General features: G+C 40.4%; 7 protein-coding genes across 12 annotated transcripts in view; 6 read left to right on the plus strand and 1 right to left on the minus strand.

Moving 5' to 3' along the window:
* jak3 (Janus kinase 3 (a protein tyrosine kinase, leukocyte)) overlaps positions 1 to 7,716 on the minus strand; it is a 10,237-nt gene extending 2,521 nt beyond the window's left edge. The window contains exons 1-19 of one of the 4 annotated variants that reach the window (XM_063891368.1): positions 7,612 to 7,716; positions 6,368 to 6,574; positions 6,072 to 6,189; positions 5,735 to 5,852; positions 5,356 to 5,501; positions 4,909 to 5,212; positions 4,631 to 4,753; positions 4,387 to 4,544; positions 4,200 to 4,311; positions 3,836 to 4,016; positions 3,146 to 3,270; positions 2,784 to 2,915; positions 2,608 to 2,695; positions 1,872 to 1,996; positions 1,620 to 1,758; positions 1,214 to 1,365; positions 830 to 980; positions 458 to 585; positions 1 to 52 (exon numbers count right to left, since the gene is read on the minus strand). The exon at positions 1 to 52 is cut by the window's left edge and continues 138 nt beyond it. In XM_063891368.1, coding sequence (XP_063747438.1) covers positions 1 to 52; positions 458 to 585; positions 830 to 980; positions 1,214 to 1,365; positions 1,620 to 1,758; positions 1,872 to 1,996; positions 2,608 to 2,695; positions 2,784 to 2,915; positions 3,146 to 3,270; positions 3,836 to 4,016; positions 4,200 to 4,311; positions 4,387 to 4,544; positions 4,631 to 4,753; positions 4,909 to 5,212; positions 5,356 to 5,501; positions 5,735 to 5,852; positions 6,072 to 6,189; positions 6,368 to 6,566 — 2,551 coding nt within the window. In that variant the 5' untranslated portion in view covers positions 6,567 to 6,574; positions 7,612 to 7,716. Of the gene's footprint in view, positions 53 to 457; positions 586 to 829; positions 981 to 1,213; positions 1,366 to 1,619; positions 1,759 to 1,871; positions 1,997 to 2,607; positions 2,696 to 2,783; positions 2,916 to 3,145; positions 3,271 to 3,835; positions 4,017 to 4,199; positions 4,312 to 4,386; positions 4,545 to 4,630; positions 4,754 to 4,908; positions 5,213 to 5,355; positions 5,502 to 5,734; positions 5,853 to 6,071; positions 6,190 to 6,367; positions 7,580 to 7,611 lie in introns of those variants that run through there. The other 3 variants (XM_063891366.1, XM_063891365.1, XM_063891367.1) reach the window with 3 other exon arrangements.
* Positions 7,717 to 11,262: 3,546 nt separating this feature from the next.
* Positions 11,263 to 21,367, plus strand: slc5a5 (solute carrier family 5 member 5). Its single transcript, XM_063891677.1, has 17 exons — positions 11,263 to 11,385; positions 11,834 to 12,241; positions 12,673 to 12,738; positions 12,835 to 12,886; positions 13,603 to 13,670; positions 14,407 to 14,561; positions 14,756 to 14,896; positions 16,128 to 16,257; positions 16,572 to 16,660; positions 16,839 to 16,951; positions 17,090 to 17,160; positions 17,373 to 17,459; positions 18,276 to 18,475; positions 18,663 to 18,760; positions 19,276 to 19,358; positions 19,559 to 19,639; positions 19,917 to 21,367. Exons 2-17 carry the CDS (start codon positions 11,894 to 11,896, stop codon positions 19,971 to 19,973), a joined length of 1,839 nt encoding a protein of 612 aa, XP_063747747.1. The 5' UTR covers positions 11,263 to 11,385; positions 11,834 to 11,893; the 3' UTR covers positions 19,974 to 21,367.
* Positions 21,368 to 23,825: 2,458 nt separating this feature from the next.
* On the plus strand, positions 23,826 to 30,693 carry cluap1 (clusterin associated protein 1). 3 transcript variants are annotated; one of them, XM_063891203.1, is made up of 15 exons: positions 23,826 to 23,935; positions 24,431 to 24,499; positions 24,589 to 24,700; positions 25,077 to 25,161; positions 25,266 to 25,445; positions 25,872 to 25,967; positions 26,290 to 26,373; positions 26,483 to 26,616; positions 26,807 to 26,948; positions 27,258 to 27,330; positions 27,427 to 27,537; positions 27,723 to 27,772; positions 28,161 to 28,238; positions 28,607 to 29,635; positions 30,515 to 30,693. In XM_063891203.1, the coding sequence occupies exons 2-13, from the start codon at positions 24,478 to 24,480 to the stop codon at positions 28,176 to 28,178; spliced, it is 1,107 nt and encodes a 368-aa protein (XP_063747273.1). In that variant the 5' UTR covers positions 23,826 to 23,935; positions 24,431 to 24,477; the 3' UTR covers positions 28,179 to 28,238; positions 28,607 to 29,635; positions 30,515 to 30,693. The 3 variants fall into 3 exon arrangements, with proteins under 3 accessions (XP_063747273.1, XP_063747274.1, XP_063747272.1); XM_063891202.1 differs by lacking the exon at positions 28,161 to 28,238 and having other exon boundaries at positions 23,836 to 23,935; XM_063891204.1 differs by lacking the exons at positions 27,723 to 27,772; positions 28,161 to 28,238; positions 30,515 to 30,693 and having other exon boundaries at positions 28,607 to 28,744.
* Positions 30,534 to 32,823, plus strand: ccdc124 (coiled-coil domain containing 124). The gene is made up of 4 exons (XM_063891632.1): positions 30,534 to 30,692; positions 31,383 to 31,575; positions 31,723 to 31,828; positions 32,619 to 32,823. Exons 1-4 carry the CDS (start codon positions 30,534 to 30,536, stop codon positions 32,821 to 32,823), a joined length of 663 nt encoding a protein of 220 aa, XP_063747702.1.
* Positions 32,824 to 35,693: 2,870 nt separating this feature from the next.
* On the plus strand, positions 35,694 to 42,875 carry kcnn1b (potassium intermediate/small conductance calcium-activated channel, subfamily N, member 1b). Its single transcript, XM_063891199.1, has 10 exons — positions 35,694 to 35,874; positions 36,791 to 37,883; positions 38,206 to 38,612; positions 39,031 to 39,126; positions 39,367 to 39,785; positions 40,222 to 40,363; positions 40,666 to 40,776; positions 40,953 to 41,080; positions 41,199 to 41,268; positions 41,628 to 42,875. The coding sequence occupies exons 2-10, from the start codon at positions 36,806 to 36,808 to the stop codon at positions 41,913 to 41,915; spliced, it is 2,739 nt and encodes a 912-aa protein (XP_063747269.1). The 5' UTR covers positions 35,694 to 35,874; positions 36,791 to 36,805; the 3' UTR covers positions 41,916 to 42,875.
* A 979-nt stretch (positions 42,876 to 43,854) lies between these two features.
* uhrf1 (ubiquitin-like with PHD and ring finger domains 1) lies at positions 43,855 to 54,283 on the plus strand. Its single transcript, XM_063891995.1, has 17 exons — positions 43,855 to 43,990; positions 45,770 to 45,932; positions 46,109 to 46,375; positions 47,991 to 48,145; positions 48,579 to 48,794; positions 49,107 to 49,222; positions 49,310 to 49,496; positions 49,800 to 49,923; positions 50,251 to 50,358; positions 50,449 to 50,553; positions 50,651 to 50,757; positions 50,861 to 51,023; positions 51,277 to 51,414; positions 51,669 to 51,780; positions 52,027 to 52,175; positions 52,421 to 52,519; positions 52,806 to 54,283. Exons 2-17 carry the CDS (start codon positions 45,780 to 45,782, stop codon positions 52,950 to 52,952), a joined length of 2,346 nt encoding a protein of 781 aa, XP_063748065.1. The 5' UTR covers positions 43,855 to 43,990; positions 45,770 to 45,779; the 3' UTR covers positions 52,953 to 54,283.
* Positions 54,284 to 55,448: 1,165 nt separating this feature from the next.
* On the plus strand, positions 55,449 to 113,814 carry kdm4b (lysine (K)-specific demethylase 4B). The gene is made up of 22 exons (XM_063891952.1): positions 55,449 to 55,569; positions 62,037 to 62,470; positions 63,014 to 63,189; positions 65,038 to 65,152; positions 65,559 to 65,752; positions 76,573 to 76,622; positions 81,541 to 81,644; positions 83,593 to 83,730; positions 90,866 to 91,062; positions 93,944 to 94,191; positions 94,744 to 94,943; positions 95,311 to 95,431; positions 96,382 to 96,542; positions 97,090 to 97,285; positions 102,472 to 102,548; positions 102,858 to 102,913; positions 103,273 to 103,381; positions 107,130 to 107,318; positions 108,510 to 108,686; positions 109,171 to 109,290; positions 110,772 to 110,864; positions 111,268 to 113,814. Exons 2-22 carry the CDS (start codon positions 62,063 to 62,065, stop codon positions 111,700 to 111,702), a joined length of 3,564 nt encoding a protein of 1,187 aa, XP_063748022.1. The 5' UTR covers positions 55,449 to 55,569; positions 62,037 to 62,062; the 3' UTR covers positions 111,703 to 113,814.
* Positions 113,815 to 122,865: the final 9,051 nt, after the last annotated feature.

The raw sequence follows: 122,865 nt of genomic DNA on the forward strand, positions 1-122,865 counted from the left end.
TGTTATCCCCCAGCAGGTCATAACGGCAAAGTTCAACACTGCCAAAGTTTCCCTGAAAAAAGTTTTCACTTACTCAGTTGTCGGTCACACCCAAAAACTTTACCTCACCACCATGACCTCACAACAGCCTGTTTACATCTGTTAGTCCATCAAACACAATGTCTTTTGCACCTCTAAGGAAGTGCGAATAAAATGTCAAGAGTTAATTAAAAATATATACAAGGCTGTATACTTTAAGCTCAACATCCTTTGAACACAGACAACACCAGCACAGTATCTTGACAAGACTCAATAGATCTTCTCAAAACATTGCATAAAAAAACTCTAAACAATTCATTTAGCTATGCTTTTATTCAAAGTGACCAACCATATTAACACAAAAGATCACGATCATTGAAGTGCACCGATTGGCATACGTTCTAAATATTTTAATCCTATTGTTGCACTGCAGACTTACTTTCCCCAGAGGGGAGATGTAGCGTAGGTGTCTCTCCTCAAACAGTGTCTGTTCGCCTTGATCAGGGCTGAGGGCTCTCCAGACAGGGCTCTGTGCGACAGGCTCAGTGGCGTGCAGTATTACATAATCTGCCATGAAACACAAAACATAAGTACTGTCTTTTGGTTTCCTGATGTAATCAAATCACCTGATTCCAACAAATTTTGAAAAAGATATTCAAGATTACAATTAATATGTACAAAAGATTTGGTAACAGGGTCTGATTACAGATATATTTTGTTATTGAACTGAAATAGACTAAACCCTTTGACAAGATATGTGGTTTATACTGGTTGTATTCATTATGAGCAGAGTAGTGATACACATGGTTACCTGAAGTGATCAGACTGTTGAGTTGACGGATGATACTGCGACAGGAGGGTCTGAACGCTGCCTGGTAGTCCATACACTGACTGACCAGATCGGCCAGCTCTGTCCACTGGGAGGGAGGCAGCTGCTGGAAGCTCTCGTAAAACTGGCGCTTCTGCAGAAAACATCAGTAACTCACATGATTTACTGTACTATCCCAAAAGGCTAGATGATAAAATGCATGGTTGCATTTAAGATCTTATCCACAGGTTTGGTCACCTGCAAATGTTCTTTTTCTGAACGGGCCCTTTAAGTCACTTGAACTCACAAGCAGCTTTAGCAAAGTAATACAACAACCTGTTACTGCTGCCATTCAGTTTATACAAGGAAACATTAAAAAATAAGTACCTTATCCAGGTCGCAGCCTTGCAGTGGTGTGTTCCCATTGTTGAAGATTTCCCATACAGTGGCACCAAAGCTCCACTTATCACATTCCAGAGTCAGGTTGTCTGGGGCCTCTAGCACTTCAGGGGCCACCCAAGGGATCCTGTCTAGGATCACTACAAAAACATGCAAACACACAAATAAATAATGCACATGGACTAGGCATCAACCTTTAAATGTGTTAAACATAATTTGGATGACACAAAGGTCATTTTGTTTTTGTAATAATACCTTGAAATGAAAGTATGTGTGTTTATACAGCAAACAGTTAGCAAGTTCATTGATTACAAGTCCATTCACTTTTATATGTTACTAAATGGTTCTTTAAGTACAGTATCACTCAGGTGTCTCTCCTTTCCTGAAGATTTACCATTCTTCCCCAACATGGCCACACTGATGCCTGGGTCACTCAGCTTCACGAATGGAGAGCTGCCCTGTGATAGGTCACCTTCCCTGGCCAGCAGCAGATTTTTTCCACAGATATTTCCATGAACAATGTTCTTTTCTTCCTGCAAGGCAGTTAATGTTGACTAATTATAGTGAGCTGCATCGTTCCACTTCCAGTTTAATTTTCCAATCCTGGGTCTTATAGTAATGCTCTACATTAAGATGTTTTTCTTACCAGAAAGTTGAGGGCTGATGCGAGCTGCTTGGCTACGTCAAGTTTCCAGCTCACTGACACAGATCCCTTTCTCTTCAAGTAAAGGTCCAGGGCCCCGTACTTGACAAACTCCTGCACCATGATGTCTGTAAGGCACAGGGAGGTTTGTTTCTACAGCTGTACTTCAAACCAGACACAGGGTCAGAAATGCTCACCCACAGACAACAGACTCAGTCGGGGTCACATGAGGATCTGATGTGAAGACATTTTTGTGAGTGTGTGTCGTCATAGTAAAAGTTTGCATCTGGAGAAACCTACTTTAAACCTTCCACAGAAGAGGTTTTGGGTACTAAGGCAGCTTTTTATATTTCTCTTTGACTGTTTGTCTGTTCATAGATTGTGTCACCAACATAGAGATTCAACCGTGCAAGATACAATCTCTTAACTTTACAGATATGGAATTGAGATCAAAATGAAGGCTGAATTATGCTGATGCATATCAAGGGACCTGTACATTACTCAACGGTAACACATATAGAAAACATAATGCACATTAGTTTCATGAATCTGACAGGAAAACAATTATCAAACTGTAGCAATAAAACAACAGTCTGGATAAACTTGCAATGTGGTTACCAGCTGCAACAGCGTTGCTAGTATTCTTTCGGCTTGTGAGCCTCTGAGTGTCATCGAGCTCCTGGAGACTTGGCATCACAGCTGTGATCAAATTGCAAATCTGTCGCAAGTTTAGACTTACTTTTGACTCCTTGAACACTAACACCATATACCAGGAGGAGATGTTTGTGTGAAATCTGGCTCATCAAGCTGGCAGCTTCAAAGAATGACTGAGAGAAGGAAAACAAATCATCTGTTCTTTATCTATGAATAATTAATTTAAAACATTTCGTGTTTTTTAATCTGAATGAAACCCACCTCCCAGCAATTTTTATGAACAACTTCGAGCTCTTTCAGGAAAACATCTGTCACGTGTTTCTCTCCATCACGAATGTCTGTTTTATAGCCTTTGAATATTCGCGTGAAGGAACCCTGTCCAAGGCATTCAGCCTGACAGAAAAAAACAGAACCTTCATTAAAGTTTCCTCCATCATAATTAACACAAAGAATATTTCTTATAAACAGTAATGGTATTTGAATCATAGTAGTTTTAAAGATGGAAGGATATTTTGAGCAACAATGGTCATATTAGAAGAAGAGAAGAAACTAGTCTTGATATTCATATTCGTGGGACTTTTAGAAACGGCATCTTTAAGTTGGAGTCCTATCTACACACTCACCCATTTAAGGTCTTCACATTTGATCATGTGGAACTGGATATGACTGAATTTGTTTCTTTCAGATGTTGGAGACCCTTGAGCTTCTATGGAGCTGCTGTTGCGTATGATTATCAGATTTGTAAGTTCTGTAAAAAGAGCAAAAAACATGTTCATGGTAAAGTTTATTGAGGTTACAGACATAAAAAAACATATCTCATTTCAGCAAAAAGACAATGAGTAGTTAAGTTGATACATGACTATTACATGTGGGATAATGAGTTATTTTGAATACTTTGAATACTAATTGCCAATTGCAATAGTATGCTGGCGTCTTTCAAAATAACACAGCTAGCATATGCTCGATGACCAGGAAAAGATATCAACATGCACAAAAATAGAAATGGTAATAGAAATAACTCATCTGGGATACTAGTGGAGATGTAAACATACTTCAAGTTCAGTAATATGGGTAGATTTGGATTTAGTTTTCACTTGGACCTGGTACATAAGACGCTGTCCTCCTCCTCACAGTTGTGTTCCACTGATTGCTGACCGTAAATTCCGAAAATTACAAATAATGTACTCTGTATTGTAGTATTTGGTCATAGATCAGAATTATAAAAACTGTATTAAACAAAGGATAATAACTTTTAACCAAGCTACATATTGAGTATTTGTCTTGTTATATACTATCCATTAATTGGAAAACACCTTTGGGTCGGGGTGGACAACAGCGGCCCAACTTGACAGGTACTTCAGCCAGAAGCAGCTTGTTGTGTTGGTAATAGCTGGTGAGCTCCCTCAAGCTGGAAAATTGTTTCTCGACACCAGGAAGAGTGTAGTGCTCCTCCTTAATAATGAGGCAGTCTTTATAGTCAAGTCCGAGTGGAGTCTGTAGAAATGTGAAAAGTACACCCAGTTTTATCAACACTAAAGAGGTTATAATGAAATATATGTGTAGATTCCTAGCTAAAGTAATGATGTGCAAAAGCAAAATGTTGTGAGGGCAAAATCACATGAATATTACTTTTGCACACATGTTAGGACCGAACTTGCTTAAGTTCAAAATCTTTACCTGAACACAGACGGTAAGGAAGAAGTTGTCATAGTCTTTTGGACTCTGCCGTAGAAGGAATGCACTTCCTTTAAACCCTGACTTTTTCAACTTGTTGACTGCAAACTCAGATCTGATAAAACAAGATATGAAGTAAATCTGTTTGTGTGAAAGATGGCTTTGGATTTATTATTACAAAATGGCTCACGTGATGGGGCCGTGACAATGGTTCTTGATCCCTTGCAGAATACTTGGAGGAGCAATGTCTTGACAGAAGTAGTGACTGGAGTCTGTGGTCAGTCTGAAGTAGCCATCAACAAGAGACACAAATGAAAGGGCTTCCTTGAGACTCTGGAAGTTGGCTTCCTATTGTGCAAATGGAGAATCAATAGACTTCATTTTTTGCCGACAAACGGAACATAATGATTGGGGGTGTAAAATACGTCCCTTACCAAGCATCTGTCATCTTTACGAGTTATTGTCACCATCCTGCTGTCTTGGGGAACCTGCTCATGGCAAACCCTCTTTATACTGATGTCTAGGATATCTTTGAAATCACAGAATGTTTGCCACTCCTAAGAACAAGAAATTATTAAGAGCAGAGCATAAGGAAGTAACACCAAGCAGATTCATGTTGAAACTTGGAAGCACACACGTCATCTTCTGAGAGGAATAAAAGAATAACCAACATGCCCCATTAAACCCTAACTTAAGTCCAACGTTTTCTTACCAGGACACCCTCAGTATGACGACTCCTACTGGTTTCAATCCCAGTTTCCCCAGTGACACGCACAAGACAGAAAGCTGACGTCGAATGCGAGGGAGAAGAATTCACTTGGAAGGTTTCTCTTCCCAGAGAGGGCTCGATGCCAGCCAGTTCGATCAGGTACTTGAGCTTCAAGCTGCTCTCATCTATGGAGGAGTTACCAAGCTTCTTCAGGAAACGCTTGAGGGTGTTTCGGATGCGAAAGCGATCAAGTCGGTTTCGTCGCTGGATGTCATGTCGATGTAACTTAGGAAGGCAGGATTTGTAGCTGAGAGAGGAAGACAGTAAAACTTGAAATGGTTATGAACTTAAACAAATATACAACACTTCATTATCAATCTTTATTTCTGAAAGAGAAAAATGTGATCACAGTTGTAACTGATGAGGCTGGGTTTATCCTAATCTAAGTACCTGACAGTTTTGCAGAGCTCTCTGACACTCTGATGCCGCTCTTTAGCCATTCTCCACAAGTCCAGCACCGCCAGACCGAGGCATTCCTCCTGGGCACTCAGAGGTGGGCACACTCCAGCCTCACTAGCAATAAAGTCACTTCGCAACTATATCCCAAAAGAAATGGTCAGCACAAGTTCCATCACATATCCATAGCATGCAACTGGCATTTAACTGTTTCAAACTAAATGTTCGGTGATAAAGATTTAGCATAGCCTACAACCTCATTGATGAATCTAAATGTAATGAAAAGTTACTTAATTCTATAATAATTCTAAAATAAAATATACCATGAAAGGACTTATCTCAGTACCATGTTTAGAAATGTTGTATTTTTTACCTGAGTAAAGAGATAGTCAATGACACTGTAGTCAACCACTAAAGTGATTCTGTCTCTGGTCAGACTGTAGCGGTACGATGTTCTTGGTCCTTGTCCGAACCAGTTTTCAAAGAAAAACCTGCACCCCAGAAATAAAACCATAATTCCACATAGCATAACATTATGACGAGTTCCTAAAATGTGCATATACATACACTTTTTGATGTACTGTGTACAAGTTTAACAACAGAGTTCTTCATTAATGGTCTTTCAAAAAAATCTAAATACCATCCCATAAATGATCTAAACATTTAAAGATAAATGACTAAGTGTATGATTTCAGTTATTTGTCACCTACCTGACTCTAAAGTGGACTTGTAGGTTTTCTTCTGTGTTAAACATGTGTGATGGAGGATACCAAAATGAGAGATCAGAGGATGCCAAAGCGAAAAGACTTTGGTGAACTGGTAAGATTCCTGGAGAGAGGGATCACATTTAACATGAATTCACCAAGATTAAATGTTTTGCACACTTGACACATTAACAAGAGAAAAGTTATATATTTTAACATTGAATATCAAGGTTTAATGTACCCACACTTTGGTATTAACCACAAGAAGCCCTAAGTCATGGTCATCCAGTGAAATCTCTTACCACATTGTTTGCCTGCTTGGATGCAAAGATTTTCAGCAGAGATTTGTCCGGATGAAATATGTAATGTTGTTGCATTCTTTGTGGCTGGGAAGAAGTAGAGGTGTACTTGTAAACTGGGACTAGTGCTAGAACTAGACCTCTGACTGCCTCCCCGGTCTCTGATCACCAGAGGGGCCGACTCCTCCTCGCTGAGATCCATTGGTAATTCTGAGGAACACATCTAGATTACAGACTAAATAGGGTGAGATAATTTCAGCAATTTCATTTGCAAAAAATGTTTTTGGCTTATCTGACTATACTGTATATATATACTATACATTTAGACTTTTCAGGGAGTTTATTTATTGTGAAGTTGTCTTTAAAAATATTGATAGTTTATTAAGATAACCTCATTTTTTCCTAGGACTTTGTTGAAGTTGCATCCTCTTTGCTCACATGAAGTAGCAATGCTATTAAACAGGAAATAATTATGTAATAAGCATGCTGCATGAGGTTAGCAGCTCTATTTGCACCACTATAGCTACTTCATTTTTCACATTTTCTTCAAAATAAATATAGTAAAAAAGATATACTCTCTAAGATACAAAAAAGGGTCTTTGAGTGAGTCATAAATTAGTAAAACAATGTCATTAAATTCAATTGAAATATTTTAACATTAAAATGTTCACAATTCTACGCTGTGGTTATCTGTACAAGCAAGCATCGTAAGCTTAATTACACAGCTAAGGCTCAAACTCAGAATGTTACTGTTATTGGATGTTTAATGTGTATGAATGTCAAGTTGTTGAAATAAAGATTTGGATATCTTTGTATACTAAAGATTGTGTGTATTCACATTTCTCGACAATTCTACCATGAATCAAAAGAAATGTTTTGAATAAGTCAAATGTAGATTTTTTTGGGGATTCCCCATTGTATCAGACAGAACAGCAAACCATGTTTGCTGAATGAAGAGCACAGTATGTAAAATTAATGAGGAAATTAATCATTCATAATCAGGTTGCACCTTCCGATATTTGATTCAAATATATCATGCTTACTTTGATAACACCGAAGATCTGTTTACTTGGCAAATGATCATTAACATAAACACGTATAAGTTACAGCTACAGGCTTTAACAACGCAGCACATTCTCAACATCGTAATGTGGTTATTGTCGTTAAAAAGCTGACACTTCTTTACACATAGCTTCAACTTAAAGATTTAAGAGCAACAATTATGTCACGGTATTTGTTATTTTTACCTTTTACTTTTCGTCCTCTTTTCGATCATTTGTTTCTGTAAACCAGGTCTATCTTCTTTGACTTTTCGTTTCAGTCGTATGTGCGTGTGTTCACAGGAAGTTCAGGGTTTCCTGATTTAGACGAGCATATGCGGCACTATCAACAGTATCTGGTCATATTTGCAGAACTTGTTAACTTTTCTTTAGAAAAGGCACTGTATTAGAAAATAAAAGGGAATAATGACTTGATGGTATAATACAACTATAATACCCAGTATTATACAGTATAATAATATATTGTTATGTTAGGGTTTGAACATAGTCAGACAAGTGTTTCCATCAGAATATGTGTGTGACTTAATGTGGAGGAGAGTAGTGGGCTGGGCTCTGCTGCTAAAGCTGGTCACAGGTCTGTATACAGGTCCCTGTCTCTCTTTGTATGTGTGTGTCGAGGTTAAAAAAACAAGGCCTCAGACGAAGAGCTTCAAGTTCAAACTAAAAGCCACCTTTAGTAGGTTCAAGTAAACTATTCATGTCATTCTCTGAAGTTAATGAGGTACAAAGTTAAAATAGGGAAGTGGAGAAAAATAAAAACTCCCCTCTCAGTGTTATAAAACTAAGAAGGTCAAGTCAGTCAATGTAGTGCTGGGAACATGACCATGCACACATGTGTTGAAGCGTTAACAAGAGCATTAATATATGCGGAAAAGAGTTACAACAAAGAATCGGTAAGGTGGTTTATCGTCCTTCACATAGGTCAAGGAAAGACGAACAAGAAGGCTTTGGCTATAAAAATACTAAATCAATGTTTGTTTTGCAGTACAATCCCGAGGTCTACTCGGACTTTGTTTTCTGTCTTTGACGAGATAAAGATATTTCGCATTGAGCTCTGTCTGCCTCCAGGGACTTCTTCTGAACCTGTTAGAGTTTTTGTTGCAAAATAAGTTAAACATTAAAAGTTTTTTGAAGGAGGTCTGGACTCTTCAACTGCCGGGGCGGCACAGGTCTCCTCCAGCAAACTGAAACAGTCATAAATACAATGCAACTAAAATACCAAATGTATACTACCTGGGGGTTGAACCAATTAAATACTGGACATTTGTTTTCCTCTATCATGTCAAAAATATCTAAAATGCCCACAAGACTATATTGTTCATTTATTCAGCATATATATGTCAGAATCGTATTTGTAATTTTCCATTACATTTGCAAAGGCATTACATCCTACGTTCCCAGGGAATAAACTTATAATGTTTGAGGTTTATTTCATTTTCGACCCAATGACCTTTCCTGTTACTTCAACCTACCAACTATAGAGAGAATATGGGAAAGTAAAATAAACAGCATGCCTTTCATCCATTCTATGCTTAGCTTGTAGGAGGGAGTCAGCATTGCAACATCAATCCAATGTTATTAGAATAGTAGAATAGAATCGGAGGATGAAACCCTCTTTATTGTCACATACATGCACTCAGCAGAGCACACACAGTGAAAATGGTCCTCTGCATTTAACCCATCCTAGTACTAGGAGCAGTGGGCAGCTATTGTGCAGCGCCCTGGTGGTTGTTGTTGATCTGTCACCATTTATGTTATGCAACAGTCCAGTCAAAGGCTACTTTCATAGAGGAAGACTTCTATAAAACGTAATTCTGAAGAAAGCAAAGGCAGGGCGAAATTGACATATGAGAGTACAGGAAGAGAACAAGCAGAAAGCTGTGGTTTCCCTCTCCAGTCTGTGAGGCTTTCAGCAGTTTCCTGTTGTAGATTTTACAAAACTATTTGAGCTTAACTGCACACATCTGAAAATGTATCTAGTTTTTTCCTTATTTGCTCCAGAAAGATTCTAAATGTTCATTTGACACTTACATTTTATCCCAAATGTATTTTATTTTTACCTTTTATGTTTTTATGGTGTTTCTCTATATTTTCCATATTCACATTAACTAGTTTATATGACCCACAGCCTTCCTTTCCTTATCATACATCACACCCAACATCTATAAACCTTTCAAAGTTCTCCTGTAGGGTTAGCCACCTTTCTCCAATGAAGTCGTTCACCGCCACTAAAGTAAAAAAAAACGAAAAAGTTAAACAGGATGATCCAAGGTGCCTCTACTGTGATGTGCTGCAGCGCCTCTTTTCAGCCAAGTCTGCTCTGATTGGTTAAAAGGTCAGCTCTGTTGTGACTGGTCAACCGCTTGATGTCCCGCCCCTTAGCCTCACGTACAATGTGTTGGAGCGTTAGCCAATGGAAGTATTATGTCAGGGGGGAATGTGAGGGAGAGAAACTACCCCTGGAGTGAACTTAGGGATTTTAGCCTTTGCAGACCATTTACATTCACAAAAACCCATATAACACACTGAAGGAAAGTGAAAACCCAAAAAAGCATTATAGGGCTCCTTTAACTATTCATTGATTATAAAAAAAACCGTAATATTTGGAGTCGCTGAACATGGTATACTGTGGCAGAAATCTTTATATTAGACGTTTAGGAAACATTGGTGTGCACAATAGAAATGGGAGCAATAATGATGGCTTAATAATAATAAACTGTATTCATACTCGTATTCATTACAAACTGTAAAGTCCACAAATGTAAAATGTGTGATACTGGGCGATATAAAGAAACTGTGATTGATTGATTGATTGATTGATTGATTGATTGAACAAACAACATTGCCATCACTAAAGCAAGAGTCTGTTGCACTTTAAATTCAAGATTTAACATAATATTGTAGTTTTCATGCTCATGCATCCTGAATGCTTTTCTGAATTTTCTAGATCTCAGTGCTTTACTACTGTACAATAAACAGAACAACAGCATTGCAGCATGTTTAACATCATTGGCTGTGGCAGTCTACTTTATTCTCCATGACCCTGCTCAATCTGATAAAATTAAGGAGCCATCTTCTGTAGTGCTCCTAGACTTTGTAACACAATGACAATACCCAACCTTCGCCGTTTTATAATGGGTTATTCGATTGACCATTTCTTTGATCGGGGGAAGGAATTTACTGCTCACTGCATAGAAGTACTTTACATAGCCCCCTATAAAATGGCAAATTGTCTTTTTACACTTTACAGTTAGCTGGCTGCTCAGGGGACTGTCATAGGAGAGGTATATGTTCCTATTAAAAAATCAATAATGTATAATAAAGTAAGAAGTATAGTTATAAGTAAATGATAACATGTTAGTTTAGTTTGTTGGTTAAAAACACATTTAAAAAATGAAAAAACAGAATACAGAAATGAAACAACATTAAAGAAATAGGGCCAGAAAGGCAAAGGGAAAATAATGCACAAATAGTATAAATAAATAGATTTAGTAATTAATAAAGCAAATTATAATGAATAAATGCAAAAATAACTAAACAGTTTAAAGCAAAAAATATATATTTTTCTAACATTTATTCAAATAATCAATACCTGCATATATTTTTCATAATCATTTTGGTATGGTATGATTAATCAACAACAGCAGAGTACTATGATAGTAATGTATTTACCAGACTCGATTACATTTCACTGCAATCCGACAGAATAAGAAAGAAATATATATCCCCCACTCTATTGATCTAATTCCCGATATTTCATAACCACACAAAGTTAAACGTGTTATCATTAACATACATGCAAGCAGACACTCAAGCGTGCACAGTCAGGGGGGGGGCCAATTACACGTGAACTTTTGTGAGTGTGCACGACAGAAGGTGCTTAGTCTGCAGGCGAAGCAGCAGCTGAGGAGTGAGTAAGACTGTCCACAGATTCCAGAAGGACTGAAAGCAGCACTGGTGGTGAGTCTTCAAATGTTAAATAAACTTCATTATTTTCCTAAAAGCTATCTTGTAAAGCAGGCAGTCTAACTTTGCCACTAAATACGCTCCTACTTATTCCTGCAAATCTTAAGACTGTAAGAATCTGATATTGATTATTACTTTCTGAAACGTTTCAGTATTTTAGCTGAACTACGTATAGTTATTGTTTCACTCGAGACTTGTTTCACTCTGTGTTTTGAGTCAGGTGAAATGCTTTAATGTAAGCATGTGCATTGTGACATATTTTTCTTAAATTTAAAATGTATTTTAACATTATAATCATGCTAGTAATCCTCGCATAGAAACATTGTCAGTAATTTGACAATGTAAGGCAGTACAGTTTATGATATAAACACATTGTTATGAATGTTGAATGTAAATATCTCCTGCTGCTCACAGTTAAATTGTCTCAAATTCACTCTGACAGATCAACCAAACATCTGGATCCACCACTTATACTGTAGGCAGAGGGAATCAAAATAAAATCATGGAAGAGCAGTCTGCAGGCTTCGTCCTGGCTGACTACGCAGTCTTCGCTGCCATGTTGTCAATCTCTATGGGCATCGGACTCTTTCAGGCCCTGAAGAAGAGGACAGGGGAAGCCACTGCTGATGACTTCTTCACGGGGGGTCGGAGCATGCCGGCAGTGCCTGTTGGTCTGTCGCTCTGTGCCAGTTTTATGTCAGCAGTCCAGGTTCTGGGTGTTCCCGCAGAGGCTTCTCGCTATGGGTTTAAATTCCTCTACATGTGCCTCGGACAGAGCATCAACTCTTTGCTCACAGCTTACCTCTTCTTGCCAGTTTTCTTTCAACTGGGCATCACCAGCACCAATCAGGTTCCAGTTATTACCCCATTACCATGAATTGCACAGGAACAACATGTAGACTGGTTCAAAACAGTTCATGTGACCCGTTTGCAAAGATTTAAATATGTTATCCTGTTTTAGTTAAGAAATATTATATTTATTTTTGGTGTTAGTATTTTTAAGGTTTTTGGAGCAAACAATATAAAAAGCAAGCAAACCCTAAAGGGAATTATTTTTGAGAAAAAGGTTCTATGTTAGTGTTTGAAAATGATGAGCTCAAAAAGAGTAGAGTACTAGTAAGAAGTAACAAACCACAATGAAGAAAGAGGGTTAGAATATCTCTGTGACAATGTTGAAATGCACCTGCGGGTCTGATGTGTGGATGAATATAACAGGTGAGGATGGATGAGGGAAGATACTCTGTTGTTTTGTAACTCCATCTGTCTGTCTGTCTGTCAAAGTATCTTAAAATGAGATTTGGTCGAGGGATGCAGCTGTTAGGGAGTGTCCAGTTTCTGGTGGCGACGGTAAGAAAGACATCACTGTGTTTTCTGAATTTTTAACCAAGCAACCTGTAAAACTGTCACAGTGTTTGCTTATGCCATTATGTCTCCTTTTCCCAGCTGCTTTACACTGGGATTGTCATTTATGCTCCTGCTTTGATCCTCAACCAAGGTAGGAGAGATCACCTGATGCCCCTTTCTGCATGCATTAATGGGATTTTTTAATTCATTTGGTTTTATGGTTATAACTCCCACATTGCTATGACTTTTGATCCACCACTCACAGAAAATAAAACATTTTTATAATTTCACAACATTGCACACATTATACAAATACAAATGTATTTCTAGTTGGATAATTCTTTGTCTCATGCATTTTAAAAATTAAATTACACAAAAAACGTACCCCATGACATTTAAACCTGTGGTAAAATAAACCACTACATCAGCTAATACGTTTTGATCAACGGTTATAATAATAAGTAAATGTTATATAAATTGTACTGAAATGGGCCCTTCGGCATAATTTACTTTTTACTTTTTAAGTATATCTTGATGCCAATATAAATAATCGTGATAATTATGTGTCGATAACTAGTTTGCTCAGAGTAAAGGCTGTGTGTCCCAGTATAATTGCTAATCAAACAACCACACCACATTTTTTTTGGAATATTCATCCAAATGTTGATCATTTTGGATAATAGAAGTTTAAAACATTTTTTAAAAGAACTTTCAAAATCACACATTTTGAAATATTTGATTAAAAACATTCCTTTATCAGAGAGTTGTTCCAACGCTGTTAGTGATAGTTTTCTATAGGTAAAAAAAAACTGGTCAATTGAATGGATATTCCACATTAACACTCTGTTTTTGTTTTGTTAATTTTAGCTACTGGACTCAATCTGTGGGTGTCTCTGTTTTCTACTGGGATCATTTGCACTCTGTACACAACAATGGTAAAACAAATATCAGTTTTCCATCCGATCAAATGTGCATAACACTAAGAGGAGTTTGTTTTGGCAGGACTGGCCATACTAAGAGTTTTCTCTTGTAGGCATCAACACATGTAGGCATGATTAACTCTTCCCTCCTCTCTTTAGTTTCAGGAATTACCGTTGCTCAATGTGAATATGGCACTAAAAATAAATGCATTTTTACTTCATTTGTAAATCCATTCAGAGGAAAAACACCTGGAGACTGTGTATAACTCATTTGACTTCACTCTAAAGACAATGCGAATGAGTTTGTTTATATAACAGTAGGGACATTTTTGTCATCAGAAAAGAGTGGTAAGGATGTATGCAGACCTACGCTTTCAGTAAGGACTTAAATGTGAATTTAAAAATGCCATTTGGATTTTAGTGTTTGGAGTTAAATCCTTTTTGTCAATTTAGTCAATGAATGTTGGCAGTATGGTCAAGGTTTCTGTGTCTTCACACTAATGATGCAGTTAAACGGAAAAAAAGTGATGTTTTACTTGCTCAACTCAGGACTATCTTTCCTTTCCTGTAGCTTTGGGATTTGTTTTCTAGAGTTAGTTGTGAGCAAGACATCAATTTGTTGATTCCCAAGAGCTTGGTGAATGAACACTGTCTGAAATTCCAAAGCTAAAGGGAATAATACCTCTTAATCTTAATTTGTTTTTGTAAAAGGTTTTGTGTCCTGTCCGTCTTCTCCCTCTGTCTGTAACAGGGGGGCATGAAAGCTGTGATCTGGACCGATGTGTTCCAGATTATTGTCATGTTGGCCGGCTTTGTGGCCATTTTCATCCATGGCACAGTTATGGTTGGTGGTCCTTCAGTGGTGCTGGAGATCGCTAAAAATGGATCTCGTATAAATTTTGACGAGTAAACACATTTCTATTTCTTTTTCCGTCTATTTTATAACAAATATCTGGCACAAATAATATAGTTACACCATAGAACCATAGGACCAAAGTCCCTTTAAATGATGATGCATCAATTTAAGATTTTTTCAGGCTGAAAGAAAAAAAAAGTTTGACCAACCGAAGTTTGACAAAAGCAATCTCATGTTCTACCAGCTTCAGTTTGGACCCGCGGCAGCGCTATTCCTTTTGGAGCCTGACTGTTGGAGGTGCAATGGTTTGGCTGTCCATGTATGGGGTAAACCAAGCTCAAGTCCAGCGCTACATCTCCTGCAGATCAGAAAGAGATGCCCAGTGGTGAGTAAGGACCTGTCTATCATTCAGATAACGATCTACTGTATTGTTCATGAATAGAATTTAGGTTGAGTTTAGGGGTAAAGAAAAACAACAATGTAGAATCTGTAAAGTCAACATAAAACATTCGGGCCAGCCTCAGTTTTACTTATGTTTCATGTTCTGTATAACAATAGCAAAGCTTAACTTAAAGTGCCTGCTTTATCAGCATGTTATCAATGTTCAAAAATTACTTATCATTGGTGACTAATGATTACATAGATCAAAGCCCTCCCCGAGGATAGGGTGTTCCTGTTCCCAGTTTCCTGTTAGGAATTAAGGATGAGGATAAGGACGTTAGGAATAACTGGTAATCTATGTTAGATGTTTCATTATGGTATGTGCCCTCAGGTAAAGGGCAATTACCTTTTAAGTTGAATGTCATGCTACCCTTTGCAAGATTAAGCTGCTTCAGGATTCAATTGAAGTCACAATTCTGACATACTCATAACACAGCTAAAAGTGATCATGGGACGATGTGTAAACTCTTCTGGCAGGTAGTATTGAGCTTAACACCAGACCAGAGGCGGCCTGGCCATGGAGAGCATCGTAATTTAGTTTTTATTTGTCTGTATTATTGCTGTAATTTTTTTTGTATGTGTAGGAGCCAATTAACACTTTTGGTATACAGGTAGGAACCAATGTTTGTGGATAGAGGTTCTGCCGGAAGGCCAAACTATTTTTGACCACACAAGGAGAACACACAGAGAACACATGGTGAACACACACACCCACGGGATTACAAACAATTGCTAAAGGTGTTGTGTGAACCATAATATTATGTATGGTGAATGAGAAAATATAGCAAGTTAAATGGAACCAGTAAAAGGAAATAAATGGATTGTATTTAACTGGAAGCTTTGAATCTGACTTTTATTCACCTGGCAAACTTTGTATGCGTCAATTACGCCAATATAGCGGATCCTCAGAGATTTAAAGCGTTGGCTTAGCCTCTACAGTATGTGCAGCCCTTACTCTGCCTGAATTTTTTCTCAGTTAACCACCGCACCAGATAGTAAATGATACACACACGACACACAACTACATTGACGGAAACAGTAACCAATGTGTTTTCTTGCTCTATCATCAAGCATTTCATATCTTTAGTTTAAAGTATGTTTTCTGAATTTTTTATGATGAAATTCCACCTTTCATTAAACTGGGTCACGATAATGAAATGTGCTTTTGATTGCAGGGCTCTGTTTGTGAACCAAGTGGGTCTCTGCCTCATTGTGAGCAGCGCAGCAACCTGCGGCATTGTCATGTTTGCCTATTACATTAACTGTGATCCACTGAAATCCGGGAGGATCTCTGACCCTGATCTGGTACTCAAGACACTCATATTGATCCCTGACCAAAGCATGATGCTGTGTAGTATATAAATAATACCGGCTTTTCAAAGTTGCTCAAAGAAAATCTGTTTTCTTAGGCTGTTCACCACACTGGTGCTATGAAAGGTGTATTTTATAGACTTGCTAACAGGAAATACAAATGATCTTTGTTAATGCCTCAAGACAGTCTGACATTATTTAATTTACAATATGAATTTGATAATATCCCAAAATAACTGGAAATAATGTATCTTTCCAAGACAGATATTTATTTTTTCCTGTTTCTCTCTATCTCTCATCTGAAAAAGTACATGCCATACTTCGTGCTGGACATATTCAAAAATCACCCTGGGTTTCCAGGTCTTTTCCTTGCCTGTGCATACAGTGGGACTCTGAGGTATTCAATCTTTCTCTAAACTAAATATGATAGGTTGCACTACAACCCAGTGGTTTGAAGTAAATAAGTGCATTTACTCAGAAAGGCTACTCCACTTTAACTATAATTAGTTGTTAAACAAATACTTAGTATGTTGATGCTGATGTGGGATAACTATTGACCCCATCCCTTTTTACAGCACTGCTTCCACAAGTATCAATGCAATGGCTGCAGTAACAATGGAGGATCTGCTGCGACCTCATCTGGTCCATATGACCCAGAAGAAATTGATACTCATTTCCAGAGGACTGTGTAAGTCGATACTCACCAAAAAACATTCCCTCATTGACTTACCTCTTATTATTACCTTATTTCATCACAATTCATATTATACATTTATCATGTATTATATAATACCACTTTTGGTTGTTGTATTATCTTTTCTCATAGCTTTTCTCTATGGAGTTGGTTGTATCACGGTAGCTGCTCTCTCCTCCCTGCTGGACTTGGGAGTTCTTCAGGTGCACTACCTAAATATTACTTTATCCCATGATGTTAACCTATATTTGACTATAATAGGAACTGAACAATGGTTTTAATTCTTTAAAATATTTAGAATCACACTGTAAAACCATCAATTCTACAGTGTGTGCGATTTACTTTGTGTTCTGTAATAAAGTGTAGTTAGTGTGTTGCTTTTCCAGAACTTTTTTTTTTTGTCTTTTCTATGCAGGGGTCATTCACGGTAATGGGTGTGGTCAGCGGTCCATTACTGGGTGTATTCATTTTGGGAATGTTTTTCCCAGCAACAAACAGGCAGGTAAGTTGCTTGATGTTTACAGAAGTGTGCACAGTAGTTTTTCTGAGTCTCTTATTATTTTTTTATTTTTTTTATTTGCAAATGAAAATATCAGAAGTATGTGGTTAAAGCCCTTGGCTATAGAATAAGCTTCAGAACGGCTGTCCTGAAAGGTGTGTGAAGTTTGGTTACCTTTTTCTCAGACACACAGACTTTTGTGCATGATATAACACAACATTTAAAGATGATTGTTTCTGTCAGAGCTACAGCTTTAAATCAACCTTAACAAGATGCCGCCTCTCTAATTCCGCTCTGCCAAGTCCACTTGCTTATAATAGTGATGTAGCGACATTATAACTACCAATATCAACCTTGTTGCACCTGATAGAGCCACAGTGTGATTCCTTTAAAAAATAAATAATGCAACACTGGCCAGAGGGAAGCGTATTCATTATTTAAAAAGCGAAGCAGTTACCTTAACTACTACACTTTATATATACTGGACTACTTCTGTTTTATTAAAAACACTTTTCTGCCATGTGGACATAGAAAGGCTGAGAGTGCCTCTGTCTATCGAGGCAAGCTTTTCATGTTAATCAGATATCCCTTGTGAAATCGAAAGTTGTGCATCACCTTTAGCTGCTGTAAAACGGCAACTACTAAAAGCTTGTCTTATCTCATGCTTTACACTGTAAGGGTTACTAAGTTGAGCGATTTAACGTTCGGTGTGTATTTTAACGTTTTTTTTACCGAAGTGATGTGATATTAGAATTATAATACACTTTTTTAATAGAAGTATACCCCTTCTTTTGTTAAATGTCTTGCTTGGTCTTTCAGGGGGCATTCTCAGGAATCTTTGTTGGATACTGTGTCTCTCTGTGGCTGGCTGTTGGCTCAACTCTCTACCCACCCAGTAAGGACATCATGGGGGTCCTGCCCAGCTACACGGGCAAGTGCGAACTCAACCTCACCCTGAACAGCAGCACTCACCAGGACCAACATTCCATCTCCACCCCACTTCACCCCGATAACCCAGGGTCAGTGAGTCCAACAAGGCCTGCTCCAAATTAATAAAAAATATATATAAATGATATGAATAAATACATTCCTTCATGAATGTAATATTTGATTGGGTGTTATGTAGTTTAGCGCAGTAAATAAAAAGCCCGGTCATAGTATTAGATGCATGTAAAATATTTTGTACTGTATTATTTTTTTAACTAGGGGCCTGCTAAACTTCTACTCAATGTCCTACCTCTACTTCGGTGCCATGGCGACGAGTTCTGTCATCCTAGCTGGGCTGATAGTGAGCTATGCGACAGGTAGGAAGATATAAAGACTTCTGACACAAGACGACACATGATCCAGAATGACTGTTTTAATAAACTGCACATGTATCAGATTTACCTTCCCATACCCAATGCCACCCAAGACAAGTTGCTGCAAGCTCAATTTTTTTGGCATACAGTATCAGAGCAAGATAAAATTAAACTTGGTTGTTGTTTGTGGTGTATAATTGGACTACATAATAATTTTAACTTTATGGTTGTTACATATTTAAAAATGATTGTTTAAGCATCACCATCTTAATATTTAGCATGCATTTCCAAATATGTTTTGTTGCCATTCTGTCTGCTTTATGTAAGATCTCCTGTTATATCTGCATCTTTTTTGTGTGGTATTTCTATCACCTGCTTCAGCCTATTTGTCTATTTCCTTAAATGTTCCTTAGCTTTAAAGCAACTGTACATATTTTAGCTTGTAAAGCAATTTGTGATAAGTTTGATAAATAAAACTATTGTGAATATTATTACATTGTTGTTTTTTATACACACAGGACCAACAAAGAGGAATAATATTAAAGAAGGTTTGTTATGGTGGGATCTGAAAAAAAAGGAAGTAGATGTCCCAGAGCGCAGAGTAAGTACCAAATCATATGCTTATCACTTTGGTTCCCTTTGTTTTATTCTTGTAGATGCACCTTTATAATGTAAAGATATAAGAATAAAGAAGATTTTCTTTATGATATATGATTTTTTTTATTTGTTGAAAGGTAACAAACACGGCTATGACCTTTTGACTTATGACTGACACTAAATGTGGGCTGTGTTTGTTTTAAGCCTGGAACAATGTCCAGAATGTTTCCCTGTCTTCTGCACAATGGATGCTGGGATACGCCTCAGTTGAATCTGAATAACAAGGTAAAGTGATGAATTCATAAATTATTACTTATAAATAAAAAAGTATGCAGTTGCAAACATCCTTTCCTTATGTTAAGTGTGTGTGTGTGTGTGTGTGTGTGTGTGTGTGTGTGTGTGTGTGTGTGTGTGTGTGTGTGTGTGTGTGTGTGTGTGTGTGTGTGTGTGTGTGTGTGTGTGTGTGTGTGTGTGTGTGTTTGTGTGTCAGAGTAAATTCTTGTCCATCTTTTTCTTTTCTTTCTTGTTGTATTGAAATCCAGAATATTGGTCTTTCTTGCAGAGGGAAACACCACAGCTTGTGCCTCTGAAGGAAATGCACGAAGATAAAGTGTATTAAAGAGAAGAACAAACAGATGTTGGGAATAATGATTCACTTCATAGAGTTTAGTTGTTGGACAAGTTAACACTGTTTTATCCAAAAAGCTAATGACAGTTTTTGGTATAATAGTAATTGTCCTACATTTGATTTAACTCTAAACTCTTCAGACTTCCTTTATCAACCCAACATTTGGAGTTCTTTCATTAAAAATTCTATTATGAAAAAGATGTTCCCTAAAATGGGATTGAATAACAAAATCCTTTATTATTGAGCCAAGAAAGGTAAAGGCTTTCATTAAAGCACTTCACCCCAGGGGTTATTGGAATTCCTAAAATGTTGAAAGGTTTTTTATCAAGACTTTCATTCTGGCATTTTCCATATCTTTAGCAAAGCACACCTGCACATCAAGGAGTGCTAATGTGTCAGGTGGCCAGGGGTAGACTGTGTATGTCCGCAATAAAATCATTTCAACTATTGTTTTAGGTTTAAGTAAATTGTTTTTCATTGTATTATGCATAATGCAAAGGTTTCCTATTCAATGGTGAGAAAAGGGACGTGTTTTATTTTTATATAAAGCTGTATGACTCTTGAACTTCTTGCACTGCTCTTCAATAAAATATGAAATGTCCGGCCTGTTATGGTTTTCAACTATAAAACTTTTTGTAAAGCTATATAAGAATTTTTAAAATAAGTCCATAATGCCGCCTACTTCATAGATCATTACTCGGTCCACTGACAACCAGCACCATTATTGTCTATGATATAAACCGATTCACTTTGTACAGCGCTGTTGCATGTGGGCCATAGATTTATGTGAACAACCTTTACTACATCCTGGAGTTACATCAAAGACGTTTTACTATAGTAAAATATGTTTGTGACAGAACATTGTAGATAACAAAAAGGTTTCCTTCACCTCAACTCTATAGTAATAGTTTAAACCAGAGTGGCTTAATGAATCCCACAGTGATACAAGCATTTTTCACCTCAAAAGAGGGTTTTCTTTCCTCTTGATGCTGGAGTATCACTGTGCAGAATTTTCGCATCCATCTAATGAAAGTGTAAAGTACCTGCACTCATTTGAAATCGGATTTAACGGGGCAGGCATGTGAGCATGATTTGTGAAATTACAAATAGTTGGGTGCTAATCCTGGTCCAATGTGCAATTTATGCATGATTTAACAACTCAATTCTGGCAGTACACATTGAGAAAAGGGTTGCAGTGAAGTAGTAGACATCTTGCAGAAAATGTTCACGAATGAACAGAATATGCATACACAGATACCGAAATGTTTAAAGATGTAGAAGATATATATACAGTATATGACACAATGTCCTGCCTGTTTTCTTTTGCTGATGTCTCTGCCATCCAGTCTTTTAATCTCTTTCCTTCTTTTGCACAATTCGTCTTGTTCTGGTTTTGTATTTGTTACTGTAGAAAATAAAGCCACATTAATCCAAACGTGTATGCTTTCCACAAATATAAAAATGAATTTATAAAGTCTTCCATGGTGTTTTCTGATGGAGTAATTTAAACTAAAACTAGGAACCAACTCATAATTGTTGGGGTTGCTTGTGGTTTTAATTCAGTGTGAGGACCCAGCTTTGTGAATTTGTGTCACAGTGCAAATAGTTAGTTCACAAATCTCCTTAATCAGTGTAGGTTTTTATAGCAAGATTATGTTTTATCAAGTTAACTCTAAATACACTGCCTGGCCAAAAAAAAGGTCACACACTCTAATATTCGTTGAACCGCCTTTAGCTTTGATTATGGCACACAAAATTATGTCTCATGCTCCCTGAACCACTCTTTCACAATTTGAACCCGATGGATCCTGGCATTGTCATCTTGGAACATGCCCGTTTCATCAGGGAAGAAAAAATCCATTGATGGAATAACCTGGTCATTCAGTATATTCAGGTAGTCAGCTGACCTCATTCTTTGGGCACATAACGTTGCTGAACCAAGACCAGACCAACTGCAGCAACCCCAGATCATAGCACTGCCCCCACAGGCTTGTACAGTAGGCACTAGGCATGAGTGGTGCATCACTTCAGCCGCCTCTCTTCTTACTCTGATGCGCCCATCACTCTGGAACAGGGTAAATCTGGGCTCATCAGACCCCATGACCTTCTTCCATTGCTCCAGAGTCCAATCTTTATGCTCCCTAGCAAATTGAAGCCGTTTTTTTCCGATTAGCCACACTGACAAGTGGTTTTCTTATGGCTACACAGCTGTTTAGTCCCAATCCCTTGAGTTCCCTTCATTGTACTAATTATTTTTATTTTTTAAAATAGGTAGAGAGTAATGTAGCCTTATAACAGTGTATTTCCAAATGATATGGAATTATTTTAATTTTATTGATTTTCTTGTTTAAACTGTAATAAATATTTCTGGTGATGCAAAGATGGTGACGTTTTTAGATGGCAAGTGGAATAATTATTTATTAATATTTAGAAGCTATCGGTTTTAGATGATTTGACTTGACTTAACTTGTCTACACAGATACAATTAATTCAGTTCTCACTTATAGGCTTTTCAAATCAACACTTAAGAAAAGTAAATTATGCGATTATATCAAAACATGGTATTTAGTTGTAGGCTATAATTTGGTTATACTGACACCCACTGACGAGTGAATGTCACTTCAAAAATCAGAACACATGGTTGCAACACATCCATTATGGCTGCCAGACACATGTCGACAATAATTACAAAAGCACTTCATACAGCATGACGTTATTTTATTGCATTTTCTTCATCTTTCACCCATTTTCAATATACAAAAGTATGCATAACATTTCCAGACACTCCTTCTTTCACAATAAACTGATACGCCTAAATGAAAGTCTATCTTTTTGTTGTGGGATTGTGCTTCTGTGCACATTGGTCCTGAATCCCTCAAACACCTCCATGTTTCTCTGCTGTCGCTTCTTTTCTGCCCGGTTCTTCACCACTCATCTGCGGCCCTGTTCGAGTCCTCGTCCGCTACAGCACAGTCCAGACGCTGAACACCGGGAAGTGCCAGGTCCCTTTCGTTAAGCTTCTCCAGAAACGAGGAGAGCAACCTTTTGTTTAAATGGTCCGTCAGGGTCCTTTCTTCTTCCACCCGCTCCTTGTCGACATTTTCCCCCGACTCCGCTTCCTCCGCCTCCGTGTCGGCGCTGAGCTGCGGAGGGGCCGCCGGGTGGTTCAAGGACAAGCCGTCCGACTGCTCGTCCTCCCCGGACTGCTGCTCCGTCCAGCTCCCGGAGTCCGCCCCAGATTCAGTCTCCATCCGTGATATTAAAGTGGTTTGCAGGGCGGCATTCTCGAGCTCTTTAAGGCGTTTACTGTGGAGGCCGCAGGCAGCAGGAGGTACATTTCCAGTGTTGTTGTTGTGAGGAGGCTCACCAGTTTGCTCCATCATGCTCTGCGTCAGGAGTGCAGCCCATTGAAATGAAAGGCTTCTGTGGCGCAGACTAGGAAGTGTCGCCCCCTGGTGGCCACCCACGGTTATGCACACTGCAGCCCTTCAGCAGCCAGCTGAATAAAGTAGCAGAAAAGTATTTATTACTCAGCTAAATGTAGCGATACCACAATGTCAACCAAGAGCATTACATGTATAGGTCATGCATGCAAAATGTTATGGTTAGGCTAAGCAACGTTTTTTCTTATCAGGTTTATGTTGAGTTGTTATGTTTAGCTACTTTTGGAAGAGACTTTACAACTAACTTTACAACAACTCACCCACAAGAACAACACATCTTATGTATAAACCCAATGCAAAATGTATACACGTTTGGGAAAACAATGCAGTCAATTAAAGTCCGTTAAATCATCCACAAATAAACACATATAATCGTATGAATGGAACATTTCCTGAGGACCTATAATAGCTATTCTTTTTGTCCACGTTGAGCTTCCGTTGGTTGGTTTCCATAGAGACCTTTTATGGTGGAGGCGAACGAACTGCTAGCTCACATAGCTACAGCGACAGGTAACACACATTATTAGAGACCTTGAAACCCTTACGTTATATAAAGTTTGTTACCCTGTCAATCAGGCTGTTCAGAAAAAAATATATCCTGTTACAAGCTGAAGTGCTGCTAACCACCGTGGTGACACCGAGTGTTAGCTTCTTGCTAAGTAGCTAAGCCTAGCCACAATATTGCTAATAGAGGATATTTAGTGACAACTCTGCTAGAGCAGTTAAACTGAGGATGCATACACACAGTTTCTTCGTTGCTAATAAACCAACACTATATAACATTGATATGTCTGTAATCGTTAACTCCTAAAGGGTTGTGTTATATCATAACGCTTTTTGTTTAGCTTCAACCACCTTAACATTTCGATAGAAGTAAGGATTTACTGTTGAATGTTCATCACGTACAATTAGTAGGTTATCATAAACGTTTTCTCGATCGACTTTCTGAGACAAATTGTCATCAGCTTGGTTGTCTGTAAATACATACTCTGCTCTTTGTTGCAGATGAGAAACCACAGCATCATCTGCTGTAAAAGAGCTGGCAGGTCAAAATGTCCTTTAGAGACTTAAGAAGTAAGTGAATGTATGAAATAATGATTATAATTCTTAGCTATAAACATGTGTTTCGTGAGTATTCATTGGATTTTCATTACATTTGACAGATTTCACAGAAATGATGAGGGCCCTGGGCTATCCTCGGTTGATATCCATGGAAAACTTCAGAACTCCAAATTTCACATTAGTGGCTGAAATACTAATATGGCTTGTGAAGAGGTATGCTTAACATACACACCTTCTAGATTTTTCAACATTGAAGAATCCAATACTTGCAGCTGGGATGGTTTCTTTCTTTTTCATGTTAAATAATATTTTTGTTTCTGCACATGATTGCACACTATTTCTATGTTAATAAAGCAACATGTCATTTGTTATATGTGAAAATTCCTAGGAAGGAGAAAGGGTCACTTTTCAATGCAATGCAGTTTAAACATTAACCAACAGTGTAATTACTATCCTACTAGTATGGGTCATGGTTTAGATTGGATATTGGATTTAACTTTTTTCATCCTAAACTGTGTATTGACAAAGTGTTATTCTTATTTTTAATTGTTTTGTGGTCTGCTCCCTATCCTTTTTTCATTTCACATAGATATGAGCCTCAGATGGATATTCCTGCTGATGTAGATACAGAGTCAGACAGAATATTCTTCATCAAGGCTGTGGCCCAGTTTATGGTGAGCTTTTCTCTTAAGTTCATACAGTATGTATGGATTACTTTAAGGTTCTGATGGCCTGCTGATGTTCAGTCAATCTTAATCAGTGTCTCACATGGTTGCAGGCAACTAAGGCTCACATCAAGTTGAACACCAAACGCCTTTATCAGGCCGATGGCTACGCAGTGAAAGAGATGCTGAAGATCACTTCTGTGCTGTACAGCGCTATGAAGACCAAACAGATGGCCCTGGGAGAGCAAAAAGAGGAGGACAACAAGAAATTCAAGTTCGACCTCGGCTCACGGGTAAGATTAACTGTGTTTTATGTTAAATCTATGTCACTTTCACTTCCTTAGCTGTTTCTTTCTCAACAACTAAGCTATCAGCTCTAATGACCAACAAAAAAAACTGTCATTAAGACAAATGCCATATATTGTTGAAATTAGCAGTCTGTACTTGTGGCCTGAATTCATCTTTTGATACATTTTTCTTGCATTACTTGGCTCAAACAACATCTACAACAAGGCGCTCCTTGTACGTCTGACCCACATGCCTTTCAAATCCATCTTGACATTGTGCTATTTAATATCTTTTAATTTTCTCTGTAAACAGTGTTGTAATAATAGATTTTTTCATCTTTCTATTCTCTTCCTGCTTGCTTTCTCCTTTTTTTTCAATCTATAATTTATCAAATCGGTGGTTGATAAGCCCTCTCTCTCTCTTCACTTAAGATTTCAGATCTTAAAGTTGCTCGGCAGTTGGCATCTGAAGTCACCTCTAAAGGAGCATCGCTGTATGATCTACTGGGAAAAGAAGTGGACTTAAGGGTAAGGGATATTAACATATACATATCCCTTGATCTTAAATGCTCACAATCCGTGACAGGGAAAACAATTATGGGGCTTCTTTTTTTTTATTCAACTGAGATACAGTTTGAAGTTTAACATAGTGTTTTAAGTGCATTCCAAGCAACAAAGTGATATTTGTCTGAAAAGGCATTACAAATGTTAAATGTTAAGATAATTATTTCATTCCTTTTGGTATCGTTACAATTGTACCACAGTGTATTTAAAAGGACTACATTTGTGAAAGTGATTCAGGTTGATGCAGGAGATCACTAAGCTGTCTTTGTTGTTAATGTTCCCACAGGAAATGAGAACTGCGGCCATCGCCAGACCTCTGGAAATCAATGAGACTGAAAAGGCCTTGAGAGCTGCCATCAAGGAGGTTTTGGTATGTGACCATCCTGACCATCTTCATTTTTAAAACTCACACAACGACCTGTTTTTACCATTGAAATGGCACTGAATCTGCCCCAATGCCTTTTGTTTTCATTGTCAAGGAAAGTGTGGAGAAGACCAAAGACATGCTGAGTAATGTTGTTTCTGATGAAACCAGTCTGGACGCTAAGATAGAAAAAAAGAAGCAGGAGCTGGAGAGGAATCGTAAAAGACTCCAGACACTGCAGAGTGTCAGGTCAGTTCACAGCGCAACAGGCAGCAGACCGGCGCAATTATGATATGCTATGATATAATGATTATAAACAAAGGAAAACAATTCATAAAGTTAATGGGGGGAAACCTTCATTTTGAGGTTAATTATTTGCACTCTTTGCTCAAAATGTTTACACACAGTGCTTGTTTCAAAACATTGATTCTTTTTTCAGACCAGCTTTCATGGATGAATATGAAAAGATCGAGGAAGATCTGCAGAAGCAATATAAAACCTTTGTGGAAAAGTTCAGGAACCTCTGCTTTCTGGAATCTCAGCTGGATGAATACCATAGGCTGGAGCAGGAACGCTTTGAGGTGTGTGGGTGATAAATACAACAATATACACAAAAATATAAAATACAATAATTTGAAAAATATATATTTTTTTCTTTGAATGGAAGAAAGAACTTTGCTGACCATCCTCCTTGTCTTTATTTCCCTTAGGAGTGATTTAACCTTTTTCTCATGTTTTGAACCTGTTCAAACCACAGAGCCACAAACACAAATGGGAGTCACTTCTAGATCGAATGCAATGGGCGGAGGAGAATGGAGACTTGAATTTAAAACAACACTCTTTATCCTGGCTTTAATATAAGTGTTTGTCCCCACTTCTTTTCACGGCAGGAGGCGGAAAACACAATGAGGATGATGCAGAACGTATTGAAGGAGGAGGAGAGGGATCTGACAAAGAGCTCCTGTGAGATAACCTATCATGAAACCAAAACAATAATCTCAAAATCACAACCTCTGTTATGAACTCACACACTTGTCCCATGATATGTGGTTTCTGCAGTAAAGGACGATGATTCTGACATGGACGTGCCAGAAGACGAAGGTTCAGATAGCGACGTGGAAGAGTGTCGACCTTCAAAGCCACGGCCCACACGGAACGGCATCATGACAGGTAATCAGATAAAGGGTAGCCATGTCCTTGTGATCAACCGTGGAAGAACTAGGCCTATTGGTTATTATATGCATTGTTTCCCACTTGTATGATTCGGATCTCTTTAATATCTGCGGCTCTCAAAAAATCAATACCCAATCTATTAAAACTCCTCATCAAACCTGTTGACTATTTTTGCACCATAGGAAGAGGAGCACGATTCATCGGTACCATGCAGGGCGGTGATAGTGATGAGGTTAGTACTGTTAAAGCAACATTAATACAATATGTATACCTTTTTCTTCTTTAATTAATCCTGATGTTGCAAGCATGTCTTAAATTACATTGAATCATTTTGTTTTTATTTTACTAGCAATGGCCCTGAATATCACCTAGTGCTGTCTCTCTTGTCACTTAAAGTATCCTGTGCACCACCTCTGATCAGTTTCAAGTCCCTTTTGGGTTTTCATTTTATACTTTATTCCGTGTCTTATTTTTCTCTTTCATTCGCTTTTTATTTAAAAAGCCCTCCTTAGCTTTTTCTAGAAGGTCAATCCCTCGTGCCAAAAAACAACGGAAAGGAAAGGTTTGTGCAGGACGGGGAGCTACTGTAGTTTACTTCTTGATCCTCTGTGTGTTTAAAGGAAAAATCCATTCTCTGATGCCTTCAGGATTGTTTACACCATCAAATCCGTCCCATTGCTTAGTCCCTGTTGTAGTTGGTAAGAAATTGGTCCTTTTTTAATATTTTTTTAAACATTATTGAAGTGTTGGGAATGGATTTTTACTTTAAATTATGTTAAGCTGGTCCTCAATAGTTATCTGGCTCCAGGTAGACAAATCCCAGTTCACTGTTAAATCATTATTCCCTTGGTATGTATTCACTACAGCCAAAGAGATTAATTTGGTTAGATCTGTCTGATTTTACACTTTGTTTGTGAGACATTAGCTGGTTCAGTGTGTAGTTAAATGAGAAATATGTCCATTCCTTTTATAGTTCCACATTGCAAGTTGAATAATTATCCAGTAATAATCTGACTGGACTCTAAAAACGTTGATATTTTAGTAAACTGCCTGCCTACTGTTTCAGACTGAAGACAGCGAGATTGATGTGGACGAGGAGGATGAGGAAGATGATGAAGGCGAGGAAGAGGAGAGCAAGGATTTGGAGGACGACAGTCTTGAGGGCCCAGTGTCCAGGGGTGCTCGCCCTTCCAAGGGGGTCATGAGACCACCTCTGCTGGAGGAGAGCGATAATGATTTCTGAATAATTACAGATGAGATCCAGCTGTTTATGCTTTCAGCTCAGATAAACTATCTATTCGATAAAGATGTGCATTATTTATTATGTTCAATCATGTTGTTTTTGCAACATAAGGAATCACTATAGGTCAAATTTTTGTAATATTTGTGTAAACTTTATACCTTAATAAAATATAAAACATGTAATGTCAATTCTCTTTCACATGACTTTTATGATAACAGAATACATTTCTATTCGTTTAAGAGTCAGTCATATATTGGAGCTCAGTATTTTGGTTTTATGAAATGTTGGTTAATCAGTAACTACTGAATTACTTTTAGTTGACAATATGTTTTAAAATGATGCTGAAGGCTTTATAAAAGCACTTCATTGTTAGATTTTGAATTTGAATGGGATACCAGACCTAAATAACGGACCCTGTTAATACAATGAGTTAAAATGTGTTCAGACATATGTTGTTTAAATATATTTTTTGCTTTAGGTGTTTTTAATGTGGCACCAATAATGCCTTGTTTTATTTGATTTAAGTTTAATGTTCCTAATTGGAAGAAATTCACTTTTTTGACATTTAGATCCACATTCTACACTCTATACCTGCGTAGTATTGTTCGAAAAGCTACTGTTGCAGTAAAAGTACAATGTTTTACTCATAATATAGTGCAGTTAACATTTCTTTGTTCTCAAAACATGTGGTTTCACCTCTTGGTTGAGAGTCATCTGCATCTTTGATATGTAACCATAGGAGACCCTGCGTCATCAGAGTGCGCACAGGTTTCAGAAAAGGAGGTGGCAGATGCCTCTTCGAAACAACACTCAACTGTCGTCTACTTAGCAGCGGTTTTTCATCTCGTACTGGTATGAAAGCGGGTTTAAACAATGTGTATTGTGATCATCATCATGTTAACTTCATGTTGCCTACATGTATATAGTGAAAGGACGGCTTATTGATAAGAAAACCTGGCTTGTTGTTCAGGCTAACATCAGCTAGCTATAGCTAACTGGCTAAAGCTACACAAACAAGAAACACTGCTGTCATTTGTGTCATTTTAGAGAGATTAGTTATGGCTTCGTTAACTTCCAACTGTTCTGTTTTGTGTTTGCAAATCCATGTTTTCAAACTGATGCTCAGATAGGGTAGTCATCTAACAGGACTAATGATGGTATTCCGTTAACTTAAATTATTGCAACGTAAACTGTTTTAATGTATGTAGAACATGTTAGAATACAACAGTGTTACATGTATATCTTAGAACAGCCGTCTCAGATTAAATCTAATATAAAATACTGCATGTTAAAATAGTCATTGTTGGGTTGTAATATGTAGGGGATGAACACAAGAAATTAAACTAAAATATATAATGTAAGGTAAGATAAGATGAAATATACTGTATGGGTCCCAATTTGGGAATTCATTTCGTATGTAGCAGCATGTCACCAAGGCGTGCACACTATGTGGAAATGAAAAGTAGTACAAAATAAATAGACATAAACATAAAATATACACATATCAAAATAGAAAAAAAACTGATCTTAAATATATATGCATAATGACAGTGGAAGATATGTATCTCAAGACTGTCAAATATACACTATGAAGGTCCATTACAGCTAATGTAGAGTATGTTTAAATCATTGTAACGAAAACTGGCTATATCAGTATTCATTATCAACCTTATAAAGAACCTGTTAGTCATCTATTCTGATTTGCATCTTGTTTTTTTCCTTGGCTATCAGCTAAAGAGCAGCTGTTGGGATGCCAAAGAAGTTCCAGGGCGAGAACTCCAAGGCGGCCACAGCTAAAGCCCGCAAGGCTGAGGCCAAGGCAGAGGCAGACGCCCGCAAGAAGCAGCAGGAAGAGGATGCTCTGTGGCAGGAGACAGACAAACATGTTCTGAAGAAAGGGCAGAGAAAGGTGAGCCATATCCTCAGTTTAGGTAGTGTCAAACTAGTCGTGGATTTAAGAATTTCCTATGACGTGTTATCACCATGATACTTCTTGGATGATGTGCATATAGTCTGTTTATTTTAAGCTGAAGTTGAAACATCGGATGGGATTACATGATTGTTATCCTCAGTGGGACATTGTTTTGTTGCATCACCTAGCAGTTACGGAACAAAAAATTGTAATGAAGAAGCAATATAGTATACTTACTGTAATCAGCATACAAGCAGTTACTTGTTCTTTGTATATCTTGTGCAACCAGACAACCTCGCAATAACATAATGCATATTTGTGATTGCTTTTAGATGGGGAGGGAAATTCATTTGGCAATATGTACTGTACTGGACATACTTTAGCTATCACTGCCTTACTAAGATTCCTAACTCTGAGCTTGACTCCACTCTACATCTTTTCAATTATATGCACAAGGGATAGGACCACAGTAGACAATCTTGTAGAGAATCAACAGGGGAAATTATTTGTATATCTTCGTTAACCTCGTAGTATTAGGGTGATTGCTGTATTTATTTAATTAAATGATGAATGTAATGGGGAACATCAGTTGCATTCGTTTAATAGTTAAATGATTGTATGTGTCAAAATACATGTAGTGGATGAGGTTCTTTTAAAGTGTGACGAGACAGCTTCCTGTCATTGCAGGATGAAAAAGAGAAAAAGAGGCTCGAGCTTCTTGAGAGGAAAAAAGAAAACCAACGTCTTCTCGATGAGGAGGCCGCCACCATAAAAGGCAAAGCCCAGAGGGAGGCAAGCGAAAGAGTAACTCGTGCCCAAATTGAGGAGGTGCTTCAGAACGAGCTACAGCAACTGAAGGAGCAAGAGCTCAAGCCAAAAGGTACATTTCAGGTTTAAACTGACCTCAGAAGTGTGCTGGTTAATATAAATAGGAAACATGATTTGAGATACAATCCAGCAGCATTGGATGTTAAGAGACTCAAACCAGTACATTTTCTTGATCATCAAATAACATTTATTCCTACAGAAAAGAGCCACCTGGAAACTCCACTGGAAGAGAACGTAAACAGGATTATCCCTGAGGAAGGAACCATTGAAGCCCGATCAATAGAAGATGCCATCGCTGTGCTCAGGTACGTTTTATACTGTGTGGGACATCTTTTTGTTACTAAGGGTTTCTCTGATCCCCACTGCAAAGCATACATTGCTTTATTGTCTATATTACTCTAAATCACACCATTAATTAAGAAATGAACACCATAATGTTTTGTTGAAGACTTGAAACTTAGATTGAGACCATAAACTAATCTGAAAAATGTTTAATGAGGTCATAAAGTGAGAAGTAAAGTTATTTTCTATATAATCAGACTTCTTTTTCAAACCGATGAATTAATCTACCGCTAAATATATGATATCCTTTAGGTTGAAGGCATTCCTGCATTGTTTTAATTTTGCAGACCAGAAGGTTGTCACTTTGGGCAGAGTCGCACAGAAACACACACAACACACACACACCTGTGTATAGACACAAAAAAGAACCTGGGATCAGAATCAAACAATCAATTTTATTTAAAGTGCAGAATCACCATGAAGCATGGTCCCAATACACTTTACAGTTAATACATACAGCAATCAATCAGTTGTCAGTCTTGATTTAAAGATTTCAACTGACCGTGCTTCTTTAACGTTTAATGGAAGGCCATTCCAGAGATAAGGGGCACGTAGGCAAATGCTCTGAAGCCAACTGACTTTTTGTTAACTTGTGGAGACCAGCAGAATTGCTTGTTGACCGACACAGAGAATCACTTCAAATGACCCTGTGACCGGTGATTGGATCAGACGATAGCCTGCACAACAGGACTTTCCTTACTGATTGTTTTGTTGTTGATTTGCCATAATTATATCCTCTTCTCCCATCTCCAGCACCGGGCCAGATGACACCGACCACCATCCGGAGCGGAGGATGAAAGCAGCGTATGCTGCCTATGAGGAAGCCAACATGCCTCGCCTAAAACAGGAGAACCCCAACATGAGGCTGTCGCAGCTGAAGCAACAGTTAAAAAAGGAGTGGATGAAATCACCAGAAAACCCCCTGAACCAACGCTTTGCCAACTACAACTCAAAGTGAACGCACTCCTATCCCCATAGCCCCTTTGAAAACTGTCTGCCTATGAACATAGGATAGACTGCCATTGAAAACATAATTATTTCATTTAAAAATTAGTGTCGCGGAGGAGGGCTCCACCATCTTTCCCATCAGAAACAATCTTTCCAAAGCCAGGGGACTCGGCTTGGTTTGTTCCATTCACAATGAGTCTAATGTGTCACTTAAACATCCATTTCATTGAATTACATACTTTTTTTTAGCACTTCTTGGGAGACGGGGAGCCAGGTGATTTGAAAGTAACTTATTAAAGTTCACCCCACGATGGAAAATATCTCTTTTTGCTTTTAAATGCAAGACTTCTCCTTCTGTGTTGTAAGTAGGCACACTTAACGAGGCACACACACACACACATATCACAAAAAAATTCTACCTGCTGCGCATTGCTTATTCTGGGTTACACGTTACCACTTACATAGGGAGAAAGCTGACTATATTTGTATGTCCAGGGTAAACGGTGATCACCATTCATCAGCAACATGTGGGGCTTCACAGTAGATATGGCTGCTAATTAGTTTTTTCTCTGCTTCTAGTTAATTTGGCAAGTTGGCAAAACAGTTTCTTTAAATGAGTTTTTTTTTTTTGCGTAAATAGCAAAACAAGTTTAGCCTTGAACATTGAAGCGTCTGTCACCAGTGGATGAAGAATCATTAAGACTGAACAAATACACATACAATACCAAGATACCTGCACTGTCTTTGCTTTTAGGCATAAAACAACAATGGCCAACTCTGTCACATTGAATCGAAGATGGCTGGATAGCCAAGTTGGAGTAAATGCCTTTTTCTCTTACCTTAAGCACACATTTTTTCACTTTTTTTTTTACTGGCTAGCCTTGTCAGTGCCTTGTATAATCGCTAGCTTTTATCCTGTTAACATGAAATATATGGCACTGTTATGTCAACAACATATCCTTTACCAATTTTCATGGCCCGGACAGTGGCTGAATTCGGCCTCCCTTATCTCAAATAGCAGACACTTTCGCTTTTTTGTATTTGGGTGGTGACTGCTCAAACCACAGCTGTGGTAAGTGTGGGCTCGAACAAAAACAAACAACTTAAGTCAAGTTTACTCAACAACACAATGACAATTATGGAAATACTTGTCCAGCATTATTCATTTGAGATTTTTATTTGACAGTTATGGAAATGATTATAGCATTTGATTTACTTCAGCATGCAGTAACATCTATGGTGTCCAGTGCTGCTGTTGGTCACAAAGGTTTTCTCCAGCACAGCAACATTCACACACTGAGCTGCTGACGCAGCAAGCTGTAGGCTTTGTAGGTTTGTGTGATGCCAGATGGAGAAACAGAAAGCAGCAACGAAGATTGAGCTTTATCAGTATCAAAATGTAAGTAACATAGGTAGAAAAAGATAATTTGGGAAATGGGAGAGGACCTCACTATAAGGCTCTTTCCACAAGCCTGACATTAAGAGGTAAAATACAGATAGTGTTGTCAATTACAGATTTAACATTTATGTTTTTGGGGCCAACAATCAAGAAATTCATAACGTTTTAAATTGCTTGTACTTTAAAAGGATTCAGATGTGATTAATTTTGTATATCTAAAAAAACAATAAGTACTTGGTGGAGAAACAACAAGACTCCTGCCTACTGAGTCAAGATTTTGAACATCATTGGTGTTTCATTAATATTACATTTGTATTCAAAATACTTTATTGGTCCCATGCGGAGCACTCAGAGGCAAGCGACTGCAAAAATACAGACAATTCATGTACTGTACAATGGAAAAAATATATACTAGTATGATTAATGTGTTAAAAAGAAATACACATGGAGAAAAAAGGTCTAACATACAAGGGCATGCATGAGGTGAACTGAATGTGCTACAATTGATCTCAAATAATTTTAGAAATGAGATTAGCAACAACAATCTTTTAATCTTGACAAAGAGATTTAAAAGGGTGATTTAAACCAGCAAATAACAACAAAAAACTCAAAATAGTTTTGATACAAGAACAATAACACATCAATATTTTCTGGTCTGTTTCCAGTAGTTCAAATTATGGGCCAATTGAGATGCTGCTTAGCCATTTTAACAATGACATCTCTACTTCTACTTAATCCAAATATGTAATCACAACGTTTTTCTCAAAGTATAGGTAGGTCTGGACAGTTTCAACAACTGTGCTGTTTATTACTGTCTGAAGAATTTGATTTCCCTTGTTTTGACATTTTTAAAATCTGTCACACCAGTCCACAAATTCAGTGTTCTGACTGACCAAGAAGAGACACAACACTATGATCAGCACATTTTACAATATGTTAATTCTTTTATTTACTAAGACAGTTGTTTCAATACAACATAAACATTTTTTTCAGCAGAAAGGACTCAACCCTGGGGGTAATATATTGATTCATAGAATTATTACAAAGTTGTTCATGTTGTTACATTTGTTAGGACACATCTGAGGGACTTTGCACTCATTCAGAACCAAATCTAAAAAAAGGAGACTTTTGTCCGGCCAGTCTGTTGTGGCGGAGGAGATAAGAGCTCATCATGCAAAGGCCTTTAAATCAAAGAGCTTCAATGACAAGTTCAACTGACCTTTTATTTCCCTTTTTGCATTGAAAGAGAAGCTGTCTCATTTCTTTTCCCATAGCAACCAATCGGTCCACTCCCATTTTAAAGGGATTTCTTTGAGCCTGTGCGTGTGATGTTCCGCTGTTACATTCTGTTCTGATGTTCCAGGTTTTTGTTTTTCTGCATCCTAACCTGTTGATGCTCCCTCCCACTCTAGGCCATTTGCATGGCAACCCTTTACCAGGCCAGCTGCTGCTGCCCTTTTCTTTCTTCATGTTGAATTCTAATCATTACTTTCAAAGGAAAGCGTCTCCAAAGCTCCTTTATCAAGTGTTCGTACTGGGAGGAGGCAAGCCGCTGTCCAGCACTCACTCAGGCTGCTCTTCTTCTCAACGCTGTTGTCTAAACCGGGAACATCTCCAATTTGCTTTTTCAAAACTTGAGAAATAGAACTTTGGAAAAAGAAGGTAAGGATAACTACTAGTGGGGATTTGTTCATGTATTTTAATATTTATGTATATATTAAAGGGAACATTCTTAAAAATAGGATGTTAATTGGAGTTGAAGGGTTAAAGTCTTAAATAAGACAACCACCATTTGGAATAATTAGGTTCAATCTCAAAGATTTATTTTTAGCAATCTTTGAAAATTATACCTTATTTGTAAAGCACATGAGTATTAACTACAGGAACTACAATGTTCATGATTTAATCTTAATTAAATGTTCTTATATTTCCTCCAATTTATAAAGGGTGAACATCAATTTTATTTGCAGGATTAAAATAATGTACCCATCGTTTTTGTTTCAAGCTTTAGGACTTTCATGACATTTGTTATGAAAAAAAGGACCAACAGCACCTTTCTTAAAAAGGATTGTGGGTCTCAGTTGTTCAATAAAGATCAATGACTAACAGTAAAAATGACCAAATAATAGATAAGACTGAATAATTCTAAATCGTGAATGTCTTTCCTCGAATAATAGTTAAATATATGAAACAGACAAGAATTATTTTATGAGCTTTTCTGTGTCCAGTAGACAAACGTAAGAGGGTGTCACATCTGTGTTTGACAGAATTTTTCACATCATAACCAGCTGAACAAACACTTTGATTACACTAATTGTTGAATTTTTAAATAGTAAAATAATGCAGCAGATTATTAGAAAAACTATTTCTAAAGCAATGTAAACATTTTTAGTAAAATGTTTGCCCACTTTTGCATGTTTCTGCCTGCATCCTTTAATGCAGCTCTGGTTTTGAACTAATTTATGAACAATATTTGTGGCAAAATAAGGGAAAAGAAAACAAAAGTTGGTGGATACTATCCATTTACTCTTTTCTTTCCAGTTGGATGTGAACATTTCTCTCTGTGATGTTATTTTAGCTCTTCAGTGATGCCATGAGGTTGATTTTGGTCAAACCCACCAACGCAACCCGACGTCTGGACTCAACAGCGGAAGTGTTCCATGATGGGGACCACGAGCATTGTACCTCAGGAGGTCCAGCTCCACTGACAAAAACTCCTGATGGGGTGCGTGATCGATACTCAGGTACCTCTGTTGAAGCATCCTCTTCACTGCATGAGACGAGTCACGAAAGATCTAACGGGATCAGTCCAACGAGAGATTCAGCACGAAACCTAACCTTATCACAGCTGAGCGATCAGGACTGGCTGCTGCTTTGTGGCCAGGTTAGCAGCGTAGGAGATGATTCACCCTTAGTGGGGAGAGCAGGGACCAGTGTGCATCATCCAAACTATGACAGGTGTGGTTGTTCCTGTACGGATTCTAGCCAACATCTAGAGGCTTCTAGTTTTAATCCGCATTCAAAACAGGGCACGGTCCAGGATGATAGTCTCATGAGAGTTTCAAACAAGAGAAGCCTTTCATCTTCCCCACACACCCTGCCTTTCTCTCACCCTAGCACCCAAGCTTCAACCACTTGCCAGGTCTTACCACAGCAAACAAACCAAAGGGATCTTTTAAAACCTGACACAAACCATACACAGGATAACTTCCTCCCCCTCCAGTACAGAGACCAAGAAGGTCCAAAGGAGCAGTTTCAGCAACAGTCTTGCAATAATTTTAGACTTAGAGACAGCAACCAAGCAACTTTATTCAACATTCCTTTGAACTCCATTGAATGTGCTGAGAGAATTCAGAAGCCTGCTGTCACTGCAGATCTCAACTGGAGAGAGCTTTTTGGCAAAGAGCCGCTTTTTGTTCAGCAACGTCAAAAGTGCGACTCTCGCTGCTCAATGAGTGCTGATCAGACCAGCAAGAAACCTGGAGAACCCTCCATCGTCCGCAAGTGCCGTCATCTCCCCTACGAACCTTTAACGAGCACCGTGCAGAGGTCGTCTACTCCAGCTAGTAACAAAAGTGTGCAGTCCTTCACCACCAGCAAGTACAGCTCACTTGAGAACCAGGATGTAGTGGCAGAAAGAGCCAGACAGCGACAAAGTCAGGTACTCAAATTATCTCAAAATGCTGAAGGTTACGAACCTTGTGTGGAGGTTAATATCCCACCAATTAAATAATTTGTATGGAAGGTTTTCTTCTTCAAATTTGAGTGATACAACTTCACTATCTAGACTTTAGACAACAAGCTTTTAAGGAAATAGTTATTGCATTGATTTTATATTTACATCGATATTTTCTGCCAAAACCAGACAGAATTTTGTAATGGCAAGTCCAAGTCGGAGATATAGTTTTTTGCGCTCAGTAAAGTAGGGTTTCTGATAAATCACAATGCATTTTTTGACTTTATTTGTTTTGCAGACAAACTCTCAGCAGCTCAGTGGATCGAGGTTCTCCCTCCCTAAACACACCCCTCCACCAACTAATGAAATCGGGATCAACGGGAATGCAGTGCGACCACTAAGCAGCCATGGCACTTTAAGATCCAGCTTTTCAGATCTTCACTCAGGCCAACAGCCTGTCCAGCTTCTTCACAGTGCCATCCTGGAGGATGCCTTTTCCAAAGTCATCAGAGAAGATTCCAGTAAGGCCAACAGTGAGAACCTGAATAGGGAGGAAGGCAGCGTACCACAGAAGAAGACCAAGGACATTAGCTACAGGCTGGGTCAGAGAAAAGCTCTCTTTGGGAAGCGCAAACAGCTGAGCGACTATGCTTTGGTCTGTGGGATGTTTGGCATTATTGTCATGGTTATCGAAACAGAGCTGTCCAGGGAATTTTACACCAAGGTACTTAGGTCCTCCATAAACCCACTGTATCTACAAAAATAGCAAATTAACAGAAAAGTGTAATGTAGAAGAGAAAAAGTGTCAAAGGTGGCTCTTTAATGTGCTTTTTCCTTGATCAGAGGCTAAACAAACGACTGCCCTATAGTGCCACAACTGATTCACAACATTGAAAGCCCCATGAGTAACCTTAGTTCAAAAGAGAGCCCAAGCTTTAATCAAATCCATTGCCATTCAGACATCACCTATTTTTTTATTATTTAATTATCTGTTTAAGTGACTGTTTTATATGCATTTGCACCTTGAATTCCCTCATTTCCTTATTTGGGATAGTAAGTTTAGCTTGACTTTTTGTTTTGGTTAGTAAGTGTGTCTCCAAAATGTTCTGCACCGACCATCTATGTCTCCATTATTTACACAGGAATCCATATGTTCATATGTCCTGAAAGGGCTGATCAGCCTCTCTACTGCTTTTCTTCTTGGACTCATTGTGATGTACCATGCAAGGGAAATTCAGGTATGTGGAAGAATTTAGAGAACTCAGTGCATACCTGAGTGTTTCTTGGTTTACCCTTGTTATTACCCAGGAGAACACAAGGGTATTCTGACTTTGACTTTATTCTTAAGAAATATTTTGAAATATGTTTAAAAATGACTTCCAACCAAACAAATATGTATAATCATATTCCTCTGCTTTTGAGGTTAGATCATGTCTTTTGATATAAAAATATATGTCCCCAAATTATTCTCCCCGCAGCTCTTCATGGTGGACAACGGAGCAGACGATTGGAGGATAGCAATGACCTTTGAGCGGATTCTCTTTGTTACGTTCGAGCTCCTTATCTGTGCCATCCATCCGATCCCAGGTCAGTATGTGTTCACCTGGACCGCTCGTCTGGCATTCAGCTACACAGCATCAGTGGCGGATGCTGACATTGACATCATCCTCTCTGTGCCGATGTTCCTGCGGCTCTACCTCATCGGGCGGGTCATGCTGCTCCACAGCAAGCTCTTCACGGACGCCTCTTCCCGCAGCATCGGGGCGCTCAACAAGATCAGCTTTGACACACGTTTTGTCATGAAGACACTGATGACCATCTGCCCCGGCACAGTCCTGCTGGTTTTCAGTGTGTCCTGTTGGATCATTGCAGCGTGGACCGTGCGTGTGTGTGAGAGGTAGCCGCTCTAAACCCCTGAACTTTTCAGTCTTCCTTTTCTTACTTTAGTAACCAACAGTGGTGGAGGGTAACAAAGTACTTAACACTGAGGAAATGTACTTCCTTACCGCCATAAATGTTGGTTTTGTAGGCCTCCTACTCCTCTACATCTCAGAGGCAACTATTTTACCTTTACTCTGATATATTGATTTGATCATTTTAGGCTCTAGTAATTTGCCAATTCAGACAAAATATAATCAACAAATAAATCATAATGTATTTATCTCCATAAGCATTTGTTAACCCAGCAGAAGGAATTTCACAAGCTTTCCACAGATGTGTATATCATATATTTTCCAAGTTGTAATATGCTTTTTAAACTGTTTGCTTGGTATTACTGAGCTAAGCATCTCTCAGACCTTTCAGATTTACATCCAGGTTTCATGCCTCCACAGGTATCATGATGCTCAAGAGGTGACCAGTACATTTCTCGGAGCAATGTGGCTGGTCTCCATCACCTTCCTGTCCATTGGTTATGGCGACATGGTCCCTCACACCTACTGCGGGAAGGGAGTTTGCCTGCTGACAGGAATCATGGTGAGATTTGTACGGACATAGTACAACTTGGCATATAGTGAAGGGTATTCCCAAACAATATTTGTCCTTTAATGTTATATTAAATGTAATCATTTAGTACTACATTTAAATAACTTGTAAAAAATGAATGCAAATTACATGAAGCACGAATCATAGAAAGAATACACACATTACAAATAAGTTTAGCTGTATTTTTACCAGTTTACAAAACAAAATGCATAATTATAAAACTGCAGGTTTCATTTATTTTAGTTTCATAACAATGTTACTTAAATACCAGTATTAAGATGACTGTATTACAGGGAGCGGGCTGTACGGCTTTAGTGGTCGCCGTTGTTGCAAGGAAGTCAGAACTCACCAGAGCTGAAAAGCATGTCCATAACTTCATGATGGATACTCAGCTGTACAAAAAGGTAATGATTGCATTTTCTTAATATTGGCAAAGCTGCAGTTTAAACGTAAATTATTGTTTTGTTTTTTGGGGGCCATGTTAAGTCAGGGTACAGGCAAACCTCATCAACACACATTACTCACTGTAAATGTAACTGGAGAAAGTTAATGAAATCGCATGATATTCTCCCATCCACAGGTAAAAAACACAGCAGCCAATGTGTTGAGGGAGACTTGGCTCATTTACAAAAACACCAAACTGGTCAAGAAGATTGACCGTGCCAGAGTACGTCACCATCAGCGTAAATTCCTGCAAGCCATCCACCAGTAGGTATACACAAGTCATCACCAGGAAGGTTATGACTTCCTTGTCAAAGATGAACCATACTCAGCATTTATTTTGAATGGAACAAAACACAACTTTGATTCTTATTTTCTATTTCAGACTGCGAAGAGTCAAAATGGAGCAAAGGAAACTAACTGATCAGGCCAATACAGTTGGCGACCTTGCCAAGGTTTGTAAATGCAGTATCCTATATACAGTTGTTGAGTTTGACACTAGGGCTGTTTTTAGTGTTTTTGCCAGATGACACAAAAATATGTAGCCTACCTTAACTTAATCCAAGTAGTCCATATTATTATGAATGTACATGTTACCACTTGCAAATATGTGGTCCTCTGTTATTTATCTACTATGCCAGTGCATTGATAGGTGACAAAACAACTTTTCTCTTCCTGGGGAAGTTAGATTTTGTATCTTTTGGAAACAATTACAACATTTCTGCATTTATGATGTCTTGAAACATGTAGAGAGAAGTTCCCTGATGATGGCTGTAAAGTGTGTGAATAAACTGTCCTCCCCGTTGCTTTGCAGACCCAAAACATGATGTACGATCTGGTGTTGGAGCTTCAACATCGAAGTGAGGAGCTGGACAGGAGGATTGTAGCTCTGGAAGAGAAACTGGACTCCATCCTTCTCAGTGTGCAGTCACTGCCCGTTGTGCTTTCTCAAGCAATAACAAAGCTACAAAAGGATTTCCTGGACGACTTGGCCTGTCGCGTCCACTTCCTGTCATCCTCCCTGAGCTCCGAGTGCTGTTCCGTCCCTGCCAGGCAGCTTTGTCCAGGACCCACCACACCAGAGACACCATACAGCTCATAGGCCTCACTCAGTGGCTTTCCGTGTAGTCTGGAAACTTTGTTCATGCTGGGAAGGATTTTCTCAACATGCACACTCTTCTTTTGAGCAGCACTCTGCTACACATTTGTACAGTTACAAAAATGAACCCCTGGGAGTTATAACTCTTACTGGGCAGCCCAAATGACAAGGGAAGTGCTTCAGTAAGGGGAGTCTCTGGGAAGGCAAGATCATGTTTCCTTAATTTCCTCTGCTCAGAGTTTCATAGTTAGTCCAGAAACTGGAGTTTCAGTTACAAATAGACAAACATCAGTAGAGTCTCTTTTCATTTCCCTCGAGAGATCTATATAGGAAGATGATTTGTAAGGTACCTACAGACTAAGTGAGTTAGTTCCTAAGTAATTAAGAAATTAGGAGGACATTTCCCCCTTGTTTCCGAGCTTACAGACCTCAAATGGATAGGATTTTTTTTTCTTGCGTACTAATCAATTCTTTTGCGATATTTCTTTCTGAATGAAATCTAGCCATGGGGAAATGGAAATAGTTCTTAAAATATGGACAGTACTTTTGAATATGTGCTTTAAATGATATCATTGTACATGAACAAGGTAACATTATTAATTTTTTCTTTTGAAGTTGGACAATGTTTTCCTGTGATGGCCTACTGTAGCATCAGTTTAGAGTTGTAGGTCTAAACATCGAGAAACTGCAATAGAAATAAAATGCATTTATATTTATTAAATTGCAAACATTATATATAGCTCTGCGATCTTGTTTCACTGGCCTTAGCCTATACAACATTAATAGAACTTGAAGACCTACTTTGTAAATAATCTTTTGATTTTCATAGCAGCAACATACAGTAGGCTACACTGACTGGCTATTTTACCATTTAATTTCTGTTTTACGACAGTTGTATTCATCTGCCTGTATTGTTTGTGTTTGTTGTAACATTGTTCATGCTGCTTTCTAGGCAGGGTCATGTTAAACTCAATGACACTTTTACCTTTTACCATATATATATATATATATATATATATAGTAGCAGTTACTTTCAGAATACAAAAGCAATAAACACTTTTTCCCAAGATCTCTGTGGAATAATTTTTCTTATTGCATTCTCTTGTCATCACACAAACTATTGCAAATTGTCTTACAGAGAGATCAAGGCTAAAGGGCCAAGGCAGTCCATTAGTTTGTCAGACTAGAAAGTCACATGAAACTTTAGAAGATCAGACTTGAGCTGGGAATGCTGTGGTCACATGGATCAAGTTTATTATTTAAAGCCACTAAATAAAGATAATCAGAGATATGACAGACGAAAGAGGCATCATATTGCACATTGTGTATGTATCACCATCACGTGCTTAGTGTAGAGAACACACACACACACACACACACACGCACACACACACACACACACACACACACACACACACACACACACACACACACACACAAAGAGATGTTATTCTCAAACAAACACCTGCCTCTTATTTCCAGTGCCCTACTTTGAATTGAGTTGGCCTCTTTCACTTTCAGCTCCCGCCAAACTGAAGAGGCGGTTATTGCACATACATATTTAGACAAGATTATTAAGTCAATCGGGGCCTCCAAATAAACGCTTAATATATTGAGACGATAAGGTTAAAGAACCAAACTAGTTGTTCAATTAAATAACGAAGCAGTCAGATGTACAAACACGATAAACAGCTCTTCAGTGGGGTTGTTTACCAGGAGCACCATCTGTCTTTCCCATGGTTAGCCGTTTACGGGGCCCTTCATAATCTCGCGATACGTATCCGGAGGCGAGCTGCACCCACGAGAATGTCGTTTCGCGCGCTGAAACTAAGCTCCACTCACATTCCAAATTGACAGGTCTACTAGCCAATGAACTCGATTTGCTTAGAGGACATTAGCCAATTGGGAAGATGTATTGTTACAGCAGGCGGGATATCAAAGTCTTGAAGAACAACTCATTGATCAACCTCCAACAAGGCAGAGTTGCTTGTGCAAACCTCACATACAAGTTAGTTACGGAAACGTGCGCGTTAGTCCGTAAACCTCAATTTCTTGTTTTCAATTGGACGGACAAACAGGTAAAGCATATTTTTTCTCGTGTTATAATAACTTTTAAAATGATACTCATTGAAATCTTCTGACACTAACTCAGCTAGCTCACTATGGTTAGCTAACTTCACAAAGTCCTACCTCGTTTCTGTTTGGCTTACCTACTGAGTAAGCAAAATGTAAATTTGTAAATGAAATATGTTGTCACTGCGGTCGTTTTGTTGTGCTCTTCAGTGTACTCTGATTTCTCTTTGCTAACGTAACGTTGTTGAAAGGGTTTGAACAATAAGTTGTAACGTGGTTTGCTGAAACATAAAGCATTGATAGGTGCATGATCAACTTGAGTACCATGAGCTGTTGTTTATCTGTAGCATTACTGCATAATGCCTAACACATGGTGAAATAACAACTAGCTTTGGCAATTCACCGCTTCCTAAGAAGCAAAACATACCACGCTAACCTCCAAACATTGTATTTATTTTTCTGTTTTTCCGTGTTGAAAAATCGACTCATATTTTGTCTGTATTTTGAAAAAAGTGAATGATCTCGGTAAAAATAATGCATATCAGGAGAGAGAGGAAGTAGTTTCTTCTCAATGTTGTTGGTGATGTTTTGTTCACTGGATTATTTCGAGCCCAGCAGAGCGACCAACATCTCAGCTGAGAAGTTAAAACCAAGCAGGCATCGAGCTCAGTGTTTAACACCTAGAAACAACAACACACGGCCTATTCAAGCAGAGGAGCGTTTACGTATAATTATAATCGATTCCAAGGTGAACATAAGGTGGTATTTCGGTGTGTTTTATTGTGAGACTGAAGGCACATTGTTTGCTAACGCTCCCTCCCGTCCGGATGTGCTGCTCGCTTTTAAAAGAACTGGGAGTGGCCTGCAGCTCAGTTTCCCGCACTGTATTTAAATCAGTGTGTTCCCTCCCTTTCTGATTTTCTGTTCAAGTGACAGCCCAGTGCTGACAGCAACACAATACACCCACCAAGTCTGACATATTTTCTCTGCTGATAACCATTTAATTGTCGCTTAAAAAAAGAACAGAATTCATTTTATTTACATCTTTTTAATGATTGAATTGGCAGGAACTCTATGCTTTCATAATACCTATGCAAGGCTTAAGAAAAAGCAACAATCCACGGTGAAATGCTATTTCTTCTGTATTAAACTCTAAAAAGCTGATAAATTGTGGCCACCTCAGTGTTGACATTGCCTTTGTAATTTGCAGGGTCACAATCAGTGAATCTGTATTGTTCACTGTAAGGAAGTGTCTTTGATATGACGCTCAAGATGGTGATATCTGCATTCAGATATGACATGGAGTTTGTTTTAAGTCGTAACGAAGCCCAACAATAATAATTGTGGCTACTATTATTATTTGGGCATGCATTTAGCCAAGAAAGTTATTCATTCTAAAACTATTTAACCCGCTGTGTTGCTTCTATTAAAATAAATGGCAAAACCAAATATAAGGATAGAGGCAAGGTCATAGTGATGTGCCATTCAATGCTTTTTATCAGTGTTACTGTTTTTACATCCTGTATTACTTAGTACATTGTATTTTTATGTGGATGCAGTTGGGCTTCAATGAAAATACAAACAAATGTATAGCAGGCATATCGTGCTGATGCTGCTCATGCTGTTGGTGTAGTTTGACAAAACTGGCTACTATCTGAACACTTATGTCTGCTGTCGTCATCAAATGATCCATTTAACAGGACTGATTACTCTTACAGGATCTACTACATTAATTGCAATCCTTATTTTCACTTAAATGGTAAACGTTTTGGTTGTTCACACAGGGCAGCTGCAATGTGGATTCAAGTGCGCACAATGGATGGGAAGGAAACCCACCGGGTGGATTCCCTGTCCAAACTCACCAAGGTGGATGAGCTACGTCTCAAAATCTCTGAGCTCTTCAAGGTGGAGCCAGACATGCAGAGACTGTTCTATCGTGGCAAGCAGGTGAAGCAGCTTAGTAAACATTTTGCTCAGACATGTCTCTGATTTTGTCCCAGTAATTTAAAGTCTGAAGCTTCTTAAACATATGGATGTTTAAAGAAGACTGTCCTTATACAAAATATGCATTAACGGTGAATGAGATGAATGCAAATCTAACCGCGTAGTTTTTTTAACATCAGATGGAGGACGGCCATACCATATTCGACTACAATGTGGGCCTAAACGATATAGTGCAGCTGCTAGTACGGCAGAAGGTCGCTGCAGAGGATGCCATCAAAAGCAAGGACAAAGAAGCAGAGCTCTCAGACTCTGACTCTGGCTGCGGCTCGACCCAAAGTGAATCTGACAAGAACTCAACCCACGGGGAGGTCGAGGGTCAGACCGCCGGCACCTCTGCACAAACGAACACCACAGAGCTCATTGACCCGGGGTTTGGATTTTACAAGGTATGTTTTAAAGCTGTTGGGTAAGATTCAAAAGTGTTTGCATGTTATCTTTACTTTCAGGAAAGGGGGAAATCAAATGTATCTTTTAGGGCTAGGGAGGGAACAGCTGCTGTGTAAGACCTGTATACACTCGTCACATGTTCAAGTCAAGTATGTTGAACAATCTGATCATCTTTCAGTGTGTGGAGAAGAAACGATTTAAACAAGGATGCCCGAATGATTTTAATAAATGGATATGTGATTTGGAAATTGGCATTAATGCTCTATCTCTGTTAATGCTACATTCTGAACAACATATCCCTGTTAAACGTGGCACGACAGCTAGTTAAATTTAGCTGTTAGCAGCTGGCGGACGGCACAGTTCAGCCTGGCTAATTACCGAAGCTAACAGCTACTGAGATTTGCATTCGCTGTCGGCGCCGTCCTAGGTGGCACCCTGTTGCAGCAGCTCCCTTTGTTTGATTGATTGCCTTTTTCACTATTATGTATATAATGTCCTACTTTATATTTTGTTAATTTCAATAGTGTTTACTTGTCTGACAGTTTATAGATTATTTATCTTAGTCAACTGTATATATATCTTTTCTCTAATGCCAGTTTATTTTTATTTTTTCTTTGAGATGGCTACACTTGCGCATTGTTTATTTCTAATTATTTTCTATGCCGTGCATTGTTTTATGCTGCTGCAACACAAACATTTCCCAGTTTGGGATTAATAGGGTCATTCTTATCTTGACGATAATAAGGATGCCTGAAAGCTTCTTTAGTAAAGATGAGTTTTAGGCAAAGGTACATTTTATACAATTATTTCATGCTCTACATGCCCTGAATACATGCACTTATTTTGCAGTATATGTTTTAACAGAATTATCTAATGGATATCAGAGAGGGAGTTATGCCCCCTGAAGCTGCTTTTAATGCAAACATTTGATATACTTTTTCGTTTTTGTTAAAAAACACTATGGATGGTAATAACAGATAAAAGAAATGGGTTGTTGTGTCTGGCGATTCCTGTAACCGTCTGTTAACGACGATCCAACGTTCACACCCTCTCTATGCAGTTCTAGGCGAGCTGTGTGGAGCTGAGATAACACAGGGTTAACTTCTGTCTCTAGCTCTTTTTTATCATACTATAAACAAATGTTTCAGACACTTTTCACGTGCAACATTATGAGTGCCTTCCAGAAGACACTTTCGAAATGTAGAAATAAAAGTGCAAGGTTTCTAAAATCACATGTCAAAACTCGACTGTGTAGAATACAGTCGTTGAGCTCCTTTTGTTAAGTTGCTGTTGGTGAACACTTAACACAAATATACAAATGTAGGTGATTTGAATAGAGTGGATGGAGAAGCTGGACTGTTTTTGAGCCTGTCTGCAAAAAGGATCCTTATGGACATTGTGAAAAGGTTTTTAATCTACATGTTTTTTTAACTTTGTGTGTGTAAGGATAGAGGCCTGACGGGACATAATAAATTCAGATGAGCCATTTTAAAACAAGCTAAACATTTTCTTGAAACATTAACAGAACACTTAGTAATGTGTTGAGAACAAATGCTACAGCCTTTAAAATGTATCTTAAGGTTGTTCTAACCTTCTGTTCTTTGCTTCATTAAGATCAATGAGCTGGTGGACGCAAGGGACCTAAACATGGGGGCGTGGTTTGAAGCTCAGATCGTAAATATTACCAAGACAACAAAGACGCCTAAAGCAGAAGCCGCTGACGCACAGCCAGCAGAGGAGGAGATATTGTACCAAGTTAAATACGAAGAGTAAGAATCCCTTTTCTATTTGATATCCCCATCAGTCTGCATTTAAAGCCAAGTTGTGAATCTATGTTTGAAAATGTCAAACAGCCAACCAACTGCAATGTAGAGTCTTTATTCATTGTCAAGATTTGACATTTCAGATGAGTTTGAGTAGAGAAAATATTGACATCGCACATCTGAACATCGTCACTCGCATCTCGCCAGGTCGCGCCCCCTCGTTGCCCCAAGCATGGAGCCCCACATTGAGCTTAGTTGAACCTCCGAAAGCTAAAGCATTAGGTGTTTGAGGAACATTCCTCTGAAGTTTACCTGCAGTTGAGGGAGAGATACTTTGACACATAGGGTTACCATGCAGCAGTGTGTAGGAAGCGCCTGCAGTGGTGTGTGGCTTTCCACCAAACGTTAAACTGACCTGGTATCACGTTTACCCTCGCAGCTACCCAGAGAACGGGCTGGTTCAGCTGCTGGCCAGGGATGTTCGCCCGCGGGCCCGCACTGTGTACCAGTGGCACCAGCTGGAGCCAAAGATGGTTGTTATGGTCAACTTCAACCCAGACGACCCCAAGGAGCGAGGCTATTGGTACGACGCTGAGATCCAGAAGAAGAGGGAGACGCGCACAGTGCGAGAAATCTACGCCAAGATTCTCCTTGGGTAAGGGCTTTGCTTTTAAAGTTTTGGTTTCTGCATTTTGAATTGGTATCCAGACTACAGGGAACTGCCTAATGGCTCCCATTTACACTAGGGGATAAAATAATGACTGACTATTTTTATTGATATACAAAGTAACCTTTTCTTTGTGTATTTATAACAAACTGCTGCGATTCTGTCTCTATTTTCTATAATGCCAGCCAACTTTCAAGCATCTGGTGTTCTAGCTTTTCAAGTGATCATGTATAACATTATAGGCATAAAAAAGTACCAGTAGCACCAAGGCCACCATGACAGTTAGTTCTTTGTTTGCAGTGATGCTGGCGACTCTCTGAATGACTGTCGGATCATGTTCCTGACGGAGATCTACAAAATCGAGGAGGTTGGTTCCCTTGGTGACACACCCGCTGGATCCGAGAGTCCGCTGAAAAGTAGGTTTACTTGTTAACTGGTACCCATAACACCCCCTCATGATTGAAACTGATTTTCAGATTTAATGAAATGTGTTTATTCTCCAGGATCAAATGGACCCGAGTGCAAGCACTGCAAAGATAATCCCAAGAAAAACTGTCAGTGGTGTAACTGCCACCTCTGCGGCATTAAGCAGGATCCTGACAAACAGCTGCTGTGTGACGAATGCGACATGGCCTTTCACATCTACTGCCTGAACCCCCCACTCACCTCCATCCCTGATGATGAGGACTGGTCAGTGGCCTCAGCAGAACTCAAATTCTGATGTGTATAAATTCAAATATCCTTAAGTTAAAGTTGGGAAATAAGCATGCATTTGTTGTTGAGTGAAGGTATCAGTACGAGGTTGTCTTGGTCGCCTGTCATTGTGAAGGGAGTTTTCGAATATCATTAACCTAAATGATACTGTTTCTTCATGTACTGAACTTTTAAGATCTCAAAGTGGTTGAACAGTTTGTAGCCGTTGTGGCTTGGATTCCATTAATTGTTATTTATATCCTGTGCTTTAGCTGACCTGTACTCTGTATACTATCTCAGGTATTGTCCAGGATGCCGAAATGATGCCAGTGAGGTTGTGTTGGCTGGAGAGAAGCTGAAGGAGAGCAAAAAGAAGTCTAAGATGGCTTCTGCCAGCTCCTCCAGCCAGAGGGACTGGGGCAAGGTGAGTTCCCACAGTGCTGCCAGACATTTATTATTATTGATTTTCTTTATGTTTAAAATGATGGTTTGAGTAATTCACTTCTAGGCGTGGGCTACTGGGGAACCCTGTTTAATGATATAATAGCTTGAGAATGAAAGAAGAGGGCAACATCAGGTTTCTAAAGCAGTTGTTTATTAAAGTCATCATTTGTAATACCATCTACTCTCAACAATATCAGTATTGGCGCGTCTCAAAAAAAAAATAAAAAAGTTAATATTTAGTTTGCTGTGCTGGTGTAAATTACAAACGTTTTCAACGGCAACCCATTTACTTCCCCCCCCCCTCTAGGGAATGGCCTGTGTTGGTCGAACTACGCAGTGCACCATCGTCCCATCAAACCACTACGGCCCAATCCCCGGCGTCCCCGTCGGCTCCCTGTGGAAGTTCAGAGTGCAGGTCAGTCCACGCAGCGGGAGGATTACCAATGCCAAGGTTTGAGTGCTCCTGTGTTTAGTGGCCCCCAATGATGTTTCAACCCTGTTCTAGGTCAGTGAATCTGGCGTCCACAGGCCTCATGTAGCTGGGATCCATGGCAGAAGCAATGATGGGGCCTACTCTCTGGTCCTGGCAGGAGGCTATGAGGACGATGTGGTATGTTTTTTCTATTTAATAAAATAAAGTCCTTTTTATGTTACGATATCAAATGTGTTTCTTTTAATCTTGTTTGTAATTATCTTGTGTCTTAAAGGATGATGGTAATGAGTTCACATACACTGGCTCTGGTGGGCGAGATCTTTCCGGAAACAAGAGGACTGCTGAGCAATCATGTGATCAGACACTTACCCACATGAACCGGTACAACACTCTCAGGCATTATAGTTAACAGGATTTCTGCATTGTCAGTGATTGCATCAATTTAATTTGGCATATCTAACTGGTTTACTCCGGTTCTCAACAGGGCGCTGGCTCTCAACTGCAACGTCCCTGTCAACGACAAAAATGGAGCCGAGGCAAAGAACTGGAAGGCAGGGAAACCAGTGAGAGTTGTGCGCAGCTGCAAGGGTCGCAAGCACAGCAAATACTCCCCGGAGGAAGGAAACAGATATGATGGGATATATAAGGTATGAGCATACACTGGATAGAATCTGCATGTGTTCTAGTTTTACAATTTAGAGAAACTGAATTCATTTTAAAACTGCAACAGTTCAACTGCGTAGCTCTGCTGAAATAAATAAGTAGCAAGGATTGGTTCCCAGCAATTGAAATACTCGTAACCCGACAACTACCTCTAGTTAGAATAATCAAAGTTTAATAAATAATCTTGTGGTTTTGAGCGTCTTTTGGTAGTCTTACTCTCTCATTGACTTCATTCAGATTGCGAAGTACTGGCCAGCTAAAGGCAAGTCTGGCTTCTTGGTGTGGCGATATCTGCTGAAGCGTGATGATGAGGAGCCGGCACCATGGACGAGAGACGGCAAGGACCGCGTCAAGAAGCTCGGTCTCACCATACAGGTAGCTACATTATAAAAAGAGGGTTTTATGCTCTTGGGACCTGTATGGATGCATGCTCCCAATTCATTATATTCACAATTCTATCCAAACTGTCTCCTGTGTGTGAATGCATAACTTTTTTTAATTCAGAAAAAAATGGCCTTGGTTGAAAAGGATATCCTTAATGTCAGTATGGTTGCTAATGTTAGCTGTCTTTTTAAACTGATGGTTAAAAGTAGCATAACTTCATTGAAATGGACTTAATCCTTTTTCAGTATCCTGCTGGCTATCAAGAGAAGGAGAAGGAGAAAGAGAACAAAAATGAAGTGGACGAGGCTTCAGAAACACCCAGCAAGTTAAAGAGGAAGAGGAAATCTCAGAGCAGCGGTATGTTCTGTTTGTGGGGAGGCTTTTATGCTCTTACCTAATTTTCAACAGTAGTTCAAATTAAACGGTTGCAGATCACCCCTAAAGCTATACATTGGTTTGTATCAGTGAACATTATAAATGGTGCTATTGTTAATGTTATCATCATTCAGCAGGTGAGAAATTTAACTGGTTTTGATTTCTGTGTATAGTCCATAAAGTATAACCCGCCACCCCTTTAATTTAAAATGTGTTTCTTTCTGACAGAATCCCCCAAGTTTTCGCCATCTAACACTCCTAAGAAAACAAAGGTAGAAGTGTACAAGCTTACTAGGGAACAGAAAACCTTCATCAAGAATGACAAGCAAAACAAGAAACTGTGGGATGAAGCCATGGAGTCACTGTCACTTGGACCGGTGAGCATTGCTGCGTGTTTGGGGGAATTGTAATGTGCAATTTCAATTTTAAAGGATAAGGAAGTCCAATATGTTAGGCCTTAGAAGAGATGTCATAGCGATGACTTTAAATGGCAACATCACAGCAGTGCTCTTGTATACAATGCTGGATAGGATATCTTGCAATTGTGTTCTTTTGCACAACAGAAATGGTTTGTAATGCGTTTTCAAATGTATTTATTTTTTGTTTATTGTCGTTTCTACAGAAATTCCTGAACAAAGTCGGAGACGTTTTCCTCTGCATTTGCTGCCAAGAGGTTGTCTTTCAGCCAATCACCACAGAGTGCCAACACAACGTCTGCAGGGTAAGAAACTATTATTGATGATGAACAAGAGTTTATAAAAATCAAAGCGCTAACACTGTTGTTTTTGGTTGATTTTTACAAACTAAAATATGTCTTTTTTTTTTATGTTGCTGTAGTGGTAACATTTTCTTAAACTTCACTAGAAGCTTTTGATCTTGACAAGATGTCTGTACCTCCCTTACACCCACCTGACTACAGCGCAGGAAACTACTATAACAACCATTGTTAGAATGAAATGTCACAGTTTGAGTGCCTGAAATGAAATGTCTGATTCTTCTCGCCTCAGGAATGCCTTCAGCGATCCTTCAAAGCAGATGTGTACACCTGCCCGGCCTGCAGGTTCGACCTGGGCAAAAACTACTCCATGAACATCAACCAACCCCTGCAGGATATTCTTATTCAGTTTTTCCCAGGCTACAGCAACGGGCGATGATCATTGGTTCTGCCTACTCTGCCCTAGAGGAAATGCCATGCGAGGGCAATGTTCAGTAAAGGCAATAAAGAATCAATCTCTCTTAATATATTTTTTATGATTTATAAAACTGCAAGTTTTGTGGACTTCAATGCTACCGTTTTTTTTACCTTGGATCTGCAATGTAGTTGGAGAAAAATTTCAAATTTCTTTTTGTAGCGCCATTCGCCGTTAATACCACACACCCAGTACTTGTCTGTGCGTTACTCCTTAAGTCTCTAGCTTGGGGTGCAATTGACAACCTAGACAAACATTAAGTAACTGTAAACAATATGGTCTTAACAGTCTTCCAAATGTGACAATTTCTTTTTTTCCTGACATGATCAGATTGAAATTGTGCTAACATGATATGGGCACAAAGCTGCTCCAGAAAATGTAAATGAGGTCTGACTTTCATGCACAAACTAAACCGTTTTAAGTTTTGTTTTTCTACTCTTCAGCCGTCTGAGAGGAAGTGTCGTGGCTGGCAACGTTGTCATCCAATGTGGTTGGATTTTCTACATTGAATATTGGTTTCTTTCAAATATGTTCATATAGTCATTTTATATTTGTTAGTGACATTTGGTTTAAAAGTCAGCATGCGTTTTGTTCAACCGTGACAACTAAACACGTGTGCTTCTTAAGGCCATTATATAACGTGGTGAACATTTGAATTTTCTCCCCTTTCACAAAAGGTTCACTTTGATGAAGTCCAAAGAAACAAAAAGTGCTTAACCAAGAGTGTTACGTAGGACACATCTATCTAGATATTTAGACATTGTCCCTGGCACAACCTAATTGAGTCTAGAAAGTTTATTTGTATTTTTTTCTAAAATTTAAATTTGTACTTTTTCAGTAATCGATTACTGCCATCTGTAGGGGGGCTGTTCAGTCAGGTTTGTGTGCCTCCTGTGGTCGCTTGTATTACCTGACTTCATTTAGAAAACAGGAAATGCTTGCATTAAGAAACTTAAAGGAAATTCCCCACACTGCTCCTGAAATTTGATATTGAATCAACTAGATTATCTGAATTTATTATTGATGACTACTTTTGCCGTTGCCTTTTGTCATTTATCAATATTTGGTGTTGAATTTCAACGGCAGTGTGAGACTGTCCCTCCACATGCCAGCACTTTGAGATTTGATAGAGACAAAGGTTTGCATAAACTGGGAAATGTATATTTTCTGAAATTGTATAATTCTTTTAGTCCATTTTAGTTTTGATATGTAGTTTTTAGAATTGCTTGCACAAGTTTGGTGCAAAAATTGTCAATACATGTTCAGTGTTATTCAATAAAGAAGTGAAAATAAAATGTTTTTTGGGTTAAATTTGAATCTTGAAGGTTTCTGTGACCTTGAACGAACTGGAATTAGCTTTGGTCTGAGGAATAATTAAAAGACAAATACTTTAGAGTAATACAGTTTACGTGTGGATCTGATTTCAAACTTCAAATTTAAAATGTTGTATTAATACATTTTTTTTATATTAAAAAAAAAAAAATCAATGCTGTCAATTCTGAGGGTATGCCAGTATTTAATTGGGAAATATGATGGTATGAAAATGAATAACATTCTGGTCCAAAGTAAATTTCATCTTTTGGAATTAATATAAGTATCTTCCAAAAAAATTGAAATTAAAGAAAAATAAAAACTTCAGGATTGGTTAATTATTTGAAATGTCTAAAATGACTCATTTATACATTTAATTTATTTTCAGTTTTCTGAACAATCGTATTTAAATCGGTATGTTTAAATGTTATGGAAGGAGGTGAGTAAACTATATAATGTATATTTAGCTTAAATATGTATAATTTATTATGTCTTCTGCAGAAAAATTGGGATTATATAAATAAAGTAAATTATATGTATTTTTTCATTAGTGTAGGTTTTTTCAAAATATTTTTTAAATGTGCTTTCTAAGTCGAAACTAAAAGATCGTATATTTTCGTATCACGAAATACATCTATAAATACGTTTGAAAGGGTTCTCTGTACAATTACAAATTATTCTATCTATGTTTTAAAAACAAATAATTAATAAAATAAAGTGATTATTGTAGGAATTATATTTTTTACGATCTGATGCATAATCATACTAAAGATCAATCGATGAATCGGTTTGGGATAGTTGCTCAGACATTGGAAGAAAATAGATACTGTACTGAGCATAAGAGCATTGGTGTTCTGGGTTTTGGAACAAGTTGTAACTCTTACAGAAATGTAAAACGTGTTTAATAACACACAGTATATTTATTTTACTCATGGTCGGTCGACACACCAGTCTAACGACCCTGGAATTGCAGACGTGCGTGACGTGCACACACTATCTATGGCAAGCAAAGTCGTACTGAGCGTCTTTTGCCATTGGTGGATGTGTGTGTCTATAACCAAATAAACCAACCATATCATCGGGTTGATGAATAAGAATCCTTTTATCTGTGTGATTTGACCAATCACAAGGCATGGTTTTTGAGGTGGGCGTGACTCTGAATAGCTTTAGTTAGCTAATGCTAGAGCAAAAACCATACAGGGATTTTTTAACAAAACGAAACCAAATCGATAAAAAAATCAAGGAAAGGACTAAACATTTGCTGCAGGAGGTAATATTTCTCAAACGGAATTCATTTTATGCTAACGCAAAGAACGTATTCTCGTGTAATGATGTTGTGTGATGGCTGTCGTCGCAGTGTTTTGTTTTTTCTAAAAGCATATATGGAAGTAGCTGCCTAGCAAGGAGCTAACCAACGTTAGCTAAGAATACATGAAGTTAAAGCCTATTAACCTGTGACCTGTGGTTAAATGTAACACATTTTACTCATTATAAAGCGCGTTGGCTCCGGGTTTTGTTTGCTGTCTTCATGTATAAAATGCTAAGAGCTCATGTTAGTTGTGCAGAGCCACCGTATCCCTGAGTAGGAAAAGCCTGTAATTACTCCTGCTTTTAAACCGAGCACAGTCTTTTTACTGTCACCAAGTCAGAGTTATGAATTAACTATCAATGCTGTTCATACCTATTAGCATACGGGTTTTAGTAAGAGGGCATTGTTTTGTCATATTAAAACAAGTTTTAGGCCAAGATGGATTTAAAGGGGCTGTGTGGGCCCCTTTTTGTTGTGGTCAGACAGCTGGGGGGTCATGTGGCCTGCCATGATCCACTGAAGAGATCAGTCCCGGTTAAAGGGGGCCATTGCTTATGAGACAACCAGTGCCGCTGCTAGCCATTTTGGTGCCCTAAGCATAATTCCTTCATGATGCCCTCCCCCCCCCCCCCCCAATAAAAAAACATTATGAGTTGTGATGAGTGAGTGGGGAGGGGAGGGGGGAGGGGAGAGGGGGGCACCATCGGTACCTTTGAGTAGTATGCCTAAAAAGTGCCTCATATTTCTATAGTCTACTGAAATAATTTCGGCCTTATAATTATTATGACGATTTTTCATTAGGCTATTTTTGGTGGTGCCCCCTCGACACTTGGTGCCCTACGCACAGCGCGTAATGCGCGTTATGGGAGCGGCGGCACTGGAGACAACGTTACTACATTTTGGACGAGTGACTATTCGGTTTATTAAAATTAAACAAGCAGCTAATTTGGAAGACATGCCTTTCTCAGTCACTGAGCAGAAAACATAATTGTGTGAGTGAGGTTTATTTACACACGCCTTATTAAATCCAGCTAAATATAACTCCCTCTCGCTTGAAACCTGATTGTTTTTAAGAGCAGTGTATCCTGCTGTTTGCTGCTCGTCATCTTTTGCATGCTAGATGCAAATGAATAGTTGAATTGTCCCCATTTGGCTTTCGTTGTTGTAGGACTTAACACATGTGAGAGAGGTCATGCATAAAAAGCCACATGCAGTGCATATTTAGAGATGCAGTTATGTGTTTTATTTAAGTCAGAAACAGTATTTGGCACTATCCAAGTCATGTCTAAGTGTTGCAGAGCACATGTACAATGGGTTTACATATTTAAAGAAATGCAGAAGAGATGTACATGTTTTAAAATAGATTTAAACATGCATATACAAATAAAACAATGACCTGTTTGCCATAAGTGTTGTTTTTAGGGCACTCATGTAGTGGCATATTGTTGATAAGAAACAAATACAGCCCGGAAAAAATTAAGAGAACACTTCAGCGTTATCATTTTCTCTTGTTTTATTATTTATAGGTGTATCTTTGAGTCAGATAATTTTTTTGTTATTATTGTATTTTCTATAAACTACTGACAATTTTTCTCTGTGTTGAAATTAAACAAACACTGGAATGGCTGCCATTCAGGTAGCGATAAAGATTTAAGAAACATTTGGAGTGGACTCTTAATTTTTTCTGGAACTGTATATTGCAAATGTCAGTAATTCTGCATCACAAGACCGTCACCTGTTGACTTTTCTAATGATGAAACCAACTGTTGTGTCAACTAATGTTGCCTGCTTCTTGGCCAATAAGTCACTGTTAAACACACAGCAAATAATACAGCCAATGGCAAACTACCGTGCAGGTTCTGGGCCTGTGTGAAGAGATAACCACTCTTCATATCAGCAACAGGACTCTGTATTTGTCTTTCAAAAGGGCCTGAAGTTTGAGGGAAGCCAACCATGGGCTTGTTGTGTGAGAGCCTTTAAAATGCACACGTGAAGGCACATTGTTTTCTACGACTCAGTATTTACATATCCCTGCAGCTATTTGCTCTTAGCATTAGTTATTTATCAGGGAGTGTCTAACACTGCAGTTGCAAGCTGTGGAGAACCTGCCTTTCAACCAGTTTACGTATACCCATCCTGTTTCAGCCACAAAAAAAACTGTTTTTCTCCGAGGTCTTTCATTTTTAGTAATAAAATAACTGCTATCCATTTGTCTTGTATCACACCTGTCACCTGTGCCTTTAGTAGGGCTGGAACTATTAATTATGCCTGTCAATTTTTAATTTCTATGAATTATTCAGTCTATAAAACCAGTCAGGAGGTGGTAAAATTCATGTCCCGAGTTCAGAGCCCAAAATGACACAGGGAACAGGGAAATAAATATTTAGTTTGAGTGAATACAAGTAACAGACTTGATCAACTTGAAATGGAGTGGTGCAGGTTGAAACGATCTTAGTTGGCGTGACGTTGAAGTCGTGCGACCCTGTTGTACTTGTGTGTAGTTCGTTTATATCATAATGTTAGCATTTAGTTTCTGGCGACTAGATTTATGATTAAAAAATTATAAAAGGGTAGACGTGTGTAGATTATCCGGCTGAACAAGACGTGCATTTATCAAACAGGTTTGTTTTCCACAGATCTTATTTTTTACAATATTCCAAAATCCTATGGAGAAATGGCATTGCTTCCCTGCACCACTCTATTTAAGTTCCTTGCCTAAAGTATTTTCCTCTCCAGGGGAAGTCTGTCTGTAGATGTAGTTCTTTCAGTGACTTTACTCACCTATGAGCTATCGGTTGGAGTTTTTTGTACTAAAGGTCGGGGTTTGTCAAACAGAACCCTCACACCCTTACATTTGTTTACATCTAACATTTACACAGTCAGGTTGAACTAGTGTCCAGCATTGTCAATATTACAACAAGGAGAAGTATAATGCTGGCTGATTTGTCTTAAAAGACTCAGATAAAGGCAGAGATTCTGTGGGAGAGAGATAGAAGGGGAACTGGCGGAAGGTCGTATGGTGAGAAAAAACCGACCTGTTGTATCAGCCATTTGCTTTAATGGCAATCCAAAGACAAATAACTATAAAACATCCAAGCAAACATTACACTTACAAAACATTTAACCACAGAGTACAGCATGTGGTCTTTTTCTTTTTCATTTTTTGGCTACATGAGGACAGTGCTAAACTAAAACTTTACAATATGTGTCACATGCAGCTTTGAGCGACAGATGCGTTTGCACTGTATAACAACATATCACTAGATAGTTTGGAGCAGATCCAGCTATTAGCCTGGTTGTTGGGTTTTTTAACTCCCAAATGTCTGAACTTCTGAAATGTGCTGGGGTTGTGACTGGTACCCTATTTCAGGCCATCCTCTGGTTTGTGCTAATGCTGAAAAGAAATTAGGTAGTAGCCCAAATACACTTTAAAGCAGGGGTGCCCAAATACTTCCCGATGGAGGGCCAAAATTGAACGTGAGGGGAGGGCCGAGGGCCAAAATGATAATTTTGCAGTACATTAAGTGTGCGGTAAATATATGAGTGCAGTACATTACGTGTGTAAGTTAAGCATAGGTGTGCAAAATAAACACTATATCACAAAGTCATTTTGAAAAATGAATTGCACTGTTTATTGTGCTTCACATTTAGGTCAATAACATTTCATAACATCGATCTGGCTTCTTTAAATTAAAAAAATAACTGAAGCACTATGAAATATTTGTGGACAGGTGTGGAACATTACCAGTCCTTGGGCCTACCATACTCCCAGGTGACACAATGGGGGCCTAGGGCAGGCCTACATATTCTGCCTGTAGTAGTCCAATCAGTGGGAAACATGAAGCCTGTTCTTGGTTTTTAAAAGCCTCTCAATATCAGGTTCAAGCTGACTAACTGACAAAGTGAGAATGTCATGTAGGTGAGAGTCAGATAAAGCATTCCTCAGTTTGGACTTGTTAAGATTCATAAGGCTGAAAGCCTGCTCACAGACATAAGTACTTCCAAAGAGGGATAACATAACCTGGGCATGTTTGTGGATCTTGCCATATCTGTGTGCGGGAATAGACCTGTAAAAATCTTGTAAGGAAAGCTCTCTGAACCTGCTATGGAGGTCTGAATCAGACTGAAGTTCCAAAAGTTCCATTTGAAGGTCCTCACTGACTGCATCCACATAGCCCGAGTGGCATTTTCTTGTGCAGTCGACGGCTGAAGTAGAGTTCGCTGCTGGGTGGTTAGCTTTGTTAGCAAGTCTGCTAACTTGACCTTGCGATGTTCTCCAGTGTACTTTGCGAACTCAGCCGCATGCTTAGTTAGATAGTGACGGCGAATGTTGTATTCCTTTGAAACAGCGACCCTCTGCTTACATACCAGACACACTGCATTGGAATCTACCTCGGTAAAAAAATAGTCCTGTTCCCAAGTTTTTTAAAATGTTCGTTTGTCTGTGTGCCACAGCCTACTACGCTCCATCCTTGAATCCTCTCACTCACTGGTCTTGGGCGTTATCGGATAGCTAGGAGCTGACTGGAGCTCAACAGCGCCATCCTATGGCAATATTTGGTAGTGCGACAATAAATAATTTTCAACGAGAGCTTCCGATCGTTTATGGTGGGACAGTGCGGGAAGGCACGGGCCAAATATAATCGGTCGCGGGCAAGTTTGGCCCGCGGGCCCCAATTTGGGCAGCCATGCTTTAAAGGCTCTCATATTATGCTATATTTGACAATATATTATAGGGCAATGTCTATACAAAACTTCTCTGTCAAGTGTTTTGCTCAAAATACCAAACAGATCACTCATTGTAGCATGCCGCATACCCCTCTATTTCAGCTCTGTTCCTAAAGTGCTGATTCTGTGACTGTCGCTTTAAATTTGAGCTGAGCTGAAGCTGGCCACGCCCCTTTGGAGCGTCATGCAGCTCTGTCTGAAGAGAGAAGTCTCTAACAGATACTCAGCTAACTGCTGCCATGATTAAACGCTATGTTATGTTCAAAACCACATCAAACTTTATTTCTGAAACACTTCTCAGTGTTTACCACTAGAACAGTGACATTATATGTATTATATATACAACAACTCTAAGTCCCTCCTGCAGACATCCTGCACACACAGAGGTGCTGCAGAGGCGATTCAGCTCATGACTGTATATTGCGGACAATAGGTTGTGACGTGTCACATGGGCGGGACGTTGCCAGGAGTTCCATGTAACGCCAGCCCACATTTCGGTTATGACGTCATATCGGCAGGAAATCTGGATCAGTTCGTTTGTACCCCCGTTTTTAGAGATGTGGGTAAGGAGGAAAAGAGAGAGGGTTGTATTTTCTGACACTTTGTGAGTCTCCTTACACACCGGGGACACATATTTATGTATAAAAGACATCAAAAAGTGCATTTTGCATCATAGGGGACCTTTAAGAAGCAAAGAGGTGATGCTTGTCTATCACACAATGCATTTGATGTGGCATTGGTTGTCACGATATTCTTTCAGCCAGAAGGTTGTGGGTTCGATCCCAGTCCATACAGTCAACCTGTCGATGTATCCTTGGGCGAGATGCATAACCCTGCTGTTGGAGCCATAATGCATTTTGTGTGTTTCTTTTATCTGCAGAAGTTGAACATAACCTGCAGTTCTTACATTGACCACAAGATTGAGCATCCATTGCAGAGATGTAATCACCTGGTAATCAGTCAGGTGTGTGGGACGGGGAACCAAACCGTTTTTGACCGTGTCCCGTCCTATCAAGACAGTGTCGTGGAGTAAAGTCGGACCGTGTGTAATGTGTATGTATCAGAGCGTGACTGGCATGCATATATCGTTCGCTGATTGTTAACGGTTGAGCAATGTGGATATATTAATCACTGTAAATAAAAGGATTGAGACATTCAAAGACTGATTGGACATTGTTTATATTCTGGAACACGTGTCCGAACAAGTTCTCCCGTTCACATCCCTCAGTGGATTAACGTATAGAACATGCTTAAAAGGCACTACACCTGAGTTTCTGAGTTTGTATGACTTAGCTTCTGCTCCATGACTGAGGTGTGAATGGATGATGTCTCGTAGTATGTTAGTACAGTCAGCTTACCATTTTACCATTTAAACAAGCTAATGTTTGGTGGAAATGCGAAGGAAATTACATGATTAAACAATTATTGAAGCAAACTTCGTCATGATGAGCATTTTGTTTCCATGCACACTAGTGAAATGGCATTGATTGTGAAACAGAACCTGCTGTTTGCTACTCTACTATGACTTTATGCTCATTTTGACCAATTTATCACCCTGGTTATCTTTAAAAAATCATGCTTGGTCCTGTTGGAAAATTTTGAATTTTCCAGTTATTTCCTTTCTGAACTTTAACATATCCTCAGTTTTAGTCGGCTGCTCTGACTCAATTTTCCCTGATTTCCCATGCTCTCCCTTACAGGTTTACCTGCAATCCTGAAAGACCCTATGGCTACTGACATGTCCATGGACACGGTGCTGGCTCCTGACCCTGCCCCATCGTCCTCCCCTGGCCCCCATCCTGCCCCGGCCTCCCCTCCTGCTCTTGGCTCCAATGAAGCCCAAGATCAGATCTCCACCCAGGAGACAGCAGTACCAGAAATCCAAGACACAGCGTTGACCTCAGAACCTGATGCTGCCACGGATCACATGCCGGCTCAGCCTACAAACCCAGACACGGCCCCCGGCCCTGTGCCAGGCTCTGAGCTGCCCCCGGCCCCTGTGCTGCCAGACAGCGCTAAGAACCCCAGCTGTAAGATCATGACCTTTAGGCCCACCATGGAGGAGTTCAAAGACTTTGCCAAATACATCGTCTACATGGAGAATCAAGGAGCTCACCGGGCTGGGCTGGCAAAGGTGAGGACGCGCCCCGTTCACTCTCACTGACACTCCCATATTGTTGTCCTTTCTACAGATCTGTTATTGTAAGGTCTGAGGGGAACATTACATATTTAATCCCATCAGCATCTAGTGTCCATTCCTACTCAATTTTGCAGAGCCAAGCCTTTATTTTATATTTTTATTGAATTCTTTAACTATTCAACTATTTTGAGAAATGCAAGTTGCAAAAGCACGTAGTGGGGTCTTAAAATGGTGTTTAATTAACAACTAACAAACCCAAACTATTAAAATGTTGTATTGAATTTGCATGTTTATTTCAGAAACGGAAAGAAGCAAATGTTTGGCCTTTTATGTAAGGTTGTCACAAATACATATTAATTCGAGTAATGAACAGAATGGTAATATCTGGTCTTTAAGTATCAAATGTTAAGTCAAATTAAAAAATAATTGAATGTCCTGCCAGATTGTACCAAATAAATAACAATAAGACTTGCATTTGGCTGCAGGTCAGCCTACTGAATATAAACACCAAAGCTAACAACCAGTTTCCTTCACCAGGTGATTCCCCCAGAGGGCTGGAAGCCGCGGAAGTCTTACGACACCATCGAGGACATGGTGATCCCAGCTCCCATCATGCAGGTGGTAACCGGACAGTCTGGTCTGTTCACCCAGTACAACATCCAGAAGAAGTCTATGACCGTGAGCGAGTACCGCAAGCTGGCCAACAGCAAGAAGTAAGTCGGCCTCCGGTCCAGAGGACTCATTTATACATGTGGTTACAGTTTTATATTTGCAGTCGTTGAATAACTATCAGAAGTGATTGATTGGTGGCAAAGCTAACATCCCTATCCTGATCTATGATGGGCATGAAACTCCAGCAAGACCAAAAGTGTTGTTTTCTGCTGAGTTTGAACTGTTATGGCAACATTTGAGGATACATTTACTAAGGGGCAGCTGATATTTTCTCAAAGGTGATTTCTGATGATTTTTGTAAAGGAAAACAAGAGCAGTTAAAAAAAATTGTTCATCTGTGTAAATTTGAAAATCACAAAAAAGACCAAATTGGACTAAGTACTTTCAATAGGCACTGTGTCAGCCCTTGTATGCCCTCTAGTGGCTGTAACTTAAATCAAGTTGAATAAAAAGAAAAGTACAACCATGGGTACAGTCGAATTGAAATAAAAAAGGAAAGTGAAACTTGTGCTTGTCACACTCACTCCTGGCTTTTCTACATGGAATTGCACCCCTGGCGAACCCCCCCCTGAAGGAAAGATAAAAGTATTTTTTATTATAACAATGTAATCTCACTGAAAGACAAACTTACTTACTTAGAATCAATCAATGCACACAATTCAGACAAACAAAAACGTTAGGCCTGTAATTATGATATTATGAATGAAATGTGCGTTATTTGGAAGAAAGTCGAGGTGTGACAGTGACAGCTCTATACAGTGGATCCCCCGTTCCCCCCCTTGTTCGTTCCATTTGGGAGACCCAGAGGTGAACTGTCAACCGCGGCCGCGACCCCTCCCCTTTCCCCTTCTCACACAGCTTCTGTGCCTTCTCAGCAAGCAGGGACCCCTGCAGATGCATGGGGCGCCAATTTGCCAATTCCCCACACAGTGATATGATAGATACAAAACCGCTTTGATGACTTTTCTTTTTTTTTTATGCTCGCTTGTGCTGCCTCAGGCGGCTGCCCGCTTCGCCCATGCCCAAAACCGCTACTGGGTCCACACGTATTAATCCCAATACGTATGATTAAATGAAATATTTTAAAAATAAATACAAATGTGTGTACAATGAACTAGTTATGCCTTAACCTATCACTTTTTAGATCACTATTCAAACATGTTTTAAAATGTTTAAGAAACCCCACACCGCTCAGTAAACACTGTGAAATGTGGACTTTATTTGATCATTTCAGTAAAAAAAGTAACGTTCATATTTCTCCTTTTGATTAATACAGTGCTGAACGTTCAAAACAAAGCACTTTAGCAAGTTACGGTATAAGTTTTAAACTGCTTAATAAGCACCGTAACTTTCATGAAACACATTTCTCTGTCACAATCGGCTGTTTCCATGAACGGCCAAATGCTGTGTTATGGTAAACTTTGCGGCCGCAAGGCATTGTGGGACAGCATTTTCTCCTTTCCTTTCGAAAAGGAAGGTCCAGTGTTTCCTAAACTAAAGGAGGTTATAACGGAAGTTTCAATGCTCCTTTCCTATCATCTAGAGAATTCAAACAGCTCTTATCATGGTGGCCACTTTGGTACTTCCGGGTCATTTCGCTCCGTTAGGAACCTTCCTAAACTAAACTAACTATTTGACCGCAACCCTCATATTTTTTGAGGATCCTTTTACAGGCAAACAACAATAATAAATCATCATAATATTGATGTATTGCATTTAATATCATTATCTTTACATTTCTGCTGTTTAGAAGTTAAAAACATATTATTATGTAGGTCCTTTGCCCCCTCTAAAGTAGCAGACGCCGCATGCAGGTGATTAATAACTGACTGCTCATAAGTTCTGTCTCGCTGCTGCTGCTCACATCTCTCTCCTGTTTTCTCCTTAAGGTACTGCACACCCCGGCACAAAGACTTTGATGACCTGGAGAGGAAGTACTGGAAGAACCTGACATTTGTGTCACCAATTTATGGTGCCGATGTCAGTGGCTCCATCTATGATGAGGTGAGGGTAGTGTGTGTTCCCAAGAAGTGTGTGAGTGCTCGAGTGGTTTTGCCAACCCTGCTAGATTCTTCGATTCGGATTATTAGATATGGCTAGTGCTCAGTGAATTTATGAGAAAAAAACATTTATTAAGAATAAAATAGGATGAGCATCTTAAATACATTTAATTATTGTTACATTTGAAGTGTACTATTGTGTACTTGACGGCAGATAGGTACTTTTAAGATTTGTAAGGATTCAAAAAGCTTAAACTCTAAAGAGTCAGTAGATACAGTTGAGTGACCACAGCACCATCAGGTGGCTGTTGATAGACTTTAGAGGACGTGTGTGTGTGTATGCGTGTTTATGTGTGTTTCAGATTACTATGTTCAGGCTAATAAAAAATAATCCCTTCTTCCACCTTCAGGACGTTCAAGAGTGGAACATCGGCCACCTGAACACGCTGCTTGATATGGTGGAGCAGGAGTGTGGCATCGTCATTGAGGGTGTCAACACTCCCTACATGTACTTTGGGATGTGGAAGACCACATTTGCCTGGCACACTGAGGACATGGACCTCTACAGCATCAACTACCTGCACTTTGGACAGTCAAAGTCATGGTCAGTCATTTTTATTATTATTATATCTCTTAAACTACATATAGAAACAATAGAGAATGCACTTTAGATGTCAGAAGTAGAGCTATGCATTGATAGCAGGCTTCAGTACACCAAAAACACAACGGGCCAAGCTCTCATATACTTCCTCTAATCACTTTCAACAACTGGTTTTGCTTGAACAATCCAACATTGATCATCAATTGGTTCTTATTCTGAAACTCTTCTAGAGAAACCCTGCAAAAAACACAAGTTTATTATTAATTAAATTGAATTCCTGCCTCTGGATTTGCCTTTTTTTTACTCAATGCTTCTTATAATAATAATAATAATAATAAATCACATTTATATAGCGCTTTTTACGGTACTCCAAGATGCTTTACATATTGCCCTATCAAAACTATGCAAACAGATCATTTATTAATTTGTACTAGGGTTAAAAACAAAACAGAGGTTAAAACAAGAAGAAGATGGGGGGAGTTAGGTGCTGAAGGCTAGTGTAAAAAGGTGTGTTTTTAGTGCAGATTTGAAAGAATAGAGGGTTGGGGAGACTTTGAGGTGGGAGAAAAAGCGAATTCCATAGGGGAGGGGGCAGTAACTGAGAAGGCCCGATCACCCCAGGTCCGGCGCTTTGTCCAGGGGACTTGCAGAGGTGTGGGGGGGGGGGGGGGGGGGGGGGGGCTAAGTTGTTGAGGACCTTGTAGGTGGTGAGTAAGATTTTGAAGTTGATTCTGTGTTTTATTGGAAGCCAATGAAGTTCACGGAGGACAGGTGTGATGTGTTCTTTTGAGCGGAGAACACATCACTCCTGTACATTTTGTACATTTGTACATTTTGATACATTTCCATTTTTTACAAAACAACTTTATAAATGCAAGTGCTATCAGGACGGTACAAAGCAGTTAGTTAAGAGAGCAGGGTCTTTTTATCTCTTAAAATAATCACAAAGCAGCTGGGAAAATCAGATTATAAAATAAATGATTGAATCACTTATGTGATTAAAAACCCTGTATTTGCTGTTATTAAGTAGAGTAACACTGCACATGGCTTTTGTTACAGTTTTGACAATATTTGCTGTTTTGGTTTGATCAGAATCTGTGTGATAAACGGCAGCTGCCATGCTGCCTGCTCTGTGGGCATAGCAACAGCTGAAAGATGCAGCCTCTCTGATAGCGTCTCAAGTCCTACGGTGGTTGACGGCGCCATCTAAAGTCCATGTGAAGCCTGACAGGAACATAATCTGCCTGTTTGGTTGAGATATGGCTGCTATGATGAATCACACACACACACACACACACACACACACACACACACACACACACACACACACACACACACACACACACACACACACACACACACACACACACACACACACAAAGGTGATCATAAAATCATGATAGACCAAGAGAAGGCTTCTGTCCCAGGTTTTCCTCGGTCACCTTCCCTGCTGTATCCCATACTGTACATAGAGTACATTAGCAGTCCATGGCTCTCATGACAGACAGGGTTGGAAGTTTGTTTTTGGAAAGTAAACATCTCGAAGTCCTCACAGCTACATCTCCAGTGTTCTTGGATTCTTGTTTTCTAGCAACTCCAGATACTACTGAATCTCTGCTGTGGACTATATTGTTGTTTATTTGTGCTCGTACAGATCGAACTTGGCATTCTTCTGCTTTCAAATTGGGTTTTGACCTTTTGTAGATATTTGTACAAACAATTCGGGTTGTTGTCTTTTCTTCTATTATTTCCAGCTGTTATGTTTCAGAATATTTTTGAAGTGTTTCCTCCTTTCTTTTTCCATTACATCATTTTGATTTGTTCCTGTTTTTTGAGCTCGCTATCTATCCTGCGCATCATTATTATATCTTTCTGCTTCTGTCACTCACCTCTGAAGGTCCTTGGTAGCTGCAGAAAAAATATTTTCTTTCCTTTTCTGCCCCTTGATTTCTTTTCCATTATTTACCGCCATATTGTTTCCATCCATGGCACTGCAGGTGAGCAGAGCCAACCCAGCCTTGGAGAATTCAGAAACGTAGTATTACCTGTGTGTGTGTTTGTTTCTCAGTATGCTCTCTCACCTGCCTTCCTGTTCGTCACAGTATGTGTCCCCTCCAACTTTCTCCATCTCCTGCCTGCCTCCTGGAGGTCTGTCTCTGTGATGTGATCTCATTAAAATCGGTCTCTTCTTCACATCTCACTGTAAATGTGTGGTTGTTTGTGTGTGTACTCAATTTGCGTGTCCACAGCCACATCACAGCTGCTAGGAGTATGACAAAAGCTATAGAAGGACATCATAAGAAGCGTCCCAAAGTCTCTGAAGTTGAAAAAACCCACTAATTTCTGAGGAAAGAATAAAGTAAAAACAGGAAAGCAAACAACCATTGCTTGCTCTTTGCTTTCCGTCCGCCTTTATTTGGATGGGAAGCGCTCCTGGAGGGAGATGAGGGGTGCAGTGAGCTCACCTCCAGGCACACCTTTATAGCAGGGGGTCCGAACTGTTTTCACTGAGGGCCACATGCAGAAAAATAAACGAAGGGCTGGGCCACTGATAGAGGTGTGGTATATTACCTCATGTTAAGCTATAAGTTAGTAAAATCCATCAAATGTAGGAAAATTATGCTTCAAACGTGAATATGAAAAAAACCAGCCCTCCACAGGGTTTAATTTATTTTGTTTGCAGCTCATTCCTTAAAACAGAAGCCTCAGATTGCTTATAAGGTAAAAAAGGAAAGGTATATTTCAAGCTTGTTATGTAAATATGTGTTTGGAACCACTAAGACGTGTTAAAAAAGGTTTTCAATGTTAATTGACTGAATTTATTTAGAAAGGGGGCTTATTAACATATGAATACTACTGTGTGATATATGTTTACATATATATTTAAAATGTACAATATAAGAAAAGCAGTTTCATGTGTGGGCCATATCCCATTATACTTTTAGAATTAGAGGGCCAATTAAAAATGTACGGGCCGCATTTGGCTCCGGGGCCATATTTTGGACACCCCTGCCTTATAGGAAACATGTCAGTGTAATGATTCTCACCGCCAGAAAGGGGAGACAAACGTTCTGTACTACAGGATTAAACTTCTCCTGCAGACTTTTTTCCTTTTTATAGATAGTTGCTTCATAAAAATCTAAAATCAATCTAATAGTAATTCAGACGCTTTATCCTCTTTTCGTAGAACATCATTCAAGGCTACATTTCTATTTGGCACTAACAAAGTGTGCTATAACCATTATGATCAGTAGTGTTCAGAACGTCACTATATTCATGTCATTTTTAAACTATTGGGATACATTGGGATATTTGTGTACATGTCACACTGACTGTATAGCTTTTTAAAGCTTACATCTGCAGTTTGCTTAAACATTATGTATATCAACTGTTTGCTTTAGAACTTGTTCTTTTTTATTTTGGCATTTTCTGTGCTTTTTCCTTTCTTTTCTTTCTTTGAATTCTCGTCTGGTTTTGTTCTCTCTCCGTCACTCTCCCTCAGTGCTCGCCAAGCCTTCCCACCCTCAATTTTCTGAAATTGAATCATTTTCACTTTTACACTTGTGTGTGGTGGGGTAATTACAGGCTGTTAAACAGAGCATGCCACCTTAAAACACACACACACACACACACACACACACACACACACACACACACACACACACACACACACACACACACACACACACACTACTTCTCTCCTCTCGTAGTGCAGCCGTTTGTGAAATTAAGTCCATTCCCCCTGCAGCTTGGCTCCCATCAAAGTCAGACCCCACCATAACGACTACTACTGCTACATACATGCACACGCTGGTAGGCGTGTAAAAGATGTCAGCCTTAGCAGTATATCACTTTCTTCCTGTCTTTATCCCTCCATCATTCTTTTTCTCTTTATTTTCACTGCTGAAACCCTCTCAATCAGCCCTCTACCACAACACACACCGGCAGCTCTGCTGTCAGATAAAAGATCTGCCTCAGAGCATGTGAAGGGAAGGTAGGGAAGGGCTGACGAAAAAGAAATGAAAGATATTTTGAAGTGTACCCAGGCTGCAACTTCACGGGAAGGCAGGAGTTTATTATGAATCCATCAGTCCTCAACCTCCTCTGTGGACCCGAAGTTCTAAACCAATGTGGGTTGACAGTTTTTAGTCCTAGAGGAGAGAGATGGAGATCTGCTTATAGTGTTAGTTGGGTGGTTACTGCAGGTTGGATGTTTTATTCGGTTTTCAGGGGATCGACTTGGGTACTTTTTCACTTCTCATAGTTGTTGCTTTTCTTACATTTAAGTAAGCTTCAAGAGAGTCTGAGATCTGCTGCCAGGCAGTGGCGGGCCGTGCATTTCACACCTAGGCCTTCAGTGATGTCCTACACAGTCCTACCTGAATTATTCCACCTCTTAATACCATCATTATGACACCATGGCTCTAGAAACTATACATTTAGACAGAAACGCAGTATAACCGGGCGTTGCATCACCTTAACATAGTCAAGTACAACAGAGTTATATTAATATTTCCGAAGCATTTATAATCAATACATCAGCATTTACAGTTAACTTAATTCATCAGATTATCTGACAAACCGCTCCTTGACACCTGTGTCTGTCACATAACGCAGGACAAGTGCCAGCTGTGCTACATTACCCACATCTGACGTCTCGTCCACCATAACAGCGACAAAGGGTGCTTTTTTAATCTTCATTTTGATCTCTTCTCCCATCACTTCAGCAATAGCATAAATCAGGTCGTTTTGTATTTTGCCTGACGTCCCAGTAAACATGTTGTTTGTGTACAGGTGGTAATGCAAATCTGTGTTGTTCTCAGCAAGAAAAGAAAGAAGCTCCACGTAGTTTCCTCTGTTTCTGGACTCGGCGCTTTCATCGTCCCCTAAATGAAAGTTCCTGTTTACCCAAAAACAGGACACAATCAATCAGTCTTTCAATATTTCCCTATTTTTGTTCACCCTGTGGAGATCGTATTGAAACGCAGGAGACGTTCATTACAGTTCAGCACACGAATGCGTGTCTCGTTTAATCACACAGTCAAAGTTAACAAAACAAGATGGCGCTGTCCTGACCAACAAGCATGGGGCTCCACGTCATCGTAAACACAGATTAATTAAAGGGACCACGATCCCTTTTTACAGTTGTACTTTCAAGCATAAACCAACGGTCATACTTACAGGCATGAAACAACAGTGTGTAGAACCACACTTTAGAAGGAGGTGAATTATGTGTATTACAGTCACTACACACGTCCCCCCAGAATTCACCATATAAGAAGAAAAACAAAAAAACAGTCATCGGTGAGGTGGTCGTATTAAACGGCCACAACGGCTGTGCCGTACAGGAGGCAGAGGAGGCACTACTGCGGCAGGTGTCTCACCATGACACGGGTGTGGGGCATGCAGTGTGGGGGTTTTGGGAGGGAGGGGAGCAGGGGGTGGGGGCAGACCTGGAGGTCGCCCGCGTCTTGGGGGCTGGGCCAATTCAATGGGCCTAGCCACATCCAAATGAGCGGGTTTGAGGCGGTCAACAGAGAGTCGCTCCGGTTTGCCACCCATGTCCACCACAAAATGTTTATCCCCTGTCTCCAACACACGGAATGGACCTTCGTAGGGCGGGCGTAGCGGTCCCCTGTGGGCATCGTGGCGAATGAAAACATAATCAGCCGTCTGAAGCCCAGCGGGGATGTGCGACTGAGGGAGGCCGTGACGGGAAGTAGGGATAGGAGCGAAAAGCCTCGCATTGTCCAGTAGCGTGGCTCGTTGGAGAGTTGCAGACCAAGGGGCAGTAGGCTAGTGCTAGGGACAAAATCCCCTGGAACCCGCAGCGGCTGGCCATAAACAAGCTCTACGGATGAGGACTGTAGGTCCTCCTTTGGTGCAGTTCTGATGCCCAGCATAACCCACGGGAGCTTGTCGACCCAGTTGCAGTCTTTGAGGCTGGCACGAAGAGCAGCCTTCATCGACCTATGAAATCGCTCACAGAGTCCGTTCGCCTGCGGGTGATATGCAGTAGTGCGGTGGAGTTTCACACCTAGGCTCTGGGCAACAGCGTTCCACAGCTCAGACGTAAACTGCGCGCCCCGGTCAGAGGATATGTCTGATGGAGTGCCGAAACGGGCAACCCAGGTGCCGATAAATGCACGCGTCATCTCCACAGATGCCAGCGATGTCAGTGGCACAGCCTCAGGCCAACGGGTGGTCCTGTCAACCACGGTCAACAGGTAGGTGAAACCCTGAGAGGAGGGCAGAGGGCCGACCAGATCAATGTTAACATGGTCAAATCGTCTCTCTGGCACTGGGAACAACTCTAACGGGGCTTTAGTGTGGCATACTTTTCAGCTGCGGGAGGATTTCTAAGGAGGCTCACCACTCTGGATGCTGTTGAATTTCCAAGAGCTGATACAACGTAATAGTAACGTGTAGTATCAACGGTGATTTCACGCAACGCGAACTGCGCTTCAGTCTGGGCAAACCATGCTGACGCAGATGATTCCCAGAATTCGGGGAGTTTGAGGGTAACAGCGTTCACCGTCATTTTCGTGTCGTGTCGTGTTGTGTCTCTGGATACGTCCAGCAAACAAACGTCGGGTCACCACTGTGGAGATCGTATTGAAACGCAGGAGACGTTCATTACAGTTCAGCACACGAATGCGTGTCTCGTTTAATCACACAGTCAAAGTTAACAAAACAAGATGGCGCTGTCCTGACCAACAAGCATGGGGCTCCACGTCATCGTAACACAGATTAATTAAAGGGACCACGATCCCTTTTTACAGTTGTACTTTCAAGCATAAACCAACGGTCATACTTACAGGCATGAAACAACAGTGTGTAGAACCACACTTTAGAAGGAGGTGAATTATGTGTATTACAGTCACTACAACCCTTTCGTTGTGGAGCTCCGTTTCCCTGCGCACTTGTTCGTTGAGCTGTAGATCCACTCGGGTGTCCCCAAATGTTTTCAAAAGCACCAGTGCTTCCAAGTGCCCAGCTGTGCTTTGGTGTCTCGTTGCTGCCTTGGTTAGACAACTCAAGTTTGCAAATTTAGTGTGGCTCCAAACACCAAATCGATCAGTTGCAAACACCAGGCATTCCCTGCAGTACAATTTGCAGTGCCTCTCGGAGGCTGTGAGCCACGGATACCGCTCGTAGTTTCCCTGCTGTGCTAGGCTCGCTAGCGTTGGAGTTGGTCGTTCCCTTTTCAAGATGTGTAGCTTTACTTGAAAAGTTCGTTTTGAAAATGGCGTTGTAATTATATCTTCGACCAAATTGATCTCTTCTCCTCCTTCAGCCATTGTGGGTTGAAAAAAATAGCTTGTAGAAATCTACACAAATTAGCTCGCTCAAGTTCTAGTTCTGTTTGCTAGCTTTGCCCATAGACTGTATGGCTCTGCCTACTGCCTAGCTCTGCCTCTCAATAGTGCGTATCCAATCAGAAGATGTGCACGTGCTAACGTTATCATACGCCTGCTAGCTGGCCCGTTGTCGCCACATCGGAATCTGATTGGTTAACGCCACAGTTTTGTTTGCGTTCACTTTAAGCTACAGCCGCCCGCACTGTTGATTCTGAAGGCCTAAGGGCAGATTTCTTTGACCCTAGCAACACATTATGGCTGAAATATGATTGGATAAAAGCTCTAACATAAAGGCCAGCCCTCCAAATCTCGTTCTGAGGCTGGAAGCAGCGCAGCCAAGACGAACCCTACTGATGCGCAGGATTATGTGTGTGTAATGATATGCATTCAGTGGAAATAACTGGAGGGTTTCCTGCACACCTCCAATATAATTCAGCTATTATTTGTCCACGCTTAGCCTTTGGATAATAAATAGTAGTTATTTTTTGATTCCCAGCTTCTGCTTCATCAGAGGATTGCAGTGTGCTGTCTTTCCTGCAAAGCATTAAACAAACCAGCTGACACGATCAGATGTTTGTGAAGCCAGTTGGCTGGGATGCAAGTAGTTGTCCTGTATAATGTTAAACAAAAAAACAGCATGTCCCCATTTTACAGCAGCAATAATTAGTGTAACCTCTGAGACACTTTGCCATGAGATAGAAACTAGTTGAGAATCATTTATATAATGTCCGTAAAGGGGTTAAACACATGCCGTCTGCCATCCACGCTGCTGCGCCATCGATACAGGAAGATAAATGATCTTCTCCCTCAGATAGGTGGAAAGGTTCAAGCCTCCATTGCTGTGCGTTGTTTTATTTGTGCGTTTGTCTCCCTGCTGCTGTGGAGACGGACGTGTTGCTGCCATGGCAACCGGGTCTTTAGGAGGGAGGGAACGGGAGGAGACACGCAGATCGGCTGATTTGTTTAGTTTGAAACTGGGATGGAAGGGATTGCCTGACCTGTTCCCTACCCGGCGATAGATGAAATGTTATGTAGAAAGCTCTGCATTGTACTGCTTCCTAAGGGAAAACAAACTTTAAAAGTTTAAAACTCTTGATTTTACAAAACTTTACTCACTTACTGTCCATGAGTAAGATAAGAAGATCAATATTAATTACAATTTCAAAACATGTAAATCAATCCATGACGTGGATAGGGAGGCTTGGCTCAGTGCGTAAGTGCGCTGATCTTCAGATTGCGGGGACTGTTTCAAATCCTTCTGTGTCCTTGGGCAAGACACTTCCCCCCAGTTGGGATTGCTCAGAGTATCGAATGTAAAAGTGTCTACAACTGACATGTAATATAATGACGTATTAAGCTAGTGAAGCACAAACACAACACATAACCTAACAAATGTGCAATCTTTTTTGGGGGTTTTAAACTGCATAGCTGTAACGGTAATACATGCTACTAATGCACACAGCATATGATACAAATGCTTTGTTATTGATTTGATGTAATGCAACAGCAGAAAGTTGTGTAACGACTAGCTGACAGTAGGAAAATGACAGAGGGTATAACATTAAAAACAGAATTGAAAAGCAAAGAATGTACAAAAACTTTAGAGAGGAACAGTTGAAATTTCTATTTAGACAACATTACTATTTATGCCTTCTGTTGTTTGTATCTTAGCCAATTTCCCCAGCCTTTAAAAAGTATGTTTTCATGTAGAGAATGGTTATGATCTTGATCCAGCACAAAGAAACAGAGGATAATAAATGTCATTTGCTCCCTAAATTAGGCCACTTACAACTCTTAAATAATATTCGGATTTTAATTCATTTGTTTCTTGTCAAATAGCATGAAGGACTTTGGTCTCGAGCTTCTGATGTGGGACAATTTTATAAATCCAGGCTTAAATAATAAATATTGGAGGAGGCTGCTCCACTGTGAAGCTCTCAGCTTTTGTCTACAGAGGGCAGTGTGGCTCCGTGTTTTGGCACCTCTGACTGAATTTGACTTTGTCTGCTACTTTCTTGTGTTTATTATCTCTCTCACTCACTCACTCACTCACTCACTCACTCACTCACTCACTCACTCACTCACTCACTCACTCACTCACTCACTCACTCACTCACTCACTCACTCACTCACTCACTCACTCACTCACTCACTCACTCACTCACTCACTCACTCTCTCACTCTCTCACTCTCTCACTCTGTCTATATGCTTCTGCTCATTCTTTGTATGTCTCCCCTTAAGTGTTGTTGCTTCTCATTATCTCTCCATCTTTGTTCTTTCCTTTTTTTCACTCTCTCCTTCTCTTCCTCCCTTTTGTTCAACCATCCATGTGGTTGTTGAGGCTTGAGTAAGGAAGGGAGAAATGTGGGCTTTCCCCCCCCACCCATAGTTCATTGCCTGAGATCTCTGGAGGCATAAGCAACCCAAAGGAAATAATTGCAGTAATAAAAACCGTTATGGTAATAACTTCACAAATGAGCGGATCAGATTAGAGCTTTGCTGTCTCCCTCGCACTCTGTTTTACAAATAAGTTTGCTTTCTCAATGTAGCATCTGATATTTTATGTCATGGTACATATGTTACAGTTCCTGCTGCACGTTTAACAGCACAAAGACTGTGATCTTGTGTTAGTACTTTGCCTGTGGAGCAACTCTGAGCTAGTGCCACAGGGCTGCTGTATGGGTACACTCACAAAACAGAAGCAGGGTAAGAAAAAAGTTAAACATGATAATAAAGTCTGAATGGTTAATTTACATAGCTTTAAACAAAGCAGTAATGAACCAAGTACAAAAGATCAAAGAAACATACTAATCTACCAACCACTGATAATTACTATTGGTTTTCATGATGTATGTTTCAAAAAAGATAAAGGAAGCCGGTGAGGTGTACGTCTTGGGTAATTTAATTTCTTAAAGTGAGTGCTGAGAGCAGGGAAATAACCCAGCGCTCCCAAAACAGTAATCCCTTCTGGTCCTGCCCTTCATTGGCCATATCATCTTTTTCTTCACTCTGTCTTTCTCCCCTTCAATCAAATCTTTAAAAAAATGTATCTTCACATTGCTTTTATCTGCATGTTGTGATTGTTACTGACAAAAGCAACTGTACGTACAGTTAGCTTCAGCTCTGTAGTTACATACTCAGGACCACGTGGCTTTTGACTGTTCCTGTACTGTGTGACTCTCCTCAAAATGATGTCATAAAACACCATGTTCTTGCCCAAGTTTAAACACACTGTTAGTTTGAACACATATTTATGCAAAGACCAGACACATTGCTTTGTGTGGATTTTACATTATTCAGTCAGAGGAAAATAGTGGTTACATGATATCATAATTGTTATGTAGTTACCTTTTATAAGAATATTAAAGTATTGGAAAGATTTTGAAAATGGGACCCAGCATTTCAAAGAAATGAGGTACAAAACGACTTTTTGATGACAAGAATTGTGTGCTTCTCTGCAGGTATGCCGTCCCCCCTGAGCACGGCAAGAGGCTGGAGAGGTTGGCACAAGGTGAGACCCTGATGATGCTTTCAATTGATTATTTCCATTTGTCTTTGTATTTTACCTTGACTTTGCCGTGATGTGATGTGTGGGAGTTTTTCTTTTGTTTGCATCAAGAGGACAACGTTTTTTTCAGTTTTTTTTTGTTGAGGGCTGTGATAAATTCTGTCGTGTTTAAAAGTGCTTTTTAAACAGTTGTTTTAAATGCTACGGCAGAGGATAAGGGGCACATGAAAACATTTGGAAATCTGAGCATTTTTGAGAAAAAAAATCGGAATTCTGACTTTTTTCTAAAAGTTCAGAATTTGCTGGAAAACAGCATTTCCCCTCAGATTAAATCACTTATTCTAAGTCAGTTTTTTTAAGTCAGTTTTGTATCTCACAGCCTGTCTTTGGTTTGTACGGTAAGTGCTTCTGTTCAACACACTCCATGAAATAAAACACATTCTTCGCACTAACACATGCGCAGTACACACACCCAAAGCACACTGGTTCTCCCTTGCACAGGGTAGAGTAGCACTCACTCCTTTTAAGCAGAACATGCATAACACTTTTAAGAACCCTTTATCACTCTCAATAAACAACCTTTTGGCAGTTTCTTGCCTTGCTGACACGGCTGTCCTCGTAGGGAACCGTGTGCTACACGCTCTGGGCCACACATTGGATTTTCATTTGCATGTTTGAAGGGGGGTGAGACACTTTGATGTCTCACTTTATCCCCACATGCACAGATATTGATTTCCTCGTCACCTGGCTGTGCGAGAATGGAGTCTGAGAAGGATGAGCAGCTTGAAGCACTTAGTTGGTGCAGTCACTTGTACTAAAAATATATCAGGAGGGCTGAAGATGCTAGATGTGAAGGAGAGACCGGTTGAGCGGAAGCCAGCAGCATCAATAGTTTAATCTGCAAAATGAGTTGGAGGAAACCTACATATCCCTCACTAAGTCCATTCAGTTGGGACGGTGTATGGATGGATAATTGTTCATAGCATTGGCTTTTGCTGCTGCTATGTTTTCTTCCTATGTTAACAAAACATTACATGTTTGGCTTAATGTGTTTGGTTCTGAAATGAAGGTTGCGAATCCTTAGAATCTTGCAGACAAATAATGCTTGAAGAAATAATCTCCAACCCCCTACACCTCTCTCTTGGACGTCTCCTTGCACCGCCCCCTTTTTCTTCCCCCCACTCATGTTCTCCTCCTCCTCCGATACCCTGCTTTGATCAGTGAGGATTAACTTGTGTAAGGCAAGTTGCTCAGAGTGAGGTATAAGATGTGAGGATGATGACGGTGAGTCGCCCCCGTCCAAACTACATTTAATAGACCCACCTTTCGTCCTTGTTGTGAAGAGCTGAGGAGAAAATCAATAATGACCAATGCATAGCTCCTGTCACTCACAATCCTTCTTCTGTACTAGAGTGGCTCATACATGTGTATAATATGTGACATGAGACAGACAGGCAGTATCTTTAAAGGCAAACAATTAAAGGTAATATTAAATGCATAATTTACAGAGTTATGTATACAAGATTTTTTTTTTAATGTAACTTAATCACAGTCATCAAAGACTGTGGGTCAAACTTTATAAATATACTCAATGTCACAGCAGTGTAGCTCTATAAAACACCTGTGTTATGCTAAATCCTGAACATCAACAGTGAGAAAAACCCATTTCCTTTCGCCCTCACCCTCTAATCATACCACCACCTCCACGCGCAGTTCCAGGGTCGGTTCAGTGACTGAGCCAGATTGCAACTGCAGAGGCGCCTGCTCTAGGAACCGAAAATTGGTTTAACTCGGGCACCAACCTTTTGCCGGGCCAGCACTAAGAGCCATTATCCTTATTCTTTTTATTTGGTTGTTTCAGTTCCCCAATCTTTGAGTTGTCCCTGTTTATTTACTAATCCACCTAGGTGTGAAGACATTTATTGTTACTACTTCAACCTGTTATTTTCCCGAGGTGGCTAGTCAAATGTCTGCTGTGAGAGAAGCCCAGCATACTGACAACTTAAGTCTCAGTCATAGAAATAGAACGAGCTAATTCAGACAATCATTTGGTAACATTATAATTGCATGCTTATTAACCAAATAGTTATTAATCTGGATATCTGGTAATGATAACACGTCGCTTGAATCAGTGCAGCTAATGTTTCCTCAGTATCTGAAGTGAAAGATATATTTAAGATGAAATTCTTGTCACGTTAAAGTTATGCTTTCTGTTATATTAATGGTTATTTCATCATATTGATGACTCCCAATCCTCTGAGATATTTAAAAAAGGTTCCAATACTGACTATCTAGATATTGAAACCCCATCCTTAAAATACACTCTGCAGACGTGTCTTCATGTAGGCATTGAGCTCTGTCACAGTCACATTGCAGCCTTCCTCTCCTCTCATTGAAGCAGCTGGCAGTGGGAGGAACGCAATGCCAACGGTATTTAACAAGCATCCACTGACCTATCAAAGCCATCGACAGCACAGGTAGCCAACTGTTTACGAGGTTCTAAAAAGGCGGTTATGAGCAGTGTAGGAATGCCTAATGGGGCTGGGACAATGGTCTTGTTACTTGAAAAATCCTCTTCAAACATTTGACACAGCAACAGCCGTCGCTCTTATTGCTCCTCATCTGCGCATTATTTCTGACTTTTTGGGTGGTGGTGGTGGTGGTGGGAGAGTGCAGGCTGAAGGGTTGGAGGCAGGAACTTAATTTTCAAACTCAAAAGGACAGAATGAAGCCTTTAAGTTAATATTACCACATGGAGAGCTCAGAGAGCCAGCTGCATTTTAATGGGGATTAATACCCGGGCTCTGTCGGCACATTATTCACCTTTTATCAGCTCCAACAAGCAGGCAGGCGAGGAGAGAATAGAGGCCCCCTCTCCCTCTCTTGCTTTGTAGGGTGGAACAGAGGCTGAAACAATGCAGTGAAAATGAAGGATGAAATGGGTGCCAATTATACTGTCAGTCGCATTAAAGTTTAACTGGGTGGAGGCTTGGATGGACCCCCCTTTGAGGCACTGGCGGGTACAGACGGTAAAGAGCGGCAGCGTGAGCGATGGAGGAGAAATTCTTTCTTTTGATTATGCTGAGGCATTCAGAGTCTCTCTGTCCCCAAGGGCAAAAGTAAGCCTTTGTTTTAGAGAGAGAGTTAGGGCTTTGAACCCCCAAATGTTAGAGGGGTATATTAAGGAAATGGCTGCTTGTTTACTATCACAAAAACTAACATTGCAAAGTGTGCTTTTGCTCATATATTTGTAGTAGTAGTAGTAGTAGTTGTTGTAGTAACAATCATCCATGATACAATTCAAATGGTTTTGTGAAGATGCAGATGTTTATTTATGAGTGACCTTGGGGGCATTGACATTAACAAAAACACCACAGCGGTTTGAAACCTCATTATATTGTTGGGATTAATTATAAACAGTAAACAAATGAGACCATGGTTTAGACAATTGGTAGCCTCTGTCTTTTAATCTTATTAGTTCTGCTGCTTCTTAAAATGAATAGAGCAATATATTTGCAGTTAATACTCCACTATTGCAAAGATAATCTTCTTCAGGCAAAGTTTTTTGTTTTCTTAGGTCCTGCTGAACAGCATAACAACTTTTGGGAGTGACAGCACCCAGTCCTAGTTTTTTTGCTGGTCTTTCTATGTGCAGCCATGAGATCCAACCTAGAGGCGTTCAAACAATCAATTGACAAATACAGTATAATGCAGTAATGGGATTATTCCACAATTTGGGCTATCATTTAATTCCCAGCCCATGTCAATGGATAACCGGATATCCTTTTCTAGGTTGTAGGATTACCAATCATTTGGTAAAGCAGCTTAATTTCTTCTGCAGAAACCTATTTTAATTAGCAACACTTGTCTGGCATGCTGTACTTGTTTACCTGCCAGTTAAGCCAGGCTCCAAAGCTGCCGTAAAACTTTCTTAAAGAAGCATACTATCACTAAACAATTTCCCAACATCTTACATTTAGAAGTGTCAGGAACATAAATCACTTCATCAAAGAAAATAGTCAAAAACATGTATAAAAGAAATAATAAAGGTAGCATACAATACATTTGGGTGCTCGGGCTTTTAGCTGCACTGCTCCTAGACTCCGGAACTCTCTCACCCCCTACACATCCGACAATCCGAAACAATCACTTCATTCAAGTCCCTCCTGAAAACCCACATGTTCAAATTAGCCTCCTCACTGTACAGCTCACCATCCTCTGTTTCCCTGAATAACCTGTCCCTATCATTTGGGACCATTTTGGTTTTCTTCTCCATGATGAGGCCTGTTGGTGTTTTCATCATGTTCTGTTGCTTTTAACCTATTAGTATTCATAAAATTGTACTTCGTCCTTGGGTGTCGTGAAAGGCACCCTTAAATAAAATGTATAATTATTAAGTCTGATTACCTATTACCATGTGCTAATGCCGGGCATTTTTCCCACATCCTATTGCTGTGATTATTGTCATCCAAAGTTTTCCTTTCACTGAAGTTCACGTGCCAGTAGACGGGTAGCAACCACAGTGCTGGGATCACAACCCCAAGGCCTCAGGAATTACTGTGATAATGGTAACTCAAATGCTGCATTGGTGTCAGCTCCTCACAGATAACCTTGAACAGATCATCCCCCATTTTCCTGCTGAAACACTCACCAGCTATTTGCTGTCAGTAGACGACACCACAAGGAAGTTTATCCAAACAACTCAAAACCATGATCCTTATTTTCTTCAAAAAAATAAATCAATTATTTATACATTTGTAAGAATGTTACAGATTATGCTGGAATGAAAGGTAAGTATACTGCACTGTCGTAGAGCTTTTGCTATTTGAAAACTTAACATGCTTTTAACAAGCAACTTGATCTCCTCTAGGTTGTCAGGGAACTATCTTAAATATCTTGTGTTTCCCGTCACCCCATGCAGGCTTCTTCCCTGGAAGCTCCCAAGGCTGTGACGCTTTCCTCCGCCACAAGATGACTCTGATTTCTCCGTCCATCCTCAAGAAATACGGCATTCCCTTTGACAGGGTGAGTGACCATTGGTCCATTTTATTTGGACAACATGAGAGGATAAGGTTACCTTTGTTCTGACATGATATCTGTAATTGTTGAAAGCTTCTACTGTATATCCCTACTTCAGCCAGTATTGGTTGAATGACATGTTATGATGAAGAGAGGACTCCTGCATACTTTTTTATAAATGGGTTGACACAGCATCTCTCATAATTCAACGTTCTAGCTAAACACACTAAGGAAAAAAGCAATTAACATCCCCTAGACCTAGGACTCTGATATATCTATGTCAAGTCACTAAAATATACCATTGCTAACAACATTAACTTGGAATCATTCTCAGTACTTAGGCCACTCGATAATTCTCACCATGTTAACAAAACTTGGGATGTAACATAAGGAAAACGTTTTTTGGGGATACACACTATTTCCCAACTGAATGAGCCAATTCACTCTTAATCATTTTCAGAGTTACACACACACACACACACACACACACACACACACACACACACACACACACACACACACACACACACACACACACACACACACACACACACACACACACACACACACACACACACACACACACACCATTGCAAAAAAATGTCAATCAAAATAGTAAATGAGCTTGAAATATGTAATGTTGGAAAGAGGAAATTAAGTTGTGTATAACGTTTTACTGGGACAAGAGACAGGCTATTTCTACCTGTTCACCTTCCTTACTGCCTCTCTAAAAATAAATACAATGTGTGCGTAAAAAGACATGAGCTTATTTTGAATGACTCATGACAACGTTAATGAGGTTAGTGGCTGAGCTGTGCTGCACACAGCATTAATGATACACTTGTGTCTGTCACTGCAAATTGATTGGCATTCTCTTTGTTTTTTCTTTAATATAAATCTTCACAGTGCAGAAGTTAATGAAAGATTGAAGAAAAAAAACTGGCTCATAGCAGGAATACAAAGTTATTTTCTGTCAGAGGAGGGCCCCCCCACGACCCCTTTTATATCTTCTTTTCCCCCTCAAGACATCATTATCACAGCGAACATGTTACTCGTTACACACCTACAGTACCTATCTCGATTCATGTGTAAAAATAAAACCATCTTCTTGCATTTCTTGCGAGAGCAAAAGAGGATGTTTGATATCCGAACCACTGCCTTTAGTAGAGGAAGTTCGTCTCCCACTCTCAGCCTCTACCCCCCGTTCCTACCCTCATGCCTGTCACCTTGCCTGGCTTGATGTGTCTCTTGAATGCCTGGATCCAGGCTTCACAAAGACGTTGTGATTCAGAGCGAGACATATAGGGCTTATGTTTTGGGGCACCACATTAAAAAAGAATGTGCTTAACTTGTCGTCACATTCTCAGAATAACACTGAGCTCATGGGAAGACACTCAACCCTTGGAGCAGCAATCATGTAAGGCTGAATTAATTCTGTTCGCAAGTCAGAAAAGTTTAGAGAAAAGTTGTTTCAGAGGAGTTGAAATTCTAAAACCTGAATGGCAGTTGTAGGGGAAGAGTGACTAATGAGTAAAAACAGAATATATTTTAGAAGTAGGTCAGGGAATAGTTGAATTAGCAGATTTACATCTCCAAGTAATACAATTTAAATCAAAAACAAAATGAGAATAAGATGAAGCAAAAAGGATTGCATGTACATCTGATCATTTCGGCACTCACACCCGTAGAACAGACATGTTAAGTGTATTAAACATTGGACACCTGGTAATGGCATGAGTAAATATAGTCAAACTGTACAGTTAATATTAGTTAACAATTTCTTTAAAATAACTTGTTAATCTTGAACAAAAAATGTTTGTACATTATATTTGCCACATAGGAACACCTCTACTCATTAAATGAACGTTTCCAATTAATAAAAGGTCAATAAAAAACACATTTATATGTCAATTGTAACATGTTTTAAAATGTGTTTTTTCCTCTCACTGAACAGATAACGCAGAATGAAGGGGAGTTTATGGTCACATTTCCTTATGGCTACCATGCTGGCTTTAACCACGGCTTCAACTGCGCAGAGTCTACAAACTTTGCCACCCTCCGCTGGGTGGATTACGGCAAAATGGCTACCCAGGTGAGTTAAGACAGGCTAACATATTCTCTACAGTAGCAATACACTGGAGTCAGTGTTAGGATAAGACTGTTTTTTGCTATGTCAAATGTAGCTCTCCCGAGATTGTGGAAAGTTATACACTTTCAGGTATTGACATCTTCAAGTGAAACAACACATATGGAAACCTCGCCCTTAATCTCTTCCATTATGGTTGTCATCAAACCGACACCCTGCAGGCAAATATGGAAGATCCAAGTGAGGAGGTTTAATCCGACGTGTGATTCAGCAGAACATTTTTTTTTCTTTTCTATTGGCTGTTTGGTTCTCTGAAGAAAAATGTATTAGATCATATCAAAATATAAAAGCAGCGTCTGGTTCTCTGCTGCACACCATCTGTTACCGACACTAACTGTACCCTCGCATCCTTCCACTGACGCAGGCCGCCTCTTTGCCTGTGGGCTGCTGAGCATGAAATTGACAGGGCATGGGTTGGTTGAGGACGGAAGCCCAACTACAATGTCCTCTGAAAGGACCTCCCCTCCATGTCTCTGTTCCATACATCCCTCTTCATCTTCCTGTTCAGTTCCCCCTCTCTTTCCCAGATTGTGAGTGTTCACATATATGTGCCCCTTTTCCCTCCTTTTTCTCTCTACTTGGCTGCTTGTCAGATTTATGAGGTGCCAGTTTTTACCGAACTACATCTCGCTCCCTTCTCCCTCTTTCTCATTTTCGGCCTTCCTACTTTACCCATGTGGCCACTTGTAATTTAAGAAGCAGCAGCCCAGGCTCCAGCAGTCTTCACTCCACCCAGCGCAGTGCTCAAGGGAGCATCCCCACACTTGTCTCAGTGTGATAAAGAAGAGTGGTCCACTCTGCACTGCTAATCCGAGTCGACAAATCGACAGCGCAGCACCACACACACTCAGAGGAATATGAAAGAGAACAGCTCGACTCGAGACAGGCTCTTTCTGCCAGTCTACCTTTTTTTTCTTCGTCCTCCTCACAGACGTTTTTCAGTCTCTTGGGGCGGTGTTGTAGCATAGTGGTTACGGAGATTATCCCGTAGCCAGTGCTTCTTCAATTCAGTCCCAACTGCATTTGTACTGTACTATACGTCCTCGAGCAGGACCTTGAACCCATTCAGGCTCCCTCACTCATGAATCGTTCTCAGGAAGAAAGTGAGCTCGTGTCTGCTCACTGGGTTTGTCTGTCAATAAGGGCATATGGATATTTACACTCCCTGACTTTACAGAATGTCTTTACATTAAAACTCTCAAAAATAACTATTCAAACAATATCCCTTGTACTGCTAATTGTGCTCCCCTGTAAGTGCTGGTTAGCTAGAAGCATCAACATTTGCCATTTCAGCGACTCACAGTGACTGTAGTCTTTAAGGACCAACTTCGTCATCGAGATGAAGCCTGATATCTCACAGGTCATATGCCATTTTTCACTAACAGTCCCAGTGAAAAGCCGTTGAGCTTACTATCTTACTCTGAATGATCCACTAGTGAGTGATCCTGAATGAGGCTCAAGGTGTTTATCGGGGACGTACTGTACAACTGTGGTTGGGACTGAATTTAGCCATGTATCTTTTGAAAGATGGAAAAACACCTACCTTTCATCCCGCGGAAAAGGATGCTTTTTAATGAAATAAAACACATCCTCAGTCAGTTCAAAAATACTTTGGTGTTTTGCGAGCAGTAGCTTATTCAGGATTTAGCACCTGTTACTACGTGTTTTAGCATATACTATAAGGCTTTAATTGAAACCTAACTTGATGGCTAAATAGCACAAATATTACAGGTTATCTTTAAATAATGCTCTCATATGCAGAAACTTTGCACTGCATTTCCAGTGTGCTACTAGGCAGTCATTTCCCCCAATTTAATTTGAGTACAACTTGCCTGTTGCCACTTGTTTGGCAACAATGTAGTCACTCATTCTCTCTTATTCTTCCTAACCATCTAAAGCTCAAACAGTCATCTGTTAACTCGTTTGGCTGTCTCCCTCCCTCTCCCGCACTCACTGTCAGCAGCAAACAGGACAGTGAACGATGGGACTCTGGATCAAATTTGTCACTGTCTGGGGGCTGCCAGCACACGGCAGAGAAAGTAGAGAGTGAGTGAGCTTGGGCATGTTTCATGTCTCAGTCTTCTTAAATACAAGCTACCCAACTGCTGACCCATCTGTCTGACTTATCAAGCGAACACATACCTGCGGTCAAAGCAGGCATACTGTCAGCACTCCTTTCATGCTGTGTGTGTATCGACTTATACTTCTATTATTTCAGACATCGCAATCTCAATTAACCTTCTCTCCAACCTTCCTGAATATGCATTAGGTAGTAGCAATTTAATTTTGTTTTCTAAGTAATTCAGGGGTTCAATATCTCACTGAGATTGCTTCAAACGGACATGGTTACTTCAATTGGCTCAGGTTATACCCATTCAAAACATAACGTACCAAGCATCATTACAATATCTATCTGTGTAATGTCACTTTCGCAAAAGATGCCTGGGACATAAATCCCTTGTTTGATGTTGACAAATACTCAGGAGTTTATCCTATATTGATCACGTCTTTAAATTTCATCCAGTGCTTCAATACCTGTCAGGTAAACTGGTTTGTAAGGCATAAACAGAAAATAACAAATATCAACAAGGAAGCCACTGCAATAACAGCCAGGATGAGTTGCAGGCTGTACTTTCAGTTTTCTGCCAAGTTTGTTAGAAAGTAGCTTCACATGAGCACACTGAAGATGGCAAAAAGAAGCTAGCAGATTTTTCCTGAAAATAGTTATGTCTGCTGCACCATTATATTGCTGAATGTAACCGGCCTCTGTGTTCCGGGTCTGCAGTACTCTCAATGAAAGCCGCTCTCTGTTCGTTTGGTGCTCAGTCACACTTTGCTGCCGCTCCCCCCGGCTGTCTGAGAGAGGAGCAGAAATCATCCTCCCAGTTCCAAGACTAAATCACATCACTTTTTCATCTTGATAGTGAATTGAAGAGGACTCACTCCGTCTTATTTTATATTGGTTTGCAGGCTTGTCTTATTTTAGCAAACCCAGACTTAGTGTAATTGGACATACTGAATTTCTATTGAACCTTACCTTGTGTGCACCCTATGTTCTCGATAACCAATAAACAAATTTCAAGTTATGTGGTAGGCTTACTTTAGATAAAAAAGATAACACTTCATAGAGCCAAGGGTAAGTTGTGTTCACAGAAAAATCCTCAAATGTTAAATATTCTTCCTAACAAGCTAACCATGAGAAAATATATCGATATGCCACTTTAGTTTTTATCAAATGATTTAATAACTGTTCTAAGTTGCCCGTTTTTCTGCCACTATGTTATTCGGATATTAAAGTAATACTTGCTAGCTAGCTAAGCTAACCAGTGATTACATTGTAGGAGTGTGAGATGCTAGCTAAGCCCCTCGACGTTTGCGTTGTTTGTGCTATGCTTTAGCAATAATTAGCATTGTTTATTATTAATGACCAGAGTCTGGTTACTGTATATCCAGTAAGGAGTATTTCTCTTTCTGTGCCATTTGCAGAAACCATTCTCCGTCATTCCCCATGAATGTGTTCTGTGCCGTATTCTGTATTGACGATCATTACCAAGTCAATATAAAGGTCAAAGACTGTACTTCCTGTTTCCATGTCTACTCTCTAACCGGAGTGCTGTTGTAGATAAAGCAGCTCCAGCAAAAACATTACAACACACAAAACATCCCCCAATAATAACCATTCCACCATGAGCTGCCGTTAGAGGGTAGCCATGTAATAAAGGACTTGCTACAAGTGAGATTATTGGGCATTGTTTCATCGCAGTAGAAGTATTGCTGACATTTACAACAGTAAACGTCCTCGTAAATATACCTGCCATATGTGTATAAAGGGTTGTCTAAAAACTTGAAAGACAGACCGGTTTTTATTTATTTAGATTCTTAAGATCATCTTTCTGGTTATTGTTGTCCTCATCAGCCATTGGGGGATGTTAAGCGAGCATGAAGAATTTGTGATAATCAAATGTTCTCAGCCACTGTGGTTTGGGTCAGTCAGGTCAGACTAAAACCTTGTTTTGTTATTAGTACTTGGCACATCAATGTGTCCACTGATCCATAGAGATTCCCCAGGCTCTAGGTTTTCTATGGCTCCAACAATTTAGCTTCATTAGGAGTCCAAGTATACTTCAGGGCTCATTGACTGCCTGCCTCGGGGCGAGTTTTTGTTTTCCTAGATCTTTTGCGTCTCCGATTCTGTTTTCCTCCTCTAATTAAGATTTTATATGATAATAAAGTGTGACTCGTCCTGGCCCTTGAGGATTGCAACCGTCTCCATAACCTCTTTCAATAGTTTCATAAAAATAAAATGAGCCTTTATATCTTTTTTACAAATGAAAGTGGCACAGTTTGCCTGGTACAATCAGTGTAATAGCCATGTCTTCTTGTGCGTTTATAGTTTCCTGGCATGTGGCTGTTTTCAGTAAAGGTTTCATGACGGTAACAATCAGCTGTATCCATGCTCACTTGCACCCCTTTGCCCTCCCTTTTTCTGCTCCAACACCCTCCACCCAACACCATATCTTAATGTTTCCGTCTGTCAAGTGGTGTCTAGATGAGATGTAGGCAGGATATTGTTTTGCTGTGGAGGGTGAGCCGCTGTGTTTCCAGTAATTGAACATAAGGCTCTCAGTGCAGCTTCTGAAATAATAGGACCAGAATGTAATAGAGCAAGCGAGGCAAAAAATAAAATATTTCATCTCTCCTCCCATGTCGTTGTTTGTTTCATCTCCCTGTTTTTGTTCCCTTCATTCCCAAACTTTCTGCTGTATCTGCCATTATATCCAGCGCTGTGGTTTCATGTTACAGCTCCTTCCCTCTCTAGTCAGCACAATGATTCATTGACCCGTCATTTGAAGGTGTGTGAAGGCACCTTGAGGTGTGAGCCGTTATAGGATGCAGCCATCGCTCTCATTTACCTCTGAACCATCTGCTCATTTACCATCTGTACACTTCTGTATCTACCAAAGTCTTATTACCTGCCATATTTTAATCACTACCATATTTTAGATTGATGCAATATACAAGCCCACGAGACACCAATTATTGGCCTCTCGCCCTTTCAATTATTGCCTCAGAGATGAAGATTAAGGTGGTGTATCATCCAAACCTTTTCAGCCCAGTTCATATCTTTCAACATAAATCGCCCTATTTTGCTGTTTGCTCTAAATTTGACCAGATGGAGCACTACAAACCAAGAGCAAGTGGTTGTTTCTATTGTAAATCTGTGAAAAAACACCGTTAACAGAAATTATAATTTGTGCTCACTGTCAAAAATTGGTGTGCTGCTAAAAATCTGACTGGCTCTATTTACTTGTTCACACATACACTGGGGAGAACAAGTATTTGATACACTGCCGATTTTGGAGGTTTTCCCACTTACAAAGCATGTAGAAGTCTGTATTTTTTATCATAGGTACACTTCAACTGTGAGTGACGGAATCTAAAACAAAAATACAGAAAATCACATTGTATGATTTTTAAGTAATTAATTTGCATTTTACTGCATGACATAAGTATTTGATCACCTACCAACCAGTAAGAATTCCGGCTCTCACAGACCTGTTCGTTTTTCTTTAAGAAGCCCTCCTGTTCTCCACTCATTACTTGTATTAACTGCACCTGTTTGAACTTGTTACCTGTATAAAAGACACCTGTCCACACACTCAATCAAACAGACTCCAACCTCTCCACATTGGCCCAGACTAGAGAGCTGTGTAAGGACAACAGGGATAAAAATGTAGACCTGCACAAGGCTGGGATGGGCTACAGGACAATAGGCAAGCAGCTTGGTGAGAAGGCAACAACTGTTGGCGCAATTATTAGAAAATGGAAGAAGTTCAAGATGACGGTCAATCTCCCTCGGTCTGGGGCTCCATGCAAGATCTCGACTCGTGGGGCATCAATGATCATGAGGAAGGTGAGGGATCAGCCCAGAACTACACGGCAGGACCTGGTCAATGACCTGAAGAGAGCTGGGACCACAGTCTCAAAAAAAACCATTAGTAACACACTACGCCGTCATGGATTAAAATCGAGCAGCGCACGCAAGGTCCCCCTGCTCAAGACAGTGCATGTCCTGACACGTCTGAAGTTTGCCAATGACCATCTGGATGATCCAGAGGAACAATGGGAGAAGGTCATGTGGTCTGATGAGACAAGAATAGAGCTTTTTGGTCTAAACTCCACTCGCCGTGTTTGGAGGAAGAACAAGGATGAGTACAACCCCAACAACACCATCCCAACCGTGAAGCATGGAGGTGGAAACATCATACTTTGGGGATGCTTTTCTGCAAAGGGGACAGGACGACTGCACCGTATTGAGGGGAGGATGGATGGGGCCATGTATCGCGAGATCTTGGCCAACAACCTCCTTCCCTCAGTAAGAGCATTAAAGGTGGGTCGTGGCTGGGTCTTCCAGCATGACAACGACCCAAAACACACAGCCAGGGAAACTAAGGAGTGGCTCCGTAAGAAGCATCTCAAGGTCCTGGAGTGGCCTAGCCAGTCTCCAGACCTGAACCCAATAGAAAATCTTTAGAGGGAGCTGAAAGTCTGTATTGCCCAGTGACAGCCTGAAACCTGAAGGATCTGGAGAAGATCTGTATGGAGGAGTGGGCCAAAATCCCTGCTGCAGTGTGTGCAAACCTGGTCAAGAACTACAGGAAACATCTGATCTCTGTAATTGCAAACAAAGGTTTCTGTACCAAATATAAAGTTCTGTTTTTCTGATGTATCAAATACTTATGTCATGCAGTAAAATGCAAATTAATTACTTAAAAATCATACAATGTGATGTTTTGGATTTTGGTTTTAGATTCCGTCACTCACAGTTGAAGAGTACCTATCATAAAAACTACAGACCTCTGTATACTTTGTAAGTGGGAAAACCTGCAAAATCGGCAGTGTATCAAATACTTGTTCTCCCCACTATAAAAACACAAAAAAAGGAACCACCTTTTGTAATCCTCTGACTAATATTGCCAAAAATCTACCACTGTGGATAACATAACATGGAGTTTTTCATTACCTACATCTTCTAATCTTAACATACATTCATATTTTCCTTCTCCGCTTGTTTCTCCAGTGTACCTGTCGTAAAGACATGGTGAAGATCTCCATGGACGTGTTTGTACGCTGCCTGCAGCCCGATCGCTACGAGCTGTGGAAGCAGGGCAAAGACGTCACGGTGTTGGACCATCTGAAGGCCACTGGGCTCAACAGCCCTGAACTAGAGCGCTGGAGGGAGCATCGTGTAAGCCACAGAGCAAATGTTCTGCGAAGGTGAGAGGGCAATCTGCATAAATAATCTCAATTAAGAGGTTTTGATACACATTTCAGATATGAATATACATCAGCACATTGGCTCTCCTCTGAATTGATTCAATTTTCTATGTTGAATTTGAAAAGGGTCTAACATTATATCACTTTGTATCTGTTAGCGAGCTCCGATGCTGATAAAGCACCAGAGAATGGCTGTCCTAATTGCTCTGACCTGGATTAAGTACCTATCCCCCGGTTTAGGGCAGCATGAGAACCCACAATCCCTAACCCCTTTTAAATCTTAATTATGCCTATTTTACTAATCTAAAAACTGAGCATAGCAATTGTCACTCACAAATATCCCAGCTGTGATATTACCATTCCAGCAACAAGTCATACTTCAGTGTAACCAGGTTGAAAATAACCCATACAGTGTAATTAAAATTAGATCATAAATATGCCATAACAAAGTACAACATATGCATTCAAAGCATTACAAGTAAATACAAGTCTTAAGGCACTATATTTACTAATTGGGATCAAGTACCATATCACTGAGGGAAAATATAAGGCTGGTTAATCAACATTTAGTTAAACACTTCTTCAGTATCCCTTTTCTTTCTTTCCTTTTTTGTTTTTACAGGTTTCACACATCTCTTGGCTTTACTATGCGGCCTGATCTTGTTATAAACAATGTGTGATTGCTTTCTGGGGTCTGTTTGTTTCTCAGTGTCCTGCTGCAAAGTCTCAGTGTCCTCAGGCTCCACCTGGTCATTTGACGGATTCTCCTGATCTTTGTCACTCTCGCATGTCTGTAGAAGGTGACGCCTGTTGCGCCGAAACATGTGACCTCCGTCCGTGCAGATGTTGTAGGATCTCTGGGCACCTGCTGGCTCGACTACTGTTGCAGGTTTCCATGTCCCTGTTAGAAGCTGGAAGCGGATCGTGGCTCCCGGTGGAAGTGCAGGCAGTGTTCTGGCATTCTTATCATAATATTGTTTTGTCGTGTTTGGCACAATTCTCTCCTGCTGTGAACGGTGCTGTGACAAGCAAGCTCTGGTTGTAGATGCTTTTCAGTGGTCGGGAGGATGGAGTGCAGATGCTTGCTCATGAGTAGCTGCGCTGGCGATTTCAAACCATCCACTGGTGTGTTTTGATATTCCAACAAGCTTAGGTACGGGTCAGTTCAGTGTGCTTTGTTCATAAGGGCTTTGGCAGTCTGAATTGTTTTTTCTGCTAGCCCGTTGCTCTGTGGATACAGTGGACTGCTTGTGACATGTTTAAAGTCCCATGCATGAGAAAAAGCTTTGAACCCTTGTGAACTGTATCAAGGTCCATTATCGCTGACTTCAGTCTGTGGTATTCCAAAGCAAGCGCACATGGCCTTCAGCTTTTTGATGACTATTGAGGATGTGAGGCTGGTGATTTTTTTCTACCTCAAGAACCTACTATAATAGTCAACTACAACTATATAGTCATTACTGTGTGAATAGATCAGTGGCTATTACCTGCCAAGGTTGTTCTGGGATTGGGTGTGACATCATAGGCTCTTTTGGGAGTGAGCTACGTCGCTCAAGGCAGGTGCTGCAGGACCCTACTAGTGTCTCTATCTGCTTACCCATCCTTGGCCAGAACAGCACATCTCTTGCCCGTTGTTTGCACTTTTCCATCCCTAAGTATCCTGTGTGAAAGCATTTCAGCCCTGAGTGAGTGCGGCACAATGATTTTCTCCCCTTTCAGTCGGATACCATCTGTCTCTGATATTTCATCCCTATGAACAATACTCTGAGACAGCAGGTGGACATTTTTTGTTTTGCTCTGGCCACCCTGTTTTGATCACCTGTCTCAGCACTGAAAGCTGCTCATCCTAGGCTGTAGCGGCTCTGATCTTTGCCATTTTGACTCAAGCGGCTTATAATATGACTCGACGATCACCTGTCGTCCGTACAGGTATTGGTGAAACCGCCTACATCCAAAGAGCTCTGTGTATAACTCGTTCTCGATCTGAGCATAGTTTTCTTCAGGTTCAGTCAGTGTTTTTGATGCGTATGCGACTGGTTTCTCTTCCTGGAGCTGGACAGCTCCTAAGCCGTATTTGGAAGCATCAACTTGTAACTTCCCCTCTTTTGTGTGAACAAAGTGAGTGAGTACTGGGCTAGGCTCCGGTTTTATTGATTTTTTCAAAAAAAAGGAGGATTACAGGACACAAATCATTTTTAAAAAATCCTCCAAGGTCAAACCATAAAAACCCAAGCCCCCCCCCCCTTTTTTCTCTTCACATATCATCTTTCATCACTTCCTCCCTTAATATTGAACAATTAAAAACATTAAACAAATAAAAGTTATATAAATGATATTGAATTATAACAAAAATGAATAAAACTAATTTATGAACGCACAATACTTGGATAATGTCAATGTGGAATAAACTTCTTTTAGCTCAATGAAAAACAAGAAAACTCAAATCTTACATTGTCAACAGTAATAAGCGTATTAAAAATGTCAACTACTATCACTAAGTTCTGATGCCACGGAAGTTAGGGCTGAAAACAGAATGGAGGTACACCATTCACTCGTCCTGTGCAAAATGTTCTTAATCTATCTGGCTTCTCTGCAATCGCAACCGTCCTCAAGGTGTCCAAACCACAAAGCCTTCTTTCTTAGCAATTGGTATAGAGACTTATAGGTCTGAGGCCTGAGCATAGTTCAAAAGTTCAACATGTTCCAAGTCTGGTTTCAGAGGTCGGTTAAGAGAGCTCTGAGAAGTCCTTACTTTCAATCAAACCAAAGTAAAGCCAATTATAAATGTAAAGGCAGGATCTGTGAGGTCACGGCTACTTTAACAGCAGATCTGTCAACACATTAATTAAAACATTTATCGGTCTTTGTGTCCCCACCTCAGGTCCCTGCAGAAGATGAAGCTGTTTCGTCGTCTAAAGCTGGAGGAAGTCAAGGTGCTGGCAGAGGAAGGCATTGAGCTGAATGCAGCGGAGTACCAGCGTCAGGTGGAAGAGCGCGAGGCACAGCGGAGGAAGGAACGAGAGGAGCGGCTAGCCAAAGAGGCGATGATGACGCTGGAGGCCATGGAGCGTGAGGAGCAGGAGGCTGCCGAGGCCGCTGCGAAAGCGGCAGAGAATCCAGAAATAGAAGGTGAGACGATATAAGCAGGAACTTTGTCTGCTTTTGTTACTCAATGAAAACATAAAGGTGAGAAGTTTTATTCCAGAACATGGGGCTAGATTAATATTGACATAAATAAAAACCCACATAGTTGCAGATTTTTCTTTAACTTATTTAACATAAAATATAGATAACATGATTTTAAAGTACAGTGATGATGAACCCTTCCAAAATTAAAACTCTGGTACCTCCTGTTGTCCATCACATTTTCACCATCCTCAGAGTTTTTTTTATGGGCGATTACTACTGTTATGGTAAAGTGCAGATTGGCTTAGCAGCAGAACACATTTTCACCTAAGAGTCACTGTTGTGAAACTGTAAAGATGATAAAAGCCTGTGAAGGTATGTATTCAGCTTTTCTCTGCATATCTCTGCCTGCATTATGATTAGATCCCTCCCTGTGTCTCTGTGTAAAAGTATCAAATGTATTATTTTTAAATTCACCCCAACTAGACACAGCCGGTTTTCTGTTTGACACAACGGCCACCACTCCTCTTCTGAAGTTTTTTTTCTCTTTGCCAGAACAAGAACCCGAGGCAGAACCACAGATCCTGGCAGAGGACACTGAGAAAAAGAAGCAGAAAAAGCCGAAGAAGTTGTCAAACATTAACGACCCCATCACTGGGTTTGAGGAAGCATTTGCACAGTTTGCTACCTCCAGCTTCCAGAACTCAGAAAACGACATGGTCAGTCATCCAGAGCTGGATGTGAGTGCTCCCCAGGTAAGATTTATCAGCTTTTATTCAATTAGACTTGTGTGTCGAACATGTTAGCACACTTTAATTATTCTCAAGCCACACTTCTTGGTACTGCTCAAATATGAAGAGAGATTAACCTCTACATTTGAATTGGGTTTCTACCACAGTTGCAGATAAATTGAGTTATTTATATTAATAAAAGTAATACACAAATTACATTTCAAGAAGATATCTAAATATCGGAAACCAATATGAAGCTGTAGAGAAACGTAGAGCTGAACTCAAACAACACAAATGTTTAATTTACTTGCTGCTGCATAATGCAATGTTGAAACCACTTAACACAACATTTAAAAATAACACAAAATGAATTAATCTTGGGTTTTGCCAGGCATGCTACTCCAAGGTGAAGATGCCAACAGAGGTAAAAAAGAGTCGGCGTCACCCGCTCAGCAAGCCACCCATGCGCTCCCCTTTGTCCATCCTCAAACAAGAACCGACCAGCGACAAAGGTTTGTGGCTTTGTGTTTGTCATTGAACCTTTATTTAATCCTAAATGTGTTATTGTAAATATATAATTTCAAATGAGTACCGTTTCATGAAATGTTTTGCTGCCGTTTGTAAGATGCAAACTGACCTGCGGGGATCTGATACATCTGGATGTTTTATTCAGGGACTCGCCGTCAGTTGCTTGACAAAGGTAGAACCCAAAACATGGCCATGTCACCTGGCACTTATTGTCCCTTCTGTCACAGTCCTTAAAATAAAGAAGTTACCTTTAAAAAAAAAAAACACAAACAAAAAAACAAAACAAACGGGACTTAAGCTCCCTCTGGGGATAATGGAATCAAGGCCTCCTTTCCATCCCCTCCCTTCTGTCTTTTTCTTTTCTTTTTCTGACTGACACTTATTGATCCGGGGATCATGACTTCCAATTACCTGCTTTCAAAGTCACTTTAAGTCAGCAGCGGGGGACCCGACTCAGGGGCATGTCCTTCAGAAGGGTGGATGGGGGAGAAGGAGGAGAAGAAGGAGACGGCTGATGGAGGGAGAAAGGAGAGAGTTAATGGCCAGCTTGAGAGGAGTTCTTCCTGCCTTCTGTCCGGGTTTAACAAACGCTCTGGATCAGTAGCTTCAGGAGGCTTCACTGCAAAATTGATTCCAGACTCTCAACAGCAAGTCGTTGATGCCTGTTCCATTTGTGTTCATCCGCCAATTATATCAGGAGTGGTGTGTTGTTATTGTCTGGAACAGAATGTGCTGTTTGTGTCTCTTGGTAAGGACTTGCTCTTTAAAAACATTGTGTTGCTTTTCCAAAAATGCCTCTCATGCATTTCATTGAACAACAAATCACCAGTAATGAATCCTCCAACATCTCTTTTGTGTGAGTCACTTTCTTCCAATTGTGTGTGTCTTCTTTTGGAGCAGCGCATCTTTAATGCATTTTGTCTCTATCCCACAGAGCCGTCCTCCCCCACGCAGCTGGACAGCGACATGAAGAAACAGGAGCACCTGTGGCAGAATCACTCGCCCAACTTCCTGGCAGAGAAGGCTTTCAATGCTGCAGTGGCAGCGCTGCAACCACACTGCGCTATCTGTTCCCTCTTCTGTCCCTACCCTGAGGTACAGCCACACTGCAGCAGAAGCACACAGTAGAAATGGCAGTTAGAGCGCTAGTAATTCAAAAATATGTCGTTGGATCAGTTTAGCAGGTTAGTCTTTTGTCAGTCGGTAGTTTTAGTTGCGCTAGTAGTGGATTGATATCTATGATTTAAAAAGTCCTTCTAACTGAGTTGGATGGCAGATTCTAAAACCCAACTATAAAGGCAGTGGTGTACCTAATCGTTAGGGTCCATTTTAGAACGATATGATGAGCGATAGAAACACTGACAGCAATCATCATCTCACAACTGGAGCCAGCAGCGCATGCTTGGTACCAGAACAAACCATTTGAGTTCCTCAGTGTGGATGTTCACATTATTATATTTATAGTTTTCATTATAGTTGTTGTTCTGGGTCTGAACAACACTTGACTGTATAGTTAGCTGTATAGTGGGCCATAAAAGCAAATAGTAATGATTTTTAACTTCAAACCCTGTGAAGGCTGACCAGGAACCAACATCAATTAAATGCATTAACTGTGTTATCTTCTTTCCCCCGGCCTCTGCAGCCACACAAAGACAGTTTTGCGTTGAATGAAACCCACCGCTCCTCCCTTCCCCGTCGGACTCGTCCGCTGGTCCCAGAGATGTGCTTCAGCGTCGGTGCAGGCAACACCGAGCCTCCACCCACCAACTATCACATTGGAGAGGATGGAACCAGTCCTCTGCTCTGCTGTTCATCTTGCCACATGCAGGTTCATGCAAGTAAGTCAAAAAAGTGATTTAGTTTGTAACATTTGCAGTAGGGGAGCAACATCTGGGGACAGCTGTCACAGTTTGTACCAGTTATAAAGGCTTTCCTCTTCGTATGTTGAGTTTGTTGTTTTTCTAAAATAAGTACTGAAAAATTTATCCCAGCACAACAGATAGCTGTAAATGAAAAGTCAACAGACAGACACACAGACAGAGATATACAGCTTTCACACTGCAGCTCCAGGAAGTGTGAGTACGGTCACTGTTAGCCTGCTTCCTCCAAACTAGCTCTGGTTCTTTCAGGATTCGTAAAACCTGGTTTAAGTGGATGATGATGATGAACCGTCATTATCAAGGTCGCTCTTGAAAAAGAGCTTTTAATCTCAATGAGACTTTAACCTGGTTAAATAAAGGATCTATATATATTGCGTTTCCTAATGCTCAAAGTAGATGTTGGATTGCATTGGATCGCTCTTACGTTGGTTTGTGGATTTGCAATAAATCTAAAATCAGCAGTCAAGTGTCAGACCGTCATTCGGAGGGATATGCTACAATAGGGTTATGGCTGCAAAACATACAAATAAAATGTGGTTGAAGATGGTGATGTTTTATTCTTATCAACTGGGAGACTCAGCTGTAGACACGTTGTTTGATTTATAACACCGCTGGTCTCACGCAGCCGTACATCGACTGACAGGCTTTGCAGACAAACTCTCCTGGGTATATCATTTCTCTCCTCTTTTCACAACTGTTTTTTTTTCATCCCTCACCCCGGGAGAATAGTGTTGGAAAAATAGGAAGCACAGAATATGAGACTCAGCTATGCAGCAACTGACTTCACAATTCCCCTTTGCCACGCTCAGTGAGGTTTCCTAGTTTAACTCTCCTTGACTCTGGTTAAACTAAATAAGAGAATGCAGCACAGACGCTTTTCTGAAGGCAGCACACCATAAACCACCCCAGTTTGTTTTTACTCGGCTTATCGCTCTTAACTATTTTTCACAAAGATAGACGACATGGGGAATAAGACTTCTGTCAAAGCAAAGCGGGTACAGCCAGTCAGCCTGTTCACTTTGTGTTGGAGTGAAAGAGCTCTGGGATCTCTGTGCTTTGCTCTACTTCTCCTCGCCAAATGTTCACAACACCTGTTATCTTGACTAAATAAAAAAAAAAATATATATAATGGCATTTAAATGGGCAAATTCTCAATAGGCCTATACAATGAAAGACCGATATGTCTGCATGTGCTGCCTAACACAACCACACAATTTCCAAAAAGCAATCAGATGAATTACAACATGGGCTTGTGCACAAATGTCAGAAACACGCACACACATTCACACACACTTACAAACCCTCCTGGGTTCTTATTATCCCCAAAGCTGGAGTGCACCTTCAAAAAGGCCAGTTCATTAGTGATCCAGGGATAAACTGAGCTCAGCTGGGGATGCAGCGCTGCTATTGATAAGAGGACATGAAGCAGAAAGAACTCCTGTCAAGAACACCAGCTCTGCGCCCCATCTCTTCGCTCCTCATTGTTTTGGAGCAGACATCCATCCATCCATCCATCCATCTTCTCCCGCTTTTCCGTCAGCGTCGCGGAGGTAACAGCTCCAGCAGAGAGCCCCAAACTTTCCTTTCCCTGGCCACATCAACCAGCTCTGACTGGGGGATTCCAAGGCGCTCCCAGGCCAGCGAAGAGATATAATCCCTCCACCTGGTCCTAGGTCTACCCCTCGGTCTCTTCCCAGCTGGACGTGCCTGGAACACCTCCCTAGGGAGGCGCCCAGGTGGCATCCTCACTAGGTGCCCGAACCACCTTAACTGGCTCCTTTCAACGCGAAGGAGCAGCGGTTCTGCTCCAAGTCCCTCCCGGATGACTGAACTTCTCACCTTATCCCTAAGGGAGATGCCAGTCACCCTGCGGAGAAATCCCATTTCGGCCGCTTGTATCCGCGATCTCGTTCTTTCCGTCATGACCCATCCTTCATGACCATAGGTGAGGGTAGGAACGAAGATGGCCCGGTAGACAGAGAGCTTTGCCTTCTGGCTCAGCTCTCTTTTCGTCACAACGGTGCGGTAAAGCGACTTCAGTACCGCTCCCGCTGCTTCGATTCTCCGGCCCATCTCACGCTCCATTGTTCCGTCACTCGAGAACAAAAGCCCGAGATACTTGAACCCCTTCACTTGGAGTAAGGCTTCATTCCCTACCTGGAGTGGACAATCCATCGGTTTCCTGCTGAGAACCATGGCCTCAGATTTGGAGGTGCTGATCCTCATCCCAGCCGCTTCACACTCGGCCGCGAACCGATCCAGTGAGTGCTGAAGGTCACAGACCGATGAAGCCATTAGGACCACATCATCTGCAAAAAGCAGTGGTGCAATCCTTAGCCCACCGAACTGCAAACCCCCTCCCCCACGACTACGCCTCGAAATCCTGTCCATGAATATCACAAACAGGATTGGTGACAAAGCGCAGCCCTGGCGGAGGCCAACCCTCACCGGAAATCGGTCCGACGTGCTGCCGAGGACTCGGACACAGCTCTCACTTTGAGAGTACAGAGATTGGATGGCCCTGAGCAGAGACCCCCTCACCCCATACTCCCGCAGCACCTCCCACAGTATCTCCCTGGGAACCCGGTCATACGCCTTCTCCAAATCCACAAAGCACATGTAGACCGGATGAGCGTACTCCCAGGCCCCCTCCAGGATCCTTGCGAGAGTGAAAAGCTGGTCCGTCGTTCCACGACCAGGACGAAAACCGCATTGTTCCTCTTCAATCTGAGGTTCGACAATCGGCCGCACCCTCCTTTCCAGCACCTTAGAGTAAACTGTATAGTAGGCTGAGTAATGTGATGCCTCTGTAATTGGCACACACCCTCTGATCCCCCTTTTTAAAGAGAGGAACCACCACCCCGGTCTGCCACTCCTTCGGTACTGTTTCAGGCTTCCACGCAATGTTGATGAGACGTATCAACCATGACAGTCCCTCAACACCCAGAGCCTTCAGCATTTCTGGGCGGATCTCATCCACCCCTGGGGCTTTGCCACTGTGGAGCTGTTTAACTACCTCAGTTACTTCCCCCCGTGAGATTGGAATTGATCCCCCTTCATACTCCAGCTCCGCCTCTAACATAGAGTGCGGAGTTGTCGGATTCAGGAGTTCCTCAAAGTGTTCCTTCCACCGCCCTGGACACTATCAGTTGAGGTCAACAGCGCCCCATCCTTACTGTACACAGCTTGGATGGTACCCTGCTTCCCCCTCCTGAGGTGTCGGACGGTTTTCCAGAACAACTTTGGTGCCGACCGAAAGTCCTTCTCCATGGCTTCTCCGAACTTCTCCCACACCCGCTGCTTTGCCTCGGCCACGGCTGAGGCTGCTGCCCTTCGGGCCTGTCGATACCTTGCAACTGCGTCATGTGTACCCAGGGATAACATATCCCGGAAGGCCTCCTTCTTCAGTCGGACGGCTTCCCTGACCACCGGTGTCCACCACGAGGTTCGAGGGTTACCGCCGCTTGAGGCACCTAAGACCTTGAGACCACAGCTCCCTGCCGCAGCTTCAGCAATAGAGGCTTTGAACACCGCCCACTCTGGTTCAATGTCCCCAGCCTCCACAGGGATGCCTGAAAAGCTCCGCCGGAGGTGTGAGTTGAAGGCCTCCTGGACATGGGACTCCTCCAGACGTTCCCAGTTCACCCGCACTACACGTTTGGGCTTACCAGGTCTGTCCAGAGGCTTCCCCCGCCACTCGACCCAACTCACCACCAGATGGTGATCAGTTGACAACTCCGCCCCTCTCTTCACCCGAGTGTCTAAAACATGCGGCCTCAGGTCCGATGATACGATAACAAAATCGATCATGGACCTTCTGCCTAGGGTGCTCTGGTACCACGTACACTTATGAGCATCCTTATGTTCGAACATGGTGTTTGTTATGGCCAATCCATGACTAGCACAGAAGTCCAGTAGCAAACCACCACTCCGGTTCAGATCAGGGGGGCCGTTCCTCCCAATCACGCCCCTCCAAATGTCTTCATCATTGCCCACGTGTGCGTTGAAGTCTCCCAGCAAGACTAAGGTGTCCCCTTCAGGAGCCCCATACGGGACTTCTTTCAGGGTCTCCAAGAAGGCAGAATACTCTGAACTGCTGTTTGGTGCATAAGCACACACAACAGTCAGAGTTTTCCCCCCCATGACCCGCAGGCGTAGGGAGGCGACCCTCTCGTCCACTGGGGTAAACTCCAACAAAGCGGCACTCAACCGGGGACTTGTGAGTATCCCCACACCCGCTCGGCGCCTCACACCTTGGGCAACTCCGGAGAAGAATAGAGTCCAACCCTTATCCAGAAGTAAGGTTCCAGAGCCGACGCTGTGCGTAGAGGTGAGCCCCACCAGATCCAACTGATAACGCTCCACCTCCCGCACAAGCTCCGGCTCCTTCCCCCCCAGAGAGGTGACATTCCACATCCCCAAAGCCAACTTCTGTCGCCTGAGTCTGGTCCGTCGAGACCCTCTGCTTTCACTGCCACCCTTCTGGCAGCGCACCCGACCCCATCGTTGTTTCCCGTAGGTGGTGGGCCCGCGGGACAGAGAAGCGGAGGTGTTGCCCACGTTGCTTTTTCGGGCTGTGCCCGGCCGGGCTCCGTGGCAAGCCCGGCCACCAGACGCTCGCTGACGAGTCCTCCTTCTGGGCCTGGCTCCAGAAGGGGACCCCGGGCTTCCTCCGGGCCGGGTATCCTCGCTTCCAATTGTGTTATTCATGGAGTCTTTTTGAACCAATCTTAGTCTGGCCCCTTACCTGAGACCAATTTGCCATGGGAGACCCTACCAGGAACACAAGGTTCCAGACAACACAGCCCCCAGGTTCATCGGGGCACACAAACCTCTCCACCACGATAAGGTGCTGGTTCTCGGAAAGACATGGAGCAGACATTCAACTAAAAATCATTCAGACCTGTCTAGATGTGACATGAACGTACAAGCCTTTTTGATTCAGAAGCTCAAAATGGAGATAGTGACAAGAAGACTGTCCAGGTTATATAGAATTGTGCAGGTTATAAAGAAAGTGGTTAACAAGAGCTACGGTGTCGAGTGCATAGTTTAAAAAATACACTTCATCCAAAAGGTGCTTCCAGAACATTAAATGCAACATATTCTAAAGAGATGTGAGGCCATTCATCTGTCCTCTCTTGCAGGTTGTTACGGTGTAAAGACGGACTCGGTCAGGGATTCCTGGATGTGCCCCAGGTGTGCGGCAGGAGCCTGGACCGTGGTGAGTAGCAGCACTGCCGTTTGCAAAACAAAAAACACCTCAAGCCCAGAAAACTTGTCTTGTCTTCTACTAAACTAAAATATTTGAATTAAACAAGAGTATGAGGGAATAAGTGAAGATATTTCTCTGACTTTTCGTTGACTGGACCTGCAGTAAGGCAGTTTTGCAAAGTCTGGTGTGCTCAACATGTTTTGATTGCTTTACCCTGCAGCTTTTGCAAAACAAACTCAAAGTATTACCCTAGAAAAATGCAGAATTGACCGTACATCACTGCCTAAACTTAATACTTATTTGCCTCTTGTTTTTCAGGAGTGTTGTCTCTGTAACTTGCGTGGAGGAGCTCTGAAGACCACCATTGATAACCGGTTAGTAGTAGCATATGCTTTTTGTGCCTGTTTTATTTGTGCAGAAACACCCTTGAGGACAAAAATATATATTAAATGTTTTTTAATTTCCAGAGGGTTTCTGTTATAGTTGGTTTTGTTAAGTCTGACAACGGTTTTAAAATACTATAGGTATGATGTGATCTTTATACACATATTTTTCAGCATCTGATCTCGTTCATGGATTACTTACAAAAAGAACTTTGTGAAGTGATCACACTTAATGCAGAACATACACAAGTTTACAATAATTGACCCCAGCATTCAGTGTATATCTGGTTGTGCTGCTTATGTTGGATCCTCCAGAGACTGAAATGCATACGGTCTCTCTCTGTAACCAGATGGGTCCATGTCATTTGTGCCATCGCTGTGCCTGAAGCCCGCTTTGTCAACGTCAGTGAGAGGGAGCCGGTGGACGTCAGTGCCGTTCCTGATACACGCAAAAATCTGGTAAGTTCATACGGACACAAAGCAAAATTGAAACATCTCTTAAGTGTGAAGTCACACAGGCAGGAGTCAACATTTTAACCTGAGAAGAACATTTTAACAGTCACTATTTTCCTCCTGTCTCTTTGTGAAAAGTTACTTTCTGACAGCAGCCATTTCAATTCTTTTGTCTTGTCTCAGCGTTATAGAATTCCCTTTGCCTCCCGGATCTCCTTTTCCCCACATTTAAGATAATTCCTGACTCCTGCTCACTGCGTGTGTCTGTCACTTTCCCAGTTACCCAATGTCTTTCTTTGGTGGATGGATAGATTGGGTCTTTGCAAGCTGTGGAGGACATGGAGTCAAACATATGTGCTGAGGGGAACGGCTGAATAATCAGCTGTCATTTCTCACTGCGCCAAATGAACTGAATCGATCTCGTGGGCAGGAGGCAATTTCCCCATTGCTGCCGCGTCTTTGAACACACCACATCCCCTCGCTCCCTTCTTTCCTTCCATCCCTCCTTCACAGTCTCTGTTCCAACTCCATGCACATGATCCCACTTCACAGGCAACAGCGGTGCTTGCTGATGCATTATCACAAATCTACAAATAATGTCACCTCTCTCCCTCCCCTTCTCTCTGAATAATCTATCAAAGACAAGCCGGGTGACATTTGCATCTGAGTGCTGTCGAAGCAGGTTTCCCCCGTCTCTTCTTAAAAGGCCATGAGAGGAAGCTCTGCGGTCTAATGATTTGGATGACTGGACTGATCAAATGTGAACACGCACCCTTGGAAACCAGTTAATATTGCACTGTCTTCAGCAATCTGTGTTTTCCCTCCGTCTTTGAACGTTTAGTTTTCAGGCACGGAGAGATTTCACAGAAGTTGCATTTGTCTTCGTTTTTTTCAGAATTTCCTAGCTACAGTAGCTCTGTGCATTCCTTAAAAATGTACCTTCCCCAAAGGTAGTGTTGCATCGTGCACCTAGGGGCACTGAGATTTCTGTTCTTGTTTCGAAACATCCGCAAGCTTGGAAAAGCAAGCCGCTTAAATAAATCATTGTACAATATTAAAAAAATATGTTTTTAAAGTAGAATTCCAGATTCATTCTCCTTTAGCATGCAAAAACACATGAACCGTGACAAATACTTTATCAGTTATTATATTATCTAATCGAGTTATTATCTAATGACGATGGCGCCAAAATGTATTAATTTAAGGTTTTACAAATGGCTTAAATCCACAAAAAAGTTGTAATTAAGTACTTTATTTTTTCTTCCACAAATTTACCAATTAGAGATTAGATGGATGGTTGGATGGATGGATGGATAGATGGATGGATACTTTGTTGATCCCAATTTGGGAAATTATTTTGTTACAGAAGCAGCAGTGTGTTCAGACATTAAAATACACATCCTTAAAAAGTGGAATAGAACTACCATTTAAAATAATACTTTTTTCAAAAAAACAGAAATGATATTATATCAAATTTAAACAAAATGAAATATTCAAAAGTCTGAAATACTGCAGTTAGTAGCAGGAATATATGCTTACACTATAGGAGCATAGACATACTTGTGTATACTGTACATGGGATGGTCAAAAATGTTCAGATACAGGAAATTGCAAATTCTTCATGGTTCAAGGAAGGACATTATGTGGTGATAGATATCACATACATCTTATGTTATTTTCTGCTGCGCCCTGTCCTGTTGCCTGTTGTGATTTTTAGCGGAAAAGTCTTAATCATACCAGCCTGTGAAAGATCACACAGCAAAGCTCTGCTGAGAGACGTTGTTCCTACACCGGTACAGAAATGAAGTATTGACAGATGAATAAAGAATTCTTTATTTTGTATCGATCAGCCATGTGCTGCACTACAGATGCTCACAGTGTGATATGTCAAAAGGAGGAGGATAGAGTCAAAGGGATGAGTGAGGGATTGGGAAGTGTGTGGTGATAGATAATCACAATAAAACAGCAGCACAGAGAGATAGCCGTCACATAAGGTGCCTCAGCTGTCCAAGCGGCTGGGGGTAATCATCTGTATGTTAGATCCGAGCATGCTGTCATGAGTGAAACATTTATAATTCTCTTATCAAATGTGTTTAAAATGTGTTTCATGGCAGGTGATTTCTTCCCAGATAAATGTTTGTATTAGGATGTTTAAGGAAGATAATGCTTCCTACCCTTGTGTATTGAGAAGATAACTCAGTTTGAAAGGCCAAATTCCTTTTCATGCTGTTATTCTCTTTCCGTGCTGCACCCCGACTTTTCATCTCTCCACCTTGTTCTCTCCGTTTTAGCTGAGTAGAGGAAGAAATGAGGGATGGGGAAGGAGAGTATAAAGACAAAGGGGGGTAGACATGGAGTGTTGAAGGATTCAAAGTGAATTGAAAATGAATAATGAATGTTGAGGAGTCCTGTGTGCAGGCTGGCACATGTCAGAGTGGACCAAGTTCCAGGCCAAAGGAAAAGATTTGCTTGACTGGTGGTAATTTCACACTCAGGCTGTGGGGATGGAGAGATGGAGAGGGATTTTATAAGGAAAGTGCTCCAAAGGGAATAGCAAATTCTTTGTATGATTGTGCAAGAGGAGTTGAACAAGTGATGCAAGACACCAAAGAGAATGGAAGGTGGGGGGGGGGGGGGGGCGGGGGGAGGGAAAATGTTTTGAATGTCATCGTGCTGTTTCAGGCAGCTGCTAATAACAGCTTGTGAGAGTTTGGGCTCACACCTACGTTCCCAATGATGGAAGGACCACTCGGTACTTTGAAACACAATGAAATCTTTATTATGGAACAGTACTTTTTCAATGGTACTGGCGGTTAGTGGCTCTCGTCCTGCGGGCGAGGGGAAACAGTCCTCACTCAGGCCCCCGTCTACTGCTACAGAGACGAACCAGGTTATGACCATGACTTTAATCAGTACCTGATTACCTGATCCCGATCAGCTGTCTGGCCTCCAGCTGAGCCACTCCTACCACTCCAGCAGCCGGCGCCCTAACCACACCCCGCTGCCACACAGCTTTACCAAAGTGTTGACATTTTCAGTGGGAGCTGGATGAGAATCCCACCACGCCACTGCCACTGATGACTGCAAACGCATGTTCTGTGCAAAGCTTAAAACATCCATTATGTTTTTAATGAGTAGAAAAAACCTGTTAAAGACGAGGGGAAAATGGTTACACTCCACTGTATTGCTCCAGTCTGCCTCAAGAGATGCCCTGCAATTGTGCCATAGTAGAAGAGTAAGTTAAAAAATATTTAAGGATCAGCAGCAGAAAGGTCTAGTACTCTAGTATTTTTTAATAAACAATATTCAATAATTATCAGACAACTTGATACTTTCTTCAATACGTCATCCAATGTATCCACTTTCTAAGCTTCTCATGGTTCTTCTGAATATAACAGCCTCAGTAGGACTTGTTATTCTTGTCGTGAAAGCCCCAACATGATCACATCCCCACCATGGCAACAGCAGGCTCACTGAAACACTAGATGGAGATCTGCGCCCCGGAGGAGGATCTGTTATTTTGAACACCAGTGTTTGAACAGTTGTCAGTCCCTGCTTTGTTTTTCCTTTTGGAATAAACTAAACTTTTCCATTCACAGACATTGAGAGAAATCCTGTACATTTAATGAACCACATTCTGAATCATAACATTATAATAACTCACCCTTCGATATCTATGACAGGGAGTGCAAGAAATACTAAATAAGCTCCGGAGCTCACCAACTAAATTCTTTGTTTTCCATTTTCATTGTAGAAGTGTGTGTTCTGTTATGGAAAGACAGCCAATCAGAACCGCGGCGCCTGCATCCAGTGCTCATATGAGAACTGCGCCACCTCCTTCCACGTCACATGCGCACAGATCGCCGGAGTCGTCATGACACCGGCCGACTGGCCCTACGTGGTGTCCGTCACCTGCCACAAGCATAAAAGAGTCCCTCCAAAGGTACCTGCTCATCCAGATAACACTCAGCTGTTCTGTGTAAACATTTGTAATTTTTCAAGTCAGAATTTGATTGAATTTCTCACTCTGAGTCATGTTGTGTGTGTGGGGTTTAATTCCTTTTTTAAATGACCGGTGAGCTTTTTTTGATATCTTGTAGAAAGAGATTTTTTTTTTTTTAAAGCCGCAATCTGAACGACTTCCATTTATTTAAATGTTGGTTAAGCTGCTGTCACACAAGGAGGGAACACAATGGTGATTGAGGATATGGTCCACTGATGAAAAGTATTACATAAATTAAGCACATGCAGTATTACAAACTAGACGTCTGAGGCGACATTTCTAAAGACTTGAAACTCATGTACATGGGTGGGAAGTAACTAAATACATTTACTCACGTACTTTACTTAAGTACAATTTTGAGATACTTGTAATTTACTTGAGTATTTCTATTTGTTGCTACTTAGTACTTCTACAACAAAGGTAGATGTTGTACTTTTACTCCACTATATTTATTTAATACCTTTTAGTTACTTTACAGATTTGGATTAATAATGTAAAATATATACAACTCTTAAATCAAACTTTAGTTACACCTGGAGTAAATTCACAAGCTACCCTGCAGTATACAAACTAGTTGCACCTTTACCAGCTTTGATAACACTTTGCTGATCAATAATTATAATCAAAACATAACGCATATTATTCTGAAATGGACCAATCTGCATAATGACTACTTTTACTTTTGGTGCTAATACTATTTTACTTTTACTTGAGTAACATTTTGAATACAGAAATTGTACTTGTAACAGTAACTCATACACTCTGGTACTTCTACTCAAGTATAACATCTGAGTACTATTCCCAACTTTGCTCACGTATCAACAACAAGTGGAAATTCTAACCCAACAAATCCTGAAATCTTTAGGAGTGATTTTGATTGTGGCGGCTCAAAAAACCTTAACATGTTACTGATTAATCTCAATACATAACCAACAACTAGAGAGAACACTTTTTGTTTAGTTCAAACTTTGGTCTCTCTTATTGTGGAGGTTTATTCATTTGGGTTGTGAACCTACCCAGACTTAAATCTAATGAAAAAAGTTCAATTTTTTTCTCAAAGATCAGAGAGCTGGTTGAGCACAAACGTTGGATCCTGTCTTTAATTCAAAGTATCTGCTTCCCCCCCTTCAGCCTCGGACGGCTCACAAAGGACAGCAGCCTCTGAACCTCGGGCAGAAAGTGGTTGGTCGAAACAGTGATGGCTGGTACTACCATTGTACCCTCATCGGCATTGCAACACAGACATTCTACGAGGTCAACTTTGATGACGGCTCGTACTGTGACAACCTGCACCCAGAAAACATATTGGTGAGTGCTCCTAAAGCTTAATAACACACCTACCTGTGTACTGTAGAAGACTTCAACAAACTTATTTCCCTTTTGGTATTAAAGCAAGATGAAAATATCCTAGCAACTGTTCTATACTCAATGCTGGAGCAGCTTTGCAAAGTGAAAATATAATAGCTTATAGTGAATGCAAATAACCTTTAATGACTCACTGCCACGTTAGCAACAATCATAACTGTAATTATAGCAGCAGCAACAAAAGGGGTGGGTTTTCTGTGGAGGAAGAAGAAAAAGAACAAGATAATGAAATATTTTAAGAGGCTGTGATACATACATATGCAAGATCTAATAATGTATCTACTGTAAAAACTTACTTTCTTACAGCTTGTGCTGGTTAAAAGTGGAAAGTCTTCAATCCTAACTTGTTAAAGTTTTAAAGAAAAGAGTTTTGGAAATGAAACTTGCAGATCTCCTACTTATTCTGTTCTCCCTTTCCTCCCTTCAGAGTCACGACTGCCTGGTTGCGGGTCCTCCTGAGGTGGGGGAGTTGATAGTGGTTGGCACGTCCAATGGTCAGATTGTCAACGCTTCTTTTGTGAAAGAGCACACCCACAAGTTCTACCAGGTGAGGAAAAACACAAATATTAGAGTCCAACTTGTGGCTGGATGCTCACTACTCAAAAAACACATTATAGTTCAGATTTGTGAACTGCAGAATTGACTGGTAAATATCACATTTTTATTCCACGACTGAAGAAACTGCTAGATATGTTTGTAAGCTGCAATGTGAGTAATTGTGTGAACATTACCTACTGTTAAAAAAAGAAGTAATATATGCAGAACAACATATTCGGCGACAGCATCAATTACCTCTTTCATCTGACACTCTTCTGCATGGTGATTCTGAAGTAATTGAATCCCGTGAACTGTGGGCAACGCGTTGCTCTGTCTAATTTTTTTTTGCCATCCTCTGGTTTGGTTCCTCAGTTCTGGTATTTATCATTAAGTGTGGAAAGCTTGGTTGCCCTTGTAGATGGAGGAGCGTTTTGATACAGTGTGGCATTAAAACTTAAAGTGGAGGGATTTGGCATCAGTGGTGCATGCTGGGAAATTTATGGAGCAAATATGCAGAGTGCTTACAGAGTGGAAAATGCAGAATTGCAAAAGATGATTCTAGGACTGGTGTCAGGGGAGGCCATCTTAAAAGTCACTTACAGACATGGGTGCAGGAAGGCATTAGCAGACGAGGTTAAGGGAGGTTGTTAATATTAGATTTTGCTGTGGCGCTGCATCTGTGGGCACATCTGTAAGCGTTTTTTCTGACACGTACACACAAAGGACAGAGATAGGGTTTATGGGGCTGCTTCATAACACAGTCATCAGAAAAGTTACTGAACAGTGTCTGGCTCATGGTGTCTCTCAAAGAAATGAGCTTTCCAAAGTGTTTGTGTTCATTCAGGTTGGTTTAAAAAGATAACTTACGTCTTAGTTTTGTGTTCTTTCTCCCACAAATGGCACATTTAATTTATTGTGTTTTACAATGAGTTCCTCTTCAGAAAGTAAACCAGCGTCCCACCTGCTCAGCCCCCCTCACGCCCATTTACTGCCTGCTGCAGTACTGAGAGTCCTCTTAGAGACAAGGAGGGCTGTTTAATTCGGAAAAAGCCTGGACACCATGTCAGGGCCACATCCCTGACCTTGTCCTTTTTCCATGTATTTTTATGTTTTGAAATGCTTAGCTGTGCTTGCGACCAGTCAGAAAGCAGCTTCAGAGTTCACGGCTGCGGTCAAGGATGTTCGTTGTTGCAAACATTTGTTATGGCTAAGATGAGCTGAGACCCATCTGTGACTCTCTGGGTGCAAGTTTGTATATTTACTCACCAAGCCCCCCCATCTTCTATTTACTTCACTACAAACAAATGTATCTTGATCCTTAAAGGTTTGTCTTGTATTATTAAATCAAGCTGCTGATGAAGCCCTTAGTAATTATCATTGGTCGAGTTCAGTGTATCTGGATATGCCTAGGTTTTTCTATTCCCTCAGGAGACAACCAGTTAGATATGTGAGTTTCATATTTCAATCTTTTTTTTTTCTTTTTTTCTCCAGGTTGAGTTTCAGGACCAGAGTCAACTGATACTTAAACACTCAGAGATCCATCTGCTGGAGCATGAACTCCCGAAGAGGGTCCGAGCGAGACTGGTCAGTGTAAAACAGAAATTCAGCTTTCTAACGTGAACACTCACCTTACATGTTGCAACACGATAAAAGAAAAATGTGGCAGATGTTTGGTTTGACTGACACACTAGATTCAAAATTGGTAACTGAGACAAATGTTAGTAAATATTTTCTGTGCTGAATAAGAAAAAGAGAACCAGTCAGGTTCTCCTAAGAGGTAATGTAAAAAGAGTAACGATAAACGCGTACGTACTACTTCTATTGTGCCATAGGCAGCTACATTTTCACGCAATTTCATCCAGAATGTCATTAATGGGCAAAAGCTAATGTAGTAAACTTTACGTAATCAATAGGAAGCTTTTTTAGACCCAAACAACTGCCCATCCCAATGTTTCCTCTGTCTCAGTCTGTACCTGTCTGTCTGCAGGCCATACCCGTACCACAGGTTGGGGTTTCCTCCACAGATGAAGCCCAAGCAGCCAAACGCCGTTGCCTGCCGTCAGGCTCAGCCCCGCCCACTGAAAGACCCATGGAGACAACCAATAAACCTCCATGCCCCCTGACTACAACTGCTGTAGCATCACGAGGAGCAGAACATCTCAGTATTCCTACATCAACAACCTCACTACCTTTACCCACAACCCTACATGGGGCCCCCTCCCACACCAATGGTATTCAGATGGACGTTGAGACCCCAATGGACACAAGCGTCGCCCTCAGAGACGCTGTAACGGAGTCCACCCTGGCCTCAGACGCCATGCTGTCTCCGCAGCCAAACCCTTTTTCAGTGGACGTTTCCTACATGGAGAGCCTCCTCAATTCACATTTCCATCAGGACAGCAGTCCGGGACCCCTGTATTGAAACTCCACTCTGTTATTACTCTGCCAGTGGAGGCTGAGCCAATAGGAATAGCTCTCGCTGAGGTGGATTCACTGAGTACTTAATTATGGACAAGAAACATTTCCTCCACCGGCTCAGAGAGCTCAGGGCGGGAGCGAAAACAGACACAGGCACTCTTTAATGCATGCTCCTTTTTTCTATTCTATGAGTTAATGTATTTGCAGTGGTGCTTCAGTGTGTTCTGAAGCATACAGTGCTCAGCGTAAATGACTACACCCACTTTGAAAAGTAACATTTCAAACAATATCTCAATGAACACAAAAACAATTTTCAAAATGTTGACAGGACCAAGTTTAATATAACATCTGTTTAACTTACAACATGAAAGTAAGGTTAATAATGTAACTTAGATTACACATATTTCACACTTGTAGCCTCTTCACCTTTGCGGTGTAAAGAAATTATTTTCTGTAATTATGTGTTGTCATTGCTAACAACATGAAATGGGAAGGGGTTTTCTTTAAGTAACACCCTTTTATAGTCAACTGATTTGCTGGACACCTGTGTAAGGGATAATAAGACTCACCTGTGTAATGAATAATTAGACTCAACTGTGGTTGATTATTGTTAAATTAGATATTTGTAGTCTAAAATGTAGCTTTGCTCCAGAGACTTTCAGTGGGGTGTACTCATTTTTGTGTCGTGTCAACATTTTGGAAAATGTTTTTGTGTTCATTGAGATATTGTTTAAAATGTTACTTTTGGAAGGAGGTGTACTCATTTACGCTGAGCACTGTATATATGTATATTTTTTTTCTGACATAATTAATTTTATTTGTTTTTCTAGGCCCTTTTGGGCTTTTCCTTGTTTGGTCAGCTGCTATGCTTCTATTCTCCATTTTAATATGAATACGTCTATGAGTGGAATCAACTCCATACCTCGGTGCATTAACTCGATGACAGCACACTCCCATTTTCTTTGTACAGAAAACTAAATATTATGACGGCCTCTCAGCATTAAGGCCCCTTTTGGACTTCTCTTCTTTTTTTTTCAAATCAAACAACCAGCAACACATTTTCTATTTTACAACCAGGCCGCTTGTGGCTTAGGAAGGTGGAACTAAAGTGTTAATTTTCCGCCTCAGGATATTCCCAGTTGAGGTGTTAATTGGTCGGAATGCAAGAGGGGGTGGGGGAATGGGGGTAAAACAAATGTATTGTAGGGGAACTCAGTATTTAAATGTCCTAGTCAAATATCGATATAATTATTTGTGGTGGCAGAAAAATGTTGAATGCAAACACTCATAGATTTGTTTTCAGGATGTGTCACAGTAGTTAACAGACCTTTATGTAGTGACATCATTCAATCTGACATTTGGCAGCTCCACTTTTCTCACCTAAAACTATCTCAGGGTTCCTACATGTGGAAAATGTTGCTTTAACATCCAAGTCTTCACACAGTTGAGGAAGAACAGAACAGCCAGGAAAATATTCCTCAGCCATTAATGGCTCATGAATACCCGTTGCTGATATTTGCTCCAGTTTGTCCTCTATTATAAATAATGTCTCTCTTTGTCTTCTTTTTCCTATTACCACATGATCTGGCGGAACATTATGAAGTCCATGTATAGGATACAAGTCTGGAATGTGTCTGTTATTCGTAAATGGGATTTTGTGTATATGTAGGAACCCTACAATCTGAAAATATGTTGGACTATTATTTGTTTTAATTGTATGTGTAAGTCAATATTGTATATTAAGTATGTGTTTTTTTTATTGCCCTATGTACATTTTTCTAATTTTGATTTTATAAACTTGGCCTAATCAAAATATTAATGGGTTTATTTTTGACACATTTCAACATATTATACTCAGTTTGAACTAGTTTATACATTTTTTTTTTTGTGGATATGGCCGCACTTTGCTCCAGAGGTGCTTTGAGAGACATTGAACTACTGATGGACTGAGTTTCGGAACACTGTCAACCTGTACATACCAAGGCCTTGTGTATTGTGAATCAAATTTGTAAATGTCGCACATATACTTCTCTTATTCTTTTCTTTGTTCCTGTATCCAAACGAAATCCATTAAGAACATTTTATTTCAGAGGGATTAAATTGGGTTGCTAGTCCACACCTTTTCTGTGTTTTGTGTTCGCAGATGGATGGAAAGTCCATACGGTAACTTTAATACATTCTGATTGTTAAATGTCACAAACAGTGCATGATCTGTTTAGTATTTTGAGCCAAACACTTCAGAGATGTGTTTTGTATATATGAAAACTATAATATATTGTTGCAGCCCATAAACCCCTCGGTTTCAGCCGTTTCAGAAGTGCTGATTCTGTGTCTGTAGCTTTAAATGCTAATGAGCTGCTGCTGGCCACGCCCCTCTGGGAGATGATTGGTTTAAATAAACACAAAGGTGCTCTAGGAGGAGGTGGGACAGGCTAATGGTTGCACAACACATAAAAACAGACAGGTTTTTATATAAATGGAAAAGAGAGATTCTTTTTTTCCTGAAACTTTCTGAATCTCTTAACACAGAGGGTACACATATTTATGTATAAAAAGACATGAGAAAGTGGATTTTGCATAATAGTTTACCTTTTAAATATTTGCTGTTGTAACTACATTGTAGCCTTTGCTAAAGAAAATGTCATTGTCTACAGGACAACAAAAAAAAAACACCTTTTTGTTGTTGCAAATATACCTCTAGCCAACAATCTGGTATCCCGATACTTAGGTTTTGATTCCTCTTTGTAAGAGCCTCTAAATTAGAAGAAGTCCAACAAGAAAAGGACAGATTGTGAAGAGAGAGAAGGTCACTGGAAGAACAAGAAATCTGTGTCTTATAGACCAATCGTTAATGTGGACACACACACACACACACACACACACTGCCCTCTCTGCATCAGGGTGGACATTAGCATTCTGAAGTGCCTGCCGTGTCTTTGCAGAAGAACTGGGGATGTGCCAGCTTGGCAATTACTTTAACAACTCTGTTTGATTTCTTCATTCAGTTAAACCCAGCCAGGGGTAGAAATGAGGAGAAAAATGAGGAATATATCTTTAAAAGTAAAAAGGTTTGGCTGAACATTTTAGGAAAAGGAAGAGGAAACCTTCAGTATTTGAATAATTTCCAAACAATAGAACCATTAAGACAGCCTGCGTCCTCGTGGCTGTTGAATAACTTCAAACTGTGGCCTTTGGTTCAAGTCTGTCTCACCAAAACGTCCTTGAGGATGACACTGAAAACTCTAACCTGCTCGATGCGATCAGACAGCTGAATGGCTCACATTGGAGGGGGAAATCGGCGAATGCAGTGTGATCTAATTGCAGATGGAAGTGGCAATTATGTTGACAAGCTGGTTGATATGACAGGCTCCATTATAGCCTTAAGCTTTTATTACATTTCTGCCAAGTAAATCACTTCAGTGACGCAGTATTACCATAATGAGTGGAGCTCACTGTCCTGTGTTTCAAGGGGACTGGTCTGAGAAGTTTGAGGTGCCTGATCTTTATGAACTTCTCCATACATGCCGGACTTTCAAGTGACGTCCCATTTATTCACCACGACTGGTGGCCATATTGGATATTGGCTGTCAATGGTTAAACTTCCTGCTGTTTGTGTCTAGTTAACACATTTGCTACACTGTTGTTGACACAGCAGGTTGTATATTAGTTCATTTATCAGGTTGAGATGTTGCAACAGCAGGAGCATATTCATTTTTCACTGCAAATAGTTTTTCAGCAAGTAAGAGATGTGTTGGTGAGCATCTAACATAACATCCTAAGGTGGTTTACCCTCCTGTTAGCTGTGAGTGGGATTTACACAGTGGCAGTGCTCATATGTGAAAAAGGAATGACGGACTAACTCGTGTTTTTTGATCTACATTTAGTCATCTACATTTTCTTCATTTAAAAAGACAGAAAATTAAACAGGCACTGAAGAAACAAGCCGCTAAAAGTAAAACTAACATTGCTTTATAAATATGTGAATATAAAAAAAAAAAACGGTTGCTTATTCCCAACTTTAATAGAAGCATGATCTTTTATTGATTTGTTCTGACGCAGAAAGAGATGTTTTAGTTTAACTGACTTTTCTGATTCCCGAGTTAGGGAATAAACATTATTATTTATCACAACAGTACATGTTGACTTTCAAAGGTGCAGTTTGTAGGGTTGTTGTGTTGGATTATTTGGCAGGATTTTAATCTTTAGTGTCAAATAACCTAAAACTAAGAATACCTGTGTTTTGGTTTGTCTTAAAATACTCATCTACATAGGTAGGGTTTCCTCTTCCACCGAGTGCTGTTGCATCTTAGACCAGAATCAGAATCAGAAATCAGAAAGCAGGGACATTTATATATTTTTTCAATTGAATCAGTTGTGATCTACACTACAACATACCAAAAACCTTCAATTTAATGTTATGATACACCCTTTTATTTGATCTATCAAATCATGTGGTATGAACGAGAGAAATACTTCTTTTAAAATACTGAGTATAAAGTTTACTTTTGTTGAAAAAACTCACATCACATGAACCATTGTCTTATTATTTCTGATGCACCCATTTGCATTTACCCTTTAGATATTGTTAATGTAGTTTATTAGATACTGTGTTCTGGTGATGGCTTTAATGGAGAGGATTTATATAAACAGGAGGTGCACCATGAATTGCCTACAAGATGAACAGACTCAGGGATTTTCCCACAACTAAAATAATAGATATGCAAGGGACTAGGCTTTGTATCTCTACAGCACCTAACACATCGTTCCATTTGCATTTATGTTATTGTTGTCCAAAAATCTATCGCAGTTTGATCAATCATCACTGTTTGTCTTAATGCCTGGATTTGGTGAGGCAGTCAAAATGCTCCGCTGCTGTTCTTTTTTTTTGTCCCACAAGCTTCCATTTATTTTCTCCTGGTACAGATACAATAAACCAAAGAGGAGAGAAACTTGTTTGAGAGCAAGAGGGAAGAAAAAACAAAACAACAATGTTGGTAAGTGCCGGGCCTTATTAATGAAGTGAATCTTCATCCAGTCACACACAAGAAACAAATGGCTGCCTCCTTGAAGCGCTTAATCGGCCCATTAGTCTTCGCGCGACCACAGCACCCCCCCCCCCCCCCCACCCCGTCTTTGCCGTGTTCCCTTTAGACCAGAGCATATACATCCATCAACCCGTATTTGCATGCCGACCACACATGCTGACAGAGCTGAGTGCACAGCTGGAGATGCTACATCATATTTAGTCCCTTACTTGTGCAATAAAAACTGTTCTCCAAATCTCGAGCCCATCTTCTTTCTCTCCCTCCATCATTTAAATACTCACATTACTGCTTTTTTTCACAAGTAACCTGGAACTCATCTGTTAAAGAGGCTCTGTATCCTGTTCACTCCCAATTGCCCTAAAAACAGTCCTGTCTTGTTGTAAAGCTTCTTTTCATTGCAATTCTCCAGCCTACACAATCTTTTAAGGAATATTTGATTCCATCTGTTGTCAGGCTGCAGTGACTTTTATTTGCTGATGTATGAATTAAATCTTGTTCTGTGACTCACTGTAAGCAGCTCTGCAGAGGAGAGTGTCTAAATGACTGAAACGAGAGATGAATACGCTAAGTAATGACAGGGTTTGCTCTTCTAAGTCAGCCTAATTAATCACCAGACGGCGTCCTGTGTGGTTTAAAGAGCTGCACAAACACAGAGCCAGACTCTCAGAGAGCTGGCATGCTTATCTGTATGTGACCTGCGCTTATTTTCTCTCCATTTTACTTCCATTTCTCAGCCGCCATGCGCTGCACCCTCTGCTAATTCAGCCGCTTAAAATCTCATTTCAGACACAATTAGCCTTTAGCCCATCCAAGTACCGTCGCCTGTGGTGTTTTTTTTTCCTTTCGTTCTTTGTGAACATTTTCTCTATCACTCCCCGATAAAGATCATTATTGAGGTTACTGAAAGGAGTTTTGATCATTTACAGGAGAAAACATATTAAAAGGCCTTTTAGCAGAGCCATTAGGAGCCTGTTAAAAACCTCGCTTGTTGCCACGCCAGGGTTATCAATGCTACTGGGAGCCTTTAATTCATTCCTTTGCCAGTAGTTTTTTAAATTACACTTGAAGGGAGAGATTTCACTGCGGCAGAGCCCGGCCCTGCTGCTGTTATTTATTTCTTTGTGTAACTCTTAACTGCAGAGCTTGCAGAACAAGGAAGCTCATCATTTTCACTTAGCAGGCAAGTCACAACATCATTTTACTGCGTCTGCAGCTGTCTCCAAATGGATATGTTTTTCAAATGCACATTCGGATGATTGTTGTTTGTGCACAGTGCCTGAGTTTCTTTTCAGATTTGTCTGTGAGGTTTCTGAGCGAAAAGTCATTCAACTAAATAATTATCTTTAATTTCAACTTTCATCAACATCCTCAGCCCAGGATTTTGAAGTGAGGTTGATGTGTTACCAGTTGTGCTGAAATCTGAATGACAGTTACATTTTCTGAGGCGAGCATTTAAATGTCAAACATTAGGCATTTGTTTTGTTTGTTTTAATGTATAAATATTGTATATTATTTATTGTTTATCCACCAATTAGGTTTTGTTTTTGGTTTAGTTTGTCCGTCCGTTTGGATGGAAGTCAGTTTGAGCCACAGAAAAGAAAAAAAGGTATCCTGTAAGTCATGTCTTATGACTTATTATCTCATTATGATATTAAATAAACTTAACGTTTGTACTTTCAACAGCAGGTTTACACTGAAGTTAAGTGTATGATGATACTGTTTTTATTTGTCAGTTGCTGTGGTGCTTTGTATATAAAACGGATCTCTTTGGTGTAAATCTGCATCCCTTACTTTTCATTTCATTTAATGATCTCCTTTGAAGTCCTTTCAAACTGAACGTAACGTTAATCCTGTGGCTACAATGTGAGTTAGAAGTCGCAGCCAACACTAAAAAGATTATGATAAACCTTTAATGTTAGAACCAAGTTGGCGTACAATTTAAGTCTCTTTTAGATTTTAGTCTTAAGAATGACATTTTGCTGACAGAGAGGGAAACCAAACAACTTGAGAGACTATGATGCAAAATCTCTGTGGAGATTCTTGGTAAAGGCTTCAGTTCATAATGCGAGAGAGCCTGGCAGATGAACCCTGCTGCGTGGAGCATCTCAGCTACCCCACCTGCATAATGACAGCTATTTCCTGTTGGGATCTACAGTGTATGGTGTCGAGCAAGACGGGAGCATCTCAGCGCATGCAGCGAGGAGGCCGGGAGAAGCGTGATTGCAAAGCTGAGGGTAATTATGCACAGAGAGCTCAATTGCCTAAAGGTGAGGCAGCTGGAAGCCAAGTCATTTTTTGCAAAAAGAAAGTCTGCTTCTGAATGTTTGTGTGTACATACCATACATCTGTATTTCTTTATATATAATGTGTGCCCTTATGGGTGAAAGTATATGTTTCTGAGCATACTACTTTGTCAGTGTCAGAAAATGAAGGGAGTTTTATTTTCCACCACAAAAAAAGCTAAAATGGATGAGAAAACTGAACACTTTAGTGCCGGTAATTATCCTCCTCTTCTTGCTCATCACACCTGCGCCGCTGTTGCACACATTTCATCTGGATAAGAACTAGTCAAAACAGAAACTGAATCTCTCAGAGAAAATGGTGTGTGTTAGGCTCTGTGGGTCAACATTAACAACAAGGGAATAAAAACAAAATAACACATTTGTTCCTGTTGACTAGCTCTCATCAACTATGAACAAATATGTTTATTTGATTTATTGTCAACAGCTTAAGAGTCAGCTGGAGAGAAAATCTACCCGCCCTCGATATCTTTACACAGAGGGCCCCAGAGCATCTACCATGCACCATTGAAAAAATAAAATGCTGTAATAAAACAAATATTTGATCAATATAACTTAGTTCTACATGATGTAAAATGCAATGAATGCAAAACAAGTTGATATCATAGAATGTGCCTTATCTGGTCTTTGTTCCTATGTCTTCTTTTTTATTCACTTTCTATCACTTTAATTTACTTGGTTACTTCTTAAGGACTTGTTGTTGCGTAGTATCCCAGAATAACAATCCTTCTCCAGACAGAAAGTGCGATTTGAAACCATGTATGAAGGGAATCCAAATGTTCAAGGTGTAATGTCTTGAAAAAAAAAAAAACACAAACACAATAGATAGCTGCTATACATAGCCAAACCAGTACATATACATTATGTTGTCTTTGTTTGATGCATGAACTATATTTTATTGATATCATATTGGTAATTCATAAAAGTGATAACATTAGCCATTATTTAATTCATAATTTAGCATCTCTTAAACATCCACGACTAGGCTCTAGGACATCAGAAGGTTTCTATTGGTAAGAATGAACCATCATATTTCAGAGCAGCTGTCACAATCTCATTTCAGAAATAAATAAATATTTGTTTTCCCTTCAACTCTGATGCTTTAATAGGGTAAAATGAAGGCAAATATAGCATTTGAAAGTATAGGTGCCATCTAAGTACAATTCGTTTTGCAAATCAACACATCCGATCCATTCACAAACCCATTTACTGTTTTGTTGCAGATCTTTGCAGAGGTATATCTGCAGAAGTGATGCACCAGCTGATGAGCCCTCAGCATGGAAGGTGAAAATGGAGACATCAATGTTTAACATATCTGATTGCCTGTCCCTCCTTAAAAATCTATAGACAGAAATGCACCCTGGGAGAAACCACCCCTTACTGCGCTGACGTTCTCATCCGCCATCCCCTTCCCGTCTCATCCTGTGTCAACCCTTGGCTCATTATCACATCCGACACCCCAAGCTCATCCCCCTTCAGTGAGAATCCTTTTTTTTTTTGTTAGTTGAAACAAACAAAACACCTCCTTCTCTCTGCAGCAAACTCATTTCACAGTGTGAAGTTCTGTTTGCGTTTCTTCTTTCTTATTCATTTTTTTTGGTGAGGAATCCTGTATTTGCAATGAAACGTTTGTGTAGGCAAGAATGGACTTCATTATCCTCTCATGTCGAGGAACTTCAAGTGACTCTGTGGAAAAAGATTGCTGCCCAAAAAGGATCTTTTTTGAGTTGGATTCCTGTTAATTTACAGATTCAGACTTTAAAAAACAGAAATCAATTAATCAAGTCCCTCACAGTTTCAATTTCTGGCACAAAACAACATATCAAACACCAACATGAGGATAAGTAAGCGAAACTGGAACATACAGTTTAAACCAAAAATATAAAAAATACCAATATAGTTACAAATATTGAATTATTCCAGCTAGCTTTTATTAAAGACCAACTATGACTTTTTATTTCTCTGGTAAATGTAACTATTGACTATTCCAGAACACATGTGAGTAAGTCATACATTTTCCAGCTAAACTATAGGCCTTTCTATTACCATTTTAAACATATCTTTTATTGCAGTTTGTAAGGTTTTAATGTTTGTCTTAATGTTGATTCTTGCATCTGTACACAAGGAGCCCATGCCGTGGAGAGAACTGCTCTCATTAGACACATTCTGCGTAATAAAAGGCTGAATGTGTGAATGTATGAGATTATTTTTCAGATCACTGCTGCTGCTGCTGTTGCTGCTGCTGCTGTGTCTGTCATGACTCACGATAACCCACAGTGAATCTGTTTTGGAGCATTTATTGCTTGGGAAACAAAGTAGCCGAAGGACTAAACCTTCTCGACAACAAAGATTCCTCACTCACATCAGCTAAAACAGTGAGTAACAGCTCTTATTTTTCCCCATCTTGAAAACAAAATATGTTGATGTGAGGAAGATGAAGGAGCCATGAACACCCTCTTTGCAACAGCCCTTACTCCCAGCTCTTCACATCAGCAAATGAAACTCTTGCCTGTAAATTCACATTTGGACAAGTAAGGTGACACGCCACATACTTCAATCCCCCCTACCCCCCTTTTTACTTATGAGTGCATCAACAGTTGCCTGTAAGCTCTTCCCTCCGTTCCTCCATCACTACAGCTAAATTCATTACTGCACAAAAGACCTTTGCCTGTTTCCTCCCCTGTCCTTCCTACAGTGACTGTGACTGCTGCTGCATGTCAACACACGGTTACTTTATAAATGGAGCCGGGTATTCACATAATTAAAACCAAGATGCTAGGACATAATTCTTAATTAAGCACTAATGTGATAAAGTGTTATAGCAGGACAGAACTTTCCTTTAAGGGAAGGGAGGCCTTTGTAATGAGGTGATTAATGGACTTAAGAGGGGAAGAAGATGTAATTGGCTGGTGGTCCCTCACAGCTGTAGAGCAGGACACAGCTTGTCGTCTGCTTTAGAGCGCTGCTTGCAGAACAGAAAAGGACGCTGTCTGTCTGCGAGAAAAAAGGCTTTTAAAAAATCTTATCTCTGCAAGAACTTTGTGTAGTGTAATTTTGAGCCTTAGTCCTCTTTTAATCTGTCCAAAATAGACTTTGAATAGTAGACCTACTGCAGCAAAAGTATGGTAACAGGTTCAGGACTTCTCACATATTTTCAATGTATTGATGCTCCCACCCTCTTCTTAGCTGCAACCAAGAACTAACCACTCATTTTGTACCATCCTGAGGCTCAGTGTCTTAAAACCCAAGTTTTCAAGAGCAGGTGGCAAACACAGTTGATCTCAATGTTAACATGTTTTATGTTGGTGCCACATTAACATTGAGAAATAAGGAAAACATTTTTTTCTTTAAGTGACAGACTGCAGCTTAACCATATTTCTTAAAAATGTAATTGAATCACGAAGAGACCTTGGATATGCAATGTTAATAACCCTCATCATAGGGAGTGTAAATGACGCCCAGTTAAGCAGTGCCTGAATCATGATGTGTCGTTTTTTACTGCAGACAACAGCTGCTACTTTAATTTAGCCTTGTGAGCTAAAGACTTGCTTTAAAAAAAACATGATCGAGTTGTTTTGGGTAAGCCTCATAGCAGAAATGGACTCAACACATCAGGATGGATCATACAAACCAACAGAATAAGTGGCTTTTCAAATATGATAATTGGCTGTTTTTTTCTTGTAAACATTTTGAAAATAAATTGAACTGAGTTTGTATTTTTGACAAAACCTTTCATGATGGGTTCTGGTAAATTTGGGCCAATATTTCCTTTTTGAATAAATGATAAATAAAAAACACAACAGATTTAAAAAGCGGTAGTTA

This window comes from Eleginops maclovinus, chromosome 9 (assembly GCF_036324505.1).
Source record: "Eleginops maclovinus isolate JMC-PN-2008 ecotype Puerto Natales chromosome 9, JC_Emac_rtc_rv5, whole genome shotgun sequence".
NCBI lineage: Eukaryota > Metazoa > Chordata > Actinopteri > Perciformes > Eleginopidae > Eleginops > Eleginops maclovinus.

Bases quoted from the DNA above. Each gene is read 5' to 3' on its own strand.
- slc5a5 (XM_063891677.1), top strand. From the start codon at position 11,894: ATGGAAGAGCAGTCTGCAGGCTTCGTCCTGGCTGACTACGCAGTCTTC. The intron at 17,460-18,275 runs GTAAGTTGCTTG...TTGGTCTTTCAG, and splicing joins TCCCAGCAACAAACAGGCAG to GGGGCATTCTCAGGAATCTT. The intron at 18,761-19,275 runs GTAGGAAGATAT...TTATACACACAG, and splicing joins GATAGTGAGCTATGCGACAG to GACCAACAAAGAGGAATAAT.
- ccdc124 (XM_063891632.1), top strand. From the start codon at position 30,534: ATGCCAAAGAAGTTCCAGGGCGAGAACTCCAAGGCGGCCACAGCTAAA. The intron at 30,693-31,382 runs GTGAGCCATATC...CTGTCATTGCAG, and splicing joins TGAAGAAAGGGCAGAGAAAG to GATGAAAAAGAGAAAAAGAG. The intron at 31,576-31,722 runs GTACATTTCAGG...TTATTCCTACAG, and splicing joins GCAAGAGCTCAAGCCAAAAG to AAAAGAGCCACCTGGAAACT.
- uhrf1 (XM_063891995.1), top strand. From the start codon at position 45,780: ATGTGGATTCAAGTGCGCACAATGGATGGGAAGGAAACCCACCGGGTG. The intron at 50,359-50,448 runs GTCAGTCCACGC...ACCCTGTTCTAG, and splicing joins TGTGGAAGTTCAGAGTGCAG to GTCAGTGAATCTGGCGTCCA. The intron at 50,758-50,860 runs GTACAACACTCT...GGTTCTCAACAG, and splicing joins ACACTTACCCACATGAACCG to GGCGCTGGCTCTCAACTGCA.
- kdm4b (XM_063891952.1), top strand. From the start codon at position 62,063: ATGGCTACTGACATGTCCATGGACACGGTGCTGGCTCCTGACCCTGCC. The intron at 94,192-94,743 runs GTGAGACGATAT...TCTCTTTGCCAG, and splicing joins AGAGAATCCAGAAATAGAAG to AACAAGAACCCGAGGCAGAA. The intron at 108,687-109,170 runs GTGAGTGCTCCT...TCCTCCCTTCAG, and splicing joins TGCACCCAGAAAACATATTG to AGTCACGACTGCCTGGTTGC.
- kcnn1b (XM_063891199.1), top strand. From the start codon at position 36,806: ATGAGGTTGATTTTGGTCAAACCCACCAACGCAACCCGACGTCTGGAC. The intron at 39,127-39,366 runs GTATGTGGAAGA...TTCTCCCCGCAG, and splicing joins ACCATGCAAGGGAAATTCAG to CTCTTCATGGTGGACAACGG. The intron at 40,777-40,952 runs GTAATGATTGCA...TCCCATCCACAG, and splicing joins ATACTCAGCTGTACAAAAAG to GTAAAAAACACAGCAGCCAA.
- cluap1 (XM_063891202.1), top strand. From the start codon at position 24,478: ATGTCCTTTAGAGACTTAAGAA. The intron at 24,500-24,588 runs GTAAGTGAATGT...TACATTTGACAG, and splicing joins GTCCTTTAGAGACTTAAGAA to ATTTCACAGAAATGATGAGG. The intron at 24,701-25,076 runs GTATGCTTAACA...CATTTCACATAG, and splicing joins CTAATATGGCTTGTGAAGAG to ATATGAGCCTCAGATGGATA.